At 41.2% G+C, this 144,179-nt stretch overlaps 2 protein-coding genes across 4 annotated transcripts; one reads left to right on the top strand and one right to left on the bottom strand.

Moving 5' to 3' along the window:
* The first annotated feature begins 70,450 nt into the window (after positions 1–70,450).
* Positions 70,451–85,465, top strand: LOC103066025 (retinol dehydrogenase 16-like). Its single transcript, XM_007421320.4, has 5 exons — positions 70,451–70,565; positions 72,525–72,861; positions 77,243–77,501; positions 83,341–83,504; positions 85,085–85,465. Exons 2-5 carry the CDS (start codon positions 72,546–72,548, stop codon positions 85,300–85,302), a joined length of 957 nt encoding a protein of 318 aa, XP_007421382.1. The 5' UTR covers positions 70,451–70,565; positions 72,525–72,545; the 3' UTR covers positions 85,303–85,465.
* A 2,032-nt stretch (positions 85,466–87,497) lies between these two features.
* LOC103066265 (unconventional myosin-Ia-like) lies at positions 87,498–141,459 on the bottom strand. 3 transcript variants are annotated; one of them, XM_015889220.3, is made up of 29 exons: positions 141,309–141,459; positions 126,315–126,477; positions 123,856–123,971; positions 123,620–123,714; positions 122,392–122,496; positions 121,162–121,208; positions 119,596–119,659; positions 119,079–119,177; positions 118,371–118,474; positions 117,538–117,685; positions 116,699–116,817; positions 115,276–115,362; positions 110,816–110,881; positions 108,643–108,747; positions 106,845–106,907; positions 106,060–106,260; positions 104,341–104,567; positions 104,014–104,214; positions 103,526–103,619; positions 101,399–101,548; positions 100,659–100,727; positions 98,908–98,994; positions 97,941–98,015; positions 96,973–97,107; positions 94,795–94,901; positions 94,567–94,699; positions 93,565–93,717; positions 91,977–92,104; positions 87,506–90,786 (listed from the first exon to the last, which is right to left on the bottom strand). In XM_015889220.3, the coding sequence occupies exons 2-29, from the start codon at positions 126,432–126,434 to the stop codon at positions 90,663–90,665; spliced, it is 3,222 nt and encodes a 1,073-aa protein (XP_015744706.1). In that variant the 5' UTR covers positions 126,435–126,477; positions 141,309–141,459; the 3' UTR covers positions 87,506–90,662. The 3 variants fall into 3 exon arrangements, with proteins under 3 accessions (XP_025026930.1, XP_015744706.1, XP_007421383.1); XM_007421321.4 differs by lacking the exon at positions 98,908–98,994; XM_025171162.2 differs by lacking the exons at positions 121,162–121,208; positions 122,392–122,496; positions 123,620–123,714; ... (1 more) ...; positions 126,315–126,477; positions 141,309–141,459 and adding an exon at positions 120,445–120,519 and having other exon boundaries at positions 87,498–90,786.
* Between the last annotated feature and the right edge of the window lie 2,720 nt (positions 141,460–144,179).

The following is a 144,179-nucleotide window of genomic DNA, read 5'->3' as shown; positions in this document are numbered from 1 at the left end:
GCCAAGAGGGCTCTGAACCAGACCCACTTCATTAAGAGATGCCTGGCCAGAAACAGCAGCAGAAGAGAGTGGTGCCAAGAAGTGGGGAGAGCTGGATTAAGAGTAGAAAAACTGGTTCATAACTTTCAGCACACATTTAATCTCCAAAGATTGTCCGAGAACAGTATTATGTCAAAGAGAATGGCTCTTTTCTCTAATACACTTCAAGGAGTTAAGACCAGGCAGGATTCAACAAAGGGATGCTTCCGTTTGTGATCTCAAGGAGCAGAGTCCCAAAGAGAAAGAAACCACTAAAGGTGTAATTCAGCTCTGACTGAGCAAGTCATTTAGGTATCTAACTCCCCAATTAGATATTTAACTCAGTTAACTTCCATGCACTGTGTTGATAGGGCTACCACTCCCATTCCATTTTTCCTCACCCTATAGAAATGGAATAATGAGAAAGAAGCCCAGGATGACATTGTATGGACCAATTCCAAGTTGCACAAAACAAGCACTCTGATTTAATAGGAGTATAGTGACCACAATAATCAGATAACAACATATGTGGGGAGATTATTTAGGTAGAAATTGTTGAAGAGTAACGTTTTAATTTGTAATATGTAGGGTCATCCTGAAGCAACCCAAGAATAATCAGGAATGATGAATAGTTATGTTTCACTCTTACATCTATATTTGTTCAAAAGGGAACACATGGAGTGAATTCTATACAGAGAAATACAGAGACTCATCTGCTGTTCGATAATGAAGATAATAAAACTTCTGAAGATGGACAATATATCTTTCCCTTTTCACTACGAAGCCATAGCTCACCACAAACACAGAGCAATATGCAGACCAAAAATCAGTGACTCCTTGATTCACAAAGTTTCCATTGATTATTCTCGTTTTATATGCAGGTACAGAAGAATTAAGAACTGGACATTGCTAACTAGCAAAACTTTGGAATGAAGATCAGTCAAGACTTTCCAGGCTATCGTTCTTCCCAAACTAAAAGATTCCAATAGTTATTATAAGGTGCCTCATGCGGTCAACTATTTTGAAGGGAAAGATTTTGGTCTTCTTGCTTGTGAATACAGAAAACATTCCCAAGATACTGAGGTCCAGCTTGCTCCTGCAACCTGGCTAATTGTCTAAACAGCAGAGTGAGCCCAACAATTCAAGGTCACACAGGAAGTCAAAGATGGACATGGATATCAATCCCTGGAATATCTCCTCTTCTCTTCCCAGGAGATAAATAGCACGCTGTTTCTTGCTGTCTCTGGAGGAACATTAGATTTACTGCAGCTGAAAATCTGGGCAATTGCTACAAACTAACCCACAAATGAGATGCTGCTCAGGAGATAAAAATAGCCACTAAAGCTGTGTCTACCTGGTTACACAAAAGCAGTAGAAGCTGTCTGGATGCCTGAATCAGCCTGTGACAGAAACAGCCGGGGGGGGGGGGGGTACCGCTCTAGCTGGGATCCTCCATTCAGAGGGATAATCTGGAGCATCTTGTAAGCAGAAGAATGATCAGACATCATCATCAGCAAATAAAAACCTTACACAAGACCTCAGAGCCTAGGAAGCACCCGCGTGCGAAGCTGGCATTTTCAAGCAAGATCCCAAACAGACACCTAATCAAAAATCATTGTCTGCATATTAGAGACCCAATTAGAACCGCGCGAACTGGGTGGTAGATCATTCCCCATGACGTTCTTGAGTCAACGATACAGCTGTATCTCCACAGCTATTTTCCCATTTTAAGTTCCACATTCTTCTTTTTTAGGAACCCACATCCCTTGACAACACATGCACTCTTATTATCCTGAAGGTAAAGAACATTCTCGGCACGATTATCCATTCTGCAATAGTTGAGCCCAATCTGGCATCCTGACACCATCTTCCCACATCCAGATTACAAACACTGAAGGGGAAGATTTAGTAGTAGCATTTCGACTAAAAGTAAACATGTCTTCAAGTTGAATTTGACTCCTAAAGACTGCATCCACATTTTCATGATAATGTTGCAGAACTGATTTGTCTTTTGGGATTTTTTTTTTTTTCAACTTTCCAGTCTAACCCACAGCTTTGGAATTCCCAGGTGCTCCTCATCTAAATATTACCCAGGACTGACACAGCTTAGCTTCTGAGATCAGCTGAAGACCTCTAGATGTTGCCACCTGGTTTGTTTATAAAAAATGAGTTACTCCACTAAGAAAATGAGTTCCAGATTACTTTAACTGTTGCAGCTCCAGTTTCCAGAATTCTGGGAACTTTAGCTCACCAGAATGCTGAAACTTCCATTGAGGCTGACTTCTAACCTGCTGCTTTTCAGATGTGTTTAACCAATGCTATGCCTCCAATAATAGAAGTGACACTCAAAAGATCTGCTGACATTGTGTAACAAACAAGTGATATTTACTTGCTTTTTGGCTTATGTACAATAACCAATCATTGTGCTTATTCTGGTCTATGACCGTAATAAAGATTTGATTTGAATCATTATGCAGGAGTACCTTATCACATCCCCTCGTGAAACTGAGACAGACTCTCTAGGTGTCAGAATCAAATACTGAGATGATCAGACACTTAGGGTTTCTTTGAGCATCTAGTTTGTTCCTGGAATTATTATTGTTCTAGTCCAAAGCACAGGAAAGATAATTAAATAACAGGAGGATGGACTGCTGGAATGTCATTACCATGTCAAGGCTAAACAATGCACACCAATTCACATTTTGCACCATCTGCAGTTTTAACTATGGTTTGTTGAATGACCCACAATTGACATATCAAAGTCATAAGTCATGCTTGCAAACCACAACACCTGGAGCCAACATAAATGCTAAGCCAGAACTAAACAAGCCAACTTATTGCTTAGAATAATGTCTGAGCCTTGACAATATAAATAGGACTTTTCTGATGTCAGAGTTATATTTGAAAAGTTCCTTCCATTGGAAATCAAGTATATCAAATAATCTGTACTACTAGGTCAGCTCTGTTACATCAAGGTCTCCAGACCTTGCAACTGCTTCCCTGCAGTTGCCTTTTATGAGGAACTGAAATAATATAGCTGTACAATCTGACTTTCTATTGGCTTCCACTACTGTGATCACTTAAAGAGCAACTATGACCAATAAATTACAAAAGTGTTCACAGACACCCTTTGTAAATACAAAAACCAGTAAATGTAGCAATGGTTTGTGGATTTGTATTTACATACATACAAAATAAGAAAGAACCTCAATGAGTCATCATGGTGGCCAGTTTTTGTTAAGGGGGGTTATCCCTTAAAGACAAATATGGCATCCTTGGTGCTCTCTGAGCTTGGTTGTTTGCTTGACTAGGTAACATCATCAGTGCTAGTGATGTGGGGTTTGCTCCCTGTTTATGTACAGTAGCTTACCCCGCCAGTGTTGGTGGGGGTGTGGTTTTCTCCTTGGTAGTTCCTTGATTAGGGTATTGTTTTCTTGATTGTTTGTCTGGTGTTAATCCTTGCTTATCTGGGTGTTGACTGCTGGAGAGGATATGTTCTGGTCTTTTTGTTTCCTTCTTAGCTTTTTTATTGTCTCTTTTGAATGGTGTGTAAATGTGGTTTATCTCTATGTGTCTATTGATGGCTGATTTGTCTGAATGCCAAGCTTTCAGGAATTCCCTAGCATTTTTGGATTTAGCTTGGTGTAGGATGCTCACAGTTTCCCAGTTAAAACTATGGTTAAGTCTGTCCATGTGTTGTAGATTAAGGAGTTTTCATCATGTCTGCTAGTTGATGCGCTCTGCCAGTCTTCTGCCTGTCTGTCCTACATAGTGGCTGTCACAGTCCTTACACTATATGTTGTAGATGACTCCTGTTTTTTCTTCTTGGGCTACTGGGTCTTTTGGCTTACTTAAGGTGTTTTGGAGAGTTTTAATTGGTTTGTGGTGGTAATAGTAAAATAGATAAACCACATTTACACACCATTCAAAACATCTTGCTCACCTAGCTGTAGGGATAACTGGCAAAGCAAATAGGGCAGAGCCAATTTTCAGATAAGGAGCTAGGCCATCAAACACCCCAAATCTCCTTCATGAGATAATCCAGGAATGTTGGAGATCAAGATTTCCAAGTTTCCTTCCCAGCTTCAGATGCTGCTTCTGGGTGGCCAATTAAGGCAGCATCATTTTAACACAAAACCTGTTTCTGTACACATGCTAGGTGAGAGAAACACATCTATACAACAGTTGTCTCAATATTCTGTCCCCCACCTCAAAGGATGGGGAAGAATCCATAGAAAAACTTTAAACTAAACTTCAGTTAGTAAAGGAATAGCCTGTGAAGCTCTTCACATATATTTTTAAAATGTAACTTTTAAACAAAAGACAAAATTCAACACACCCAAATGGTGCATTTTATTGATCTAGTTGTGTTAGGTAGGATAAGAAAAGCAAGCTTCCAAATTGCACAGGGTTTTTCTTCAGATAAAGGAATTCTGTGAAATCCCTAAACCTGCTCTCTTTCTAACATGGTATAATTGGAGACTTACTCAGAAACTTCCAAATTAGTTTTTGCTAGTGACATGGCAAGTAACACAGGAACTTAATTAACAAACTTGGATGACACCTTACAGTAATTGGGGAGGCAACTCTAGGCACCTTAACTCGTACTAAAAGTACAAATGTGTTCACTTTCACTACGTGCTGAGAAGCAAGGGAAAAGGAATGACAGGATATTAAACTTCCCGTTTTAGATGTGGGAACCTACCAAAGATTTGACACCAAGTCCTACCCACACTGGCTCCCTCACTACATTGCCACTTGAGAAAAGGAGATGAGGAAGCAGCAGCCTCTCCCCGGGAACTCAGCAGTCAGGGGCTTCCACCGTTGCTGCCTCTGGCCCTTCCATCCGCTCTGCTCCCAACCGGTCTTAACTGCCCTCAAAGGAGTTGATGCAGCCCAAGCCAGAGAGAGCTGTGGCTTTGCTGCCACTCCACTCATCATGCTGGGCATTTCTCAGCAAAACAATCAATGGCACTCAGTAAACCCACATTCAATTGTCAGCACTCTTATATAACTTATTCTGCGTTTGCTGCCTAGCTTTTAAACAACTGGGCAGAGAGAGAGAGAAGAGAGAAGCCGTGGAAAGGCAGCATTGAATGCTTTGGTTCCTTGGAAACTTTCAGGGGAGCTTTCCTAAATTTTGCTGTGAGAGGACTGAACACAGCAAAAAAACATTTCCTGGGAGCATAGAGACATGCGCACACACACTTTGTGCTATTGCACTCCATTCTTCCTGCTGTCTTTGCTACACCATTCCTCTCATTCTGCAGGGACACTTTCAGCATTGGCAGATCCCCTTCTTCCTCCCCTCTGAGCAGGGCCTCCCAGCCCCCCCCCCCCCAAACCCCAGCCTCCAGCCCTGCTTCTGTCTCTCCCTGCCTTCCCATTTCTGGGAACTGCATGTTTCTCTATACCAGCAAGGAACAGAGCTTTTTGAAAGATAAACTGGAAAACTACAGGCCTTAATAGTGAAATGAAGCTGGAGATGCTGGGATCTGTTGTATCTAGGATCATCCCTGGAAAAAAGAGCAACATCAACAAGGGAAGGATGCATTCAGTGATCCAAAGCCAGGCCTGACCACCCATCACTGCACCTCAATATGTTCAGAACCGAATTCTCTTTAATATGCATTTTGTTTTAAAACATATCCTACACTTCTTCACACGCACCTACTCATACTTGGGTAAGCAGTATATTTTTGGCTCTTTAAGCCCCTGTTAAGGAAAAGTTCCCTTTTTTCACCATCCTTTTCTCTTTCTCTCTCTCTGTTTAGCTAATACAGAAACATACAAGCCCAAGCTTCGGCAAGTTTCTGCAAGATAGGTTTCGGAACCGTTTGCCCTGTGTATGAAGCCCTCACAGTCTTGGCCTATATTTTCCCCTCTGATAAAGGCTCCTTGGGGATCGGAAATACAGCTCTTGGACTTGAAATGAAATGAAACAAATTGACACAGAATGTGCTATATTTAATTCACAGCAACAGCCAAGGGCAGCCCAAGGAGCCTTGCTCGTCCCCTTCCTTCCTCCAGGCCAACCTGCAACTCTACCCGGGATAATTCTGTGCACCAATTTCTGGCACCCTTTTCCCCACTTCCTCATGAGAAAGGAGATAAGATAAATGCCAGGAAGAAAACAGCCACGGCCTTTAGAAAAAGCAGTGATTCCAAACAGAAGACAACAACACTGTCTGAAAACATTCGGCTGTTAGCATTATTGACAACAACCACTCAGCCATGCCAAAGGCAGCACAAAGCAGATTTGGCTGAGAAATCAGGTAGGGGAGCTAAAGTGCAAGCGACATCCAGGCCAGTTCCTGCTGCCAGCTTTCACACGGAGGACCAAATTCAGTTGGAGCGCTGATGGTCCTGTACGCTGCGCTCTGGAATGCCCTCAATAGTCACACAGGAGGGAGAGAATGTGGAGCAGAGTGTAACTCTCTGTGAAGCAAAGACTCCTCAAATCTTGGGCCAAAAAGAAAAAGATAAGAAGTAATTTTGGGAGAAAGTAGTAGGAAGCATTGGTTTTAGCTCAAATTGTCCATAGGTGCCTTTGATGAATTATTTTGGCTGCTCCACAGTGTAGGAAGATTTGCTGTACAGTAATTCCTTTGCCCTGTGCCCCAACATGGCTCACAGAATTACATCACAATTTCCAGAGCACTATATCTTGTTCCCCCACCCCGCCCTGCTTAATCACTGTCACTGCCAGTTGCACCATAATCCTTTCCCTGACTGCAGCTCCCAGATCCTTCTATTACCAAATTGTTCCATGACTTCTCACCCAATTAACCAGGTCTGCATAACTCCTACTACTTGCATTAAAGCCAGCCTCACGACTCTCTGTTGTTCAGAAAAAGCATATTATCAAACTCCAATAGCTGGACATCCTCTCTGCCCTATGTTCAGCTTCATAGGGCTACTTTCCTTGGCTTCAATCCTGTTTTCTAACTAGGCTCCCATGGATCTTCCCCGGAATGTCACTACTAAAAACTGTCACCCCTTAAAATACTGTCTTGCAAATCCCTTATTAGTCATTTCTAAAGCAACATGACTCATTTTCATATCCATCCAGAAACAATTCATGATTATTCTTCCCATTTTACAAATGTAAGCATGATGCTGGTTATTGCCCACCTTGTCCAATGAATTCACAAGAATACATAAATTGCAAATATAAGTAGCCAAGGCTGCAACACGCTAAGCCAACTGGAAACCTCATTGTAATGGCTCAACTAGACCATGTCATGGTTTGTTTACTCAAAAGAAATAACTACATCTACATCCAGCATAGCCCCCCAAAGAGATCAACCCACGGATCACATGCCAATCTTTTTGTTTTTAAAGATTTTTTTATCCCACCTTTCTTATTTTTTATAAATAACTCAAGGCGGCAAATATACCTAATACTCCTTCCTCCTCCTATCTTGGCGATTCCCATCCCAAAGCAAGTCAGACCCTTACCTGGGAAACACCAGGGATTCTGACCCAATTCCATGTCTCTGACACACAAACTGCTATGCAGCTTGAAACCCAACACTAGATCAGAGAGAGAGAAATGGGTACAGAAAGGTGCACTGCAAAGAGAAACTGTGGAAAAGCATAGAGGTTTAGACAGAGGGTAAGCTAAGTAAACTAAGGCAGGGTTCCTCAACCTTGGTAACTTTAAGACGGGTGGACTTCAACTCCCAGAATACCTGGCTGGGGAATTCTGGGAGTTGAAGTCCACCTGTCTTAAAGTTGCCAAGGTTGAGGAACCCTGAACTAAGGGATGAAAAGGCAAAATGATAAGGAGAGATGTGAGCAGTGATGAGAGGCAATGAGAGCTTCCCCTACAATGGCATTTGTAACCTTTTCTCTTTCCATTCCTGAGCTGTGGTTCCCTTTCCTATTTAGGAACATGGGGATAAGACTCTGGCTAAGCCAGAGCCTGACACCCTTAAATGTTAATGCTAGGCCTATAAAGAGGAGGGAGGCAAAGCGAAGAGCCACCGTAACCAAGAAGTCAGTCGGGATTAGCAGCCAATCCCTAGGATTCAGTGGCAGAGGTCACAGATCAGAGTTTCCCTCCCTGGGCCATTCTTGGAGGAGGCTGAGGTAACCAGGAAAGTGGAAGCAGTGGCCATCAGATCTGTAGCGATGGGGGTGGGAGAGAAACACAAGAGTTATTTTGACAGAGGGATACAGTGTCAAAGACTGGGAGATAATAGGGATGGAAGAAATGTCTGCATGACTGGGGCTGATCATCCGGAGCAGAATTTGGCCATAGGCAAAGCACGAGCTGGTTAAAGAGATTACAGAGGACAATCTGAAGCCTGTGGGTTTGTTTGCAAGGGCAAAATGGGCTTCTGTAGAACCGGATAAGAAGTTTGCAAAGGGGGAAGTAGGTGAGAAAAGTATCACACCAAAGAACATCAATTTGGGATGCTGGAGGTAGTCCTGCTTATGTCCTTTTTTTTTTTTTTTGCCTAAGTTCTTCTTTGTGTGATCTGACTCCAGAACGCTGAGAATTTTAGGTATTTTGCTCCCCCAAGCCACCCACCAAATGCTGAGCAGCACAAAAGCAGTACTTTCAGTGATGGAAGAGCTGACCGGGATAGCATGTCCTCGTTTTCATTTCCAACCTCTGTTATTTTGAGACTTCCTCTCCTTTACAAACTCTGTCTATCCCCCTAGGCAACAAAGATCAGAAGGCTCCCAATTATGTCTCCTGGAATGCAGGGAGATATGAGGAGAGAACAAGCTTTCTCTATGTGTACCTCCATCCAAGCTGTGCCTCTTCCTATCCCCCTCCTCACCCCAACCCAGGCATGCTCACAATTGAGACATGCAGCTGGGTTATTTCAAAAGCTGGGCCAGATCTGTGATCTTTGACCAAGTATCCCCCAAGTACACATTTCCTGTGACCAAGTAGGAGTATTGTTCATATAAACCCAGCATTTTTTGCTATAAATTGAGTAACCCAGAATCACCACCAGCAGCTAATACAACTCTGCCTAGAACCCAACTTTTACTCCTAGCAGGCACTACATGGAGAGAAGATTAAACCTTTCTCCAACACCTTGAAGGGAAAGTATGCAACAGGGCCTAATGGGTCAAAAAGAAAGGGGGGGAATGACCCATGATAGGTACTCTTGAACCTGCACTCACCTTGAGCCCATGTTTTGCCCCTTCTTTACAGCAACATGTAACTCAAAATGATTCTACTGAAGTATGTAAAGAGAATTACAAGACAGTGTCCCAGTCAACATCACTGCCAATTCCAAATAATGGGGAAATTGATTATCTGACCTACCTTCCCCACATCAAACAGGGAGAGAAAGAGCCTCTGAAGATGGGGAAAGAGAAAAGGAGGAGCATCTGGCTGCATGTGGGCACTCCCTCCCTCTCTATGCACACAGATCTAGGTCAACACTGATGCTTCAAGCATCAGTTTATCAAACAGTTTATCAGAATAAGGGATTCATCCAGTCTCTCTCTCTCCCCACATCTCCTGCCTGGCAACCAGCTCTCTTCTCTCCCCCAACAGCTCTTGAAGGGGGGTGGGGGAGTTTATTCCACAGCCAGGCAATGCTGAAACAGGGCTCCCAGGCTGATGGGCAATCTGGAGACGCTATTTTCAGGGGTGCACAAAAAAGAATGATCTGCCATGACTCCAGTTTTCATTATTGCCCCGCACAGCTTTCTCTTCTGCCAGGATGGATATCCTCCCCACTGCATTGCCAAGCTCTCTCAACCTCACAGTTCATTCATCTCATTTCTCCCCACTTCATCCTTCCCCCAGTAATGCTGTTCAGAACAGTTCAATAACTTCCACCTTGTGACGCAGACCTGAGCCCTGTTTAGAGAGGGGAGGGGGGAAGGTACAGTGCAATGCCACCAGCCTGTGGGTTTCTTTGGAATCCCAGTGCCTTGAAACTGCATAGATTGGGGGGGGGGGGGGAACAAGCAGGGAGCTTAAAGATAGTGCCCTTCACTTACCACCTTTTTCGACAGAAACGACCAGCGTTGAGACGGCCATCACTTCCCATCTGAAAGAGAGGTTGCAGTCTATCCCGGTGGAGGGGAGCGGGGGAGATTTTGCTACACCTCGGTTCCTTGCGGAAAGGGCAAACTAGAGAGTCCATACTGGGAAATAAGGAATGGCACTACAGAAGAGCGTATGGGCGAACACAACTGAAGTGAGAAGCGGAGGAAGAGGGGAAGGAATAGGCTACCTACAGCAGGACGAGAGGAAGAGCGAGGAGACTCGGGAAAACTGAATGACACCGAGGTGCAAAGATGAGAAAGAAGCCGAGAAGCCGGAGACGCCGTCACTCACCTAGGATCATCCCTGTTCAGCTCACGCTGCCGGAGCAGCACCTTGCGTCTGGTCTGGCCGCGGCGAGCAGGGATGGCAGCTGCCTAGGCAGAGGATCAGCAGCAGCTGCTGCTGCCTCCGCCGCCGCCTCTTCCTCCGCCTCCCCCGTGTCCGCTGCGGCGGCGGCGGCGGCGGTGCTAGGAACGGGCCAGACTACACAGCAGCAGTAGCGGTGGCAGCAACAATGCAGGGCCCCCCGGTACAGCAGGGCTCGCGGCGGAGAGAGCAGGAGTAAAAGGAGGCATCGCCAAAAAATGTCAGCGCAGCGAAGCACAAGCTTTCGCTCTACACCCCCGGCAGGCGGCTCGCGCACCCTCCCTGGCTTGCAATTGGCCGCGGCGCCAATTCGGGCGCCCAATGAGAGGGGCCAAAGCCAACTCGTTCCAAAAAAAAAAAAAAAAAAATCCACCGCAAGCGGGAGGGGCGCCCTTTTACTCACCCATCCACCCCCACCCGCACGCCCAAAGTCGAGCTGGCGAACCCTCTCCGCAGTGGCAGCCAGCAGGTAAGACGCACCTTCGGCGCGCCTGGAACGCCGCCGCCGCCGCTCGCGCTGAGGGGCGCGCGCGCAAGCGGCCGAGCGCGCACGCCCGGCCGCTGAGGGACCGAGTCCGGGCCGGGTTCCAAATCCCTACCTGGCGGGGTGGCATTAAGAGCGGGGAGGGGCGCAGCGCCAGTAGACGTGCCTCAGTGTTCCCAGTGAAGCTTGTGGTAGCAATTCAGACTTTCCGAAGAGTGCAGTTCAGGCGGTGGGTTAGTTCAGCCGGGTCCCCTCACTGAGTGAAGCCGATTGTCGACATACGGTTTGACTAAGCCTCAATTGCCTGGTGCTACAGAACGTGCTAAATCAAAGTCAAAAACAGTTGTGCTCGCACATCCTAAGCGACCCTTGAGTCAAGTTTAACTCCTGCTGACTTCATAAATATGCCTTCTTCAAACCATTACTCGCCTGGTTTGCCTGGGCCACCTTCTGGGTAACAAGTTACTGGATTAGTATGCAGCCTTGTGATCACCCATCCAAATCCACCACATCTGAGCCTGCTTAGTTTGCTGGCATCAACTATGATCAGTCAAGTACTGCCGCTTGCTGTGACATCACAAACTCTTATTTACAAAGCACAAAAGACAAGCCGGTACCAAACAAAACATGTTACATCTTAAGAATGTGACCCACGCCGTCGTGTTACGCTATTGTATGGTATATTTGTTCAACGTGTTGTGTGAACAGATTAGTGTAGCATATTAACCATTTTTTTAAAAATCTTGTGCATTCTACAACAAGCCTGTGAATGGACTTACTTACTCATTTATAGAGCACTCCTTTGCTAGGAAACTTACAATACTATAAACGTAGGGCTTTGGGGCAAAATCTGAAATCTGTCAGCCACTGAAGTACCTCAAATAGAGCAAAGGTAACTTACTACTTGAAATGATTTGATGATTCACACACTTTACCATTTAAAGAGAGAGCCTCATATAATGATTAAGTCCACAATCTAACATTACACATCTAGTTTTCTTTCTTTCATAACTTTCGGCTGACGGGGTCTAGGAAGAGGGGCTTTTCTGCCATGGCCCCTGCCCTGTAGAGCAGTTTGCCACCTGAGGTGCGTGCTGCCCCCACTGTCCTGGCCTTCCAAAAAGGTGTAAAAACATGGCTATGCCAGATGGCCTGGGGGCCTGATGGGGGCTCACATTGCTGGAACTGGCTGGTGCAATGATTGATACTGCTTCCCCCATCTTCTTGAATTGTTACACTGGCTTTTATAGATTTGTTACTTGTGATTTTAATTGGGGGGTATTTACATTTTTATTGTTTTTATTGTCTTGGTTTTTTAATGGTAAGCCGCCCAGAGTCACCTTCTGGGGGAGATGGGCAGCATATAAATTTAATAATAACAACAACAACAACAACAACAACATTATATATTGAAGCTACTAGTCTTGTTCACACATTGTGTGCATCCATTTGTTCTGCTTGGTTTTGACAGTATATTACATGAATCCAGTCACTGTATTTGCAAACACTGTATTTTACACTGTACTGTACTTGTAAAATTTGTAAAGGCTTAGCATGACATGTGAAGCCAATAACTATAGGAGTGCTTAAAAGTTTGTGAACCCGTGTGAATTTTCAATATTTCTGCATAAATATGACCTAAAAGGTGATCTGTTCTCCACACAAGTCCTAAAACTAGATAAAGAATACCCAATTAAATGAGTCAAAAGCATTATATTTCTTCATTTATCATTTATTTATTGAGAAAAATTATCCAGAGCTACCTATCTGTGAGCCTTTGCTTTCAGTAACTGGTGTGCCCCCCTCGGGCAGCAATAACTGCAACTAAACGTTTCCGATAACTGCTGATCAGTCCTGCATATTGGCTTGGAGAAACTTTAGCCCATTCCTTCTTACAGAACAGTTTCAACTCTGGGATATGGGTGGGCTTCCTCACATGAGCTCCCCGCTTCAGGTTGTTCCACAACATTTCTATAGGATTAAGGACTTTGACTTGGCCATTCCAAAACATTAACTTTCTTCTGCTTTAACTATTCTTTAGTCATACAACTTGTGTGTTTTGGCTTGTTGTCTTGCTGCATAATTCACTTTCTCTTGAGCTTCAGTTCATGGACAAATTCTTTGACATTTTCCTGTAGAATTTGCTGGTACAATTCAGAATTCCATCAATGACAGCAAACTGTCCTGATCCAGATGCAGCAAAGCAGGCCCAAACCATGGCGCTGCCACTCCATGTTTCACAGATGGGGTAGGGATCTTATGCTCGAACGCAATGGTTGCGTTTGGCCAAACAAAATGCTTTTCATTCAGGCAAAAAGTTCCCTTTTGGTCTCATCCATCCACAGAATGTTCTTCCAATAGCTTTCTGGCTTATCCTTGTCTTTCGCAAACTGTAGACAGGCAGCAATGTTCTTTTTGGAGGGTAGTGGCTTTCTCCTTGCAACCCTGCCATGCACACCATTGTTGTTCAGGGTTCTCCTGATGGTGGTCTCATGAATTCTGACATTCGCCAATGCAAGAAAGGCTTTTAGTTCCTTAGACATTACTCTGGGATTCTTTGATACTCCCAGAGTATTATACACTTTGCTCTTGGTGTGATCTTGGTTGGTCAACCACTTCTGGGGAGGGTAACAATGGTCTTGAATTGCCTCTATTTGTACACAATCTGCCTGACAGTGGACTGGCAAAGTCCAAACTCTTTTGTAACCTTTTCCAGCCTGGTGAGCATCAACAACTGTTTTTCAGAGATCCTCAGAAATCTCCTTTGCTCGAGCCATGACACACTTCCACATACTTGTGTTGTGAAGATCAGACTTTGATAGTGAATACCCAGAATTCTGTTCTTGAAATAAGGCAGGACCTCCCACACTCACACATTATTATCATCCCATTGAATGAAGCACTTGGCTCTAATTTCCCCTTCAAATAAACTGGTAATCCTAGAGTTCACATACTTCTGCCACATACAAATATGTTGCTATACCAACCCCAGGGAGAGAGTGTAATGGTCAGAAGATTTGTGCCACAGCTGGGCTTCTGGGTAAGTTCTATGGTGGACTAGATGTCCCTGAAGGAGCGGGGACAGCACTGCAGCCAAGATCAGTGGCCAGACAGTGAATTCTGGCTGGCGCTGTCCTTCCGGATAAAGGAGAGATTGTGAGATCACCCACTTGCACTCCAGACAGTTGCTCCTCATGAGTAGACTGCAGGAACTGAGGTTTTTGTGGTCAACATGTTGTGAGTTGAGCAGCTGGGAATTGAGGTATTTCAACCAAGTTCACAGCCTTAACGCAGCCTATATGGACACAAGGTTCATACAAGCCTCACTTCCTTTAACACTTTCAGATGTAATTAATATACAGTTAAAGAGAGATTTTTCTGAGCAGCAGGATAAGAGAATGCCACTTGGTGAGTCAACATTCTTTCTGGATTAAAAAGGGGGAAAAAGGAGGTTTAAAGATTGAAAAACCTTTGGCAAAAAGCTTAAGAAGGAGTGGATGTAAGAAAGTTTAAAATGGATAAAGGGGACAGGTTTTTTTAAAAAAAAAATTCTTTTTTTTTTGGTGAAAATGTTTTTGAACAAATTGGAATTAAAACAGACAAATAGATCGGACCTTCATGGGAATGTTTGTTGTTTACTATTAAAGAGTGCAGCCAATTGATGGATTTTACAAAATAAAAGATAACGGTAATATGCTGACTGTAACTAGAGAGTGCGATTTGAGACTAAAGTATTAAGGGCACAGGAAGACAAAACAGAAAAAAAAAAAAGAGGAAAGATTGTCTTATACTCTTTCCTTTGTAATCAAGACACTTTCACTTTTGGATTACAATATTACAATGGCAATCACCAGAAAAGTGGCCAAAATAGCAGAGGGGAGGAGAGGATCGCTAGAACAACCTGCAGAGAGAGGAATTACACCAGATTTACTTCAGAAAATGTTTGAGGAATTGGGCAGTAAATTAGGTGAATCACTGGATACTAAATTGACTAAATCACTGGATACTAAATTAACAACTTTTGAAAAAAGAATGGATGAAAGACTTGTAAAGATGAAAGAGGAGATTAAAGAAGAAGTCAGGAAGACAGAAAGCTTGGTAAAACAAGTGTCTGGAGATGTAAAACAAATTGATGACAAAGTGGAAATTCTGGAGAATAAGAAAGACTTATGGACAGAGAGCTGGAAAGAGAATTAGATAATTTGGCACTATTGGAACTGAGAGAGAAGGAATTTTGTCTGAGATATAGAGCAATTCCAGAGGATTCTGGTGATAGTGTAAATTTCAAATGAGGATAAACTACTGTTCTATAAAGGACTTATGGAGAGATGAATAGGTTTCTCTTATGAAAATTGGTGTTTGATGGGGGATTGGAGTGGAGTGATCTCCCCACAACTGGATAGAACTTCTGAGAAAAATATTAAAATCACTCAAGGCAAATTACCAAAGTTTTCTTTGATTTGATGGATAATTTAGGGCTTGTAGACATATGGAGATAGAAAAATGGGAATTCAAGAGTGTACACCTACTTTTCTGAAAGACATAGATCCTTTTCAAGAATAGATATGATATGGATTTCGAAGACTCTGGCTACTAAGGTTTCTAAAGTAGAGATATGACCAAAGACTTTTTCGGATCATAATCCTGTGAGTTTGGTTTATAGAAGGAAATCCATTTCTTTTAGATGGAGACTAAATGAAATGTTGTGATAGAAAAAAGCAATAGTGGAGGATTGTAAAAAGAAATTAAAATAATTTTTTAAAAATAATTTAAACAAAGGTACTGATTTAAGAATGATTTGGGATGCAAGTAAAGCTTTTATCAGAGGTTATTTCATACAACATAATAGTGAACTTAAAAAGAAAAGGCAAGAGAAAACACAAGCTATTTTGGATGAGAGAAAAGAAGAAGTAAAGAGAAAAGAAGAATTAAAGAAATTTCCAGAGGATAAGTATTTCTCAACAAATTAAGCTTTTACAATGACAGTTATCCATGTTAACAGTAAAAGAAATGGAAATAAAAATGAACTATGTAAAGCAAAAAAACCTTTTGAGTTTGGCAAACAAATCAGGGAAATGGTTGGCATATAAATTACAAAAAGAAAAAGAAAACAAAATGATATTGAAACAACAAGAAGATACTCTATTAATGGATAGTATGGCCATGCAAAAAGCATAAGAAACCTGTAAGTTAAGGGCTTTTGTAAATGATTTGGTGTTAGTTTTGGAAGATCCTTTAAAGGGATGAGAAACATTAATGGGAAAACTAAAAGAATTTAGTGCATTAGCAGGTTTTAAGATCAACAGACAGAAGATGAAGTTGTTAACAAAAAACATGAAAATAGAAGATCCAACACAATTAATGAATAAAATGGATTTTAAGATTGAGAAGAAAGTAAAATATCTGGGTATCACTATGACAAATATGAATTGTATATAATTTCAAAATAACTATATTAAGACATAGAATGAAGTTTAAAAAGACACGTTAAGATGGGAGAAACTACAACTGTCATTGCTGGGGAGAATATCTGTGATAAAAATGAATGTCCCGCTTAGAATGATGTTTTTGCTTCAGACAATACCTGTTTTGACAACTGATGCACCATTTAAACAGTAGCAAAAGAATATATCTAAATTTGTGTGGCAGGGGAAAAACCCACAAGTTAAATATAAGGTGTTACAGGATGCAAAGGTAAGAGGAGGATTGGGTCTACCTGGTTTGAAATTGTATTTTGCAGCTTGCTGTTTGGTTTGGATGAAAGAGTGGATGATGCTGAGAAATAGATGTCTTTTGGAGTTAGAAGGACATGAACTGAGATTTGGGTGGCATGGGTATCTGTAGTATGATAAAGTCAAGGTTAGTGTGGATTTTAAAAATCATTATGTTAGACATGCCATATTGAGAATTTGGAATAGATACAGATCCAGGTTGTGCCTGAAAACATCTTTGTGTCTCTCAGCACAAGAAGCAGTTTATAGATGAGAGATAATGGGCAAATACAAAGAGTTAATTTATTGTGAGTTACTAGAATTTTGTCAAGAGGAATACAAAATAAAATCAAGAGAAGAACTGATGTCAGAGGAACATGGTTGCCAATGGTTTTCTTATTTACAGTTATTAGATTTAAAGTAGACAAAATAGTTTATAGTATTGAACATTATAACACTGAGTTTAAAAAGGAATTATGTACAAATGATGAACATGTAATTGCTAAAATGTATAAACTTCTATTGAAATTTGAAACAGAAGAAGAACAAGTGAAAGAATGTACGATAAAGTGGGCTAAAAATTTTGGTTATAATATACAGATGGAACAATGGGAAAATATGTGGTTGAAAGGACTGAAATTTACACTATGTGTTATAATCTTAAAGAGAAATTTTACAAAATAATGTACCATTGGTATATGTCACCAGAGAAATTGTCTGGAATGTATAAAGACACTTCAAATTTATGTTGGAAATGTGAACAAGAAGAGATATTTTATCATGCTTGGTAGACATGTAAAAAAGCTAGAAAATTTTGGATTCAGATACATAACACTGATTCAGAGGATCTTAAAGATTAATATACAATTGAGACCAGAGGTCTTTCTTTTGGGACTGATGAACAAACAGTTGGAAAAAAAGTCATGGAATTTTGTTTTTGTACATGATAACTGCAGCAAGATTATTGTATGCACAAAGATGGAAAGACTCAGCATTACCCACAATGGAGGAATGGTTGGTGAAGATGATGGAACTCGCTGAGATGGTCAAACTGACTTCTTTGATTAAAGAAAAGACAATATCTAGGTTTATTGCTGCCTGCAAACCCCTTATGGACTTTTTGCAAAAAACAGAAAAAAATGAACTTATGATTTATGGTTTTGATGATTAGACAGAATAAATTATAGAAAGAAGAGAAACATGTTGTAATTTTAGAGAAAGAGGTAAATTTATAATTGTGCTTATAACTGCTATAAAGATCGGAAGTCACTTCTTTGTATCTTTTTTCTTTCTTTCCTATTTTTCTTTTACTTTTTTTCCTTTCTTGCACTTCTAGCTTTCTTTTTTTTTCCCCTTTCTTACTTTTTAGTAGTTTATATTAGTTTTTATCTTCTTTTTAAAAAATTTTAATAAAATTATTTTAAAAAAGATTTGTGCCACAGCTCTATAACTATCACCACTGGCCCTACCACTGCTAGCTCAACTATCTCATCAGACTTACCACTTCTTCATTATCACTCCTGGCTTCACCACTGATTCTTGTTCTAGGTTGGAGTAGACTGTTGCGGTTTCATCACCGTGGCTCCCTCCACTGCCTCCACCCGTGCATATGCTTACGTAGCGCACTGCTTCATGTTTATCTACTGTGTCGCTGGGTGTTTGCCCATCATGGCCTTTGCCATGTGCAGCCCTTGTTCTCCTTCTCTGCTGCTGTTGCTTTCTATTGCTGCTGACAGAGCTTTTCAAGCACCTTTTGTCATAGTGGTCTTTGACTTCTGCCATCCACCACTGTTGCCATTGCAGCTCTCTGTTGTCCATCTGCATAGGTTGGGCTCTTCAAGTATTGCTGCTATGGCTCTTCTGTTTGTCCTTGGGGCACACTGGGTGAAATGCCAGGCTAATGCCTCTGGGACAACTATTGAAACTGGTCCACATTGGTGCCTATAGAAAATGGTAAGTTATTGCCTAGGTATTATGGCTACTTTGTGGGGGGAGTGATATCATGAGGGTATGTTAGATAGCAGGATAGGTCATTTATTTTGGATGGATGCATTTTTGGGTGGACTGTGGAGTTGTAGCCTGGGTGGGAAGAGTATTTTATTTTTAGTTCTTGGTTATAGGGAAAGAGACATAATGATTTAGAGCTCTTGGAGAAAGTGCCGTTGTGATGGGACCAGTAAGGCTGTTTCAGGAGACAGAGGTGCAATCAGGGGAAGCTATGGCCATAGAAGTCATGGACACATCTCAGCAACCCCACTGTTGCTTCTCTTCTATCGATGCCACGCTGATGGTGAATAAGACCCATTTTGTCTAGATAGGAAAAACAGGCTGACCTGGTATGAAGGGCACCTGGGTTAGTGAGCTGGGTGAGGTCATCTATTCTCAGATTCTCCCACTATGTTTCTATGGCCAAGAGCAAAGATGTTCCATCTTCATTACATGTGTTGGGCTCTCTGATGAACTCCTGTTGTAGCCAGGTTTCAGGCTGGATGAGATTTAATAAGCTGAAATTGAATCCAGATGGTTTGGTGGTCAGGGGAGACTTAATCTGTTTGGATGAGACCCTACCTGCTCTAGATGGGCTTCTTTTCCCTTGAAGGAGTAATTATCCATTCTAGGGGTGCTCTTTGATCCTGTGCAGTCCCTGAGCACTTAGGTCAATGCAATGGCAAGGAACCTTTTCCTGCTATAAATGATTTACCAGCTATGTTCCAGCCTGGGTAGGTCTACTGCCCTTTTTCTAAATCAGAGTCTGGTAGCATCTTTTCTATCCAACAGATTTTATTAAATGGCAGAAGCAGATGCAGAACCAACCTGTCTTCCCCTCCTTCCCACCCATCCCAATTTAAACCCTATATCAGTCTAGCCACTCTATGCATCTGATAAAATGAGCTGCAGATCAAGGAAGCGTATGGCTTTTAATAACATTTGTTAGTCAGAAAAGGTGCTACCAAACTCTAATTTTTTGCTACCATAGATTAACATGGTTCTCCTCCAACAATGTTTGCCCATGCTCTCATTGCCTTCCTAGGAGATCATTTTAATGTAGTTACATGGGAATGACTTTGAAGGAAACTCAGATATTAAAGTGAATCCAGAATGCAGTGATCAGCTTCTGTTGGGTATTTCCTGGCAGGAGCATGTACCTCATGCTCTGGCAAAGCTGCATTGTTTACCTCTTAAATTTTGAGATTAAATTAAAAGTATTTTGACATATAAACCTCTCAGTGGCTTGAGCCCTGCTTATTGGAAAAAATGACTTCTCCTGTATATTATGAACCAGGAGTTTCAATTATTTTGATCAGTCGAAAGATGTATAGCTAGGGCCAGCCTGGAGGGGGACCTAGTTGAGTAGGGCAAGAACTTCTTCAGCCCTGTGGAATTAAGGCTCCCTCCCCAGCCTGTTTCAAGAAAAGACTTAAGACTCACTTTTACCCTCCCATCTCCCTCCCCTAGGATTTTTATCTTTTAACATTGCTGTATCATGATGTTTTGAAGTTTGTATTTGGGTATTGCTTTGTTTGAGGTTTATTGTATTGTTGAATGTTATTTATATTGTTTCTAATTTATGGCATTAGCTGCTATCAGTTGGCTCGCTAGGAATATGTGGTTTATAAACATAACAAACTAATACAGTTGGAAGTGCCATAAATTGGTAAAGGCTATGTACATTTATCCAGATTCTGTGGCAAATAGCTGAGTCAAGAGATCTCCACAATATCTAACACGTGAGTTTTCCAGAACATGGCTCTCTCTCTTCACTTGCAAGGAAGTGCTGTCTTCTTGGTGAACCTTTAGGCTGATCCAGTGAAGGATGAAACATATGCTAATCTTGTCATGGAGATACTGCTAAAAATGGCAACATAGCACAACTGAGTTTTCCCCCCTATCCCCAGTGTAGGACTTCAAAGTATGTGCACACACATACACAGAGGGGTATGGAGGAAGGTATACATTCCTGCTCTTATGTGTTTCAAAAAGAATCTGGTTGAGCATTCTGGCACTGGTGGTGCAGTGTGGCTGAGTGTACAGCCACTGTAAAATAAGGAAAAAGCTCATAGCTACTGCTGCCTGCTTTTGAGACAAGGTGTTGCAGCCTTCATTGCTGATGACATCATAAGGGATATGGTGTAGGTAGCCATGAGATTTGTAGATCCACATTGCACATGGCAACCATTACAGCAATGAATGTAGTATCCAGAGACAGAAGTATATTTTCCCTGTCTGCAAAAGACTGCAATTTAAGTCCTAGGAACATTAATTATCTCAGTAATAGAAGTAGAGCCCTATGGGAAGATGTAAGCAGACTGTGCTAAGTAAATGAAGGCTTCATCCATAGAGAGCTGACTCTTCAAAAAAGAACTTTGAAACTATGAAGCTAGTACAGGTAGTCCTCAATTTACAACCATTGGTTTAGCAACCATTCGAAGTTATGATGGCACTGAAAAAGGTGACTTATGACCAGTCCTCGCACTTAGGACCATCGCAGCATCCCTGTGGTCACATGATTGCCATTTGCAACCTTCCCATCTGGCTTCTGACAAGCAAAATCAATAGGGAACCACATGATTCACTTAATGACTGCTCCAAAATTTGTCATAAAATTGGTTGCAGTCACGTGATGCCTTGCTTAATGGCCACACCACTTAATGTCAACTTTTACAGGCCCTATTGTGGTCATAAGTCAAGGACTATATGTGTATATACACAAACACACATGCACTGTAGTGTTAAAGTGCTTCTGTTGAATAAATTCTTAATATCTATCCAAAAATAAATACCATGAAGTTGGATCCATGACTAACAAGTTTCATTAGTGGGTCTAAATATGGAAGAATCTGCTTCATGAATTGCACTAAGCCAGGATTTGTATAACCATGACTATCTAACAAGCCATGGATCACTAAAAAAAATAAGGCACAATCAGTTGGGTATATCCATCATACTAAGATAAACCATGATTTAAAAATCAGTGACTGGGCTTACACATTAACCATGGCTTAACCACTGAATAAATGATAATTAGTGGTTTGCCACGGCCTCCTTCCTAGGGCTGAGAGAGCGTGACTGGCCCAAGGTCACCCAGCTGGCTTTTATGCCTAAGGCGGGGCTAGAACTCGGTCTCCTGGTTTCTAGCCTGGTGCCTTAACCACTAGACCAAACTGGCTCTCAGCAGATCTAGTTAGTTTCCTATAAACTGCATAACTGAGTTAATGCACAAGAAACCATTGTACTGCTCACCACCTGCCCCTTTCCAAGTTAAAAAAAATCATCAAGCTATAGTCTGAACAGTGAAAATTGTGCTTACATTCTACACGTTTGAGTAGAGGTATCTTTAAAAATCTATGCAACAATAAATCCATTACTCTTTAAGATGTCATGTGTCTATGATATTTTTCTGGCAGCAAACTAACACAGCTACTGCTCTGTAAATTCTAGGGTGAATTTGCAGGTAAATATTCATCATCACTCAATAACAAGATTGCCAACTTTTGGGCAGGGCAAGGCTCCCCTGTTTCTGATGAGCAGAAATTCAGCAGATGAAGCTTTTCCAGAATGCAGAATAAATGCAATGATAAGGGAAGCTGCTCCAGCTGAATCTCCATTTTATTATGCCTGGTCAATGAAAAACAGACAAAAGGATTCAACAATCTTTGTAGTTTAGCACAGTACCTTCCTTTACTTGTGTGGAACAGCAAAAGTAAACTTTTACTACAGGCTGAGCTTTTATTAATTTAAAGTATAACACCTGGAATAAAAAGTTGCAGCACAGTGTTCCTGTTCAGGATTTCAGTCAGTTATACCTGTTACAGATATGGCCAGCATTCCTTATCTGACTGCATTTAGTCCTCATCAACTTCTGTTTTCAAGGGAATGTTCTTCACTTTGGATCCAGCCAAGATTCCTCATATTTTTAAGTTTCCCTCAAACCTGGGAATGCCGCTTTTATGAATACATAATTCTTTATGAATCTTTATTGTAGGTATTCAAAATCTTTTATGAATAGAGTCGCTCTTGGGCATTGACTTACTTTGAAATATAAATAAATAAATAAAAATTCCAAGAACAAGTCTAGTGCTACTATGTAATAGGCCATTCTTCCTCCATCTATCCCAGGACAAGGTAATAGTTCTTCTCACACACGATGAATTTATCTTTACAATAAGCCCATCAGCTGGATTAGATTGGAACATAGTGATTGGTGCAAAGCTACCTACTGCCTTTCGTTGCTTGAATAGAAATGTAATTCTCATTTCTCTCATTCTAAAGGACAGATGTGAATACCTATATTTATTGCCTCTCTTTCCCCAGCTTTTTTAGTACACACCCATGTCGCTGATGCCTGCTTGGAGTTCTCTTGTTTGTTAGATTTATATGTTGGGGCTCAAGGCAGCTTTCCTGCAGAATCTCCATTTTGCCACCCCAAGAACAATCCTCTGAGGGAAATTGGGCTGAGAGACAGTGACTGGCCCAATGTGAGTTTCATGGCTCAGAATGAACTTGAACTGAGATCTCCCCAGTTAATGCCATTCCTCCTTACTTGTTCCCGTAATCAAATATCTTTCATTAGACCATTTTTGGCTGACAAAGAAGCCTTTCATTTACTCAGACCTCTTCAGATGGAAGAAAGAAGCACCTGGGCTTCTGTGGTTCTTCCTGAAATATAATATCGCACACCTCTGTTCTCTTCTGTCACCAGTTTTATCTAACATTAACACTTTGCTTCCCTTATTCTGAGGCCTTGCAGTGCCATCTACCTTGTCTACCCTCTGTGAAAAGGTGCTAGGTTGGGATGAGCTCAGGGTCTGGAGCTTTTCTGAGATGAGGAAACCGGCTTAAGTGACAGCAATGGTGGTAGCCTGGAATGGAGTACAGGGCAGGCATGGAACAACTCCCAATGGCTGCTGGAGCATCAACAGCATTTCCAGAACTCTCATGGCCTCTGGGTCTTAGAATGAATTCCCATCTTCCTGTTTCTTTTAAAAAGGAGATACAACGCTGTGAGCGAAGCATAGCATCTTAACAAGTAAAAACAAATGGCACTCCAATCATTAGGAGACCAATTTAGATTAACTAATAAAGCCCTGATAAAATAACCACGTGTTTGCTATCCTTATAAAAGAATACACAGCACGGCTTTAATAGAAAAGATAAATTCACAACTGGCGAGAGGAGCGCACCAAAAAAATCCGTTTTAGAAGTAGACAGTATTGTGAGACCCTCCTCAAAAACCCAATAGAAAGAAACATACGTGCTTTCAACATTCCAGGCCAAAATTGTAGTATCTTTATTCAGAAACCTGTTTATGAATAGTTTTAAAGGGACATCAATAAAGCACATTCCAATCTCAATCCCCAATTTTATTGAAGCATAGATGAGAATAATCCAGTTCTAGTCTTCTCAGAACAGGTCCCTTTGGGTAAATCAATACAGCTGATCTTCCCCCCACCCTCCCCCCCGGTCCATTATCACTTTTGCTGTGCGAGCAGATCCAAAAGCACCCATATGCTATATCATATACAGAGGAGGCACCCAGCCTTCCCTCTGCCTTAGTAAACAGTGTGACAGCTACAGGACATGATCCCAGAATTTTTCTTTGATGAAATTGACTTCTTCAAATGTTAGTGACTTGAAGAATATCCTGCAACGATAATATAGAGGACCCACTCCATCCTTTTTAAAGCTGGAAATATAACTCTTAGGGCCAAGCTCAGTGTGATGCTAAATACACCATAAAAAGTGGGGTTGCGTGGGTGTGAATTTCAAAAAGCAGTAGGGATGTTGGAAGGAGATCCATTGGGATCATAGCACACTCAGAAGGGAAATGCATTCCTTTCCTCCTGCATTGCAACTCTAGAATTGCTGTAGGCCCCAAAATGTTTTTTTTAAACCTCCTAATGTAATCCCCTCTCCCATACTGACTATTAATTAAAAATCAAATTTCATAATGAAGTATGTCTCTCTGACAGTATGTCTGACTCTTTTGGTCAGGGGCAACACCTGATATTTGGTGTCCCAGGGTCTGTATTCTGAAAAGTGTGTTGCGCTAGACCAAAATCTAAATTTGATTTAATTTAGTCATAAACCCCATTAAAATTAATTAATTTTAATTAATTTCACGTATTTAATCATTTCCTTCGTCCATCATGTTAAAAATGACAAACCGTGGCAATTCTTGGAGGATTTCTGAAAGTTTCATTTTAAGCTTTGGGGAGCCACAATGGACCTTACAAGTTATACATGTATATTATAAAGGCTCCTCATAATGGCACAATCAGGACATTCTGAAAAACAATTTTTAACAAGTGGTGAAGTCTGCATTCAAATCACACGAGAGATTCCCACATTATCATGTGAGTGTTGCAAAAGAAAGTTGTTTTTTGGTGTGATTCATCCGCCTGTGGTATGGTCCTTTGAATTAGCCGACAATGAGAACAGAACAATAGGAAGCAAGTTTGCACACTTAGTGTGAGGTCTTCTCAAAGACTGGATCATTTTGAGAAATTTTCTTTTAGGCATTTGTTGGAGCTTTTTGCAAAAAAAGAAAAAAAAAACTAACCACAGCAAAATGCTTCAGTCATTTCCATAATGTGAGCAGCTGAATGCCATTCACAACTACTAGCCTGTATGTTAACTCACGCACAAAGACAGGTGCAGACATGCTTATAAAAAGCCACATTTAATTGCAACACTCACAGCCTACTCCTGGGATAAGTACAGACTAATGCCCCTGTTGTCCTTTTCCTACAAAATGCAGCTAAACACAATGATTTTAAAGCCAGGAGACAAAGTGGTTTTTGTATAATAGCAATACTTAATTATTTTCTTTTTGACACACCATCTATTCAGTGTCACAGCACCTAGGGAAGTTTTGAATCATCAACAGAGATAGAGCAGCATCTTCAGACTGGTCTCTTGCCATACTCACAAGAATATGAGAATTACTGAATGGTCATGAATTGCTGAATCAAATCAATGGTTGGTCCAGGCCATTACTTTGTATTATCCCTCCAGTGCCTCATAGAAGTTCACATGCAGGACAACCTTAAGAAGCTGTTTGTTGCTCACCCTGACAACTATAGAGACACAGCTCCTGAAGCCCTCTCTTCTCTTCCGTTCTTAGCTTTTGGTGGCTAACATCCCTATTTCTACTCCATCCTTGGCTTTGCTCAATGCCACAGTACCTAAAGATGAAATTGGCATTTCAGGGCAGGTTTTTACAATAGTAGATCAGGGCCCTCTCAGTACAGATGGTTTCCCAAGCCCAATAGGGTTAGATTGCCACATTTGGAAGTGAAACAACACACCTGACCAACCAACAACACACACACATAGACAAAAGAGTATCAGAGTTACTGGAATAACTGAATGAAACAGAAACACATTCACCAACAAAAAGTTAGAAACTCTTACAGCATTGCAACTTGAATTATACTGGTTGCAAAGCCTCACAGTACCTCACTGTCTTTTGTGTTGATAGGTAGCAACCATCAAAGAAGCACTGAAGGTCTGCAGTGCATATGAAAGCTAATAATGTGGAGAGGAAGACACCTGACAGTTTTGTATCAAAGCCAAATGGGATTTTCAGTTTATAGTGACATGACTTGGGAAGAGGGTACTACTCTCCTTACTGCATGAGCAGACGTGTTTGCTTGTGATATTAGGGTAACTATTTTGTTGCATCACCATATTAAAGAGAAAGTGAGAGAACAAAATATTTTTGAAATTGAGGACACCTTGAAAGACAGTGTAGGTTGCAGTTGTACAATATTGTGAACTCTGCCTATAGGTCATCTATCTAGCATGGCTAGATACAGGGGAAAAATACAGGGGAGTTATCTATATTGTTTTATATGTAAATGGGACTGGAAGCACGTGTAATACTTTTCACCTCACCTCTTCCAGAATATCAGAAACCAGGAAGTTAAATGAGGGTACCTACGGTTACATCAACGTGGAATATCAGTGTAGAACAATCACAACCAAGATATAACAACTGAACCACATTTGCATAGCATGCAGTTTACTTTTACTCAACATTAAAGTGTGTTGCATCTGTTAGTTAACATAGAAGCCATAGTATTTTTCACTTGATGGGTTTGCCCAGAACAAGATTTCAGAAGCATCTGGGCTTCATATATGGTTTTCTTGTTTTTCGAAGCCCCAATATGATAGCCCTAACGATTCCATTTTCTTCTCAAAATGGCCTTTCAGAAATTCTAGGGGCTGACCAGGGTTTTTAGATTCATCCCTGCTGCCCTACGAAGGAAGGAGAAGAGGGAGAACTCAGTGGCAGGAGCTGCACCAGTTTCCAGCCACAGAACTTGTTTTCTGCTTCTGGATTTCGAGGTGAGCCAGCTGCACATCTCCTACCCACCCCCATCCTTGTGCCAGACTTTGAGCAGACGGCAGAGCCAGAAAGAGCCCACTGCTTTGTTTCAGGGCGAAAGATAGACAAGTGAATGAAGTCATTCTTCCAAGCCTTCACCTGTGGTATTGCATTATCTACTCAGTGCCTGTAGGGCATTATACAGCCATAGTGAAATAGAAACTCTGTATGGGGGTTGGGGATGGGAAGAGGATCACATTTTTCCATCAACGGTATGTTCTGTTCCAAAAACCTATTTCTCTGCAGCATGGTTTTCTAGCTTGAGCAAAGATGTCTGGCTCCTCCTGGCCTGCCCTCCTTGCAACACCTGAGTAGCAACTGTGCCTCCCCTTGGCCCAGGAGTTATTTCAAAGCATCTTGTGTTGCAGCACTGCTAAAGTTAAGGAAGGGTGGTATGGATTGGTACTTCGAATGACACTAATTCTGGGAGCCCCATTTTAAAGATTTGCTGTGTGCTTACATAAACGTAATTTTTAAACTGCCTTTATTGTGAAATAGCGCTCAAATGAGATGACTGACGGTCAGGGGGAGGGGGAAGGAAGTTAAGCTAAATACAGTATTACCAAGTGTGACAGAGACCATTTTTTTTAAAAAGGCATACAACTTGGCTACGGAGGTTCACTTTTGTCATAGGTCCAAAAAGTAGACTGATCAAAGCAAAAGGAGAGCCAGCCCTGTTACTCAGAGCCATTCCAAGACAATTTTCCAGGAAAATTAAAAGCCCATGAAAACAGGGATTAGTGATGCCAATCGACAAAGAAGCCGTCAAGGAACAGACACTCCTATAATACACCCGATGCACGGAACTGGAGAGGGAGTTTGTGGGAATAATTTTATCGCTGCAATCTGTAAAGAATAAAGTTTTTAAATTCCCTTCTCATATATTAAATTTTCCCCCTTTTGTGAAGTATTTATTTATTTATTTATTTATTTTTCGAATTTGTCACCACCCATCTCACTGCAGAGTGCCTCTGGGCAGTTTACAGCAAAAACAGAATAAATATTAATTAATTAATTAGAATATGCTAAAAATCAAACTTTCTGTATGATACTTTCAAGAGGCTGATGCTAACGAGGTGTTAGTAAACTCAGGGAGCGTCGTCAAGGCGCCACCCATCCCCAGGGTCGATTGTATCTTTCCTCACCCCACACACGTTGGCAGAGCCAAGTCTTCAATTCCCTCTGAAAAATTGGGAGGGTAGAAGCCCGCCTCACCTCTGGGGGGAGAGTGTTCCATAGGGTGGGGGCAACGGCAGAGAAGGCTCTCCTCCTGGGCCCCGCCAGTCGACATTCGTTCACAGACGGGGCCCGTAACATGCCTTCTCTGCCGGACCGGGTGGGATGGGTCGATGTAATGGGGGTGAGACGGTCTTTTTTTAAAAAATGTCTTTTTTTAAGAGTAGGAAAATGTTGCATTGAGTAAGAGGGGATAAGGTTGAAGCCTGGCAGTGTTTCAGTCATGGTTTGCTGAACAAGCTGCTGGCAATCTTGAGAGGAATAGAGGAATCTTTGTGAGTTGGCAAGATGTGTGGACAAGAGTACAAAACCAGACTAGGGGTAAGCCAGCTATAACAATAACCCACGGTTAAAACAAGCAAGGATATATAAACAATCCACTGTTTTCAAATTGTGGTTTGTTGACTGGATTGGTTCAGATATTCAAAAAAAATGATACTTAACCCAAATTGCTTTGCCTAGCATGATAGACCAGGCCAAAGTGAACTCAAGCCAGTATCCTTGCCTGTGTTACAAGAAGTCATATATTGAAAGTAGTGTGAAGTAGGTTTGGCAAGGGGCCTAGGAAGCAAAATGTGTGCTCACAAATTCCAGGAAGCTCACGAAGTGGGAAGGAGGCAGGACACTTTTCAAACTGGTTGTTCTCAAATCCTATAACTAGTTTCACACATCAAACTAAACCATAGTAAGATTTGCTTGGGTTCAGCTTAGCATGGTGTGTGAACCCAGCCACTACACTTTGTAAACCATAGTTTATGGTTTAGTGTGGTGGGTAAATCCAGCAAATTCAATAAAATATTACTTATTTAATAAACTATGATATGGAAATCATGGCTTAATTTGATCTGTGAATACAGCCACTAATTTTAGGTACCCTAAGGGAAAAATAGTCACCTTAGTGCTTTATTCATATGATTCCATGGAAGCAATATCAGACCGGGGGAAAAAGCACAATGTGGAGATTTACATGCCTATCATCTTCCCTTGTCTAATCCATACCCAATTCACAACACCTACTATGTGGTCAGAAGGTATACCTTTTATACTTCTTTCTACCATCTGCACAGGAGTTGAATTTACTTATCAGGCATTATATTTATGACTTGAGAACAACTTTTTCCCATAGGTTTTGTTTTATTTTTGGGCCTTTGAATCAGGTTTGACTCCTAGCAACTGCCTGGATAAGTCCCTGCAGTTTTCTTGATAAGGTTTTTCAGAAGTGGTTCACCATTGGCTCCTTCTGAGGGCCAAGAGGGAGGGACTGGTCCAAGCTGGCTTCGTGCCTCAGGCAGAACTAGAACTCATAGTCTCCCACTTTCTAGCCTGATGCCTTAACCGCTATACCAAATTGGCTGTCATAGGTTTTTGATCCCTCAAATTTGCTGACAATCTGTTTGAGAAGACATGTCAGTGAAAGACTCCTTATGTAATCTCATAATCCTAAAGGAGACATCAGCAAACTCCTCCATGACTCACACAATATTTCATAAAGCAATATTGGGTATATATGGCATTTTGAGAACATGTTATAGCACTCTCACAAAATGGCTGCTGGAGGCACCTTGCATATTCACAAAATGACTGCCACACATAGACAATCACAAAGCCTCCATTTACCAGAAGGTAAACTGGAAAAGTTGCTCCATTATTTCCTGAAATCCCAGGAAGTTTTCTACCATACCAATTTATCATTCTCTCTTTCTCTTTGTATGGGTGGACACACTTCTAAGGGGGAAAAAAAGGGTTATGACCAACATAATTGCTATTTTCCAAGATAGCCTATATGGCCTATATATGCTCCAAAGGCATTCTTGGAAAAAAGTCTTCCTTTGCCTTACAAAACTCAAATCAGGTGGGATAAAGTATGGGGGGGGGCTGTCTGTGGACAAATTGGTATGCATGGACACTAGGTTGCCGATAGCATCTTGTAGTAAAACAGGGTTTCTCAACCTTGGTAACTAAGATGTGTGGACTTCAACTCCCAGAATTCCCCGGCTAGCATTAAAGATACCAAGGTTAAGAAACACTGTAGTAAAGGAATAAATTGCCCCCTGGTACATAAAAAAAAAAAAAAGAACCCTGCTCTATCTAGCCTTGGGCCCATCTTGTCCTGCCTTCTATGTCACACGGTGGCTAACTGGATGTGTTTGGGAAACTTACAGACCTGAACTAGCCTCTTTCCACTGTCGATTCTCAGGAACCAATATTATAAGGCATACTGCTTATGAATCAGAAAGATGTTTCAAAATTGCTCACTTTGCGTCACGTCCACTCTAAAAGTGATTTGGTGAATAATTCCTATTTTCCTTTGACTTCACTCAGCTCTGTTTGTTGCTGGTCAAGATCTCATCTCAAAAGGACCAATAAATATTCCAAGGCTTTCCCTTTCTGAGGGTGAAAAATTGTTGTTGGCAGACAGGCAAGTAGTGTCGATGGAAAGTCAACCATGCATATGTATCCCTAGTCCCTCTCTCTTTTTGCTTCAGTGCTGGGCTCTCAATATCTTTGGAGTCCTTGGGGTTCTCTGTGTCTAACCCTAACCCTAAGGACTCCACAGTTCAACCCCGAGCTACATATATTCTCTTCTATTGGTCTCAATATCTTATCTTGTCTCTCCTGCTTTCCTGACCTAACCTGCAACTTTCAGGTGTCCTCCATGTCTCCTGTCCCTTTGGCAGTGGGAACTTAGATAATAGTTGCCCAAGCGGGAACTCAGTTTCTGCTTTCTAGGCCTGAGAGAGAGAGAAACTTCCCAAGGCAACAGGACATCAATTACTACTTTTTCAGCACAGCCTTTGGGAGAAGGGTTTTCAAGGGGTTGATCTTTATATGCTTCTTGCCTGAGTGAATCCTTCAAACACCCATGGGGGAGTGATCCATCCTATGCAGCTCTGCTTCAGGATATAGCCTGATCTCCCAACAAATTTGGAAGCTAAGCCTGATCATACTAAGAATGAGCATGTCTTCTGGCATAAAAATGTGTCACATCAAATCATCTGGAGAGATGGGGAGAGATTGCTTGTTCCTGACTACTTCTTACTATGTAATGGCAACATCTCCTTTCAGCCTTTGAAGAAGAGAAATTTCTACTTCATAGCACTGGGAAGCAGTCAGTTTAGGAAAGGAAAGAAACAGATTTGAAGAAGAGTTGCCAGACTGTGGCTGCAAAAATCTGCACAACCACTGGATGGCACGAAAGCGATACAGAAAACTAGCAGTCATCTGGATTTTTGCAGCCCAGATCTGGTAGCCTTAATTTAAAATCTCACATGCATAAACAAACACATACATACATAAACACATCCAGAGCAAAAGCCTAGTACCATTAAAAAGAGTTTTACAAAGTATACAGTGGTCAAACATGACTTTCGAATTTTAGAAGTGCTTCTTAAATCCAGCACAATTAGAAGACAAGAAATCAGGTTACAGTTAGTTGGCCTATAAATGTGATTCATAATATAAAGAAGAAGTATCCTGATGTCTCTGTTCCACTGCATGGATAAGTGATAGTTAATCAGCAGGACTTGGAATAGTTAATAAAGCAGTCCTTTGCATGCCTGTTGAGAAGTAAGATCCAACCAGCTCACAGGGGCTTAATCCCAGATAAGTGTGGACAGAATTAAAACTACTCCAAATAGGGCATTTATATTCAAATCCAGTCAAATTCAGTGAAGCTTATGTTTGAATAGAGATGCATAAGGTTGAACTATTTAAAAACTATGATATGGGAAAATAGACAAAGCCTTGCGTTGAGTTGCTCGCTCATCCTAGCTCATGAATGCAAGCTTCGGGAATTGTGGTGCTCACCTCAAATATGAGGTACCTATTTCAGTTTTGTGTTGGCTGCACATAGAAGGGAAGGGTATTCCCCTGGAAAAGGTTTAGATAAAATAATTCTCTGAAAAAACCCCAAGGTATGAAAACTGCTCTGCCCTCACTAGTGATGTGTAGTAATTACCCTCCAGTTCAGACTTGAACCACATTTGAAATTGACAGACTTACACTTTATATAATCATTCTTAGTTTTAGACTCCACCTGTATGAAATCCCCTATCATTCCCTCTCTGTACGTTCCCTAAGATCTGCAGGAGAAATTTGGTTTTGTGTCCCCTCTGCTAAAAATATTCACTGGATGGGGACATGGGCTAAAGAGGTTCACGTGCTGTGGCACTCCCTTTCTGGAATCCCAGGCCTGCCTAAACCTGTCTCAAGCCTCTTGAGGAGACTCTGAGTAAGTTCCGGACTCTTTTGTTCCTATGCTGCCTTCCTGAATTTCTGTTTTGTTCAGGCCAAGGTTTTATTGAATACGTTTAATTAATTTTAGCATGCACCATCTTGCAAAATTGGTGGTGCTGGTGGGGTTGTTATGTGGAAAACACAGTTGATCAAGGCAGATCATACTTTCTAATCCTAAATTCTTTTTTAAAAAATCTTGCTACATATTGAATGAAATGGACACAGCAGACACAAAGCAAGGAGGTCAGTTGTAGGCAGAGTGACTGACACGACCTTCCCTGCTAAACACGAGGCAAACGTGCCCCACAACACTGGGGAGGTTTCTGCCACGTCCACATGATGTTTTTACCTCATCTCCAACCCTTGAGTGAGACAGGATTCAGACATCTTTGCTGTACCAGCATTAAAGTAGTATTTCTACCTTTATTCTGACACCATCCAAAGTCACTGCAAATGATATAAACTCTGTTATGCTTCTCCACCTATTACACAAGTCAGGGTGAAGTCAGGTGACCACCAGGAAACAGAATCAAAGCAGTACGTAGTGGCTATTTCAAGCTGATGTGGGCATGTCTTCTCTTCTCCGGTTCCTGGCGAATCTCGTCTGCTGCCATTTTGCTGTGATCTCCCTAAAGAGCTGGATATACCGGCAATATCTTCAGTGGTCTACCCAAATTGTGCAACGGCGCTAAACTGCTCACCCAGCAATACTGTAAGTGCTTTGGCCCTAGGACTTTTACTAATTTAGTGCAAAACTGAAATGTGTAACAGGCTGGGATAGTGTAATACTGAAATGATGGGATCAACCCCCTCCCAATGCCTTCCAAATACAGCACCGAGGAATCTTGAAGTTGGCATTTGTTGTCTATATAAAGAACAGTGTGAAAAAGGAGATAAATTGGAAACAAAACTACTGCTTGTGATTCAGTCCTCTTTCTGATTCCAATGCCTTATTGTTGGTTTTTATTCAACTCGGGTTACAACAGAATGGGGTATAGAAAGAGAGGAGCACAGGAAAAGGCTTAGAGATGTTTGACAGGGCCCTGTAACCAGACTCACCCCATTCCTGCTGCAGCCCCATGACTGGCAGATGTTTTTCTCAGCAGCTGATTATGTGCTGAAAGGCAAGGGTGACGAAGTCAAAGAATCAACCAATTGCTTTGCTTATCGCATACTGCACATGCAAAATCTGGACAGCAGTATTTGTCAGTGAGTCAGAAAAGACACAATAGAGGTAGGGTCAACAATGGGGACAGCAAGTTTCATGCCTGTAGAGTTTTCTGCTGACTTAAGGATGGGTGGAGAGTAGTAGAGAAAGCCCCTTAGCATCTTCTAGAATCATCCTACCACTATTAGATTGATATAACAGCAAAGCAAAGGCTTTATATCACTTGAATGGTAGCTGGGTGATGCTAGAAGATGCTATTAGTCTTTGGGGAAAAGGCCATACTAGTAATCCAGATGATGTACAGTCTGAAATCAGCAACAGAACTGGTTGACTACACGCATAATGTAATGAGATTTAAGGCCAGAGAATGGATTCTGTCTGATAAAAATGGAAGTACTTGGTAGCCAGAATGATCTGAAGTCCTCTAAAACTTAGTTAAAGAAGCCACTAACCTTGCATTCCCTGCTGTTTGTAGTTTTTGCAGTCTGTACATGGCTTAAGTGACTGTTTGCTACAATGAGTGATTGAACTTGCAGCACACTGCAGATTATAATCCAAAATCCATCATTGGGTAAAATCTTTATATGACTTTATACAAAACCATGTAAGCTTTAAAGTTCTCCAGAAGAGGACTGGGGCATTTAAAGATCAAATGAAGCACTGGATGGGCAAAATAGGGCAGAGGGCTCTTACCAGAACAGGCTAATGAAAGACTGGGTTGGAAGTTCAGATTTTAGCATTATCCCAACAGTGCCAAACATTTGTTACACTCAAGGCTAAACTGCTGCTAAGTATCCAATATTGTGTCATAAGATAAGAAGCTTCACTTTCCACCAATCTTCTTTGAAAGGCCTGACCCACCAGCAGGTGAGAAGAAAAGTCACCTATGACTACCACCAAGCAAGCTTCAGTTCCGACCTTGCAGGGAAGCTCACATTACCCATTCTCTAGTGACATTAATAATGCAGGCTGGGTCATGTTGTGCTCAAGAGCTTACTGCTAATTTGCTGTTCCATCCTTTTGTATGCTGGCTGAACGGGACTTTAATGGATGTAATGATGAGAGGGAGGAAACCTGAGAGCTGGATCCCAACCCAGCCATGCTGCCAGCTGCCTGGCTCAGGTGCTGGGCATGCCACCCCCTCTGCCTTGCCATAGGATGAGCCCTAGGTTTCCACAGGATCAGGGAAATTTGAGGATGTTTCCTCCTCCCACTAAAACACACACCTTCTGGTATCACTTATCCCAAGGACACCTTCTGTTCCACCCAAATGAGTCTTCTGTCTTCTAAAGGAGGTCCAAGTGGGAGCCAGCATCTGCATTTGGAGGGGATCTGGGGGGAATTCTGCTTTAGGCATATATTTTTGCAGCTCTCAGGAGATGAGAAAAGCCAGTGATAAAACCTGCCCAGCTCAGTTGCAGCAGGTTCTTTCCAAGGCTTAGCCTGAGAAAAAACCTGTTGTTAAAGGCTAGGATTGTACCTTGGAAGTCAGCAGATAGCGTTGTGTGGTGTAGTGTGCAAACGGTGAGACAGGAAATGGCTGGTTCAAATTTTAACTGAGTTATGAACATGCTGGCTGAATAGCCTTAGGCAAACTACTCTCTCAGCTTCAAAGCCTTTTCTCCCCATGCTCTAGTTGCAAAGAGGTCAGATTGGATATGGCCTCCTTATCTTTTTGGGTGGCTAACAGGAAGGAGCTCAGTTTGGCTAAATTGCTCAGATTTCACTAATGTTCCTTACCATTTTCCCGTAACTTGAAAGCTACTCCTACTACCCTCACCTCCTAAAAATGAATATTTTACAGATTTGTTGTGAGGATTACCGAGATGTATATGAGACATGTATGAACTCTGGATGCTTGAAACATGCTGTTTAGTGTTAAATCATGAGACTGCTTTTGCACACACACACAGAGTATATCTTTCTTTCTTAATTCCAGCCTTTTCTTCCTCCCATCAGAGACAGATTGTGCAGATTATGTTCTAATAGTGTAAAGCAGGAGCTACAGCAGCCTTTTCTAAATTGTTCCCCTTTGGGCATGCTGAACTACAGCTCACACCATCCCTGGTCCTCCATTGGCTAGCAGAGCTCCTTCTATTGCTTAGAAAATTTCCTACAGTGAAGGAAATGGTATTTTGAACATTGTACTGGCAGCACTTAATGAACCTTGGCTGACTCGAAAAAGGGAAGTCAGATTGAATCTGATTCTTACTTGGATTAGAGACCATCAGGAAACTCTAGGGTAGTAGGCTAGACTAAGAAGCTAAGAAAACATCTCAGAAGAAAGCGGTAGCAAAGGCCAAGAAAACCACATGGAGGTATCCATGACATCATCAGCAGTCAAGTTTGACTTGAAGGAGGCTTTCCCTTGCCTTACTTTTACTAGCAGTACTGTATAAAAGATTCATCTGCCACATGGAGGAAAATGGAACAAAAGAAAATCAGTTCTGTTTGCCTGAAGACCAAACCCTTCCTAGAAATGAGGAACAGAAATATAAACTATGAATAAACCATCCTAGTTTGAAGAAAATATTTAGGCATCCATTCTTGCATTGCAGCAATATAATTGCCTATATGCATTATCAAGGGAAGCCATTTTAACTGCCGTGGCTTCCTCTTAAGAATCTGGAAGCTCTAATTTCAAACACATCACCTGGCCAAAGTACAGCTTAGTTTTTAAAGCAACCCTACTGGCTTTTGGTCAGTTTCTTAGGCCAATCCAGAGTGTTAGGCTTAAGACTTGGCCTGAATCTTTCAGACCTGAATTCTGCTTTCCAATCATAAAATCAAAGATAGCATCATGGACCTTTTGGGCAGTCAATTCTATACCACTAAGCCATGATTTGTTTTAAGCATGGTCTCTTGAACAAGTCATCATACTAGAATTTACATATAGAAATATGCCATAAATAGTGGTTTAAAAACCTCAGTGGTTCACAAATCACATTAATAATAATTAATGATTTACTAATAATTTATTAAATGTAGATGTTGTCCGAATATTGAGCCAAAAACAAACATGCTACATTATACTTTTATGAGACTGTGAACCCAGCCTGTAAGAAGGATGTTGCCAGATCATTTAGTCTGTGGAGTAGGAAGCAAACATCTCCACACCAGCCCTGGAGATGATATCAATAGAGGATGTCTCCAACCCCAAGTCAGGGACAGAGTACTTGTATCCCTCCAGATGTTGCTGAATTACAATTCCCACTAACCATTTTCCTTGGCTAGGAATGGTGGAGTTTTAGTTCAACAGCATCAGGAGAACCACTTATTCCCACTATTATCCTTAAGTTCACAGCTGGAGATAGTCCATTGTATTCTCATTGCAGGCTGCAAAAGTTATATAACTCTACCTTATATATAATAGTTGTTATAGCTTTTTAATTTTTTTATTTTTGATAATAGCAGCTTATTACCTGTTAATTTTGGTTGTAAACATGGTTCATATTTCTTAAGAGCTACAACTTGCAATATTTGCCTTAGATATATTATTATATTTTGAGAGGAAGAGACTGCGTAATGGTAAGGGAAGAACAATCTTTGAAATCTTTAATATCAGACGGTGATTTCTCAAACAGAATGCAGAGGAATATATACAGAGGATAGAAAGGCCTCAGCAGACCACTCATTTTCTCAGAAAATAGACTGTAGTCTACCAAGGTTTATGCCATTCTAAACTTCCTTTAAATTGGTCTGCAACAGACTAATCAGGTTATAAACTTCTGGAAATGAATCATTTGGTCTGCTATGCTAGAACCCCCTTGATCACATAGCCTATGGAGCTGCATTTAAACTTTCATACAATGAAAAGCCTTAAGATCATCAAGTCAGGAATGACCCCAGTAAACACTCTGGATTAGTTTATTTAGATGTACTGGACTCTTACTGGTCCCCGTAAGCCAGGGTTCCTCAACCTTGGCAACTGGAACACTGCTATAAGCTATTACACCTGAGTGCAATTAATAACCAAATGAAGAGCGATATGGTTACATCAAACCCAGTCCCCTCTAGTCCAACCTTCTGTTCCAGTAGTAGTCACACCAAGTACTTGTGGGGAACCCACAAAAAGAAGAGTGCAAGAACAGCTTTCTGCTTGTGGTCCCCAGAGATTAGAATCCTGGCGTATGATGCCTCCAACACTGATTAAAGTTTGCATAGCCACTGATAGCCTGATCCCACATTAATTTGTCAAATTTCCTTTTTAAAGACATCCAGGATGATGACCGTTATAATCTTAGTAGATCTGATCCTGGTTGCACAATGATAAGGAAGTTGTGATTCTTCCCTCTGTTCCTGTGATGCAGCAGCTGACAGTGCAGAGGGCACGGTTTGTTTCTGTCCACTGATGAAAATTGCTCTTAAGTGAATACTGTTAGTGCCCTCTCGTGTCTAAAAAAGAGAATGTGAGTTCCTTCTCACTTTCTTGACTGTTTTCTCTCCTTGACCAACTGGGATGGCTCTGCAACCTGGTTCCCTTCCCCAACAGGCCTATAATTCATTAGTTATAGGCTGGAGTGTAAAGTGCTTTGAAAGTAGCATCCGAGGGAAAGACAGCTACATCTTGCCCGTAATAGTGGAGAACAAATGCAGGAATAGCAATAGTCGCTTGAGCATGACACCTTTCTTCACTGCTGAGCCGAAGTCCTCTCCAGCTATCTTTGAGTCAGCAGAAACTATACATACTAAACAGCAAAGTATGTTTGTTGATCCCTAGCCTCCCTCTGTTACCTCTGTTAAAGTCACTGCAGCCATCTACCTTCCCTCCAAATAGACACAAATTTCACATTCCGAGAGCCTGCTTTTGGATGGTGTAGAATAAGGGCCTATGTAGTAGCCATGGTGTCTTCAATAGCACCTAGTGAGTTCATTCTCCTTAGCTGAGGAGTGCTAGTTTACACATACTTCTAGGATTCCAAAGGGGGCTTTGCAGAGATTATGAGCCAGATAGGGATGAACGAAATTCTGTAATTCAGGAATGGAATTTCTGGAGAACTTTCTATTAGCCCTATGCTGAACCCCCTCTGGACCAGGCCGTTCCAGGAGTGACGTGTCTGTTTCCAGAAGTAAATTTCCCAAATGGGAAGTGATTCAAGATGTTCAGGGCATGGCATTCTGGAACATTCTGCCCCCAAATTGCTACTTTTTGTGTTTATTGGCTTAGCATCTTAATTGAACACAGACACCATAGTTTCTAAACCATGTTTTATGGCTTAGCATGTATGAATGGCTTAGCACTCGGGGTTGGGAGAGTGGAGGATCCCAGGAACAACATTAGGGCTCTCTGTCCAGAAGAGTGCAGTGCCAGGAACTTCTACTCCCAGAATTCCCCAGCTGGCATGTTGGAAAATTCTGGGAGTCAAAGTCCACACATCTTGCAGTTGCTAGGGTTGAAAAACACTGCTCTGGTAAAACTGACAAGTTTGGGAAGGCCTTTGACCCTGGACATTTCTGGCTTTGTTGTTAGCCAGCCAGGTGCCTTGAGTTTTCCCTAGGGCTGTTTTTTCCAGGTTGGGGAATTTATTGTATCATACCTTACATCTGGGGTGGGGAAATTGTGGTTCTCCAATGTGGTTGCACTGCAATTTCCAGCAAATCCATCCAGTTTGGCCAATAGTAAGGGGTGCCTAGACTGACAGTTCAGTAGTAACATGTGCAAAGCACAGTGCATTTATGCCAGCCCTCCAACATGCTGCCCCTCTTACACCACCCTTCTCCTGGCTGCTTCCCCCTCATTACCATAGACCGAGACAAATAAATAGCTGCTATGCAGATGGTTACTCCTTTTCCATCCCAATTGTCCACAAAAGTGTGTATATTTTGGAACTCTGATCACAAAAGGTCCTGACAATCTAGCTTTTCATGAAAAATAGTATTATTATTAATGTAATGCTAAATGGCACTGTCCCCATCTCCTGTAACATACATGCAAGCAAGTAATATTGGATCGATTGGCATACCTGGCATTAGGAACATCAGCCAATGTAGACACTAGAGCTGAAATGAAGCTTTACAGTATTTCAAAATTATAAATTGTTCCAGTTCTTCTTTTAGAAGTTTAAGTTTAAAATGTGATATCAAAAGTCAGTTGCTTTGTACTCTTAAATAAGTGGAGTTGCGGTAAAATCTCTTTCTGATACTGTCACACAGAGTGCTGCTTCATGTTAGCTGTCAAACGCTGACATATGATGATATTTGTCAAAGACTGTCAAATATAGATGACTAGTGAAAAATCCTGGAGATAAATGCCTATACTGCAGGTAACACAGTTTCACCCTGAGTAAATATTTGGAGGATGGTTGCTATCACTGTTCAAAGAAAATAATTTTCAGAATTGGGAAGATGGATTTATTCCAACATGTTATTTTGTTCATCAGGGTACGTGCCCCATAAAAACATCTTTCTTTCCATGTGTTCAAGATGTGGGGATAAAAAAGGATCTATATCTAATATTGGAATATATATGGCAGCTTCAGAAAGGTGCCTTTGCTTTTTAATAACTTAGTAACTTTAAATGGCTTTCCTATGAGCTTTATATGCATGGGTACATAAATACATATCAGGTCGTTCCCTTTTGGGGTAAGCATGATTACACAAAGCTCAGAAAGACAGTAAGAAATAGTAAGTCAAGTAAATTAAAGGAATGAGCTAAGAATTAGAACAGGTACCAGAACTAAACCTAATTTTCGCCAACACCGTTCACTATACCTCTCCATAACTTTCCATCCTTCCATACCCAACCATTCTTGCTTTTACCATGTCTATATACTGATCCATATATTGCTTCTCATTCTTTAAACTATTCACCGCTCTCTGTTTCAGGATGTGATCAGCTCCATCCAACCACACTTTTTTGGACCTCCCCTTCATTTGGTCTGTGATTCAGTCTTCATTCATTCTCTCTATATGGCTAAACCACCTCAAAATACTTATTTCATACCAGTCACATACTGTAGTTTTATATTCAGTCCGTATTCATTCAGCTCTCATGAATTGGACGGCCTAAAAATAAAATAAAATATTCTTGACCTGATCTCTTCTTGCTTCACCACACTTAAGTATTGTGTTCTCATTACATTCAATGTACTTTTATGTTTCTCCTGGCACACCCATCTTTCTCTTCCATAAAGCAGACAAAACCACCCAATTTTTGCTGGGGGGTTTTTTTGACAAAATTTCAACTTTCACAAGAGACTACATACTACCCACTACCTTTCTACCAGTATTTATACATTTTACAATTTCTCCATCTTATTTTCCCATTTTTAGTAAACATGCTACCAGGGTATCACCTTTTATGTATAACTTGTAAATCACTCACTCCTTTTTCCCCTGTCAAACACAATCACCTTGGGATTTGGTATGTTAATGTTCAGATCCATACTCCTTGTTTCATCTACAATCTATCTAACATTTACTGCAAATCATTTAGGCCTCTAGCCAACACCATGGCATTGTCTGCATACAAAATATATACACATGCATGTCCCCAATCAATACACTTCTAACATCTCAAGCATGCCTTACACATTTATCCATAAATACATTAAGCAACCAAGGGAACATCATACATCCTTGTTTTACTTCCTATTCGGCATTGAATCATGTCTTAAATATTTCATTTATTCTTATTCCTGCTGTACTTCCATCATATTCCACTCTTTAATACGTTCAGCAAACAAGCTTCAGCTGCATATCTGTGTACAGTAAATGTTCCAGAATTCAGGCCTATTCACTTTATCATATGCTTTCTCTAAATTAACACAGAACTTTCTCACATTCCAATTCATTAGAATATAAATTGCTATTATATACTGATATTTTATCGCTTAATTCCAAATTTCATACTTCAATTCCAGCTCTGATGCACTTACAGTAATTAACCATTTTGGGCGAAATGCAGAATACTCTGTTAACTAGTTTCACTCAGAATTGATGTCAATAAATAACAATTTGTTTGCTCATATATTAAATAATTATTTTTGTATATGTACTGAATTTGGGTATTCTTATCCTATGTGACATTTCTCAAATAATATTTTAATAACACTAGTATTTTTCAAAAGGTTTAAACTCTTCGCAAGCTATCTGCAGGGTAAACACAGAGGGGGAAAAAGTCAAAATCTTTTTGAGTAAAGTGCCTACTTAGCGTGAAAGTCATTGTGACCATCTCTTAAAGAGGAGATTCCACCACATTCAGATTTCACAGCCCCCTTTTTGGGAGACAGGACGCATCAAGGAGAAACTTTTATTAGGGCACAAGAATGATTTATAAGGTCTAGGTGCACCTTGGCTGAATATCTAGGCAAAGTCCAAGCTTCAACTCCAACTCCTTCATTACAGAACTGTGAATGCTATCCAAATATAGCATCTCTCATGGTTGTCGGACACCTTCCCAACTTCTCTACACCCTAATTAAACTTCCTCCTGGGAGTCTGCAGTATTTTACTGACTGCCCTCCGCTGATTCAGTATTGACCTCCGTGATTGGGCATGCAGTCTTACCACTGTTATAAGACGATGATGATGTCACTAGAGCGGTATTATGACTTCATTGGAATGAGAACCAGTGAGAAAAGCAAAGGATATTCCAAAGCTATGTGCATAAATCAACTCTGTGCAGGATTATTACAAACTATACAAAGCACTTTTGATAGGATATAAGACACCTGCAAAGATATGCAAATAATGGGGTACATTGAAAGAAATACTATAGTTTCTAAGCCTTGGTGATGGTGGTAGCTGGGAATTATTCTTACTTAGGAATTTCCAGTCCCTCCAGCTTAGCAGTCATGCTTCAGTCAAAACTTTGACTGAAGATATGCAAAAGGGTCAGGGAGGAAAAACAGGGCAGAACGCAATGACAGGATTCATAAATTGCACTACATCAGTTTTTGCTTAACTGTGATCTGTTGAAAAACCTGCAATTTTCTGGGCTCATACCTTGCATTACCATGTACCATGGCTGACAAGCCACAATGGCTATGTTCACTCAACATGAAGGTAGAACTAAACAAGCTACCATATGGCTTAATACAACAAATGTCTTTGGTTAGTCATGCTAGCTCTTTCTTTTGAAATACCATTTTTAAAATCACTTTTTACAGGTAGCTCAAATGGCATTGCTGAGAAATTATTGCATTCCATCGTTACCCTATTGTTTCTTCCCACGTTTTTTTTAGACATCTGACTTGACCAATTTGGCAGTGTGCACAGGCAATAAAACACTATTGCAGCACTCATGTGAGTTGGCAAAATCACTGATATTTTTCAGAATTCAGAGTCTAGCAGCACCTTCAAGACTAACCAGATTAACTGGAGCATACGTTTCTGTGTCTTTTGCAATTCCTATTTGCTTGTTCTCTGTGTTTATTTCTTCCTTTTCAATGCAGCTGGAGGATTAGTGATGAGCTGCTCCTTGATTCGGTAGTTTCTGTGTTCTACAGGGAAAGGTTTAAGTACTATGGTTAATTATTTATTTGTTTATACAAAATACAGCAGCTCATCAGGACAAAGATGGTCAGTCCCCATCTGGTATCAACATCTGGAAGAAATGGATAGGTGGCTCCATTAGCTATTTTAGTTTCCCACTGCTGACAATTTTCTTTCAACAGACTGTCTTCCCACTGAATGAGTGCTCTAGGTGAACATACGGGTTATGGGTAAGATATGAAAACTTAAACTAAATGAATGAATGTAGCTGCAGCTGAATAGATGCAAGAGGGAAGATTAGAACTATTGCTCTAGGAACCTGACCATTTTCAATAGGCAAGGAAAAATTAAAAAATAAAAATTAGGAGCAAATGCTATCCTCCCAACTGGCTGAGGAATATGGATTTCAAAGAACTGGAAAATGCCAAATTGCAGAAGGCTGAACTACTGAGATGTGCTAGAAGCTAAGTAGAAAGAAAATTAGGCTTCCTTACAACTACAGTCAAGACACTAGAGCACTATACATCTGGATTTTTGTGATGGTGGACTAGTAAGAATAATCATGGACCCTTAACGGCATGACCATGCCCACTCAGAAGAATGTTCCATATAATTTAATGGGAGTTTTGAATGTAGGACAGGCTTTGAGAGGTATTGAATGTGGAACTGGCCATTTATGGATAGTGCCAAGAGTGAATCTTTGGGGAAATGGACACAAAAAGATATTGTATAATATGCATAGAGAAAAAAAGTTGCAAAGAATATAGTCAGAGAACAAGGAACTATCAAGACTGAAAGAAGAAGAGAAAATGCAGACCAATTTTAATGGAAATAAATAGTTTTTGAAATGAATGAAGAGGGCTAAACAAAGAACCTCTAGAATGAATGGAATCAAGAATAAAAGCAATAAAATGAAATGGCAGAAAATGATAAACTGACTTGCTTATTAAAAGAAAACTCAAATAATTATTACCTTAAAGAATGGAAACCATTGATGGACTATTTGCAAAATGCAGGCGGGGCGAAGCTTACATGGGGATTTGAAGATTAGATTATAAATGTAATGGGATATGTTTTGACAAAGAATTATTCCTACTTAATGCATTAAAAACTAGCACTTATGATACTCTTATTATTCCTAAGACCAGAGATAGATTGGAAGTTATCTATTTTTCATATCTTTTTTCTTTTTCTTTTACTTTATCTCACCTTTTCTTTTCCTTTTCTTTATAATTTGTATTTACAATTTTCTTTTTCATTTCTAACTTTTAACTTTGTAATTTTAAAACCCCAATAAAATATTTTAAAAAAAAGAATAAAAGCAATAAAATGAGATGAGATGAAACTGAAGTGAGAGAACGTTGGAAGGGGTATTTTAGAGACTTATTTGGGAATGATGATGATACTTTCAGTGAAATTGAAAAGAATGCTATAAATGTTAGTGGCCAAGGAAAAAAAAAATGAAAAGGAAGTCATAAATGCTGCAAGAATGTCAAAAAAAGTTAAGGCTGCAGGTGTAGACAGTGAAAATGGAAAAACGTTAAAATATGGATGTAGTTACCTTATGGCATGCTTGTCTGTCTTGGTTAACTTATGTGTGAAGCTGGCATACGTGCCTGACAATTGGAAGAATATTATTACTGTTCATCTATACAAATGGAGCTATAGTAAAAATAAATGAAAAAACTACAGGGGGATTAGTTTGCTAAGTGTGGCTAGGAAAGTAATAACATTTGGAGTGAAAGAGTGCTAGTGGTTACAGTGGGCAACATCTGAGAAGTGCAGTGTGTTTTGTGATGGACATGAAATGTACAGACCAAAATTTGAATGTGAGAAGGAAAGATTACTGCATGTTTCTTGAGTTAGAGAAAGCATATAGAGAGAATAACTGCAGGAATATGGAGTTCAATGGTGACTGCTATATCTGATTAGAGCAGTATTTGAATGAAATAAAAATGGGTGGAGATAAATAGAATGCTTAGCGAATGGGTCAACATAAAACATGGATACGTGATGTCCCCTTGGTTGTTTGATGCTTGTTGTGACTTTAGAGTCTTTTGCATACCGATGATTTTTTTCTTTTTACCGTCTGAGAGCCCAAATGATTTTCAGTGAATGTTAGACTGCATGCTTGATGCAATGAGGAGTATGGATTTGAAAATTAATATATCAAGGACCACAGCAGGTATGTTTGATGGGGAAAATAGAGTGAGCAAGAAGATACACATGTATAAGCTACACATGGATGGTGAAAACTAAGAGAAAGTAGATGAATCTGTGTTCCTTGGTAAACCTTTTCCAAAAAACAGGAAAATGATTGGAGAAATTATAAGACAGAAATGCTGGTACAAAAGTAGTGGATAATATGTGAGCTGTTGTGAGGAATGAACATTTGTTGAAAGAAACAAAAGTGGCTGTGTAAGAGTGCTTCTGCCTATTTTATTATATGGATATGAGAGCTGGGTAAATGTAAAAACTGGATGAGAAACATAATAGTTGAGTGTAATGGAAACAGACTTCTTAATAACTGTGTATGGTAAAACAAGAAGACAAAGAGTCAAGAATGAATGGGTCCTGAATGAATATGGATTGAAAACAAAAGTGAGTGAACATAACATAAATATTTTGAGCTGGTTGGTGATATCAAAAGGATGAACTGCGACTGAACTGAAAAATAAATGTATGAAGGAAGAGCAATTGGTCCAGAGGAAGGAGAACTCGGAGAAAGTTATGGCTCATAAAATTAATGAGATCCTCAAACAGAGAGACCGTTAGAAGTTTAAAGAACAAAAGGTAATACAGGTAGTCCTGAGTTTAAGAACAAGTTCCGTTCCCAAGGTCTGTCCTTAAGTCGAATTTGTATGTAAGTTGGAACAGTATTATTGTATAATACTGTATAAGTAGTACTGTGTAATGAACTCAAACCATTGTGTATTTAACTCAAATCATTGTGTATTCAACTTGAATTTTGATACAATAGGCTCTGTTCTTAATGATGGGTCACCCTTAAACTGGGTGTTCTTAACCCAGGGACCATCATGTATATGAATCACTGTATAGATGAGGTGGAAAGAAGGATGGTTTTGTATGGAGGAAGAATAGACCGGTATGAGCAGTATACTGAATGGTGTTGGTGATTTAGCTGTATTTCCTTCTTTCTTATCTTATGCCCTTAATTTATTTGGTTTACTATTGCTTACTCCTTTTCTGCCCCATGTAATGTTTGTCCTGCAAGGGAAAGATGAGATGGGCGACTTCCGGTGGCTGGCATGGCATGGTGATTTGACTGTCTTGGAGCTCAGAGACAGCCCCTCAGCTGTTTTTTTAGCACCCAGTGGAACTGCGGGATGCTTTAAATTCCTCTGGATGAAGAAGGAAGCTTGAAATCCACCTACTTGTTCTCCGGACAGCTGCTCCTCATGAGTAAATCACAAGAAGTGAGTGGAGCGGCTGGGAGGTGAGGATTACAACTTGGTTCAAAGCTGAGGAGCAGCCTGCTGAATGGACACTAAAACTGACTAATCCCCATTTCTAATGCACCTTTTAAATGCAAATTATTGTTCAATTTAAAAGAGGCTTCTTCTTATAGTAGGTAGAGCAAACTCAGGGAGGCAGTGAAGGACAGGAAGGCCTGGCGCAATATGGTTCATGGGGTCACGAAGAGTCGGACACAACTTAACGACTGAACAACAACAATTCCTCTTGGCACTTTTCATTTGGGGGGGGGATTTTGAAAATTAAGAAAATTTGGTAGAGTTAAAATAATGTTTTTTGGACTATTTGCAAAAAACTAATATTAAAGTGGCATAAGAAACTTAACGGTGGGGGAAAGGGGTGATATTAATTTTTTAAAGTTCTTTTTGCTAGTTTATCTCTTCAAGAATCGGCTTTGTAAAATCTCAGTTACTTTAACAGGGATCCACTTTTCCATGAACAAGCTTTTTTGTTAATGTAAATAATCAGGAAATTGGCTGGGATTATATTTCAAAGAGGAATGACTATCAGTTTGGTTTATTTTTAGCTTAGTTTTTCCTTAATAGAGACACCTGCTGGCAATTGCCTGTAATTTCCCTTTTTAGCCAGTTTTTTTTAAAAAGTGGACTTTAGCTCAGCAGAGACACCTGCTAGCAATTGTTTGTAATTACTTGTTAAAGTCAAGGAATTATTGGTCTGGGTTTTTTTTTTTAAAAAAATTCTTTTTGAGAGGGTTTTCCCCCCCCTTTCCTTGTTCTCTTCTCTCTTTTCAGTGATACATCTATATTTTTTTGGATTTTCATAATGGCAACACGCAGAACACGTTTGGAGGCTAGAAGAACCTCTATGGAGTAGCCAATGGAAAAGGAAGATAAAGAAGGAGAAGATAAACCAATTTCTGCTAATCTACTTAAATCGATGGTTGTTGAATTGGGAGCCAAACTGACTCAGTCACTAGATGTTAAACTGGATGCTAAATTTTCAATTTTTTTTTATTATTTTCATAAGAACTTTATTGTTATAAAAAGCATACAGATAAAAGCAAACAAGAATTAATAATCAAAGAGAAAAGTATAAAAAAAGAGTTAAAGAATACAAAAGTGATGAAAAGTAAAGAAAAGGTAAGAAAGGAAAAATCACAAAAAGAATGACTTCCAACTTCTTATACAGCAGATATAGATACATCATAGAGTGACTTCTTACTCTAAAACTATATCTTAACATACATATTTTGTATAACCTATTATTTTAACTAATCATCAAATCCATATATCATAATTTTATTTTTTTATGTCTGCTGCAAAAAGTCCAAAAGGGGCTTCCAGCTGACATTAAAGTTAGTAAATGTTTTTTCTCTAAGCAAAGCTGTCAATTTTGCCATCTCAGCTAACTCCATCATCTTCACGATCCATTCTTCCATTGTGGGTAATGTCGAGTCTTTCCACCTTTGAGCATATAAAAGTCTAGCTACAGTAATCATATATAAAAACAAAGATCCATGAGCTTTTTCCAATTGTTTTCCATCAGTCCCAAAAGGAAAGTCTCTGGTTTTAACTGTATATTAACTTCAAGATCTTCTGAATTAATATATGAATCCAAAATCTTTTAGCCTTATTATGTTCAAAGATGATAAAAAGTCCCTTCTTGTTCACATGTCAAAATATGTTTGAAACTCCTTTGTACATTTTGGATAATCTTTCTGGTGACAAACACCATCTATACATCATTTTATAGAAATTCTCCTTCAAATTGTAACACAGTGTAGATTTTAACCCTTTCATCCACATATTTTCCCATTGTTCCATTTGTATATTATGTCCAAAATTTTTAGCCCATTTTATCATATAGTCTTTAACCTGTTCATCTTCTGTTTCAAATCTCAACAAAAGATTATATATTTTAGGAATAAGATGTTCATCATTGGTACACAATTCATTTTCCAAAACAGCTTTGTTTAGTTCAAAACCATCTATCTTTTTATCAACTTTAAATCTTTCTCCAAGTTGTACATATGAAAACCAGTGGCATGAATGTCCTTGAGATGTCAAACCCCCTCTTGATTTTATTTTAATTTCTCCTTGAAGAGTGCTTTAATATCTGAATGTCAAACCATAGTTGAAAGCATAGAAAGAAGTCTCAAGTGCTAATAAGCTTGGTCTTCAAATTAGTGAATGGAATTAATATTAATGAGTACAGGAAAGGAAAAGAAGTTGGCCTTCCTAACAATCAACGTATAGAGAGAGTATTTAGAAACCTTTAACAAATATCTTTGATTAATTTTTCTATGGACCACTTATCATCTAAGACTGAACCTCTCCAACAGCTTTCCCAGTACCTGATGCCCTCTAGATACATTGGGATTACAGTTCCCAGAATTCCCAACCAGTATGGTCACTTCTGAGTTTTGTAGTTCCATTTCATCTGAAAAGTTACAGAGGGTTCAAAGCTGCCCTCCATTGTTAGAGTTGTATTAAATGCTGGGTCCACAACAGTATCCTTCTGTAAGTGATTCTCAGAGGAATCTAGCATTAGAGATGGAAAGCTGAACAACAAGGATTTATGGCCTATTCTAGCAAAGCAGTTTCATTTTTAGAATCTGAGTGGACAGCCAACTTTTCTTATTTGTTTGAATCCTAATCTTTTAACAACAGCAAGGGTTGCAGCCATTAGCAACCAACGTTTTATCTTCATACTCTAATGAAAAACAATAATTCCTTCATTTATTGAATCCTGAGTTGCTAATAGCACATGTGGAGATCCAGCTATTTTTCCACCATACAAGAGTTTATTTGTTCTCTTTGGATACATTTCTCACTCACCATTTTTATTTTCCAAGAATGGTTAAATGGACAATGTGGGGGGAGGGAGCAAGAGGCATTTCAGCAAATAAAGATAATACCCCAGACTGCACTTTGCAGAGGGCTTGGCAGATGTCAGAGGAGACATTTACAGGATAACGTTGCCTATCTTTGGGTTGAATCCTGTGTGATGCTGGTCATTTTCACATGCCATGGCTAATCTAGTTTGGCCCCCAAATTTATAATCTAGGGCAGTGTTTCTTAAACTTTTTTCTGTCAGGACCGCTTCCCACTTTTAAAAATTATGGAGGACCTCCAAAGAGTTTTGTTTGTATGGGTTATATTTATTGATATTAACCATATTAAAAATGAAAATTGCTGCTTCTCACAATTGTTCGATTGAATCTTAATATTCTATTACTTTTCAGCATAGGCTGGCAAATCATTTTGATTTCAAGGGCCCCTGAGAGGACCACACTTTCAGAAACACTGGCCTAGGGAATCAAAAAATGCCCCAGTTATAACAAGAATGTATATCTCAGGCAGCATGCCAGCCATTTTTGCTGTGCAATCATTTGAGATATGCCAGGTCAAGAAACAGATACTGCAGACTCCAGGAATGCTACTTTATTGTAGCGTTTTATTGACAAAGTATTGAAAGCCTCTCCCAAACATTTACTGCCTCTTTTTAAGGACAACAAGGTCAAGCAAAGCTGTTCTGAGTCTCTTTCTCAACCACTGCACCTCTCCCACCTGCTTCGCAAGGCCAGGCTAAATTCTTCTACAATCTGGCAAGCTGTCATTTCTTTGTTAATGTTTAGAGGTGTTGATGATGTTGTAATGGTTGATGTTGTAATGGTCCAATTGAGGTCACTTTCTTCCCCATTTCACCAATGTGCACCCACACAGAAGAAGAAATGAAAAGAAAAAACACTCAGAGAAAGTATGGCTGGAGCAGCCCCAGTTTACATAGCTGCTGTAGTGTATTTCTATCCACTTGTGTGTGCATATACACAGAATACTGTGCTTCTTGGTGGAAGACACAAATACAAGCATGACAAAGCTTGAGCTCGCACAGCACAGTATATTACAAATATTACAAAATATATTTGTACAATATATTACAAAAATACAGCCAACTGCATTTTAGTCTACAGTCTTATGCAAACCCAGTACTTATGGTTGGTTTACAATTCGGTGTGTCATACAAACCCAGGAAGTTGGATTGATCTGGTCAATCCATGGATAGCTGTGCTCTGAGAACAAAGACACAGATTTAATGAAGTCCTGATATCCATATGCTCTGATGTTCCATTCAGCACTTGTGACTGCCCTGGTACAAATCTGACATTCTTTCATAATACTCCAAAGTCTGCTGTTTACCTGAGGGGGTATGAAAAATCAGGAGGAGTCTGACAGCACTTTTCCAACTAACACATTTTATTAAAAGGCATGATCTACAACCCACTCTATCAAATACATGGAGTGGTTAGACTAATGCAGGGTTAAACTGGGATGAAGCAGAGAGGGGAAGACAGGCTGGTTATACAGGTGCAAGACACATGTGAAACAGATTTTCAAGTATCTTATCAATTAACAATTGTGCTAAAACCCATTGTGTTTGTTGAGACCTTTTGAAGTATGTGAGTTCAGCAATCTCTCAGTGATGCTGTTAAAGTCTCCTGTTCCCAGGATGGTCACTCTGAAGTCTGCAGGAGAATGTCCTGGGAGGTTGAAATGCTCTGATATTACTTTGTCCTTGCTATGGGTCCTGATGTCAAACTTGTGTCCATTCATTTTTTTGTGCAAATTTTGTCCCATTTGTCCTACGTAGAATCCAGAGGGCATTTCTGGCAGATGATGGCATATATTACATTGGAGGAAGAGCATATGAAGGCACCTCTGATCTTGTATTGTATTGTACTGATGGTGCTGTAGGTGTAGATGTGGGAGAAAAGTAGATATTTGGGTTTGTTGTAGGGTCTGGTTCCCATGTTAACATCACCGTCCTGATATTTCTTGTTGCTTCTGAAAATCTGCTTCAGGTTGGGTGGCTGCCTGTGCGCAAATATGGGCTTGCCACCAGTGCCTAAGAAAGTGCAGTGTCATTGTCAAGTATGGCTGTAGCTTATTATTAATGCATTTGATTGGTTTGCACTGTAAGCTGTAGGTGGCAGCCATGGAGGTTCTGTCTTTTAATAGGTCCTCCCTGGGAATTGATCTGGCTCTATTGATTTGTGTGTTGATCTTGTAGGGTAAGTAGTTCAGTCTCCTGAATGCCTGGTTTAATTCTACCAGTTGAGCATTTCTGTCAGGTGAGTTAGAACAAATGTGGTTGTAGCATTAGAGCCTGGCTATAGATGATGGATTTAGGAGGGGTGTTCTGGGTGGAAGTTGGAAGCATTTGGTATGTATGGCAATCTGTAGGTTTCCTTTGTGTCATGGTGTTTATGGGTCCATTATGTAGTTTACCATGACATCAAGGAAATGAACTTGTTCTGTAGATATATTGAGGCTGAGATTGATGGTGCGATGCAAGTTGTTGAAGTCATTATGGAATTTGATGATAGATTCATTTCCATGGGTCCAGATGATGAAAATGACATCAATGAATCTCAGGGTTATGTCTTTTAATAAAATTTGTTAGTTAGAAAAGGTGCTACCAGACTCCTGATTTTTTGCTACCATAGACTACTACAACTCTCCTCCTACAATGTCTAAGGTGGTATATGCCCTCTTCAAAGTATATCATGGCAAGGAAGAAAAAGGTATGTCTACAGAAAACCTGCCAATTCTTAAATCACTTGATTTCTTGCTCATTTCTAAAGCTTAAGCTATTTTAAAGACATGAGAACCAATTATTTATTTTCCTCTGGTCTGTATGCACTTGTGCTCCACGGCAATGTTGTAAAGAACTAGACCTATATATCTAGATAGCTGCAGATGTTCTTGTCAGAAACCAATTATCTTAATTCTTTTACATCTGAGTTCAGGCCTGATTTTGAAACACAACAGTCAGCTTTGATTGCCCTAATAGATGACCTCTTGAGAGAACCAGTTTTCTGTTCCTGTAAAAATGACACTCCACTGTAGTGGGTACTAACAAGTTACTTTAAAAGGTCCTTAAAAGCACGCCTTCACATCTGCTTTGATATCCACCAGTTGAAACTAAAGATTCTTCTTCATGACCACATTAAAATGCTTCCTTCCTGCACCTGAGTTGGAAGGAAAATATTTTGAGATAAATTGGGCCTCCATAGTCTACTTCAGAATGGCTGTCCTCACACAATTTAATGCAGGGTAGTTTCAGGGGGTATTAACATAACATGTTCTGAAAGACCAGGTTAGGGACAGATCATAATCTGTCTATGTGGTCGGTAAGAGTCGACAACAACTTGATGACATAATCAATCAAAATTAACATAGCACGTTGAAGGATTAAGCTAAGTCTGCATTAATAGTATATGAATCAAGGGCATTTGCAGAGTGGAGAGGGTCAAAAATGCCAAGATGGAAGCCACAACCAATCAAAACCCTAACCCGTTGGTATATGAGTTAACATCATATGCATGCACAAAGGGATGGAACTTTGATCACATGGTCCCAGACACCATTTTGACATGTTTTGACCCCCTGCAAATGCCACTGATATAGATCCTTTTTTTCCCCTTCAGTTTTAGTTCACTTTAATGAATATATTAATTTCTTGTAATCACTGTTGTATTTTTTTTCATTTATTAGTTTTTCGTTGTTGTATTTTATAAGGCAAGGTAGTTTCTGAGCGATGATTGGTAGATTCATTGTCATCCTTTTCTCTCCACCCAGCATCCCTTCCCAGCTGCCAATAGTTCTCCTGGATGTATGGTCTGGTGGTGTTGGGGGTTCAATCCTTTTTTTTTTTAATTAACCCAAATTTTTATTAATTCTACATGTTTCTTTTGTTAAGACTATTGCTTTCCCACAGATCTGCCATCTAGAGATCTTTCGGACTTTGGGAGATCTCTAGTCCTGTCAGAGAAATAGAAGATTGATACACTATGTCAAACAACCAAGACATCAGCACCACCACCAAAAATAGTCGGCCCGATCAATCAGAAGAGCTTGTTAGAAATACAAGGCAGAGAAGTCTCAGTGCTATTCTGTCTCTGAATCTTTCCCTTTCCTTTTCCTTCCTGAAAACCATTTTCCTAGAGAATCATTTTTGGTCAGGCCAACAGACTCTTCTACCCCAATTCTACATTTGTGTGTGTGAGAGAGAGAGAAAGACAGAGATTTTTCCTGTTTTATGATCTCCCCAGAGCATATGTACACGCCCGGACAACAAGCACAGTACACAAAGTAGCAGATCTATCAGTGTCCTGGGTCCCTGATATTCTAGTATAAAGAGAAAAAAAACTGGATGTCTGGATTCTCTTATCTCCAACGCCCAAAGCCCGTGGAAGGACAGTAGCCAGCAACCAGACAGTGAGCCTTTTCCCACAGCAGACTTGCAGGGCCAAATGGAGCTGAGCAGATCACTGTTCCTGATGTCAACTCTAGTTATCCCCAAGGGAACCTTAGGGATAAGAACCAGTCCTTATCACCTCCTTATCATATTGATGATTTAACTAATTGGATGAACAGGCCACAAGAAGAAAGTAGGACAGGATCCTAAACACTGGATCCCAGATTTGGTATTTGCATATAGCAAAGTGCTTCTGGGTTTCTTCTGAGTTCAGTCCTTTTGAAGTTACTTGGTGGGCCACCAAGAAAAGTATCAGAAATTGTAAAAACTGAAAGATTTAAAGGAGACAAAACATTTTTTGGTTCTGAGCAGTGTAAGACTGAGTTTGAAAACAGAACTGTGCACAAATGATAAACTTCTATTGAAATGTGAAACAGAAGAAGAACAAGTGAAGGAATGTATGATAAAGTGGGCTAAACATTTTGGTTACAATATACAAATGGAACAGTGGGGGAATATGTGGTTGAAAGTATTGCAATTTACATTATGTTACAATCTTAAAGAGAAATTTTATAAAATGATGTATTGTTGGTATATGTCATTGGAGAAATTGTCTAGAATGTATAAAGGTACTTCAAATTTATGTTGGAAATGTGAACAACAAGAGGAAACATTTTATCATGCTTGGTAGATGTGTAAAAATGCTAGAAAATTTTTTATTCAAATATATACACTGATTCAGAGGATTTTAAAGATTAATTGAAACTAGAGGCTTTTCTTTTGGGACTGATTGATAAACAGTTGGAAAAATGTCATGGAAGTTTGTTTTTATATATGGTAACTGCAGCGAGATTATTACATACACAAAGGTGGAAAGATTTGACATTGCCCACAATGGAGGAATGGATGGTGAAGATGATGGAACTTGCTGAAATGGCTAAATTGACATCTTTGATCAGAGAAAAGACATTACTTATTGCTGACTGGAAATGCCTTATAGATGTTTTTCATGAAACAGAAAAAAAATGAACTCATGATATATGGTTTTGATGATTAGAAAAAAATAGATTATAGAAAAAATGAAAGTCATGCTGTAACTATAGAGTAAGAGGTAAATTTATACTTACAACTGCTGTAAAGAAAATTGGAAGCTACTTCTTTATATTTTCTTTTTTATTGCACTTCTGCCTTTATTTTTTCATTCTTTTCTCTTTTTTTCTTTATTCTAAACATTAGTTTCTGTTAGTTTTTATCTTTATTAAAAACTTAAAGTTATATATAAAAAAAACAGAAATTGTAAAAGAACAAATTTGATAGACAAATTAGAAGGACTAAAAAATGTGATAGAATACATATACTCTCCCAGCAAGGCAAATTATGTACCGTCATGCAACTAGGCTAGAAGCATTTCACAATGGCTCACCAGAAACAAAAATTAATGGCATGAGTGGAGAGCTAGGAAAAAGAATTTAAGAGCTGGGGATCTCATGTTATTGATGTTGTCTAGCCAAGAATGCAAGTTGCAGGCAGAACGGCAAGCTCCGTGTAGGATAGTGAAACGGATCAGATAGGCTAACTATCATACAGAGGCAGATGGGAAGATGAAGATCTACCAAGTAAATCTTCAGTGGAGGTGATAAGGCAAAAAAGAGCCTACCTCACTTTGTTTACGCAGAAAAAGCTAAGAACAGAGCTGCTAGGCCAAGCCTATGGGTTTTCAGACAGATAAACAAAATCAGAAGAACTGATCACCCCAGATCTGTTACCTGCTCAAAAGGATGTAGCAAAGTTCTTAGATAGGTTCAAAAAGGTGTTCACATATTAACCTGGAACTATAGCCATGTATAATAAAATGTATAACAGGCATAGGGGAATGTTGTGTTTTCCTGTATTTTTCCTGTGTTACATTATATGCTACTGCAGCTTTAAGAGGAAAAAACTCTTCTATTTTCCTCTTGTTTTACTCCTGACCACTTTGACATGCCTGATTTCATTTTTCTTTTATTCTTGCTCCCCTACCCTTGAATTTCCCACCCTGCTTTTTTATTATTATTTCAATGCATCCTAATTTTACTGGAACTTTTCCCCACCCACTGAAGAGATTAAGTCTTTCAGATGGAGCTTAGCTAAGATTGACCTTTACCTGACCACAGTCATCCATTGTTTGAAAGTCTTCCTGTTTACACTCCTCAAGGTATTTGTTAAGTTCTGTAGCTGTAACTCAATAAGGATTGTGAACTGTTGTGTCTAGCACTGTTCTTAATTGTTGTTAATAGTTCAACCTCCTGACCCCTAAACCCCATTAGGTGTGCCCTCTGCCAGTGTTTCCATGGTTTCCTTTGTTTGTATTGACTTTAAGGTTTACCTATGTAGAACTGTATTTAAACCTGTATCAAAAATGAAAGTGAGCAAGGAAAGAAATGGTTTTCTTGGTAAAATACAATTACCACTGCTTTCTCCCATGCAGTATGAAATGATGCCTTTGTCATAGTCACTAAAGAGATCAACCACCTCCAGCATCTTCGTATATCTTCCTACCTAATATATGTGCCTGCTTATTTATACAAATATATTATTACATATATGCCTTTTCTTGTATATCTCTTGTAGTACTTTTAAGGATGGAACTTTCTTTACTATGTTGATTTGTTCATGCCTGGATTATAGAGTTCATGCCTTGAGAGAATGCAATTCTTTTCCAAACTTTTCCAGCCATATTTTGCTATAGAGGTACATAGGAAGGAAGAGTTCACATCTTCCAAATACTTCTCCCTGTATACATGGGTATCACCAGACAAAGCACACCTAAATAAAATTGACTATATTATTGGTACAAGGAGATGGAAGAGGTCAGTTATAAAGCAAAAATGGGCCAGGGCTGACTGTGGAACAAATCATAAATTGTTCATGTGCAAGTTCCAACTTAAGTTAAAGCAGAAGAATGTCAGAAAACGACAGACACGGGTTCGGTTATCCAGTAGACAGAAGTTTTTATTGGGCACGTTTGCAAAGGTGGGTCCCTCCCGCAGCAATGGAGGAACCCCGAAGCAAGGTCTGACAGGTTTTTATACCCCCTATCTGTCCTCCCCCTCCTACGAGGGCTTGGCTCACAATCTCACCTTTTTTACCGCCCCGGAGCGCCGCTAATTAACCGCAAAACCGCAGACATTCCACTTTCCGAATCCAATCAGCGCAATACACATTCCAATCCCCACTTGACCCGACAGCCGCCCCCTGCCGTTTCTCTTCACTCTGGTGCGAACGTGCCTCTTGCCTGCAGTCTTTCCTCCCTCCTGCCGTCCCTCTCCACTCTGGTGCGAGTGTGCCTTCTGCCCATCCTCCCTCCTGCCGTCCCCCCAAGGCTGCCCCATGGTGCACAGCGCTCTCCCCTAGCAAACATGGTTCGTTTGAGGCCCTCACTTCTCCCTGCCTTCTCACAAGAACAAAGCCAACCAATTTCTAAATATGATCTTGAATATATATATGCACATTTTACAGGGGAACATTGGGAATCCCTTTGAAGTCCTGAACCTTAGTGATAAGGAACAAGAGGAACTGCAGAATGAAATCAAATAAGTTGCTAAGGATGAATGTGAAGAGACTTCCAAAGACCAAGCAACCAAACTGGATGTCAGAACAAATGGAGATTGCCAAGAACAAAATAGAAGCCAGACCCAAGAAAAGCAACAATCTCAGGAAAGAATTTAACAATTCAGGTTCAGACACCTGTTAGAGGAGACAAGAAGTAGTATTACAACAACATCTGTAAAGACAGTGAAGATGGAAACAGACATGGAAAAACAAGGACAATTTTCCAAAATATATCCAAACTCAAGAGGTTCCCACCTCAAACTGGTATGCTGAAGTGCACTACTGGAGAGATAACTTATTCAAAGAAGATCAAACAAAAATGAAAGGAGTATACTGAAATTCTATACAGTATGGACGTCAACATCCAAGATAATTTAGGAGATATTCCCTATTCACAAGAATCTGTAGTAGTAGAAGATGAAGTTAGATCAGGATTCTGGTCATTACCAAATATGAAGGATATAGGAATCAGTGGAATATCTACAGAAATATGGCAAGCAACAGAAAAAAAATCAGTAAAGGTTCTAACCAAATATGCCAGCAAATCTGGAGAATGACATGGCGGCCAATGGATTGGAAGAGGTCAGTTTACATTACCAATATTCTTGTTGGCTGAAGAGAGCACTGGTTGGATATCGAAAGAGTAACACATAGTGGAAGACGCCAGTACAGTTAAAATTTAAGAAGCTTTATTAATAAAGTCCAGATATTTAGAACATCGGAGAGATCCTTCTCCAATCAGCAAATTGTGTCAAGAAATGTCCCCATTGGCATACTGCTCACCACCAATTTGTTTGGATGGCTTTTGGGGAAGTAAGCCAGGAAACGTAGAGAGTAAAGAAGATGACCTTGACACAGATATGTAGAAGCTGTTGCCTAGGCTAAAACCTTTTAAAAGTCCAGAACATCCAGATAACATTTGGAAGCAGCTTATACAGATCACTATATAAGCCTTTGCCTTGCCCCCTATTAGTGGGCAGAATTTTGTATTCTGTCCCCTGTGCAGTTCAATAAACTTGGCTCAAACATATTGTGTGGACCTTTTCCCCCTTCAAGTCAATCATAGGACAAATACCAAAGAAAAGAGATTTAACAGAGAGTGCAAACTGTTGTACAATATTCTTAATGTAATATGCTAGCAAAAAATGCTTAGAATCATTTAATGCAAATTAGAGCCCTACATGAAGAGATGTCAGATGTTCAGGCTGGTTTTAGAAAAGGCAACAAGAGATGTTGTTGCTGATGCACAGTGGATAATTGAGAAAGCCAGAAGATACCTAAAAGAAGTCAATATGTGCTTCATTAACTATAGAAAGGTCTTCAGCTATGTCAACCACGTCAAGCTGTGGAATATGCTTCGGAAAAGGGGAAACCCAGAACATGTCATTGTCCTCGTGCAAGACCTCTACACACGACAGGAAGACATAGTCCAGGCAGAACATGACAAAAAAGACTGGCTCCAACTTGTCAAAAAAGTGAGACAAGGCCGTCTACTCTCTCCTTATTTATTCCATCTATCTGCTGAATATATATTGAAGGAGGCTGGACTGAAAGAAGATGAGTGTGGTTTTAAAATGGAAGGGAAACATCACTAACCTGTGCTGTGCTGATGATATTTCTCTGATGGCTGAAAATGCAAATGATCTGGAAGCTCTACTAATGAAAGTCAAGGAGCACAATGAAAAAAGGGATTAAGATTAAATATAAAGAAGACCAAAATAGGTATAGCAACAATCCTTATAATTGACAATGAAGATATTAAAGTGGTATCTTGCTTCTGCTTTGTAGGATTGGCTATCAGTAGTAAACAAACAAGCAGTCAAGAAATACTCCATAGACTAGTACTTAGCAGGCTAGCAGTGAAGGCCTTGGAAAAGATATTCAGATAGCATGATGGGCCTATACCTACAAAGATCAGAACTGTGCAGGGAACAGTTTTCCCTATGACAGTATAGATATAAAAACTTGGCTTGGAAGAAGCAGGATAGAAAGAGTATTGATGCTTTTGAACTTTGGTGTTGAAGAAAACTCTAAAGTATACCATAGATAGCTATGAAAACTAATGGATCACTGTCACTCATGCCCTCCCGTCTGGACCACTGCAATGCGCTCTACATGGGGCTGCCCTTGAAGAGCATTCGGAGGCTTCAACTGGTGCAGGATGCAGCAGCATGGGCAATAAATGGCACTGGTTATCAGTGCATGTAACACCTCTACTCCATGAGCTGCATTGGTTGCCACTGTGCTTCCAGGTGCAATTCAAGGTGCTGGTTGTCACCTTTAAAGGCCTTCATGGCTTGGGACCAGGTTACTTGAGGGATCATCTCCCCCCAGTTGTTTCTACCTGTCTGATCCAGTTAGGCAGGATGGGCATGCCTCGCGTCCGTCGGCTAAGGAATACCAGTTGGTGGGGCCTAGAAGACGTGCCTTTTCTGCCGTAGCACCCGCCCAATGGAACATTCTCCCTCCAGAGATCAAGATGGCCCAGATCCTGCTGGCTTTTTGTAAGTCCTTAAAGACCTGGCTCTGGGCCTGGGGCCCTGAGTGTGTGCAGGGACCCGTTTCATAGTTAATTTAGTCATTATGATGGGTGCTTTATGCTCGGCCGATATGTATTTTAATGTTTGTATTATTTTGATGGTTTTTATTTTTAAAATTTTGTTCACCACCCTGAGTCACTTGGTGAAATGGGTGGCCATACAGAACAAACAAACAAACAAGTAAATCCAGAGTTCTCATTCAAGGCACGAAGGAACATTTTTAGATAAAAGGCCCCTATCCTGATTGAAAGACCTAGGTCTGCTCTCTGGGAGGTTGTATTGCTTAAGTTGCTAAAGATAAGCATGTATTATAGGGAAGTAGCAAGCTAATATAAGGAAACTATCAAAAAGAACAAGGAAGTGAAATCCTTTGATCCCAAGGTCCTGCAGCACCTTCACTGGATCTATTTAGAGGATGATCATCCCAATCACATGTGGATTTGGTATTTATGAAAGGAAAAAGCAAAGAGGTTACTTCCAGGGGGATGATCAGTTGGTTTCCCCCTTCATTCCCCAAGATTTTGGGGCACTCCAGAGGCAGGTTGCCTTGTCAGTATATTTCACAAAAAGATGACTCTTCAGCCATTTTGTAACACTCCTGTGGAGCTCTCTGACAAGGAAGGTGAAAGCCAGCTGGGTGACTTTGGGTCAGTCGCTCTCTCTCAACCAAACTTACCTCACAGGGTGGTGGTTATGGGGAAAATAGGAGGAGGAAGGAGTATTAGGTATGTTCACCACCTTGAGTTATTAAAAAAAAAAAAAAAAAAGCACACTGACAAAGTCTAGTTGCAACCATGCTTAGATAACAATCTGGGCAGAATTCACAAGGGTGTGTGGGCTTACTTAAACGCTTAGACAGGAGCTTGAGTGGCCTCATCCAGGAAGACACTTTCAAGTTGCGCGTGGTGGTTCTCTCTGCTGGCCGATCTTGCAAGGAGAGCAGAAACTCCCTTTGAAACAATTATTTAAAAGAGGAAAGGTGGGGTCACAGGAAGGAGAGCATGTAACATCTATGATATTACTCCCTCCCTCCCCCCATGGCCTGATGTGGGTAAGTTTATTATTCTTTCATTGGTGTGGAATTAACATAGAATTTAAGGCTTAGAATCTATTAATTTGCATGTGGTATCAAGGCTTGCTATTAGCTATTATTTCATTTTATTTTCTTGATGTACTCACGATTCTTACTGCCAAGCTTTCATTTAATTAAGAAATAAAAAATAATCGTATAGAATTACCATCTTAAATTACTATCTTAAATTAAATTACTATAGATCTCAGGTGGTATAAAAAGACATTTTCTAATAATGAATATTGCCCAATGCTCCTCCGTTAAGCAAGCCGCCTTCTGGGAATATGAAATCCTAGTTTCTCTCACTCACTAGCTTGAGTGCAGCCACTCAACCTTTAATGCCAATCTTTAAGCGACCTCAGGATCTCTCAACAAAGGTTTCTTTTCTCAGCCATGTGTTTCTGCAAAATCACAGAGCACCAGTTATTCTCACTGCAGTACAGGAAACAGTATGTACTTTGTTGCACAAAAAATGCTGTCTCTCTGTCAGTCAACCAAAGTGCCATCACAAAACTTCTTTGCCATCTCAGCGGGACCTTTGGAGGGCTCAAAATATTGCTACAAAGAGCAACGCTAGTGCTCGGAGGCCTTTTCTTTTTTCTTTTTGCTTTGCAACACACCTCTTCCAGTTTAATGTTTTTAAATTAAAGTCAAGTTGAGCAAGGAGCCAAGGGCAAGGGTGTTCCTGGGACAAGCTTTCAGGTATAGGAAAACTAAGCCTAAAGCGATTTTAAACATTATTCAGTTAATAAGAGCAAGACAAATTAATTAACAGCCATAAGAACAGCAAGTGCTGTGAACATCAGGCCTAGTGAAGTTTAACATGAAGCAGAACAAATACCCGTTTCCTTTTAACATGTATCAGCATTTTCATTTTTCTTTGTCTACCTGGTTAAAACTAATTGCTAATGAAGCAACTCTTTTTCCTTCTAATGGGTGTTTTCTTTGTGATATCCAAGATAGCAACTTCCCATCCCTGGCAGCATGGCGGCTGCTTTTGTTGGACAGTTACGCTGGATTATCCACAAAAGTGGGGCAAGCAGCTTTCTTGTGTGGTTGGATAGTGTTTCATTAGGAGGGGGAAAAAATGCATAGATAGCTACTGCCAAATCCAGAGGAGAAGTACTGGAGATTTGGGTTTAAGAGGTTTACCTTTTTTCTTGGATCAATACAAGTAGACGCTAAGGGTTGAAGATAGTGGGCACAACCCAGCCACTTCTGCAATGCCGGTTGCAAATTGCAGTCTTGCAGCTGTTGGGAGAAGGGCTACCTCCAATAGGTGGGTATGAGCAGCCTGTTGGGGCTTAACAAGGCCTCCCACAGCCCAGAGAGGAGAGGATCTTTGTCTTATAAATCTGGGGAGGGATTAGTCTCTGTGTCCTGCTAGAGGACCCTTACAGCTACCAGAAAATAAATTGGCCGCTTTGACTGTACAAACCTGTCTACAGATCAGGTTCTGTTAGCTAAAGGGTGGTTTTCTTTTTCTCTGTACAGCTGGGCTCTTCTGGCAGGAAAATGCTTTGGGTGTCAAAAAGTTGCCAGTTTATATTTTGAGGCAGATGTAAAAGCAGCAAGAGATAAGACTCAGACCTCTTGCATCTAGTACACCAAGCCATGTATGTATGTATGTATGTATTATTAAACTTGTATGCCGCCCATCTCCCCCAACGGGTGACTCTGGGTGGCTCACAATAACAAAAAAGAACAAACACACCAATCCCTCCAACAGTGACTAAAATCCATAAATAATTAAAAAACATACATTAAAAATGTCCTAACCCCCCCCTGTACATTTTAGCCCTAAAAACCTGCAAGATGCTGGGGGGGGGAGCCAAAACCCATCACCCCACCAGCCATCTCCACAGGTGCGGGCCCCCCTCCGGCCCCCAGGCCTTCTGGCAGAGCCAGGATTTAACCCCTTTTCTGAAGGCCATGAGGGAGGGGCACACCGGACCTCGGGAGGCAAGATGTTCCATAGGGCGGGAGCCACAGCAGAAAAGGCCCTCTGCTTGTGATTAATCATAATCATAAGTCACAATTGGCTGGCTTTGTAAAATGAAGTAAACAAATTCAGACACATTGTGGTTTGGTGTAATGTATGAGCCCAGTCACTCAGTCAGAGGTCAGAGTATGAGATCACTCATAGCATCAGATTCGATCTGGCAGGGATGGCATGCTCTGGGTTCCTTCGATTAAACAATGCCATCCATCGGGACCCTGGGCGTGCGCCTTCCGTAGCAGCATCTGCCCTCTGGAATGAGGTTCCCCTTGAGATCCAAATGGCTCCCAACCTACTGGTGTTTTGAAGGGGCTTAAAGACCTGGCTCTTCTCCCAGGCCTTTAGCAAGGGTGGCTGAAGCCCCCTTGGATTGGGTGGGTCTGTTTCTTTTTCCATTCCAGTCCAGTTTCTGCCATCTTTACTTGTATTCTTTATTTTTTTTTATTGTATTTTTAAAATGTTTTTACTTGTGAGCCACCCAGAGTCGTTGGGAGTTGGGCGGCAAACACGTGCAATCAATGAAAAATAAATAAACAAATAAATAAATAAATCAAACAAACCATGGATTGACATGTGATTATAGGATTGGAAGAGATTCAATAAATCAATCTCCCCACCTTGCTCTGAAATGAAACGTTCAAACCTTCTCCAGAAGTTTTGCAGGAAAGAGGCCACAATATCAAATCTTTTAAATGTTTATTTCAGACAAGAAAGTCTTGCTCACTGTGTCCCATTTTGTTTCACACACAAATTTAGCTATATAAAAGATACAGAGTTGCCACTGGGAAAAAATACAGAGGCTGAAAACAAAGGCATTAAGTGGGAAAGGCTTTTCTTGTCTCTTGGTTTCTTGAATGACTAAAGACACCGAGGTGGAGGTAATTCAGAAAGTGGTAGCTCTACTTCGTACTGCAAAATCTCCTCTGCATGTGCATAAGTAAACAGCTATAAAAGGAAATACTGTATAAATAAATAAGGATACATGTTGTGTCTGGTCCATTAAAATCACATTGGGCCTTCATACAGTCCCCTATTTAAGGCATCTGCTACAATACTTAATAGTGCTGTAACTTCTTCAAGATATACACAATGGCATAACACACTGTTTCAGTCCCATTAATGGATGGACTTTCTAACTGCCCCCTTCCCTAAAATAGTGTACAGGTAGTCCTCAACTTATGACAGCAATTGGAACCATAATTTCCGTCACTTTATGGAATTTACGATGCTGTTGTAAAGCGCAACCACATCGCTTAGCGATAGCAGTCCCGGCAGTCCCGATTCTCTTCTCCAAGGGAAGGGTACACAAGGCTGTCAGATAGCTCATTCAGCAAAATATCTAGGTTTCTACCTGACAGGTAACAATCAAGAAATATATCAAAATAGGAGGAGGTTCCAGGTTCCAGGAGGAACCTAAAGCTATCGTGGGTAGGATCTATTGCAATTATCAAAATGAATGTTACCCAAACAAAACTATTTATTTCAAATGGCACCAGTTCAAATTTCAGAGGGAATCTTACAAGAATGGCAAGAAACTGTCAGTAAATTCATATGGAGCAGGAAAAGACCAAGAATCAAACAAAAAATCCTACAAGATCCCGAAGAGAGACGTAGCTCTGTCCTTCCAAACTTTAAATTGTACCATAAAGCAAGCTTCTGTCATGGATAACAGAGCAGATAAAATCTCCAAGTAGCAGAATGGCAATTTTGGAAGGAGACAGCTTAGCCAGTGGATTTCATAGATATTTGTGGTTCAGAGACACAAAACAGGATAAACAGTTAAAAGAACATTTATTAGACAAAGTTTGATAAAAGTATGGAATTCCACAAAGAGAATAATAAACCCAACAATTTCACCTATAGCTTCTCCTTAACTGCTTTTCATGTTGGAGATAATTATAGCAAGAAAAATGTAATTACATATGCAGATATAGTTCACTCAGATTCTGTGAATACCACCTGTTTGTTAGAACAAACAAAAAAACTGTATGATAAAATGGATGCAAAACTTCAAAGGAACAGTTACAACACAACAATGGGAAGAATTATGGACTAAATCTGTAAAATGTATACCAAGTTATCACTTAAAAGAAAATTGGTACAAAATGTTTTACAGATGATTCACAACTTCATCAATACTATCTAAGATAGACAAATCATACAGCAACCAATGTTGGAAATGTCATGAGACAGAAGGGACATTTTATTACACATGGTGGACATGTAAAAAAAATCAAAAGTACTGGAAAGACATACATAGTATAATGCAGAAAATCTTGGAATTTAAATTTGAAATGGAACCACAACTTTTCCTACTAGGTATAATCTCAGAAAAAAATTAACAAGAAACATCATCATTTAATGAGATATATGCTTACTGGAGCAAGAACCAATTTTGTTCAACACTGGAAGAAAGATGCAATTGTCACAATATCTGGGAACTTAAACTTGGAGAATGTGCAGCAACAGCAAAACTAACTGTGTATATATATCACACACACACACACACACACTCTTTCTCTCACATACATACAGGGTGTCCCCAGGTTAAGAACACATGGGTTACAGATGACCCAGTTAGGAACGGAGCCTATTGTAGCAAAGTTCAAGTTAAATACACAGTGATTTGAGCTGAATACACAATTGTTGTTCATTACACAATACTACTCATGCAGTATTATACAATAATACTGTTTTGCCTTAGGGCCTTTTAGGATTCCCATTAATGTTTCAATTCCCTTTAAAGGATCTTCCAAAACCAGCACTGAGTCATCTGCAAAAGCCCTTAATTTATAAGTTTCTTTTTAAATTGTTACTCCCAAAATCCTTTCATCTTGTCTTATATCTCTATTCAGTATTTCAAGAACCAAAACAAGAGAGGAGACAGTAGGCATCCCTGTCTTGTTCCTTTTTGTATCTCACAAGGCTTTGTTAGATCTCCATTAACAATTACTGAACGGGCAGAAATAATACCAGCATGACATTTGCCGTTCCTGTTGCTAATCTCTGTCCTGCCTCTATTGCCTCTGCTCCCAGTCACCTTGTTGGCCACAGGGTGACCAACTGATTGGGGCACATTTTTACCCAGTGCGAGAGAGGGCCAAATTATGCACAGAGTACAAAGAAACCAAATCCTGCTTCAGAAATTCAATTCCAGTTACAGACTTTTAAATATCATTTGCCACTGATGAGGTCACTAAAACTTTTACCAAACAAAATCTAACTCATCCCTGGGACTGATTTTGTTTGCTAAAAGAGGTCTAAAAACAAAACATCTGGCCATTTATTCAAATGTGTTTTGTCAGGTCTGGTTAGCGTGTTCAGCCCATCCACTAACAAGCTCCAGAAGGGGAGCAACTTCTTGTCCACTTAAAAAATATAAATAAAAAAATATAAATAAAAAAATATAAATAAAAAAATATAAACCAAAGTCCTGGGCCATTATCTGACCCCAATGTCCACTTGCTCCACCTCTCCAGGTCCTGATCCTCCAGACTGGGCTCCAGGGGGTGCCTTTCTAACAATTTTAAGGTTATTCTGAGCACAAAACACACACAGCAACTTGCTCAGCTTCAGCTAACAGTTGATTGACACCAAGGGGAAGTGGATTGATAAAAGTCACTAATAGCTTGAGGGAGGCATGTTCTGGGCACAGTCTCTCATTAGAGCACAATCCAAGGACCATCCTCATCTCCAGATGCCCCCCAACCTAAAGTTAAGGGAGCTCCAGTAAGGTGGCATCTTTCTTCTAAAACCCATTAGGGCGGCTGTTCTGCTGTCACAGCCGTATCCGCTCATCTGCTCTTTGGTGCCTTCTGGAAATAGGATCTGTTTCTTTTGATGGGCTTTGCAGTGTACACCAATCATCTGTATAAGAAAGTGTACAACTCACAACAAAATTAATATGCTTGGGGTTTATTTGATTTCAGTTCCGGTTGCTGTGAACAGTCCTTGCTTTTTCCACAATGCCCCATGCGCATACAAACATCCAAAAACATATTTAAAATTAATGTAACAGTTTTATCATCCACCAACTGGAGAGCTTGGATCGAAGCCAGAAGTTCCGTCCTCTGGGCAAAGGCTCCTAGGGGCAAAGGGTTAGATTTTGGGGGGGGGGGGTGTTTGTTTGTTTGTTTACTTTTTCCCACTGAGTGACATGGTCTGGGTTGCTGCTTCTGTGAATCACACTGCAGCTGCCACCACTAAAATAAAATGCAATCCAACTTGGTGTCATCCTGTGACTATCTTCTTGTTCAAAAATGAGGGTGGCTTAAAGGCTGACCCAAATTAATTTCTCAGCTTCTTTAACAAAAAGACTAGGTCCTGCTGCGTCCTCCTTGGTAATGCAGATAAAGTTCTTCTCCAGGTTGGGGAGGGGGCTGGCAAGAGCTTGTGTTCAAACTGCTCAAAGTCTGTGCTACAATCTGGCACACATTCAGAGGAGTCTGAGTCTTTTCCCTGGGTAGCCCACAAAGATAACAATTGCATCTTGCAATTGGCGTCTGGGTGTGGGAATCTGAGCTAAGGCTTGTCCCAAGAAAGTCATCAGGGAAATGGTGTGCTTTGTATATGCTCAAGTTGAACCACCCTTCCATACAAACCCTCAGGCTTCCAAACAGAGTAGGCTGTTGTTAGGATTTCCCCATTCAAAGACAAAAACAAATCAGTGGAGCAGGAGGTGGAAATTCCTGAAATTTTAATGAGTTGCAAGCCAGTGAGAGGTGGAGGGGGGGAGATGACCATCTCATGAACTGTGCTTAGATTGGCAGTCCAAATACCTGTTCCAAACCTCATTTTGTTTCTAGCCAGACAGTGATTCCATCTCTTCAAAAAAACAAGAAGGAGAAGCTTGCTGGCATTCTCCGCTCCTCTTTTTTTTCCCCATCAAAATGACTTTGAACTCAGATTTCTACTCTTATTTTGCATAACAAATCTCTCCCAAGCAATGGGCATCCAGGCCCATTCAAAAAATAACAATTCACCTCCTCTTTCTTTCCAATCAGGGGTATGGGGCAGGGGAGCTGTGGTCCCCCAGCCTCCCTTTCTAAATCATTTGTATTCATTACCATCCATTGACATCAATTGGGATTTTCCTCTCTCTTTCCTTCAAAACACTTTTTGATATCCCTCTTTGCTCCAAAAAAAATCTCAGGATCTTCATCTCATAAAACTGAACAAAAATGCTAAATGGCTGTCCCCAGTGGAAGAGGGAGGCCTGTCTTAAAAGCATCATGTCTCAAGCTGTTGGTTTCATTAGTGGGGAGGTGAGAAAGGAATACATTCACTCATTCCCCTTCGCCTTTTCCCTCAGCCTCCTATTTGTCAGTGATGGATCATCTGTGGTAGAGGATTTACAAGATGTTTGTCAGCTAGGCTGACTATAGGTTCCTTGCTCCCCCCCCTTTTTTCCCCCCTAACCTCAGGCAAACCTTTTTTGCCTTTTAGTTGTACAATCAATTTACATTTTGCATCATCCCTTTCTTTCTCCACAAGACATAATAAACATTTTAACATACATACATTCATCCCACTAACTAATTCATCAACAGAACAACTGCAATTGCAAAATAGTCTCACTCAAAAGTTGGTGCCTCTGGAAACTACTTCCCCAAGGGAAGGGTTGAGCTGAACATGGACCAACCACAAACACATCCACACACACACAAAACCCACCCAGAAAAAGAAAAAGATTTCACAATCCCCGCAGGCAGTTGTTTTCAGAGCTCTCAGTTTCATTAGTTGCAAAATGTTATTATAGTCCAAACTTCCTTCCAATGGCCATTTTATTTGGTCCTCTAATTGATACTGTGGCCACACATTTTCACACACACAAAAAATCAACTTTGATTTTGTCAGGGGATCTCTGCTGCTCAACCCCCTAAAAATTTTTCAAGACACACCCTAAAGGCATTCCATTCCTATTCCATTCTTATTTTTACTCTGGCCAGAACCCACACCTTCAATTTGCATCCCTTTTCTATCAGGGATCAATAGGGGCCTCCGGCTTTCCATCACCGCCTCCCTACCAAACCCGCCTCCCTACCAAACCCGGGGTTTTCCCTTGCCCTTGGTCTGATAAATGTCAAGAGGATTTCCATGGGGTAATTAAAAGCCTTTACTCACCAAGTGTGTCTTTTTTCAGCAGTTACGATGTTTCTTAAGGATCAGGAGGAGATTTTCCTACCAACCTTCCCTCTTAATTGACTCTCACCTTTGGGTCCGGTTCAGCCTGGACAATTAAACCAGAACCAGGCAGAAGTCCCTTCGTGGCTGCCAAAAACTGTTGGCCACAGGGTGACCAACTGATTGGGGCACATTTTTACCTAGTGCGAGAGATGGCCAAATTACAGAGTAGAGGGAAGGCTTTCACCCTTCATTCCTGTACAGAAGCAAAGAGGCCCACTCAGGACCAAAATCCACACTGAGCGCCCAAAGGGGTGTTGTCCCAAGGTTTTTATATGTTTCACTAAGCAGGTTAACATTCATCACAATTCTTATTGGCTAAAACTAATCCATGGGTGAATTATATCATGTACATGTGTACTACAACTATGTACCCCATAATAAGCCATGAGGGGGGCTCATTAGCATCTCATGTTTACTCCGGGGGGGGCTGTTTTACTATTATAATGAGGCGCAGGGTACTATAGTTCAACTTTTAACTAGTCATGTATCTGTAGTCATGTATCTAATCAAACCAGAACAGGCAAGAGCCACACAGGAAATTCCTAATCCATCAGGGCTCCACAAACACAGCTCGCAATACACAAACAGCCCAGTCAGGCCCAGAACCTGCCTTCTCCCCAAGACAGAATTGGGGATTTTATGCTCTGGGACAGTATTGAAACTAGAGGGAAAACTCAACTTTAACCCAAGGGCAGCTAATACCAACTTAAAGCGGTCTCACTTGTGGGCTAAGGATGAGATGACGTCAAAGAAGAGGGACACCATGGAGGGCCAGGGCAAGGTTGTCCCACAATGTTTTAAAGGGGTGAAGACCTCTTCAGTAACAGCAGCATATTGCTGCCTTGGGAGATTCTTGACCCACTCGGCTCATCCTGTCTCACAATTGTGTTGGAGCACTTGGCAGAGGTAAAGAGCCTAAATTGGCAGTTGCCAACATGCCAGCCACAGATACTGTATTTCTGTGGAGTCCTTGGGGTTCTCGGAGCTTGGTTCTTTTCTTGCAAACGTTTCATTTAAGGACTCCACCGTTCAACCCTGGGTGACACATATTCGCCTCCATCGATACTGTATTTCCTCCACGGGCCGGGTAAAGAATTAATCATCTACTTCTTCGCTACTGTAATTCTACACAAGGGTTCCGTCCATCCTGCAGCCAAATCGCTGTTGTACCGCCCGTCTTCCCACTCTCATGAGTACGTTTTCTAACACTTAGGCACACACAAGCCTTCCCAACCGGTATTTTCCCGTCGATTTCTGCCTGCCTTTTCAGTTGAGTGGGCGGGCTTTGAGTCCAGTAAACCCCACCTAGTTTCAACGAAAACAAGGCAGGGAAAGAAAATTAGACGATCGGGGTGCGGAAGGGCTTGTGTGGCTGCGGGGAAGTCTGAGAGGTAGGATTTGTGTGGTTTTTTTTTATGGGGTTTACGGGGATTTAAACGACGTCGTCTTTCTGGGTGTTCTGTCGGCTTGCCTCTTTTTAGCTAAGATGAAATGGCGAGAAGAGCTCTGTTTTCGTAAAATTGAACTGGGCGTCTATTTTCAAAGTAGAGTAGGCTGAGAGGATTTGCCTTAAGTCAGCGTTTTGTTTTGTAACTCTAAGAGGTTTGTTTTACAACCAGCCTTTCTTTCCTCCGCCTGATTTCTTTCTCGTAGCATGACGCTCAGATACTCTCTCTCAGCTCGTGAAGATAAAATAGGAATGGCGGGAACCACCATATGCCAGGTTGAGCTCCCCTGGGCTTAGACCGCCAAGCCATCCAACTCAGTTTAAATTAAGTATTTGTTAAATGCGGAGATAATAAATCTGGGAAAACCGTTGACTTCATACTTTAAGCCAGCCTTCCTTGATTTGCCAGGGAAGGACAGAGATTGCAGTTCAGTGCCCCGGAGGGCATTATGTTGCAAAAGGTGATATTAATCCTGTCAGTGTCTGGCAGATCCTCTGAGGTTCTGAACTGGTGGAGTGGTTAAAGGTAGCAGGCTAGAAACTATGGTTCTAGTCCCACCTTAGCCACAAGACCTTGGGACTCGCCCTCGCTCTCAGCCCTAGGAAGGAGGCAAGGGAAGGGAATCTTGCCAAGAAAACTGCAGGGACTTGTTCAGCCAGTTGCTAGGAGTCACAACTCAGAGGCACGCATATACAAAAAAGTCTGATTGCCAGTTGTCCTCTTTGAGGAGTTAGAAGCTTGGATATCTCAAGAAAGTGTATCCCTTCCTAGAATTGGGATACTGTATGGCCATGTAATGGCCATGCAACTGGTGCTCGGGTTTGCAAACATAGTGTCATTGTTTTCTCAGGGTTTCAAGGAGAATAAAACAACACAATGTTGCATGATCGGAGCTGACCCACTTAGAAATGAATGGTGGAGTTCAGCTAGCATGCAAATTACAAACAGAACTGTGTCCTACTTCTCCCTCGGAGAGAAGAGTGACATGCTATTAACTCCTATGTTAATAGGAATATTTGTCATTAAATGGCTATTGTTATATGGTAGATTTATGCAGAATGCCAGACAAGGTAATTGAATGACAGCTGTCTCTTGGTTTGGATAGTAATGTACAGCATTTGGTATCCCTGAGATGGGCAAAGCCTGCTGAAGTTTACTGCATCCCAAAAATCTTCTAAGCTATGCTTATAGTAATACTATATTTACTATGCTATAATAAAACTATAATTATTTAAGACTTGATACTGAAAACAAGTGCTGGACCTAAATTGAGAAGACCCAGGTTCAAAGCCTGATTTAGGCCTGAGGCTGATTGAATGGCTTTGGGTCAATCACCTTTCTCAGCCTCACTGACTTCACAGAGCAGCCACTGGGATAAAATGGTGAAAGGAGTGGTGTGTGTGTGTGTGAAGAGATTCACGCATAATCTCTCAAGCTTTTTTTTTTTTTAAAGTAGGATACTAATATAATAGCAATGTTGTTATGGTCTTTACTGTAATCTGTAACAGAAAGCAATGTAATTCAGCAAAGAATGAGTCCCTTGTTGAAATCCAGTTTGTGTATTCATGGCCAAATGTCACCTTTCAACTGGGGGTTTTGAACCTGTAGCTCAGCCTGCTCTTCTATGCAAGGACTTTGACAGACTGGCAAAGAAAGTTAATTGCACTAAATCAGTCATTGTTAAGTTGGTTTGCTCATGGTAGAGCGAGAACTCTTAGCCATTATGGTTTATAAAACATAGGTTATAGTTTAGCTTGTGTGAACCCAAGGAGTTGTGGTTTATTCAATAAATAATGGTTTATTGATTAAACCACAATCTGTGAAACTAGTTGTTATTTTCTCCTCTTCTCCCTCCACTCCATTGATAATCAAACATTTTCCAATAACATTCTTCTCTTCTAGCCACAGAAACATTAGAAGACCATGTGGTTATTTTATGTGGTGGCCTTGCTGGGCTTCTATTTCCTGCTCCGTTGGTACCGTGAGAAGCAGATTTTGACAAACCTGACAGAGAAATATGTCTTCATAACTGGCTGTGACTCTGGCTTTGGCAATCTCTTGGCTAAGCAGTTGGATGTAAAAGGCCTTCGGGTCTTGGCAGGTTGCCTGAGCCAGCAGGGAGCAGAGAAGCTGAAGGAGGCCACATCAGAACGGTTGCAGACCATCCTCCTAGATGTCAACAACACAGAAAGCGTGAACAAAGCAATGGAATGGGTGAAAGCCCAAGTGGGCGACAAAGGTTGGCTCAGAACTCCCCGATTCTCTTTGGGTTTTGGCTAAAAATAGAATAATATACATTTTATTCTTCTTGTATAACTTAAGGTTATATGGATTTATATGAGAGTTAGCCTCACTTTAGGTCACAACAGACCTTTGAAACTGATAAAGCAAAAAAAGATGCCACGCAGGAGATTTTGACCCTAGTTTCTCCAGGTCTGAAGTCTGATTTTTTATCTCCTCCACCACCATTCTTTACTTATTGGGCAATGTGAGAGTTGAGCCACCCTCTTCTTTCCATGGAAAATATTCCTAACTATGTACTGGAGGCAAGAGTAATTATATTGGGCAGAACGGTTGCCCTAATGCCCTCCAGATGTCTTGGACTGCAACTCCCATCAACCTCAGCACAGACAATGTCGAACAGTTGTGGGAGTTGTCCAAAACACCTGCAAGCTGCCTGTCCTTGCACTGCATACAGCTTTGATCTCTTGCTTATTGTGTCTTATGAGGCTGCTACTGATCTTTTGGCTCACACGTGCTTTCAGGAAACAACGCATATTGACATTGGCTTGAAGATAAAGACCAAATGGCTGACCATGGGGGTGAATCAGGTTGTGGTGGCCATCCAGATGTTGTGGGGGTTCTGTGTAGCGTCAACCAACACAGCCACTTGTTAGCAACATCAGGAGAACCCCATTTTTTCCCCTGCCCCACTAATCTTAGAATGTAGTACATATGTCCCATAAGATCAGCCTTTACTTTTTATTAAGGTTTGTGGGCTTTAATCTTAAGTGCAGTCAGCATTTCCTGTCTGGATTCATGGTAACTATATAAGAGTTAATTCTTATGTCATAGTATTTGTGGTGTGATTTTGGGCTGATTTTCTTGGCCAAGGTGTCCCTCCAAGGTGGGCTTCCAACCTCAAAAAATATACATAGAAATGTATTAAAATAAAGTAACTGGCTTTTGATATGGCCAGGTTTGTTTTATCCAGAAAAAGATATACCAGCTTTTTGAATTCTGAAGTGGCTTTGCCTGTCCACCTAGATGCAATGCTGGCTGTTTACCCATCAGATTACTATTTTTATTACTAGTAGTTCTTGTTTAGCAGCTGCCTCGGACAGCGACCATTTGCAGTTACGATGGTGATGAAAAAGTAACTTTACAACCAATGCCTGTATTTATAACCTTCACAGGTCTGTAAAGCAAAGGAAGGCTGATATAAGATCATAAACACAGTCACAGTTTCACTTAGCAACTGCTTCATTTAACCAAGTTGCCAGTCTCAATTGTGGTCACTAAACAAGGACTACCTGCACTACTACTACTTCCAGCAGCACTGTATACTTGTCGTGCTAGGCATATATCTGATTGATTGACTGATTTCACAATATTTGGAGGCTGCCCCAATCTGTGTGGACTTGCAAGGTTGATGTCAGCCCCTTGACGTAGTCTGGACAAGAAATTAATACCATGAGTGCTAAAACTACCTTTATTGAAAGGTTGCAGTAACAGAATCTTGCAAGTCTGAAAGTCTCGCCCCCCCTTGCTTTCACTTTCCAGGGAACTAGGGAGGGTCCCTTCTGAGACACGTTCCACTCCCCCCCCCCGGCCATTCTTTCTGTGGGCTGAGGTGTCTCCTATCTTACCATTGCCCTGTCTGCGGCTCTTCCTCCTCCTGTTTCTCAAGGAAATTCCCACAGACCGTTACAAATAAGACTTATTAAAAATGGCCACAAGTAGTGAAAAGTTTTCATTATTAGCTATCAAATGCCAACATAAATAAAAACATGTTCACCATGTCTACATTGGTTGCTGTATGAAGCCATACCAGTGGTAGGTGTGAACCAGTGTAGTTTAGTGATTAAAGTGTTAGACTAGCAGCAGGGAGACGCAGGTTCCAGATTACTCTCAGCCACAGAAGCTCATTGGCCGACTTTGGGCCAGTCACTCCCTCTCATCCAATCTATTTCAAGGGTGGTTCTTGTGGGGAAAAATAAGAAGGAACTCATAGTACCCCACCTTGAGCTCCTGTGTAAAAGGCAGGATATAAGTCACATAAACAAATGAATACATACAGTCGTATGAAAAAGAAAGTACATCCTCATTGAGTTCTATGGTTTTACATATCAGGACATAATAAAAATCATCTGGTCCTTAGCAGTTCTCAAAAGTAGGTAAATACAACCTCAGATGAACAACACATGACATATTACTCCATGTCATCATTTATTTTACAAAAAGAAAGCCAAAATGGAGAAGCCATGTGTGAAAAACTAAGTACACCTTATGATTCAGTAGCTTGTAGAACCACTTGAAGTAATCGTTTTCTGTATGATTTTATCAGTCTCTAACATCATCGTGGAGGAATTTTGGCCCACTCTTCTTTACAACATTGCTTCAGTTCATTGAGGTTTGCGGGCATTTGTTTATGCACAGCTCTCTTGAGGTCCCGCCACAGCATTTCAGTCGGGTTGAGGTCTGGACTTTGACTGGGCCATTGCAACACCTTGATTCTTTTCTTTTTCAGCCATTCTGTTATAGATTTGCTGGTGTGCTTGGGATCATTGTCCTGTTGCATGACCAATGTTGGCCAAGCTTTAGCTGTCAGACAGATGGCCTCGCATTTGACTCTAGAATACTTTGGTATACAGAGGAGTTCATGGTCAACTCAATGATTGCAAGGTGCCCAGGTCCTATGGCAGCAAAACAAGCCCAAATCATCACCCCTCCACCACCGTGCTTGACGGTTGGTGTGAGATGTTTGTGCTGATATGATGTGTTTGGTTTTCACCAAACGTGGCATTGTGCATTATGGCTAACCATCTCCACTTTGGTCTCATCTGCCCAAAGGACAGTGTTCCAGAAGTCTGGTGATTTGTTCAGATGCAACTTTGCAAACCTAAGCCGTACTGCCATGTTCTTTTTAGAGAGAAGAGGCTTTCTCCTGGCAACCCTTCCAAACAAACCATACTTGTTCAGTCTTTTTCTAATTGTACTGTCATGAACTTGAACATTTAACATGCTGAGGCCTGTAGAGTCTGAGATGTAACTCTTGGATTTTTTGCAATTTCTCTGAGCATTGCACGGTCTGACCTTGGAGTAAATTTGCTGGGACATCCACTCCTGGGAAGATTGGCAACTGTCTTGAATATTTTCCACTTATGGATAATCTTCCTCAGTGTAGAATGATGGACTTTCAATTGTTAGGAAATGGCCTTGTAACACTTCCCAGGTTGATGGGCAGCAACAACTGCTTCTCTAAGATCATTGCTGATGCCTTTACTCTTTGGCATTGTGTTAACATACACCTCAATGCTCAAGACCAACAAACTCTTAAAACTTCGTCTGTTATAGAGGTCGTCACACTTGCTGATGATCAGTTGATCAAGGGCATTTGATTAGCAGCACCTGGCTGCTATTTAGCCTGTTCGTGCCAATGGAAGCAGTAAGGGTGTACTTAGTTTTTCACACATGGCTTCTCTGTTTTGGCTTTCTTTTTGTAAAATAAATGATGACATGGTGTAATATGTTGTGTGTTGTTCATCTGAAGTTGTATTTACTTACTTTTGAGAACTGCTAAGGACCAGATGATTTTTATTATGTCCTGATATGTAAAACCATAGAACTCAAAGAGGGTGTACTTTCTTTTTCACGTGACTGTACATACATATATACATAATGTTTTAATTACATTTAATTACATTTTAATTAGTACATTGCACATTAGCATTGCACATTGGAAGGAAAACGTATTGCCAGAAACAGAATGTGTTACCCTTTTCTAGGCAAATGTAGTCCCAGAAGAAGTGACCAAGATGTATACTGCAATGTGTCTTACTGCTTACTAGGGAGACTTGCCACAAAATATTACTTAGCCTCCCCAAGCCTGTGAGTTGAGATTACAGCTTCTATAAATCCAGGCCCTGGGAGCTGAATTGGACTCTGCATGCTCTCAGTTTTTTGGACTCTCAGTTTTTTAACATGATTAACATCTGTTAACGTCTGTTATTTACATTAACATCTGTTACCCCAGCTCTCCCTGTTCCTCATCCAACACCTTAACTGCTGACCCCTGAGGTGATATTCGTTAGGTTTGTTTCAGTGGTCCTATTTTTTCTTACTCCTTTTGTAAAAGTTCAGTGAATTTTAAGTTTGATATAACAAAGGGGAGGACCGTTGAAGGACAGAGGAATGTTTATCAGTTACTTAATTTTGCTCTATTTTCATGGGATACTATTTGGATGTCTTGGATAAGCTGTAGCCTACCTTCCTCATATGTTTAAAGATGAAGATTTGCTCGCCTAATGTATTACAAGAGAGAGTATTGCAGAGAGATGCTGTAGAGAGATGCCTCTTGCCACATAGTTGACCTCTCCTGTTTTTCTTTTTCTCACTAGGACTTTGGGGATTGGTGAACAACGCTGGCATTTCTACTCCCACCGCACCAAATGAGTGGTTGACCAAGGAGGATTTCAAGAAAATCATAGATATCAATCTACTTGGGTTGATTGATGTGACCATACACATGCTGCCATTGTTGAGACAAGCCAAGGGACGTGTTGTTAATGTTGCCAGCATAATGGGCCGATTAAGTTTCTTTGGCGGAGGCTATTGTCCTTCAAAATACGGGGTGGAATCTTTCTCTGATAGTCTCAGGTAACTGCTGTTTTCTGTAGTAGTATTGGCAAACATTCATTTTCCCCCAAGGAGATGTTTCTGAGATAGTGGGGTAAATTCTTGCATAAAACAGGGCATTTCAGAATATAAAAGCCAGTTTCACAGTAATAATTACAGTGTTAATTTAAAGTAGTATTGCAGGATACAGCTAGTAGCTCTTGTGTAACTACAGATTGATCATTTTTCTCATTTGGCACTGAAGTTAAATATCTGCAATCCAAACTTGGACAATACTTTTGTAAATACCTACCTTCCAAAATGCCGAGCAAACTTAAGTTCCGGTATAACTGATCAGGGATTTTGACTTTTTTTTCCCTCCTAACATATCATTTATGGTCCAATTGCTTTATTTTTAAAAACTCTACAGTAAGAGAAGAATTGGTGCATAAACAAATGATGGATAAACTCTGGTATAGATATTTCTCCATTACTAATGGTGATGTTCTGCCATCTCCATGTTGAAATTCCTCTGCTGAACGTAACAGAGCATGGCTCCTGGATCTTGGCTTCTGAATCATTTGGCAAGGCTAAAGGAACAAAAAGCCACTCTTGAACTATAATCCAACATGAACTTAAATTGAACTAAGCCTTTGTGAGTGCAGAGGGACTGATTTGTGAGTAAAATTGAGTGGGCTTTTCTTTAGAAGAAGTGATGGTTAGATCTAGGTATATGAGAGAGAAATAACAAATATGTATAACATCACTGTAAATCTTGCTGGTAGAAAGCAAGGCAGAATACTTGCAAGTAAAACATTATTAAATATATACCAATTCATAGATTCTGAAAAATGAAGCTTAACACAGCAGCATAAATGTTGATTTCTCCCAAAAGTTCTGGGTGACAGGGCCAGCAATCTACTCCCATTGAAACAGGTGCTTGTCACTCGTTGTCATCCAAAATAGAGAATGTTTCACACAGAATACCCCTGCTTTTCCATCCAGCTCGCCACCTGCTTCAAGCACATGCTTTTTTAAAATCGAGCAACTCCCCAGAATAGATGGGTTTTGACTTGCAAAACCATATTTGCATTTGCAGCCTTGCCAGTTCTGGTCACTGTAAAATGTTCACTGTAAAATGCCAAGGCCCTTGGGGATTTTGTTTTATAAGCCGAGATGGGAGCTACTCTCTGGAGTGCTTAGGTGATTAGCAACTGTCTTGCTTGTCATAACCGTGGCAGGGTGGATTTTTTTTTGCCATTTTTAATGTGATTGGAAGGTTGGATAAAATACGTAACCCCCTCCATCAAGGCTCCCAGACATGATATTACAAACTACCATGGCTGAGTTCATACATCACACTAAGTTCCAAACAAACCACCTTATGGTTACCACAGTGTGAATAGCTAACCCCTCCTGAGATTTTAAAAGCAGGTTAGGCCAGTTTGGACTAATTCGGTCTTTCCCAGTCTGATTTCTTCCAGATACACTAGCCTTTGCCTTCCATAATTCTACACCCAAGCCCACGCTGACCAGAGTTTTGAGAGTTAAAGCCCTGTGCTTGGAAGGAACAGGTTGGGGAGGTCTTGGCCCTGGGCTGGCAGAGAGGGGAAAGACAGACCTGGCCAGTTTTAATTCTAGAGTTATCCTACTACTGCAGTCTCAAACCCACAGATTACCCCCTGGAATCATCCAGAAAAACAAGAATCATGCAGACAGTATCCCCAAGGGACAAAAGCAGACAAAAAAGATTGCTCTAAATTTGTATTACTCTTTCTGAAAATGAGTTCACATCTAAAAGATCTGGAGGTCTATTACCTGGCTGCTACATTTAAGCAGTGAAGAGGTAAGGAATTGTTTTAGTACAAGGTGTAGTAATGACCACCAACTTTTAGTAGTTATTAGATGAATACATAGCTACCAGCCCTGATGGTTCAATATTACCATCCGTATCTAAGGTGGGATACCTTGAAAGAGCAGATGTTGTACAGCACAAGCATGAGGGTGCAAGATTAATTCCTGTTTTTGGTCTGTTCTGAGTCATCAGGCTGCTTATGTGGAAACAGAAAATGACAAACTTTTGCATGGATCTAGCTTCAGAATCCTCCTTGGGCTTTTATGGAATGTTCAGTTAATTTATCTAAGCCTATCATCTGGAATGAGCAGAGTTTAAATTAAAAATAAGATGCAGAGAACGGAAAGTGAAGCCTTGTTCTTCTGCACTCTGCACTCTGCAAAGCACTGATTAAAAAAAATACATTTCAGGCTGGTAGCCTGAATTCTAAGAGGCTAAACACCAAGAATAATGAAATAGGAGTTAAACAGGGAACAGGGAAGTCAAGCAAAGTTTGTATAAATAATGTCCTTTTCTTTGATGAATGTTCTGTTTCAGCCAAACGCTTAAAAGCTATATAGTTATTGCTTTTAACTGGAAACTAAATGTTGGATTTTGGTTGAGCTCAAAAATCTAACCAGGGGCAGACTTGGTTAATGCTTGGATGGAGGCTTATCAAGAAATCCCAGAGCTGTAAGCAAGACTGGAAAGTTTTTTAAAAAAAAATCTTCATGGCAGAAGGTGATCTCTGAATGATCAAGCCATCTCAGTGTACAGTGGTACCTCTAGTTACGAACGCCCCTACTTACAAATTTTTCGAGATACGACCAGCTCCGGCCCCAAAAATTTACCTCGACTTGCGAACTCGCCTCAACTTACGAACCGGATCCGCGGCCATTTTCCGCCCGTTCCACATGGTCCGCGGCCATTTTTCCACCCATGCCACGTGGTCCGCGGCCATTTTCCGCCCGTTCCACGTGGTCCGCGGCCATTTTTCCGCCCGTTCCACGTGGTCCGCGGCCATTTTTCCGCCCTGCCGCATGGTCCGCGGCCATTTTCCGCCCGTTCCACATGGTCCGCAGCCATTTTCTGCCCATTCCACGTGGTCCGCGGCCATTTTTCCGCCCGTTCCACATGGTCCGCGGCCATTTTTCCACCCGTGCCACGTGGTCCACGGCCATTTTTCCGTCCATTCCATGTGGTCTGCAGCCGTTTTTCCGCCCTGCCGCATGGTCCGCGGCCATTTTCCGCCCCCGACACATGGTCCGCGGCCATTTTCCGCCCCTGACACGTGGTCCGCGGCCATTTTCCCGTCCGTTCCACGTGGTCCGCGGCCATTTTTCCTCCCATTCCACGTGGTCTGCAGCCGTTTTTCCGCCCTGCCGCATGGTCCGCGGCCATTTTCCGCCCCTGCCACATGGTCCGTGGCCATTTTTCCACCCCTGACATGTGGTCCGTGGCCATTTTCTGCCCTGCCACATGGTCCGTGGCCATTTTCCGCCCCTGACGCGTGGTCCGTGGACACCAGAATGGATTAACGGTAATTACATTGAACCTTATGGGAAAATTTGCCTCATGTTGCGACCAATTCGAGTTGCAACCAGAGTCACGGAACGGATTAAATTCGTAACTCGAGGTTCCACTGTACTTCATATTGCTCACTCACTTTTGTCCACATTCATGCAATACCCATTCATACAGAAATGTGCAAAGAGGGCCTTTGCACAGTGTTCCTAGTGCACCCTCTCCTGGACTGGGAGGCTCTTCAGATAGTCACTCATGCCTTAGTCACTTTGCAAATGGATTACTGAAGTGTACTCTACCGGGCGGTGGGGGGGGGTGGCTTTTCTTGAAGACCACTTGGAAGCTACAGCTGGTCTAGAATACAGCAGTGTGGGCAGTGATGAGCATGTCTCATTATGCCCATGTGACCCCACTACTCCAGGAGCTGTACTGGTTATCAATTGACTTCCAGGTGCAATTCACGGTGCTAGTTATCCCCTGTAAAGCCTTCCATGCCATAGGGCCTGGTTATTTGAGGGACCACCTATCTCTGGTTGTTTTGGCCCATCCGGTGAAATTGGACAGAGTGAGCATGCTTTGGGTCCCATTAATCTGGCAGTGTCAAGACCCAGGAAGCAGGCCTTCTCTGTTAAGGTAGCACAGCTGCCTTCAATTTTCTTAAGCAGCCTGCTCTTCCACAGTGGGCCATGCCTCCCCTCTGGGATGATACCCCCCTAGAGATCTAGATGGTTCCCACCCTGATGATGATCAAGAAGTTACTGAAGACCTGGCTATTCTCCCAGGCTTTGGGGCAAAGGGAAGGTTGAGCACCTGCTGGATGGGTTTTTTGGTTTTATCTTGTTTTTGGGCTGCTCGTGATTTTTTTTCTTTTGTAATTTTTAAAAACTTTTTAATTGTAAGCCACCCAGAGTCAGGAGTCAGGCAGCCTATAGATAGTATAAATAAGATAAAAATATATTTTTTAAAAAATTGACCCATCTCTTCTTGCTTTATGATAGACAGACAGACATTCTTAAATACCCCATTCCCACTGCATTCAAATTACTTTTATATATTAGATTATATCCAATTCTCACTTCCTTATAACAAAGTGGACAGAAGAACACTAAATGTTCTATCAAGGCATACGAATTAACATGTTCTAGTTTCTTTCTGTGTAGATACAACGTCTGCTTTCCCCATCAAAGATATCTTTTGTCACTCAATTTTCAGATTTGTATTTGTTGCACTGTATCCTTTCTTTCTTTTTAAAATATTTTTATTAAAGTTTATATATATATAAAACAAAACTAATACAAAACTAAAAACCTACAAACAAAAAGAAAAGGAAGAAAGAGAGAGAGAGAGAGAGAGAAGTTCCTTGTGGAGCCAGCAGCCATGGCAATTAAAGGAGCTGGCCTCAGTCCAGTCCAGCTCTTTGGAATCATCCCCAGATAAAGGAGATCAACAGGATCATCCACAGGTACTCCTTACAGAGATTCCCTGTGAAGAGATTGCAGTCTAGCACTCTCTAGTGGGTGGAGCGCTCTGGGAGTTGAGGGAAACACCGAGCCCAAGCTGTGGCGCAGAGCCTTCAAACGGATACTAGATTTGCATTGTTCACCTACTTCCACAATCATTTTTTATATCTATCATAATCACTCTGCATTTTCTCTCTTTTAATCTGGACCATTCCTAGCTCTTGTATTATATTCTTTGCAACCCCTTTTCTTTCTAAACCCATTTTTCTTTTATCCTCATTTTTTGCTCATTCACAGCCTCTTTCATTTCATCATTCCATCAAGCATCCTTTTTTATACTTCCTGTTAGTGTAACACTGCATACTTCTATAGCACAGAATATAATTCTTTTACTTTGTTCCAAGAGCCTTACAACTACAGGTGGTCCTCGACTTATGACCATTTGTTTAATGACCAAAGTTACAATGGTGCTGAAAAAGTGGCTTTTGACTGGTCCTCGGACTTACGACCATCCCAGTGCCCCCATGGTCACATGATCAAAATTTGGGTGCTTGGCAACTGGCATGTATTTACAATGGTTGCACCACCCTGAGATCATGTGATTGCCATTTGCAACCTTCCCAGCCAGCTTCCAACAAGCAAATTCAATGGGGAACCATGTGATTCGCTTAACAACTGCGGCAAAAAAGGGTAGTAAAATTGGTTGTGGACACGTGATGCTTCACTTAATGACCACACCACTTAACGATGAATTTTATGGTCTCAATTGTCATAAGTCGAGGACTACCTGTACTCTTCATGTTTTCTGTTGGGAGATTAATCTGTCTTATAATACTTTTCATACAGAATTTATACTTTCTCATTTTGTATTTGTTCTACTTCCACTCTTTTTTTCCTTTCAGTTCTTTCTTTTGTCCATTACTAAGAAATGATCTGTCTCATGCTCTCACATTTTTCAAGATGTGACAGCCATAACTCTCTTTCAGGACCTGTTGTACATGATACACACACACACACACACACACACACATATATATACATACATACATTTTTTTTTCCCCAGGATTGAGGTCTCTAACTTTGGAGTGAAAGTCTGCGTAATAGAGCCAGGTTACTTCCGAACTGCAATCACCAATGATAAAAACTTGCACAACAACTTCAGGAGCGTCTGGGAGCGTCTTCCGAAGGAGATCAAGCAAGTGTATGGAGTGTCTTATTATGAAAAAAGTGAGTGTGATTCTCCTATTTCCTCAAAACCCGACATCCCATAATACGAGTCCAGGACTTTTGTTGAACCTCAGAGGGCTGACAGTGTTTCCTAACAAAAGCAAGGGATGGGCAGCTTGATCCTGTGGTTGTTAACTTGAGTGTTAAGTTTGCTTCTCCCTTAAATGGGACTTTAATCCATGTAGGCCTATCAAAGAAACTTATTTCCTCAGCTAGGAAACAAATATAATTGTATTAAATGATATGATATTCAGAATCAAGTAATCAAAATGGATAGAAATTCTGCCTCATCATTCACATGAAAGACCAAGGAGCTGAGCAGAAGAACTGAAGCCCTCAGACTTCCCTTGCACAGTGTTGTCCAAACTTGGCCACTTTAAGAAGAGTGGACTTCAACTCCCAGAATTCCCCAGCCAGCCATGCTGGCTGGGGAATTCTGGGAGTTGAAGTCCACTCTTCTTAAAGTGGCCAAGTTTGGACAACACTGCCTTAGCACCATTCCTTACCTGTTCTATACAATATAGGTGGATTTATGTCTATGTGGGCTTCACAAAATCCTGTTGGCAACTACCTGAAGAATTTCATGCCTGTCCTTGCAATTGAAAGGGTTAGAAACTTGAAATGAATATTGTCATGCTCAGAATAAAGGTCACATTAACTTTGTTCAACTGGATTCCAAAATAAATATGTTGTTCTCAATGTCCATAATATTAGGGGAAAACATATAAGAAAGAAGAACATATAATTACATGATTTATATATGGAGCATATGAAGCTGACTCAAACTTTGGGAAGTCTAATTCCATGGAAACTGTTTTACTAGTGTAAACATCTGTATCTCTTTGCTCTCTGTGCCTTGCTTCTACCTCATGTGTCAAAAATGGCATGCTGGATTTTTAGAATGTTTGGCTTTTGTTTTCTAATAACTTTAGAAATTTACATAAACTAAACTCTCCTGGCTTTCTGAACTGTCCTAGCTTTCTTCAGAAACTCCCAGGGAACTTTTAAATATTTTTTTTAATATAGTTTTTAAATAGTTTTTAAAAATGAATGTTTTTATATATTTATTGGTTTTTTAGGTAAGTGTTGTACACCTCCCAGAGTCACTTTTTTGTGAGATGGGTGGCCATACAAATTTGATAAATAAATAAATAAACACACACACACACAGACCAATTGCTAAGCTGCTGTGGGCATAATGTATGCCTGGATGGGAGATGCTTAGAGCCTCCCCTGTAAATTGGTGGAAAGAGATCAGTCTTCTTGGAGCCAATGCAGTGAGTTACACACATCTACAGGATGTCTTCTATATGTTCAAATTATGCTGTTGACCCGAGCATTATTTCTGGCTGAATGCATTCTTATCACATTGACTATTTGATAAATGGAAGCTTGCTTCTCAAGATATTAATTTCAGGCACCTAAGTTTGTAACGGCTAAAAGTTGTGGTTGGAAAGAATAGGTATGGCCTAGGCCATTTGTATTCAGGAGTGTTGAATGAGAGCTTGGGATGGTATTAATTTACAGTTTGTGAAGAGCAGCTGTATTATTATTATTTTTTTCCTTTTCTTTCTCTGTAGTGCTCAAAGGAGTGAATGAGATGCAAGCCAACTGCTCTCCTAATCTTTCTCTGGTCACCAACTGCATGGAACACGCACTGACTGCTGTGCATCCCCGGTTCCGCTACTCACCTGGTTGGGATGCCAAACTCTTTTACCTCCCTCTGAGCTACATGCCCACTTATGTATCAGATCTAGTATTCTTGAAAACTTACCCCAAACCAGAACAGGCCATTTAGGGTGGAGGGATGTTAGATTCTAAGAGAGAAGTCTGACACTGATGGGCTGGGCCTGGAAACCTATTGTTTTTAAAACCTTTCATTCTTGTGTGGGTTTTTATGCACTCTTCTTCCTTTTATTGTATGATGCTTGTTTCCAGAATATATCCTAAATTATCTTTCACTACCGCAGACCAGTTTCCTTGTTATGTAGCGATCTGTGCGTACGTGTATTCCCCCTATCCACCTCTTCCATCAGGCATAGAAGTGATGCTCTCCTAAGCTTTGTCTCTAAAAGTGTTATCAAGGCAACAACATACAAAGTTTTCCTATATCAAATAGGACCACAGATCTGTCCAGCTTAGTATGTTTTCTTGGTTCTCTAAGGTCCTGGTGATTGGGGACAAGGAGGATTGTACCTCCAAACTTCTGCCACTGAGCTGTGGCTGGGAACTGCCGTAGCTGTGTGATAATGGAACATGGAGCCAATTGTTCAGAATTATTTTCAAAGACTGCAGACGCTTCCAGGGGGCATAATCCAAATAGCTGTGGGCAGATGGTCTTCCTGGCTGCATTCTACTAATTGAGGAACTAATCCACAAGGAAAACCTGCTCTGTGAGTACACTGGGCACCCTTGGGAAATTCTAACACTTTTGGCCATTTTTTACTCACTTTGTTTTGTACTACAGGCTTATTCCCACACTCCCCATAATGCCACCTTTATTATTTGTAGCTCAGCCTATTAGCAGCTCTTTTAGAGTTACTTTTTAATGCTGATCGCTGTAAGTCCTAACCAAATTAATATTGTTTGAGCCATTTCATAATTTGCCTTTTGTCTGTACCAGGTTTCTCAAACTTATTAACTTGAAGATGGGTGGACTTCAACTCCCAGAATTCCCCAGGCAGTATGCGGGCTGGGGGAATTCTGGGAGTTGAAGTCTACCCACCTTAAAGTTGCTGAGGTATAGAAACCCTGGTCTGTACTGTTTAAATCCAATATTAACACTATATTTTATCTTTGTTTTTAAATGATAATTTAAAAAAACATGGTAACCACCCATCGTGGAATAAAACAGAATTAAATTGATGTGACACATGTGAACCTATAGATCGCCTCCTTTGAAACTGAAGCAATGTGAAAACTTAAAGAATTATAACAGTCCAGGAAAAAGAAAAATACAGAGCTAATTTTTAAGCCATGGCTGCACTAGACTATAGCTGGGAATAGAGTGTGATGAATGTCTGAAGACATACAAAGTGGGCCATATAAGTGGTGCTAGGTTGCAACAGGGACTCTCCAAAACCATCTGGGAAGAGGGGAAAGAGCAAATAATTGTTCCTCATTTTTGGAAGTCTAAAATCTATCAAAGTAAAAGTATGAAGGTTGGAAGAGAACCAAAAACCAGAGTTCTTTGAAATCCATTAAACGGGTAGTTGCCAGTGATTTAATAGCCAGCTTCCCTCAACTGGATGCCCTCCAGATCTTATTCTTAGCATTCTCAATCAATATGGTGACCATGCGGACTAGCGATAATGGGAGTTGTGGTCCAAAATATTTAGCAGGTACCAGGATAGATGAAGGTTGTAATTAAATTTGTGTATTTGGAAATCCTAAAAGCATATGATAAAATCTCTCACCCAAGCATCTAGTCCTTAGAAATATGTGTAGATGGAGGATTAGGAGGCAGCATATGAATTAATGCAAAGACAAATAATACAACTGAGACAATTATGCCCTGAAAGGGCTGTTGAAGCCTTCTTCAATTATCCTATAGAACTAGTGAGATTGATTCAGGGTGGTGGGGAAGCAGTCTGTGATTGACTGCAGCTTCAGCCAGCACGGACAGTGGCGAAAGATGTTGAGAGCTGCAGTTTAGCAACATCTGGAAAGCCACTGATGCCCCCTCCTTTGGGTAAACCCTCCTTCGTCATGCTAATTCCAGGCCTGTGAGCCCGGATGAAGACGGGCAGCTGAGGCAGGCGGTTCTTGATGAGAGCATACGCTGTCAAAGACATCAATGCTTTTTGCCCTTTTCTTTCATTCTCAGTAGGTTAAATTGTAAGTCATTGTGATGGATAAAATAGACGGTGAGTTCTAGTCCCACCTTGGGCATGAAAGCCGGCTGGGTGATTTTGGGCCAGTCCCTCCCTCTCAGCCCAACTCACCTCACAGGGTTGTGGTTGTGGGGAAATAGGAGGAGGAAGGAGTATTAGGTGTGTTCACTGTCTTCAGTTATTTATAAAAAAAATAACAAAGGCGGGGGAAAAAATCTTTAAAAAATGAATAAAATGATGGGCTGCCTTATGCCTCACCTTTTTTAAGTTAATGGGAATTTTGAGAGAACACAGGAAATGTTCTCACACAATGGCCATCCTGAGTATCAAAATTGGCACAGAAATTAGAAAACAAGATGCTGCAACATCAGCCCCGGGTTTTTGTCCCCCCCTTGCATGTGAGGACACTTTCAAACAAAGCCATGGTTTTTAGCCATCCATCGTTTTTATTTTATAAAAATGCCTTTGGGGCATATGTGGAGCTGGAAGATGGTAGAACTGGCACTTTGTTTTGTAGTTTATCTGCCTCTTATCTAAATTAAAAGAATCTGAAAATAACCTGGGAATGGATCATGGCAGAGCCAAGAGGGATACATGTGGACAAGCTAGTACTGAAGATCATCTTGTTGCCTACACCAATTTATAATTTACCATTTTTCATGCCATATACCTTGTCCTCTTTTGGCCTTTATGACATATATACCTGGGAATTTAGGGAAACCTCAAATCATGTTGACCTTTTTGTGGCATCATGGAAAATATAATCCTGTTCTTCGCAAAATACTGACCTCCAGGTATGCTGGAATACCTCTATAATCCCTAGTCACAATGGGAGATTATGGGTCCTGTATAGAGGATGCTAGATTGTGCAAGGCTGACACAACTACACATAAGAGATCTGTATAGCAATTCCAACTCTGATAGTTACCAGGATACAGCCTATTTGCACAGTAAAGCAAGGAACAGGTAAACATGTATAGAACAGGGAACCCCATGTTTATAAGCCTATAGAACAAATCCCTTGTTTATAAGTCTTCTCACTCATGACTGCTACCACTATTAAACTAAAGAAAGTTGCTTCCATAGACACATCAGAATACATAAGGCCCATCTGCCTGGTCTGTGAAAAGACCTGTAACAAAATGTTGGTTAAAGAATGGTCTAGTCCTGAAGCATTATTACTGCCAAGACATCGGCTGGTCAGAATGGCATCTTTGCACCCTATACTGCACCTTAAATTTGCCTGTTAACTGTTTCCTATAGTGCACTTTTTTCCAAATTGGGCCAAGGCGGTCAAACAGCCCAGGGCCTCCCTGAAGATTCCCTTCATTTTCCAGAGCAGGTAATTAACCTTCTTGAGACAGCACTCAGCTGGAAGAAATCCATTTAGGGATCATTGTATTCTGCTCACTGTGGCCCAAAGATGCCCTAGTAACCATTTTTAGAGGACACAGCCTCATGACATCATCCTCAATTCACCCCGTGCCTACCCACAAAGGCAGCTTAATTTGTATTTAGTTGTTTCACTTTTAAAATAACATTCTCTTCATCCCTGCTTCTCCCAGCACAATTTCTTGCTGTAGAATTTATCTGCAGTGCTTTGGTGACGATGTTGGAGATGCACAGCTAGGGGCTGGGATCCACCCAGCTCCTATTGACTCCTTTAGGCTGCTATAGACATGCCCTGACCCATCTGGTGGCCAGGCACTGTCTTCCAGGGGCACTTTGATTTGGCTGCCTAAAAAAACTGGACACCTGGTTCCTGCAGATGAATCTCCTTGGATAATGTTTAACCAGACCTCTTTTATACAGGGGTTTAGTGCAGATATATACTAAGCAAGAAGCACTGGGGAAATGCCTCCATTAAATAACAGTATTTTGCCCACCTTTCAATTTGGAAAGGCAGAGGGGTTTATTGTATGGCAGGCTGATCTCCCCTTTATAAATTGGGCTGCCTAGGACAAAAAGGGGAATTCACAGCACAGTACCAGGGAGGAATGCAGCGTTTGTAAATACATTGTTCATACCATACTCTTTCAAAATGGCTGTTTGGATAGACCCCGGGTATCTTACTAGACTTTTGAGATTTGACTATTTCAAATCCAATCCCTGCTCTGACTCCTCCAATCCTATTCTCAAGCAGAAGGGTTATACTTTTCCTCAGGTCAAGATAGTGTTTTGGCCCAGGAGTCAGAAGACTCTGAATCTGAAGAAGCTGCTCCAGCTATACCAGTGGTATGCCAGCCCCCGGAGACACCAAGCCAGGAATCACCCAAGGCTGATCAAATGCGGGCAGCATCAGAACAGGTGGAGCAATCGCAGCCTCCAAGCGCTTGGATTTGGCAGAGATTGATGCTCAGTGAGGCTCCTTGCCAAGCGAGGACTCCTTGCCAACAAGGGCGTGCTTGCCTTAACTAGAACGGTTGGTCGCAACCTTAAGAGGCAGCTCTGACCCATGTTTCCTTGTTAGAAACAACCATCTGATTTCCTGTGTCATTGCCTTCAGTTCCCAGGGCTTCTTAGTGGAAAGACAGGGTATAAATGAAAAAGCCAGGCACCCACCAACCCTTTTTAGCCAATTCCATAGGTGAAATTCTGAGGACATGTCATGGGAATAGCTGATCAGAAAATACCCGCAAGGGAAGCAAAGTGTCAAGCAATGGCTGTGCACCATTTTACTTTCTACAACACTCTGTGGTCTATATAGCCCAGGGCATTGTTGGAAACAGTTTGTTTGCAACTAGGGCTTTGCTTTGCAGTGTGCTATTTTCCCATTCATTCTGAAGTTAAATGTTACCCAAAAAATAAAATTTGGGAAGAGAGCCAGTGGGTGCCAAAGAGTAAGTCAGTGGGACTTTGCCACTGCCACATTGGAGACTCCTGGAGAAAAGCAAATAATAAATTTCAGAGTGAGATGGAGATTATTCAGATAGCTCTAAATAAAGCCACACCCTTCAGCTAAATTTAAGTATGAGGTTCTTTGGTGTCCCCAAAGATGATATAGCCTTACAAAGGGGCTTTAATCAAAACAGAGTTGACATTTCATTTGATTTGTGTGTTTTTTTAATTGATGCTCTCCCCATATTTTCCTCCTAAAGCATCTATAGAAAGAAGCCATTTCTGAAGGTATTGATAAGGCAGTGGAAGTTGCCATTTATGCTTTGTGCAAATGCACTGATGTTGCTCCCATGCTGTAAACATTCTGATGGGATGAGAAACCTTGAAGGGGCTGAAGCCTGTAGTGGGTCAAATCTAAATCATATTCTCAGCTCCAAAGTCCCTAAAAGTCCAATGTAGCTGCCTTTGGACCAGCAATAGCTTCGCTTTAATGGACCAACACCTCCATTCTATGGCTGCCTTTCTTCCTGCAGACAGGAGCTGTGCCTTGCTTCTCATCTGTCTTCACAAGCTTGACAGTGATGCTACTTTGCTTAAACTTTACCAGAAACCTGTAAGAGACAAAAATCAAAGGATTAGAGCCATTTTGGTGTACTGGTTAAGCCACCGGGCTAAAAACCGGGAGACGGTGAGTTCTAGTCCTGCTTTAGGCACAAAGCCAGCTGGGGGACCTTGGGCCAGTCCCTCCCTCTCAGCCCCAGGAAAAAGACAAGGGCAAAGCACTTCTGAAAAACCTTGCCAAGAAAACTGCAGGGACTAGTCCAGGCAGCTGCCAGGAGTCAAGACTGACTCAGAGGCACCAATAACAAGAAGATTAACTCTGCAAATTTATTTAACTCCAATGTAGGTCACTGCTGGTCACTTTGGGAAACTGCCCTGTTACTAATAAATAAATGGTAGGTTTGCAGTGTACCATTTTCAGTCAAATGGGATACAGTGTTCAATAGTCTGTGGGGATGATCAGATTTACAGTTATTTTTGCAAGCTGTTGAAGCTAAAATGTTTCATCATTTAATTATTAGTTACTTTACTATAATTGGAAAAAGGGTGTAAAATGCAATAATTGCTGCAGCTAAACACAGCCCGAATACAATGCAACAAACCACGCAGAAAAACTATAATTAGGGGCGTACAGGCTCCAGATTCACAGGCCATAATATGTAATTTGCATACTCTTGACATCAACAAATTGGAGTTTGGTGGCAAACCTGGTCTGCATATTTAGATAGCTTCCAACACCAAGGCCTGCTACCGTAAGTCCAGTAGGGCTAAAGGCAATCCCCTCTAGTCTCGATTTTCTTTTCAGGAAATTTCCTTTTCTAACACACCAGGGCTCACATAGCCTTTTCAATGGGGGAGGGGGCGCTACCCAAGATTTGGCAAATATTGGATCCACAGTCTCCTTTACCCCCCTTTAAAGTCAGAGGTCTCAAATGGAGTGGATCAGCCTTAAAGGCTCCAAGATAGGATGGAAAGGATTTTCAATTTCTGAATTTTCTTATTCAAAATCAGAGCTTTGTCCCTGGGATGTTCTCTCAAGGATCACAGAGTTGTTGTTTAAATCAGTTAGAATATGTGTCTTGGTATGGACTATGTATTAGTCGTGTTTGCATTACTCTGTCTTCTAGTTTAAGTCTAAGGTTTTCAATAAAAGTAAAAGGGAATAAAGGTACAAACATCTAAATAAAAACTCACATCCAAATCTTTCCCTTTCCCCACCCACTGACAGCTCTGTGCTTACTCATCAGCCACTTGGAGTTTCAGTTTTTGCTTCGTAGCCTCCAGCACGGTTTGGTGGAGCCGGGTAACCAGTTCAATCACATGGTCACTAATAAGGAGGAAGTCCCCTTTGGTGTCTGCTGTGGAAGACTATAAGAGAAGAGTAGTCACATCAGCTGGAGATACTTGCTATCTTTCCCCTGACTTACAAGTTTCAGAACTTAATTCCTTGCTCAGTTCAGCTCACTTCATTGCAGCTGTTGTTCCTGAAGAATCTGAAATAAAACTTTCCTTCCCATGCTTACTTCACTTCCTTTAATCACTTGGGAAGTTGGTATCTTGGTTATTTAGGACTACAGCTCATTCAAAAACCACAAGGTCACAAAGGAACTAGTTTTGACAAAGTTGGTAAAAGGGGGGGCACATGGATAAGGACTGGGAAATATACAGGTAGTCCTCACTTAACAACCATTTGTTTAATGACCATTCAAAGTTATAACGGTGCTGCAAAGGGACTTACAACCAATCCTCGCACTTACAACTGTCGCAGCACCCCCACGATCATGTGATAATGATCCAGGCACTTGGCAACCATCTCACACTTACAACTGTTGCAACTTCCCAAGGTCACGTGATCGCCATTTGCGACCTTCCCAGCTGGTTTTTGGCAAGCAAAATCAAGGGGGAACTGTGTGATTCGCTTAACGACTGCATGATTTGCTTGACAGCCACAGTGATTCGCTTAATGACTGCTGCAGAAAAGGTTGTAAAATTGGGCGCGACTCACTTAACAACTGCCCCACTTAACAAATGTTATGGTCCCTATTGTGGTCATTAAGCAAGGACTACCTGTATACAGTAGAGTGTAAAACTCACAAATGCTGATGAGACCAGTATATGGAAAGCAAGCAGGAGTTAGATGAAGGAGGTCCACATCTTTTAATGACAAATAGCCATAAAGGCAGGTGAGGCAAAAACAATTTTTTCAAGCAGGGAAATGATGAGTGAGGTACAGTGCTAAATATTTCCATCCTTGATTATTTCCCTTCCTCTCTTTTTTACTAGAACAGTCTCCAACATTGTAAATAAGCCCTGTTTACAGGGAAGACAGTGGGATACTCCACAGTTCATTGATTAATTTCCTAGAAAAATATGTGATTTACCTCATTAAAAGCATACTCCCACTTGTTTACCCAGCAGTAAGTTCCCACTTTTTAAAAACATACTGCTGAGCATATGTAGGGTTGCTGTTTAAGTATACTTTGGTCAATTGATAGCCTTGCTGATATATTTCCAGCTTTTTATTCCCTTTTCTTTAAAAAAGGTATGCTCCTCAAAGCCAATTTTTAAGAAACTAAGCCAAACATCAGATTTAGCTTTTCAAACTCAAGTAGATTTTTATTTCAACTCTGGCGCTATAAATATGCTCCCCGCAAACCTTAAACTTGCTGCATCTTCGCATTTTTGATGGGGGTGGTGATGCTATTGCGAAAACAAACCAACCAACCTGGCTTTGGGGAGCTTTCTAATCTGCTATACCTCCTCCTCCCACCAACCTTGAAAGAGGAAGCCGCCTTCTCTTGTCCCTCCCCGTTTTCCACTCCCCTTACCTCTCTAAGGTGCAGAACAAGAAGCCCATCTGAATAGCAACTGACAGAGACACTCTCGATGTCATTCAAGGTGATCACTGTTTTGGGCTGAGCAGCCTTGGGATCAGCCAGGATGACGTGGCTCTTGGTGAGAAGGAGTATTCGAGAACTAGTCTGACAGAAAGAGAGGAAAAGCTGTTATTTCATGTACTGTATCTGCTTGTCTGGGCTGAGAGTTTAGTTACTGGGTATTTTTAAAGGATCATTGATGGTTTCCAAGCAAGAAAGGAATAATTTCCTGCCATGGCTTCTGCCATCATTGTTAAAAGGTGGCTGTTAAAAGAGCTACTCAGACCTTGAAGGAGCTACTACTGTGAGCACAAAGCGATGCATTCATGCAACATGCTTAACTTGATTCCTAAATTAACCCATTTTCTCCATCTGCATAATATACTGCATCATAAACTTTGCACAACATGCTAAGCCACTCAAAACAACCTCTCCCTCCAAGATTAACACAAACCAAATTGTCCAAATGCTTCTGCTAGCTGAGCATGATCTGGGCAATCATAGAGTCCTCCCGAAGCACCTGCCAGAGTGGCTGCCAAAATGGCTATAATAGCCCAGTGAGTGCTTGCAAATGCCCAGAAAAGACTCCCTGATAAGAATCTTCTCCTAGGCAGGGCTCTAGCAGCTGTATTTTATTTTAGCCTCAGCAATGGCAGCCATAAAATAAGAAAAAGATGAGGTGGAGGAAAAATAGTTCTCAGTCATAAGGAAGCTCATCCCAATAATTATGATTCTGATCATTGGTGAGATTAATGGACTGTGACAAATCTGTGTGGGTGTGGCCTCCAAAAAGTTATTGCATACAGGCTTCAAAATGTTTGACCACTCCAGGATCACAATGAGCAGATCTCTTCCCTTCCCAGGAGTGAACTGAGAGAAATCAGGCACGTTCTTGCTACAATTTCTGGTCTCTTTCCCTTGGGAGCCAAAGCAGGTGAAAGAGATGTGTCCCACCTTTCCATCGCCTCGGTTGACTTTCTTCACGTGATCAGCCATCACCAGCTTGCCGTTGGCTGTGGTTTGGAGCTTACGATATTTGGGGTTCTCCTTCAACCCAAGGTATTCCCCTTGGAAAGGCTGGGGGAGGCTGAAAGGCATAAAATCTGGATTGTAATCCGCATCAATCCTGAGCGGGTCAAGGCCCTCTTGAGCAGGGTGGCGTTGGTTCATGCTTGCACTCACCTCTTAGGATACAAACTTTTCTTCCCCTTAAAAAGTTCACTGGCACACAACTTGTCCTGTAAGGCTTCTTTATTCTTCGGGGGCAGCTGGTCCCGATACTTCTTGCACTGTATGAGAAAGGCATGGAGGAGCGACAAAATGTAACAAACCTTCTTATAAAGTACGGAGAATATAAAACCTGGATGGAGGTAAGCGGTATGAGAAAATAGATATATTCACCTCGGTTACCGTTGTGCAACACCACACACAAAGTTTCTAATATATTGGTTTGCTTTGGCACCTGACCCAGAGCTCCCATGCCCACAAGCAATCCCTAGCAGTAAAAACAATAATAAATTGTGTAACTATTTGCTGCCATTTCAGGTCTTTCAAAAACTGCAGTCTGATGCAACTACATCATTCAATCCAATGACGGAGTTAATTGGGTGCTCATAAGAGAAACATTTGCAGGCCTTCTCAAACAAGAAAGTGGGGTAGATGCAGGGAGATGTGAATGGTACTTTGCGAACTACCCAGAGTAACTGGGAGTTGGGTGGTGTATAAATAAATAAATGTTCACAATTGGAAGGTCCCAGGATGATCATCAGGTGATTACATGCTGTTGCACAATATGTTTTAAACATTAAAAAATACTATTTTAACACACCCAGTAAACACACCCAGAGAATTTCAGCTATTGAATGGATAAAAATAGGAGGAGGAGGAAGATGGCCTCCAATAGCTTTGCAGACTAGAGTAGCTACTATAGACCATGTAGACTATTAGAGTCACTTGGGAGCTTTAACACACCTGATTACAGGTAGTCCCTGGATTAAGAACACCCGGTTTACGGATGACCCATAGTTAAGAACGGAGCCTATTGTAGCACAATCTGAGTTAAATACACAATGGTTTGAGTTCATTACACAATACTACTTATACAGTATTGTACAACAATACTGTTCTGGCTTTCATACAAATTCGACTTAAGGACGGACCTTGGGAACAGAACCTGTTTTGAAACTGGGGACTGCCTGTATATTACACTAGACTTGTGGTGATCACAAACGGTGTCAGGTGCTTTGTAGTGTCTTGCCCAGCGTTGAGATGTTGGGCTATGATAGGGAGGTGAATACTGGATGCTTGTCTGGGATGGAGGAGGTTTATTTTTATATGAACTGCTGTGCTATACAAAGCAGCTCTTGAAAAGGCAAGCATATGGTGGCTGTAGAAGTGGCAATGGGCTCTGTCACACTGGCTGAGCCTCTTTGGCTTGCAGTTTTTCCTCCACCCATTGCTATTTGAGAGTAAGTCCTGGTCCAAAAAACCCCCTTACATTACTCCATGGACATTTATTTGCAAAGATAATTATTGCAATTGTATTGCAACATAAATATCATCTATTAATATCATGAATGATCAAATGTTTTTAAATTTGTTATGATTTTCTCTCATCGCCACTCATCTCAAGAACATTATTCAGTGGGGGAAGCACTTCCCCCAAATTCTAACCTTTTCATCTGCAAGCATGTTTCCACTCATACTGTAGATGGCACAGATAATGGCCTTGAAGGACAGTGGGAAGATCCATTATCAAGGCAATGATTAGACCAGTGTTTCTCAATCTTGTCAACTTTAAGCTGTGTGAGCTTGAAGTCCACACAGTTTAAGTTGACAAGATTATACTTAGACAAAGGCAGCTTAAGCTCATTGCAAGAAACTAACTTGAGAAAGCGCCCCTTCCCTAGTACTCACAAGGATAAAGTGAGGGAGGAGGGAAGCATTTTCAGACTTGCAAGATTCTGTTTCTATAGCTGTTAAAATAAAAATAGGGTTAGACCTAAATGGCATTGGTTTCTTAGTCTGATCTACGCTATAGGGCAGACACACACCAACAAGGCCTTTTAAAATCATCTTAGGTTTTGTAGAGCAACAGTTGCCATCCCTTGTGCCACACATCTTTTCAACACAGAGGGACAGCTTTCAGAAGAATGCAGTAAAGCCTGTTAAGGTTAAGGGAAGTGAAGAGGCAAATGGAAGGAGCAAGACCTCTCTTCCAGCCCTTCCATCATATCACTGTTAATTGCAGGCCTAATAAATATATAATCTTGCTTCTGAAACTCTCAAAGGAACAGGCCCCAAGGGGCCATTTTATATTGAAAGAGCAATGAATAGAATGAGTCAAAATTAGTGTCTAACCCTCCAATGGTGGAATATTTTCTTCAATTCTTGGTTGGTATCTGTGAGAAATTTATATGGGGCAGGGGGCCAAGTATGGTTGATCACTGACATGGGAGGGAAGTTGTTCTTCAGGTCCAAGAAGAATTTTTGTACCTGTAAGACAGAACAGAAAGCAGAAACTGTCAGCTGTGTTAGAAAGTTACTTGTATATTCTGAATAGATAGTGCTTTTAAACAACTCAAAACTGCTACTGAACCTAAATTGGGTTCCTTCTAGCATCTTGAATTACACCATACAATGTATCTCCAATCCTTAGCCAAGAAGCAGCTACTGCTCGGTTGGGTTGGCTTCATTACAGAACTTGATGGCACATGAGGATATAGTCCTGGGGTTGTTTGCAAAGCATGACAAGATATGCTTCTTAAAATATGCTAAATTGCTTCTTCCCCTTCAACTAGGCAGCTTGGAAACAGCCATCCATGCCTTGTTGGTGGCTTTCCAAGTTGTATGAATGCAGCACATCAAGAACTACTAGTGAGAGCAAATGAGGTGCATGGAGATACTTTAAGCAAGGGGTCCCTGAGTTTGCAAAACAAGATAAGCGTAAATAAGCTGGCTTATGGGGAAGAATAACTGAGCACATGCAGGCACTTTCACTGATATTATTACTTAACAATGTGAATTTGGTAACTGAAAATGATGGTGGTTCATAAAGGTTAGGCTTGAGTAATTCCACTGTTGTCTGGAGGTTCCAAAGACAGAATCTCATAAGCTCTCCTCCTGAACTATAGACTTTTCCCAGGCTAAACACTGGAATCAGAACTTCCTTATGTATAGAAACCTATATACGCGCAGCTGTGTCAGGACCTGTATCCTCTTAGAAAGGCAAAAATGATCACTCTAGGTGTTCAGTTCCTCAGTCAAGGTTTAAAAGCCCCTTCTTGCTAGTTATTTTCCACTTCGAAGCCATTCCAGGGGAGACTTACCAGCCTTCGGTAAATAAAATTGGCAATGCGGTCCGAGGCCCCAGAACGGAAATATTTCTTATATTCCTTCCTTGTCTGTGAGGGAGAAGAATACCTACTTAGCAACATACCATAGGAACATATCATATAGCAAGACAAACTTTTTATCCATACCATCTGATGTTATCTGCTCTCAGATCTCAATCTAAGATTTCTTTCTGGGTAACAACATCAGGGACTGAATCTGTGACTTTGTTCACAAAGCATAAAATTCAGGGCTGAACAATTGTCTCTTCCTTAATAGCCCTTATGGCTCTTGTTGTAATATTTACATCTGTTGTTCTTGTGAATAGTCATGCAACCTTTATTTTTAAGGCTACATTCCTGCATAGTTGCAAAGTTATGGGAGCAGTTACCTGGCCACCTTGTTTTAATTCCCTGGGTCATTGTGGGAATTGTAGTATTATATATATATATATACAAGTGGGTGACAGAAAAGAAGATAGGATCTCTAAAGAAAAGAATGCACTCCACCAAGTAGAACACCAGAGATCAAAAAAAGGGATGACTCTTAACCTGCACAGAACAAATATAAATATATGGATGTCACTATAACTGTTGCCTCTTCTTTCAGAAAGCTGGGAAAAAGGTTTTGTGTATGTGGAAGCAACTTCTCTTGTAAAGTTGTGTCTTCTAATGTGCCACATAGATTCATATAAAAGGAGAAACTCTTGGGAAATTCAACTGGTACTCCTTTTATACTATTACAATATGTCATTACTCCCAGTCACTTCCAGAGGGTCGTGTTACAGAAGCAAGAATTAATTCTAATTCATGCAGATTCTGCTGCATTCAGTAAAGAAGAGTAGCTTAGGTTTGGTTGTGTAAGGTGAACCTTCTGAGAACAGAGAATTAAGTAAGAGGAACAAATAAGGGAAGGCTAATCATGGCCTCTGCGCTTACATCTAGACATGTTCTCCAACCGTACCTGATAACCTTTCCAGTAAGCAGAAATGGTGGTGACAGCCTGAGTGCGACATTTCTGTTCCCTTAACTCTCGCAGGAGTATACGAGACTGTAGAGGAAGGGAAGGGATAGATAAGAAACCCAAAGGAGCCCATAGAAAAAGGGAGAGAGCGAGCAGATTCCATTTTCATAATTTGCCTTAAAGCTTATGTTATAATAAATCATTAGTCTCTAAGGTGCTACAGGACTCCGTGTTGTGTAAACTATGACACAGTAGATCAGTCAACCAAAGATTTCAGTTAAAGTTAAGTTAAAAAGCCACACCTCTACTTTATTCCAGAGGCCCCGAAAAGAAAAAGAAAAAGAGACGATTAAAAACAGCTTTTCTTTCTAGCCTAAGAGGTAGGTTTTGTCCATAAATGGTGTCAACTAGCACGTCCTTCACTATTTCAGAAAGATGCTTCTTTTAATTATTCTTTAATTCTTCTTCTTCTTTTAATGAATTAATTCTTAATTAAGCATAATATGTTAATCACTTGAAAGACTGACAGTTTGCTAATTGAAAAGAAATAATGAATTAGCTGGCATGCAGGGTAACATAAGTCTTCTCCATTATGGGGCAAACTACATCCTTCAGGTGGGACATTTGCATGTATAGCATTGTGTGATATAATCTGTATTGCCTGTTCATCTGAATTCACCTAAAGATGTATAGAGGAGCAACTAAGTATTATAGAAATCAAGTTTCAGAAAAAAAGAAAGGTCTTTTCACAAGATTTGGGCAGTACAGTGCAGCAGATCTACTGCTCGGGCAAGTCACTAATGTCAGCAGAATATAGCTGGAGTCCTAACTCTGTCATAGGTATATCAAGCCAGTGTTTAAAGCAGTGGTTTTTGACCCTCCATTTTCTTCACCTCAAGTTTTGCATTTTGCCATTTCTTTTGATAGCATAATGCTATTGCGTCATTAGGAATGGATTCAAGGTCTCTGGAAACTCCTCTCATTCCCTTCATCATTACCCATTTCTGTTTCCTGCTCTACTGATAGGATCACACCAATCCAAATATCGTAGGTGAAGGGAAATAGGATTCTAAGGCCCTTCAGATTATGAAAATGGAACTAAAGATATCACTGGAAAACCAGAAATAACCAAGATTTTCTTCACAATGAACAAAATTCCTGCTGTATATTGTATCTAGCATAACAATCACATTATCTTCAGCCCTACACCAACTGTACTATCCATTTTCTATGTCATGTCTGGTATATGGAACAGCCTTTCTGGGGAGAAAGGACTGGGTTGTTTGTTCATTTCTATTAATCTCATAGACAAGTGAACATCACATATTATATCTAGTTCTGCCCTGAAATTCTGCAGAGTCAGTTACTGTACGTGTATGGTTTGCATACATATTTCAAAATCATAAGTTATCAACATTCAGGAAATTGTACAAAAATTCCTCTGTTTACCTTCTAACTATTTAGCATCTTGGCTGAGACCTAGGAAAGATAAGTTCAGGACGCCTAAAAGGCAACAGGTTCCAGAAGGCTGTCCTATATTGACTGTGCTCAAAAGAACAGCATACTAAGAAGGCACATCTTAGAATATTTTGTTGTGTAATGGTTGAACATGATAGTGAAAGAAGGTGAATAAAAGTAAATTAAGGAACACATCTCTGATTTCTAATTACAAGTGTTAACTTCGTATTGAACCCAGAATCTTTAAGTGCCTGGCTATATCCAGTTTCCTGACATAGTACACAATTCCTTACCTTCCAACCTCGGACATAGGCCTGGATAAGAATAGTTGATGTCTTCATTTTTGTATATTTCTTCCTTTCCTGCAAAATAAAATGTCTACTTTACTAGAAAGATAAACAGATCGTAGGCAAACTGGTTTTCATTTGATCTGCACAGATTGCAGCCAAAGATATTGTGCACACCAACATTTACTTAGTTTCACCCTGGCAGAAATTCTGTCCCAGATGTGTGCAATCCTCAGCCCATGGATACCATGTGGCTGCTGAATCCTTTTTCCCCCAGCCTTGAAGACCCACCAGGATTGTGTGAGAAGTGCAATTTCACATGGTTTCTCAACATAGAAAGGAAGAGGGGAAAGCACAAGCTACATCTACATATGAGACCACGGCATTGTAGTCCTGTCACTGAAAATAATAACCTTAATAGACTATGGGCTCTGGCCACTAAAACGTTGCCCATTCCCGTTCTCTCCCCATGCCACACTATGCATATTCTCCATCTCTTGCCACTAAGTGAACTTTTGCAGATTCTGGAGGCTGCTATCAGCACAGAAGGCAAATCCTAATAGAGACACACATCCAAAAGGAAGTACTGTACAGATAGGTGGATCTGGGCCTGTTCCTTATGGGCACAGGCTAGACAAAGGTTTAAAGCTGATCTGCCACAGAGAGCTTTGCAAAACCAGAACCAGTGGAATTTGCTTGCCAAAAGTAGCTAAACGTATGCAACTCTGTGTCTGTCTGCTTCTTACTGTATGGCCCCGGAACCAAGCAGAAATAAGGATCTGGCTTCTGCGCATCTCTTGGTAATGCTTGCGACACTTCCACGCCCGGAAAGTTGCTTGGATTAAGGCAGCCAATTCTTGTACTCGCTGCTGGCGTCTCCTCTCCAAATCAAAAAGCTGTAAGCAGGTTGAAAAATCACTAAGATGGACTGAGGTTTGAGTACAGAAAAGCATTCTACTTCAGGAACCTGAACCTCAGTGGTTAAATGTGAGTGGGTCCTATTCTATGTGGGCTTTCTGTCCCAAGAATCTCATGAAATTGTGAGATTCAGGGGAAATCGATTATTTCTCGCATGATGTATATTTCTTGTCCTGAGTCACTCTGAGCCATTCGCCTTCATCGCTGTTCACTAATATGTCCCTCTTCTACCCTCAACCCATTTCTTTTTCTTTCTTTTTTTTTCAGGGAAACATATCCAGCATGGCTAATCATAATTGCCTAATTTTCTTCTAACTGGATTAGAAGAAAACATATTTATTCAAATTATTGTGCTCAGTTAGGATTGCTGGTCTCATTAACAGTTTGACCCATATCATGTCAGCAAGGCAAGAGTTGCACAAAGTTGAAATCGAACCACAGGTTTTCAGAAAGTAATATCTCCCTCAACACATTCATGCAGTGTTCTTGGCATGGCCCAGATGTGATTTGCTGTTGCTTTGTTACGAGGTGCTTTTCTGACTTCCCAGCCTAGCCTACAGCCCTGGGATTTCTTAGTGGTCCCCAACCATGCGCTGATCCTGCTGTCGCTCTAGATCAGTCAAGACTGGCTACGTGATGCCACTCTTTTCAGTGGCTCTGTTCCTTAGCTCTGGGTTAGTTAATGTGAACTTTGGAAAACGTTAATAAATTCCTAAGGAAGCGGAGGAGCAGTGGGAAGACTTTGTCGTCATTTTAGTATGGGATTGATAAGACTCCCCTTAGCAGGAAGTAATGATACACTTTAGATTTATTCATATCCCACTATATAAATATGAGCAGTGCAGCTAAGTAGTAATTATTGCGACAGTGTTGGCAGGGTTGCCAATATTTTGTATGTTATTTCAGCATTTCTTTCAAAAACATTTGTTTAAATTGCTCTCACTCGTTCTCCATATGTAATTAAATAGCCAAATCTGGCTGAGCACATCATATTATGATGAGCAAGTCTTTCACTGTGTAATCAATACATCAGTGAAATCAAAAGAAAGAGGAAGCAACAGAGTGGCAATCAGGAAGAGGCTGGTATCATTCAAGCAAGAGAAGAGGGAATTTAAAGAAAAAGATGAATTATCTGCACAGGCATATTTTTAGGAGGCATTAAAATCCCTGCTTTCAACTAGAAATTCATAGTGGGGAATATCCAGCCTAGTTCTCCAGGCAAAATCTTCTTTTGCCTTTACTCTTAATTAGCATTGCAATCTCACTCTATTCACCCTCCATTGTCCTGAAGTACCAGCAGCTCTCCTGGCAAATAGAAGGGGTAGAAATGGAAGCAGTAACAGACTTCATTTATTTGGGCTCCAAGATCACCGCAGATGGAGACTGCAGCCATGAAATTAAAAGACGCTTGCTCCTTGGGAGGAAAGCTATGGCAAACCTAGATAGCATATTAAAAAGCAGAGACATCACCTTGCCGACAAAGATCCGCATAGTCAAAGCTATGGTTTTTCCAGTAGTAATGTATGGCTGTGAGAGCTGGACCATAAAGAAGGCTGAGCACCGAAGAATTGATGCCTTTGAACTGTGGTGCTGGAGAAGACTCTTGAGAGTCCCCTGGACTGCTAGGAGGTCAAACCAGTCAATCTTAAAGGAAATCAACTCTGACTGATCATTGGAAGGATTGATAATGAAGCTCAAGCTCAGATACTTTGGTCACCTAATGCGAAGAGAGCACTCTTTGGAAAAGACCCTGATGTTGGGAAAGATTGAAGGCAAAAGGAGAAGAGGACGGCAGAGGATGAGATGGTTAGATAGCATCACTGAAGCAATGAGCATGAAGCTGAGCAAACTCAGGGAGGCAGTGAAGGACAGGAAGGCCTGGCGCTATATGGTTCATGGGGTCACGAAGAGTCGGACACGACTTAACGACTGAACAACAACAACCAGCAGCTCACCGTGGATGGGGTTCGGATGAAAATTTTGGTGTGTCCATATGCCAGTTCTTTGGGGTCAATGGACAAACTGCTCAAGAGGGTTCGAATGCCATCCCTGCACCAAAAAGGAAAAGAGATCAGATACTGCCTGAGCAGGCAAATAAGTGCTGGGGTCACTGGTCTGGAGAGCAACTGGATGGCCACAGTTCCTATGCCAAGCATCAAGCAGTATTGGTTATGCCACCACAAACAAAATTCCCCAGATGGCATCTCAATTTTACAGAGACTCATGCCTAGAGTAGTTATGGGATGTCCCTGTCAGGTTCTCTGCAACCATCTGATCAGCACAACTTTTCAGTACTCCTCTCAGGCACATTCCACCCAACCAATTAGCTCGGTTTTGTCGAACCATTGGCTGTTTCACCATATGGACCTTCTGCTGAACACTGAAGGTTATCACAAGTCCCTGCCAACATCCACTTCAACACACGTCACCCTTTGTGGCCTACCTTGAATTTCCTTTCCAACTTGGCCAGGTCTCCTTGCAAAGTGTCTTATACCGTTCCAGACATGGCCCATAAGTCTGCCTATAGGCATAGCCAGCCCGCCGGACCTGCACATTCTCCAACAGCCCAAGGTAGCGCACCTGGGCCCGGACCAGCTCATCCTTGAATATGGCTGGCTTCTTGCTATCGTTAGGCTTGATACACCTGGCAGCAGAGGGAACACGAGCAGAGCCTTGTTGAGACAGAAGAAACCAGTCAATATGTTCAGACAATTCCCAGTGCAATCCAATCCTAGTCTTAGTTCCTCACATGGAAACAGGCATCCGTTACCTGATATAATTGGGATTCTTGGAATAGAGGTTTTTCATGAGGGTGAACACAGAGGCTTTGAACTGAGAACCAGCCGTAGGTGGACGCTTGAGTGAGGCTTTTTGGGGGTCTCCTTCAGGGAAGAGGCTGTGTAATAGGACATGCTTGGCCTTCCACATGGCTTGTGACAGGTCTCGAAAGAGCAGGTCGTTGTTCTTCTCAATGAATCCAGTCACATTGTAAGTTACCTATGTGAGAGATTGGCCTTAGACATATCCTTCAACAGGCACAGTGTTTCATCTATCATTGTGTTTATGAGACACATGGAAAGGAAGGTTCATTTTGACCACAAGATAGATACTAAGTGTTCTGGCCCAGGCCCACAGCTCTCTTCCTCATTTTTCCCAAAGGGATCTCACAACATATTTCTCTACATTGCAAAGCAAAGTATCTGCCTTTAGCATCATAGTTATTAGCAGCAATGCCTTGGAACTCCACTAAGGACCCCAGGGGAGGCAGAGAACATCCTAGGCACCTACTTTACTTTCTGGTAAATGGGAGCTTTCTGACTGGCCCACCATGTCAGCAATTTTGCCAATTTGCAAGGCACTCATAGCAGCCATTTTGTGAATGTGCTCTCAAATTTCTTAGTGTGTTCCTGCTCCCCCAAAGTTGCCTATTCCTATGATAAACTAGGCCATATCTAGTTTTCAATGGACAATTTTATATAACATTTTATCTACATTTAAATGAAGCCTGATTTTGTCAATGGACCTATTTTCTAGGGTCACATGACATGCTTAATTGTAAACTGACCACACAGGCTGAGATTCCAAAGCACGTTCAGCAAAAATGTGTCCATACCCCCCTGAATGTTTCATCTATGTTTGGTCAGTATGGCCAGAGATTATAATTGCCAGGCTCACACAAGTACTTTTCCACACAAAGGAATTTTCCCCTTGAGGGGAATTAGTATGTTTGGGAAGAATTAGGGGAAAACTTGCATGGCTTCCTCCTTGGCATGCTGGTTTTCTTGGTACAAAAAGAAAGCTTGTAATCAGAAAAGCATTCCATCGTTTCACCTCCTCCTTACAAGCTGAGTAGTATATGCCAGACACAGATTTACGACCTCATTTGGGTAAGTCCCAGTCATGACTTTTGTCCCTGACTCTCACATAATTCCTGTCTCTTCTTTCCCATTCTTAATGGAGCTAGAGAGAATAAAGTATTTGTAACAGTTTCCTTCCCTATAGTATTATAACCATATGCTCCTAGTTCCATTTGATTCAGATCCCTTCTCCTGCCTTTAATTTACTTGTTCACTACTTTTTACTCTTCTTCTGCATGTTGCATAACATTAGTTAGCCCCAAAGAGAATATTTTTATGGGTATGTATGTAAGGGTATGTACACATGTATGCATTCTTAGCCACCCTAAATTCCTGGGTTACACCATACATTTTATTATCTAGCCTTGAAAGATTCCAGGCCGGTTCATATTTCAGTCCTTGCAGAAAGTACTAGTCTAACTTCCCTTACTGAACTCTTTTAACTAGTTTCAGAGTGCTATAGATCACATCACTAATAATATTGAGAACGCCTCCAAATAACTCCTAGAAATCTAAGATCACCAAGCTTAGAAAACCAGGCTCATCTGCCCTGCAGCCCCAAACAGAGTCGTCTTCCTTTTCTCTTCCTTCTTTGCTTCCAAGAACTGCAAAAGACCCCCAACACCACTTGCCTTGCCAGCATAGTGTTGGATTCGAAAGCAGTTGATAGGCAAGCTGGTATCCATGATGCGCTTGGCATTCTGGGTAACTCTGCTCTCATAGCGCTGGTGTTTTGCAAAGACATGGTTAAGTTTGTTCAGGAATGTTTCTTCATTCACTTCCCCAGGGCGAAGGCACTCCTCGTCCAACATAGCTAGAATTCCGCCTTTGCTCTGTTGAAAGAAGGGCCAGTTACAATGCTGCTCTCCCTGCATTTTTTTCAGCCCTGACCTTGTATAGCTTGAACAATTGTCCCAAACATTAGATATCATGGAAGGAGAAAAAGAAGGCAGTGGTGATCTTAAAAAATCTGTCCCCTGCAGCCCTCCACAGCACATCCCATGTTGCTTATAGGGGCTTCCTGACGCTCTGGAGAGATTTGGGGAGGGAGGAGGGACTCACAGACAGCTAGAAATTTTTCCCCATCAATTTTCCAAGTTACTTTATCATAGATTCTAAGCCGGCATTCCCCAACCTAGATATGTTCTAGATATCCGGATTTCCCCACCAGCATGACTATTTCTGAAAGTTGAAATGCACACACCTGGAAGGTAGCAAGGTTGGGGATAACTGGTCTAAGCTATCAAATTCCCAATAATTTGTACAGATTTGAATCCAAGTTTCTCCAGTTCATGTCCCAACACTATAACACCTTCCAAAGACTTTGGACACTCTATGGGCACTAAAGAAAAGAATGGCTTTGGCTGGTACTGGCATTGCCCCTGCTTCACCCACTCTTGTTTTGAAAGCAACTTACATCTTCAATCAAGTTACAAATGATGCTGTTATCAAAGTAGTCCACATGGGTCCAAGTAATGCCCTGGGACGGAGAAAAAACATAAGATCAGCAGTGGAAGGGAGTCTTAGATATTGCTTATTACAATGTACCTGGAAACACTCTTAAACACCTGACCAAGACAGAGAAGTGGCAGGGAGAAACTCTTCAGGCCAGCTCCTGTTGATCGGCTGCCTCTAGATCCCTCTCTCTTCTTTTTAACAACATAAATACAAATAGTACATAAGTCACTGAAAAACTTGCTCTAAGTGCAGGATACAAAACTGTATTCCACAAGGCAAGGTATTATCACTCAGAGGGGTAATCTTGCTAGAATGTGTCAACAAAACCAACAAAAGTTCTAACCAGTTCATGATGGACTATTTATGTGTGTGTGTGCGCACGCGCGCCTTCACATCAGCTTTTGACTCCTGATGACTGCCTGGACAAGTCTCTGCAGTTTTCTTGGGAAGATTTTTCAAAAGTGGTTTGCCCTTGCCTCCTTCCTAGGGCTGAGAGAGAGCGACTGGCCCAAGGTCACTCAGCTGGCTTCATGTCCAAGTCTAGAATTCACAGTCTCTAGCCTGATGCCTTAACCACTACAGGTACTCCAGATTGAGCGACCACAACTGGGACCGACAACTCGATAATTAGGCAAAGCAGTTGCTAAGTGAAACCACAACTGCACTTATGATCGTATTTCAGCTTTCCTTTGCTTTACAGACCTGTGAAAGTCATAAATGCGAGGATTGATACAATTTTGTCCTGCTTGATGGACATGTAAAAAAGCTAGAACATTTTGGAATCAGATGCGTATACTGATTCAGAGGATTTTAAAGATTAATATACATGTGAGACCAGAGGTCTTTCTTTTGGGACTGATAGGCAAACAGCTGGAAAAAAAGTCATGGGACTTTGCTGTTGTATATGATACAGCGAGACTGTTGTATACACAAAGATGGAAAGACTTGGCAATACCTCCAATGGAGGAGTGGTTGTGAAGATGATGGAACTTACTGAGATGACCAAATTGACTTCTTTGATTAGAGAAAAGACAATATCTACGTTTATTGCTGACTGGAAACCCCTTACGGACTTTTTTGCAGAAAACAGAAAAAAATGAACTTATGATTTATGGTTTGATGATTAGACAGGATAGATTATAGAAAGAAGAGAGACATGTTATAACTTTAGAGAAAGAGATAAATTTATAATTGTACTTATAACTGCTGTAAAGATTGGAAGCCACTGCTTTGTATCTTTTTTCTTTCTTTTCTATTTTTCTTTTACGTTTTCTCCTTTCTTGCACTTTTAGCTTTTTCTTTGATTTCTTTTTCTTTTTTCTTTCTCACTTTTTATTAGTTTGTATTAGTTTTTAATCTTCTTTTTAAAAAGGTTTAATAAAATCATTTTTAAAAAGTAAATGCAAGGATTGGTCGTAAAGTTACTTTTTCATCACTGTTGTAGCTGGGAACAGTCACTAAACAAGGCAGTCACCAAATGAAGACTACCTGTACACCAAAGCAGCTTTCCATGACAGACTACAGTGCAATGAATGTATTTGTCCTGGAGGTACCACCTGATTTTGCATCACTGATTCAGCCAATCTGCCATTTCCTCCCTTATTGTTTATCAGTTTATCAGAACCCCAGATTACTTTTTTAAAAAATCCATTTTCCCCTGAGTTTAAGGTGGACTTGGATTACCCAGTCAATTTTTTTGCACAGAATATGAATATTCCTGTCAATGAACCAGACCCAGATACAAAATTACTGGCTACCTCACGAATGTATTCCTCTTGTTCCTCCTTTAATGTGAGCAGGATGAAGATCTGCTGCAGCTTCTCATTGCAGTAATTGATAATGAACTGTTCAAAACTGTTATCCTATGAAGAGGAGACAAGACAAATATCAAGAACCAAAGGCAACAGGCTAAGTCCTATGGCACAGTTATTCTACCTGGTTCAACAAGCCTGATTACGTGTGTTGCCAAAGCTACAAACAAGCCCCAGATATGTATGCTTCAGGAGTCAGGTACTTTTAGTTTTAGAGTTTTTTAAGGCTATCATTTTAATGTTGCAACTGTTTATTATGGAAGGGACCCTAGTAATCAGTTCAGTCACACAAATACTGTCTTTAGGCATGTGTTTTCTTTTTTCCCCTAGTGATAAATTGGCAGGCAAAATACTCTGTGTTATGAAAGACACAGAGAATTGTCTTTCTCTGGGGAATTCCTCTTCTGATTTGGCAAAGATGCACCTGTGTCTCCTTAATTTCTCACATATTCCCCCTTTGTTTTTCCCAACAAAATATAATGGGCCTCAGGTTTTAAACCAAATCATTAGCATTTCCCAGACTCATGTGAGCCATATTTTGCCACATGACCAAGTTTGGAGTTAATGACTTTTTTTTAGAGAGAATGTTGGTCATGCCCTGCAGAATCAGGGACAATCAGCTGGAAATCTTCTCTCTTTGGTGGTTCCAAAATGGCATAAAGAACAGCTTCCTCTCTTGATTACGGATGAATGGATCTGTCTGTGTTGGTTTCTCTCAGTTTCTCTTTCTTGTAAATCTGTCAAGTTCAGTTCTTACTATTTTTGCAGATGTGTCAGGTTCATTTTGTCAAACTTTTGATTTTTTTTTCTTTTTAAGGTCACATTAAATGAGCTATAATTTGGTGCACATTTATCAAAACATGCATCTTTGTTAAAGCAGCCACATCTTTTCAAAGACTTATGTGGCTTTGAAAACTGACCCAGTTCTCTGTTCATGTCCAGGTAGTGCCTGTGCATGTACAGGAACGCAGACAGGTGGGAAAAGTCTTAAGAGAAGCTGCACTAACTTTTCTGGAGGACAAGGCTACCTCAGTGCTCTGAAGAGGGGCGTTTTGCTCACACCAATGCACTTTGCAAAGGGCCCCTTTTACAAATGCTTTGTACATTCTAATCTAGCTAGCTAGTTAGCCTCCCACATGCACATACACACAGCACTTATATAATATATAGGGTAAATTGATTCACTTCAAAAGAAGCTAGTATATAGTAAGTGTGATTTGCTGGGTAAATCTACCTGGTTGCACTATTGCTAAAATCAAAAGATCCTCATAGCAAGTACGTATATGTCAGAACATGATCTAAATTAGGTTGCATGGGTTGGATGTCCCCTGTGGTGTTTTTCAGTGTAATTACACACACACACACTTTAAAGCACCAGTATACTGAAGGGCATTATTTTGATACACAATTTTATATTCTATATATATACACAATTTTATATTTTATATATATACAGTATATATATATGCTTCACATAATGTTTAACCATACCTGTAACAGTGCACTCTATTTTATTTCTAAAGGGTTAACTTGCTTTTGCTTTGTAAAGAGCACTGGCTTCTTCTTCTTCTCCCCCCCCCCCCTTATCTCTTTGCTGAATGCCCGATTGTCTTCGAAGAAGCAATTAGCTGAGTACAAGTTGTTTGTTTTACCAAGTTTGCAACAGTTGTGGGGCCCTGCATTCCAGAGAAAAGATAAGAAAAATCTTTTATGCCATTCTCTTGGTAACCAGAAGAAAAAGTTACATTTACGTTTACCTTCCTAAGAACCACCTTTCACTTGCTCAGACCGTCCCAAAAATCCCTTGTATGGGTGTGAGGGGATGTACTATCTGATTACAGATTTACATGTCTATAAAGTCTCTGATGTTTGTGTTGTAAGGTGTGATTTCATCAACATTTCTTGTGAATGTGTTGATTGGGGTCACCCAGCTGTGTCTTGATCAAAATACATCTGTTATCTTATAGAAGCCTCGTCTCAAGTCTTTTTATTTGGCTTTATTGAGACTTGGGAAATAAAAGGTGCCATACAATACCTCAGTCAATTCTGAACCCAGTTCCCAGTAATTTATTAAATCCATGTCTTCGGGAAGAGAATTCCAGGAGTATCTAACACTTACCTGAAAAATCTCAAAGCCATATATATCCAGAACACCCATCACTTTCTTCCGCTCAGTTGTTTTCACCTAAAAAAAAGGAGGGAGGTGAGGATTAATTTCAGATTCCAATGTTGTGAAGGTATCCCCAGTTTTCTCACTTAACTGGGGTAGCTTGCATCCTGAACACAGATTAAGAACACCAGTTCTAGCATGAAAGGGAAAAAAAGCAAACCCACATCTCATTACTGTATTCCACTTTACTCCAAGTAACTGCAAAGCAACACACATGATAGAACTAGTCCCTCTAGTTCAGATGTGCTCCTGCTCCCATCATATACTGACAGCATGAGCAACGTGCAAGGATCACAGGATGTTTCAGGCCACAACCTCTGGAGGGACCCAGGCTGGACAAGAATTACTATGAATTCTAACTAACCCATCAGCATTTCATTCATGTTATTGAAGTAATTTTACGTATTTGCTTTTTATAATATTATATATCTTAGCCTTACGGTAGGACTGGGGAAACAGGGGTTAGATAGTAATGTATGTGATTTCAGGTACTTTACATATCCTTATGTAGAGGAAGATATTTGAAATGGTAATGCATATGCCTTCCTTTAAAAGACAACAAACTGCTGTATTTTACACATGCGTGCATACGCAAGAGTGCAAAAACTTTTGTCCAGTATCCAACCTTCTTTTTTTAGGGAGGATTGTTGAGAAGGTGATTGCACAAGAGCTTCAGAGGATCCTGGATGAAGCAGATCATTTAGACCCCTTCTTGTTGGTTTCAGACCTGGGCATGGGACTGAAACAGCATTGGTCATACTTTTTGATGACTTCTGCTGGGAATAGGATGGGGGTAGTGCATCCATCCTTGCTCTACTTGATCTCTTGGCAGCTTTCAACACCATCGACCATGGTATCCTTCTGGATTGGCTACAGGAGTTAGAGGTGGGCAGCACTGTATTCTGCTGGTTTTTTCCCTTCCTCTGTGGCCAGTTCCAGTCGGTGCTGATTGAGGGTGAGAGATCCCGCCCTCGGCCCCTACTTTGTGGGGTTTTGCAGGGTTCAGTACTCTCTCCGCTCCTGTTGAATATCTACATGAAACCATTAGGTGAGGTCATCCATTGCCATGGGATAAAGTGCCATCAGGATGCTGATGACTCCCAGTTGTACATCTCTGCCTCTAGTGATTAAGTGATACTGTTGATGCCCTGTCTCAGTGTGTGGAAGCTGTGTGGGTTTGGAACAACAGGCTTCAGCTCAATCCTGGCAACACTGAATGTCTTTGGGGTTTGGGCCCTTCAGGATTCAGGAACTTGCCAACTTTGGTGCTGGATGGGATGGCACCACACCAAACAAACCCTGTGCACAATCTTTTGGGGTCCTTTTGGACTCACAACTCCTGCTCAAGGAGTAGATGGCAGTCATGGCGAGGAGGGCCTTTGTACAACTTCACATTGCATGCCAGTTATGCCCATTCCTGGATCAGGAGGATCTGTTCTCTGTCTCTCATACCCTGCTCACCTCCTGTATGGATTACTGTAATGCGCTCTACATAGGGCTGCCCTTGAAGAGCGTCTGGAAGCTGCAACTGGTACAAAAGGCAGCAGCGAGGGCAGTCATGTATGCTCCAAGGTCAGCACGTGTTACAGTTCTGCTCCATGAGCTGCATTGTTTACTGGTTTGCTTCCAGGTTAAATTCGAGGTGCTGGTTATGACCTACAAAGCCCCGCATGGCTTGGAGCCAAATTATTTGAGGGGCCACCACTCCCTGGCTACGTCTATCCATCCCATCAGGTCCGGCAGAAGGCAAATACTACAGATCCTGTCCGTTAAGGAGTTTCATCTGATGGGACCCAGGAGGAGAGCCTCTGGAACATCATCCCCCTGAGGTTAGATTGGCCCCAACCCTACTAGCCTTTTGGAGGACCCTGAAGACATGGTTCTGTCATCAGGCCTGGGGATCCCATGGAGGTATGGAGCTGATGAGATGGCTATATTGTTCATAAGCTGTTGGTTGGTACTCTCCTGCATTTTATGTTTTATGTTTTACATTTTAAGGTTAATGGTTGTTTTTAATTGCTTTAATTTGTTTTTTCTACTGGTTTTTGTCACTGTTGGTTTTTATTATTTATTTATTTTTTGTTTACAACTTTGTGAGCCATGTGTAAGATAGGTGGCTATATAAATTGAATAAATAAATAAATACATTTTATAAATATAAAATATTTTATAAATATAAAATATATAATATTTATTTATTGTATACAACAGTAAATTAGAAACCCAAGTTTATCGGAAGACGACCCACACCAATCAAGTACTCCATTACCAAAGTAACAACCCTACCTCCCACAAGAGGAGCTGTGTAAAAACATTATCCAAGCGAGCACAAACGCGTTGCGGCAACCCAGAAGAGCAGAAAAAGGAAACAGACCACCTATACAACATCTTCCAACAAAATGGATATCCACGCAACTGTATCAAAAAGTGCCTGGCTACTCAACCTACTACAACACAACCTACACAAGCTATAAAAAGGGTCACAATGCCATACATCAGAAACGTCTCAGAAACCGCCAAGAGACTATTACAACCACATGGCATCTCTGTAGCATACAATCCAACAAAATCACTCCAAAATATCTTAAGTAAACCAAAAGACCCAGTAGCACAAGAAGAAAAAACAGGAGTCATCTACAACATACAGTGTAAGGACTGTAACAAACACTATGTAGGACAGACAGGCAGAAGACTAGCAGAGCACATCCACGAGCACCAACTAGCAGTCAGAAGACACGATGAAAACTCCTAAATCTCACAACACATGGACAGACTCAACCATAGTTTTAACTGGGAAACTGTCAGCATTTCAGACCAAGCTAAATCCAAAAATGCAAGAGAATTCTTGGAAGCTTGGTATTCAGACAAGGCAGCAATTAACAGACACATAGAGATCAACAGCATCTACCTACTATTCAAAAGAGACAAAAGACCAGAAGATCGCCTCACCAGCAGTCATCACCCAGATAAGCAAAGGTCACCACCAGGCACACAATCAAGCAGTCAACAGATGCCAATCAAGGAACTACCAGAGGAGCAAAACAAAACCCCCACCAGCACGGGCAAGGCAGGCCACAGTATATAAACAGAGAGCAAACCCCATTTTAGCACTGAAGATGTTACCTAGCGGGGTAACGAAATGTTTGCAAGGAAAGAACCAAGCTTAGAGAACCCCAAGGATGCCACATTTATTTATTTATTTATTCTTAAAGTGGCAATGGCAGGGCATGGTGGGCTGTGCACAATGCTTACACTTCAGTGATTCAGAGACTAGATGCATCCATTCTACATTGAAATGCAATTTCTAGCCAATTGTGAAAGGGATTTGAATATTGAAGGATGATTTAATTCTTGCGACTCACACAAGAAAGAAAGAAAAAAAGGAAAAATAAGACCAGAGCCTGAAATTAGAGGCTCCCCTGGAAAGCAGGAAAAATTCAAGTACTATTGTCCAATTTTATCCTCTCTACAAAGCTTAAGAAGAAGGTGAGGTTGAGAGAAAACGTCTTGCCCAAAGACCCCCAGTGAAATTAACAGCCAATAGGGAGCAAAACATCTGTTTCTCCTTGTTAGGAACCACTGGATCCTTAATGCAGTTCCCCCATCTGGTGAAGACTGGCTGGAAGAGGCAGTCTTACTGTGTCGGCCCTTCGAGATAGCCCAGGTCAGGAAACAGACACCACAAGAATCACTCAGAAAGGATCAGGTAGCACCTTTTCCAACTAACAAATTTCATTAAAAGCCATAAGATTTTGTGAGCTGCAGCTCACTTCATCAGATGCTACTCTAGTGAGCTGCAACTTACAAAAGCTTGTGGCTTTTAATAAAATTGTTAGTTGGAAAAGATTCTATCAAATTCCTCCTGATTTTTTGCACCATAAACTGACGTGGCTCTCCTACAATGTCCACAAGAATGACCAGAACTCTATTGTTATACAGTATAAAAACCAAACCTTGAATCTTTCTCTCTCCCTCCCTGCCTCTTATACCAAAGAGAATCAAGGCAGGGCAATGTTCAGTTTCTTCCTCACCCTCTCCCATCTTTCCAGGCTAAGCTGAGGTTTTCATAACAGCTGTTGCATGCTTTTTTAAAGCTATCTATGTACTCCCCTACAACTGGAACACCCTTGTATTATTTTCCATGGTTAAAGCTTTAATTTCTATATCCCTTTTGCCTTTTTTTACAAAGACTGGAAACGAATACATTGCTCTAGCCATGCTTCTCAAACACAGTGCCTCCAGATATGTTAGATTACAGTTTGACTTAAAAGGCAAAGACCATACTAGCTAGAAATTCTGGGAGTGGTAGCTCTACAGCAGGTTGGTGAAAGCTCTCTTAAAAGATCTCAAAATGGCATTCAATTACCATGAATGGTATCTAAAAATATGCTAGGGTGAGGCATACTCACTTTGATGCTCTTGTTGATCCTGTTAATAAGCCAATTAAATAGACGATTGTAAATGTTCTTTGCCAGGGCATCCCGCACATAATAACCCTAAGTGCAAAGACAGTGATGGTTAGCCATTCAGAAGCTAAGAAAGAATAAACTGTGAAAAATATTTAGTCCCTGCCCTAGAACTTCGGTAAGAATCATTCCAGATTTAAATATTCATTGGGCACACCTACTGTTCATGTTTAAACAACAGTTAAGGCTGTTTTAGTCCTATCAGTTATCCCCTGTATACTCACAGAACTTGCAGAATCTTGATATCTATTTTTTAGTACACAGAACTAATATTCTCTGAGTTATTTGAAGTGAAAGGGTGCAACATAAAAAATATATACATTTGTACATGGCATGGATACAAACAACTAGCATTCAGTGAGAAGAGGCACATAAAGTGACTGGTTCCCAAGTTGTTTATTATTTCTTTGCTTGCTTATACTGTACATCTGATTCTATGCTGCCGTCTCTCTGGATTTAAGCCTGTTTACAGTTATAAAACCATAACGAACATTTGGATTTAAACAATACCTCAAAAACCCCTAATTCCACTGTCCATCTAACTGGGGTCTTCTCACCAAAGGCCCTATGGAAGAGCACAGTTTTCACTGCTTTCCAGAATGTTAACAGGATGGGGCTCATGTTGACCAGGGTGGGCCAGCTGTTCCAGAGGGAGGGGGCTGGCTGTAGGCTAGATTGGGAATTAAAAACAAAAAGCCTGGAAGAAGATCATGGCAAAGCACTTCTGTGGGGTGGCCTAGAAAACTACGTGGACATGTCCATGTAGTCACTAGGAGCTGAGTTCAACTTGAAGCAGTTGTTGCCTTTCTACCAAAGAAATCATATTCACACTGAAGGGCTATTTCAGCATGGCTCTGTCTCTGGCCCATTTTCTTCCTTCACGCTCTTCAAATTAGCTTGTCCAGCATCTAATCAATTAAACAGTTCCTGTCCCACTAAATCAAACTCACATCAGTCAGGCTGCATTTCTCCCAAGATCAGTTAAACAAAACACTGACCCACATTAAAACAAAAGAAGTTAAAGCATATTTCAAGAACAACACAGCAATGAAAAATGTCTGGGTTCTCTCTTTTCAAAGATTCCCTGGAATAAGTAATCAATCAATTTCTGTTAGTCTGATGGTCCTTCTGGAGAAGAAAACTAAATCAAGATAGTGCTACCTGCAAAACAATCCTCCTCTTTGCAATGTCTGAGTAACTTCAAATGCCTGGCACCCTGTTGTTTTTTTATACTGGGATCAATGAATCTGTGCTTGAGGCCAAGTACACTTTCCAGCATGGAACAGAATTATCACAACTAACACCTCTGCTTCGGAACCAGCAACATTTCAGAGAACTCATGAACACAAACCTGCCCAACACTCACTTGTGAAACATTCAGGGTTGTCACCACCTTATCCTGATGGGCTTCCACTGTTCGAGAGGACAAAGCTTGCTCCAGTACCGTTTTATCCAGTTTGATCAGGTGACAGATCTCTTGTACCACTGCAGAAGTAGAATGTGGAGGAAACAGGGCATGCAATAGTGAGACAGGAAGCCACACACTGGCAAGGAGGTTTGAACCAGTGGTGAGCGAGGCTCGGGTTTGTGATGGGTATGATCAGGTTAGGATCATTTCCCACCAAAATGGGGCGGGTTTGCCACAGTACCCTAAGCAATATGACTTCTAAGGGGAGTTAAAACTAAGCTTAGCGTGTCATGTTAGTGCAGCTACTAGATCTGTAGCTGACTTGGTTAAGTACACTGCAGAAACCCAGACATTGTCTGATGTAACAACAGCAAACTGTTGCAAGTTTCTCAGGCTTCATCTCCACTTTACTGACTGCTGGGGCAAGGATGGAGAAACTGATGGCAGGTGTTGCCTAGTCCAATATTACCATATTAAAGAAGGAGATGTAGTTATTAGCTTTGAGCAGAAGTGGAAGATCTTCTGGAACAATTGATCTGAGAAATACATATAGTCTCTCCAACAGCTCTACATTACAGGCTGTTTTCCACAAGGCAACTGATGTTACATCTCCTATTGCAAAGCTATTTTCAAGGTAAACCCATGATGACAACCTGGCTTCTCTGTGTAGTGTGCCCAGAAATGAGATTATGAAGACAACGGAACACAGAAGGCAGGTGTTCATGTAAGCAGCTGTTTTCATTTGATACCATCAAGTTCCTATGTAGCCCTGGAAATGATCCTTTTCTCCTACTTACCTTTGTCACTCTGGATAACACAAGATTGCGCCCCACCAGCTTGAAATTGCTCTCCAAATTGCACGTTGCCCAGTTTGAGAATGACTGCTGTCACCTCCAGCACTTCTGTCATCTCTGAGGGTGTGAACCCAATGGCTCGCATGGCATCCTGCATGAAAAAAGTTCCAGGGAAGAGCATGAACCTCAGAAAGTCCACAACTCACTTCTCTCCGGATCTAAGCAAAGCTGCATGTACATAATAGGAAGCAAAGTCCAGTGGTATTTTCAGGGAATGCCTGGGTACCGAATGAAAAGGATCTGGGGAACAGATTTAGGTTGCTCAGCTACATAGAATTCAAAGGGTCTTGAGACTAGTTTGTGGATTCAGAGATATAAACTTTTAAAAGTGGGACCTGCAACAAAATACTGTATTGCATGTTGTAGGATGCAGGATGGCTTCTGTTTAAGGATTGTGTATTCTCCATCTACCCTTCTTCTCTGTTTCTCCCCTGCAACAACCAATCAGCATTTTCTGACCACTGGGCATGGTCAATTCCCATCAAGCTTTAGTTCAGTTCAGTTCAGTTCAGTTCAGTTCAGTTCAGTTCAGTTCAGTTCAGTTCAGTTCAGTTTAGTTTCATGGAGGGTTACTTCTCCCTACATTTTCTCTTTTAAGTTGTTTTGCAGTTCCACAGAACATTGATTTCACCCAAGCTGGCTGATGCTCCCTCTTTTGTGGGAGTAGTACTGTTTTGGCAATGCAGGAATCCAACTTTGGATAATTACTTAGCTATTAGTATGCCTAGGGTTTCTTTGTATTATACATTGCACACAGAGCATAATATAACCCATACCTGAACAGCTTTGAAGTTGGCTGCATCATCAATTCCCTGCAGGCTTGCAGCCTCCTTGCTGAGGTAGTTATAAAGGCTGAAGTTTCTTTCTAGCTTCAGCTGCTCTGTTGAAGAGAAGGAACTGTGGAGATGGAGTCTTTAGCCACCCCACCCCACCCCACCCCACCCCACCCCACCCCACCCCACCCCACCCCACCCCTGAACCACTTTAACTCAAGGGTTTTTTTACGTGCTATAATGCCTCTTCAGTTCTCATGTGCCAATCACCTTCAACCAAAAGTAGACATTCCACATCTTGCCTTTAATATAGCCTGTTATCTCTGGCCAAAAGTATAACTTGCACAACTCAGTTTACCATAATTTAATATTACACTATAACTCCCATGGCCAGTTAGCATGCTAGTGGGGAAGTATGATGGAGATTTCTGTACAATGCACCTGGATAGGAATGCTGCTCTGATTCCTGCTATTCCATGTCCTCCCAGCTGCTGGGAAGAAATGGTTTAGTATCTTTGGCCATCCACACCTCAATGAGTTGAGAAGATTCCACATTTCCAGAAATGGGTTTTTCAAATTTCAGCAATGGATTTTTCCTGCATTCCCCTTATTTCAAAGAATCCTCTGGGTCCCTTTCTTTCTTTCTTTTTTTTTGGAGTATGAGGACTAATCCCACCTAAGTCACAAAGATCTCAAATGTGAAAGACATACTGAGCAACTGGTCTGAGCCTCCAGATAGGAGCTGATAGAAGATGTGGAAGTTTCTCTCGCCCTTCACATGATGCACTACTCGGGATTTCTCCAGCAGGTCTGCAAATAAATGCAGGACAAGAATGAGAAAATGAAAACACATTGGCTAGAGTTGGAAGGGGAGACTTTAAGGCTAGGTTGTTCCCTCTGCCTATGGATGACTGGAACATGTCCCCTATCAGCCAAGGAAGACCATGGTACTTTCAAGTTCATTATCTTGTCTGGGCAGCTTCTCCCTCCCCCTGCTTCATTCATTCATGCTGTCATCACTGCAATACAGGCATCTGGGCCAGGAGGTTAAGCAGGCTCTGCTGTTGTTGATGAATTTTCTTTGGGTTATTGGGGTTTACTGTTTTAGCTTTGGATGCTATGGGTTTCATGTTGTGTTTTTTGTTTTAATCTTTGTATGCTGCCCAGAATTGCTTCTGTGAGGTGGGTGGCCCCCTTCTGTTCAAAAGATCTGGAAGGTCATACTCACAATTGTTAATGACACCACCCAGAGGATCACCCTTGAAGTCAAACTCGATATCCATGTATTTGCCCTGGGGAGGAAAAGAAACAGAGGGGAAACATTTTGCTCATGTGGAGCCAAATGTGATGCCTGAATCTCTAAAAAGTGTGAAGGCCTCCCCACCCTTTTTTGCTTCTGGCTAGTTCAAGGTATTGCACAGACGTGCAGATGGGTGCATTTAAAGCCAGCTGTCTGAAAACAGAAGAGTCTTGCAGCATTTGAAAACTAATCTATTTATTACGATGTGAACAATAAAAAAAAAAATGCCTCAGCAGATGGCAGCAGCTGGATGATCTTGTTTGAGCTTGGAAGCCAAGCCACGCCAATCAGGACTACTTGCAGGAGAGACAACCCGGGCTCTACCTTAGAGTGCATTCAGTTCTGGAAGAAGCCCATTGCTGTACTGTTGCCTGGTTGTGTCCATGAACTCATCAGGAGTTGAGCTTGATTAAAAGAAGACTTTCCTTTTTTAAAGCTCTATATAGATTCGTTCACAAGACAGTTGGTTTTATTGCAACCAACTGACACATTTATTCTTCCGGAAATTGTCTGAAGGCAGTAACTACTAAGGGCCACATTACATGTGATGTGTATCTATTCTGCAGGGCAGCAAGTTGAAGTTACAAATGGAATCTAGATTAGAGAGTTGGCATGGGAGGGAGTTAAGATTACTCCCCTTTCCCTTCAGATCTTTGCTGTAAAGCCCATTTTACACATTTTGAGAGATTAAAACATCTTCCATCGTTATGTATTTTACAACATGTCCAATTAGAAACACATTTAAACTGTAAAAATACAACAATCTTTTGATCTTACAGATTCTCAACCTTATCCATGGCTGATGCCAAGCATGCTTCCATCAACAAGCAGTGTCTCCTGTTCTTAGAAATGTTGCTCTACACAAGAGCTGTTTTGGTAAATTCCAGGAAATGCTGGAAAATATAAGCATTTTATATTTGTCTACTCTGCTCTTTTGAACTTTTGTATATATACCATATACCAGGGTTGTATATATAGCATGACTGGGCGATTTAGGTGTGGTTTAATTGTACAAGTTGATCCACAGTTCTGTTTCCTGATAATTTTATTCTTCTTAAAAATGTTTTTAGCCCTCAAAGCAGCAAAAATAGAATTGTGCACCTGGAGGAACCGCAGAAGTCAAAGTAGGTGTGTGTGTGACAGAGAAAGAGAATAAAAGAGCACTCAAATCATTTTTAAAAGTAAAAAGAGAAGGCTTTGTAAATCTATTTGCCTCCATGATGAGCAGAAGTAGAATAAATTATGCAGAACATTTTATTGACCCTTATCATTTATGCAGAACATTTTATTGACCCTTCTCATTTATGCAGGTCAGATCATCTAGTTTTTCTTTGTACACTATTTGAGTTGTACAGTTGTGATGCAGGAGCCAGGATTTTAAAAGATTGTAGATCTAGTCTTGCTCCCAAGCCTAGATTTACAAGGCATATTTTTGACGAAATATTAGAAGCTGTGCTATTTCCACTAAGTAGTCATTCTCCGTCAAGAACTTACAAATCGGGAGGAGTTGTCATTGCGGATGGTTTTGGCATTCCCAAAGGCTGCAAGAGGAGGAAAAAAAATGCACATTTCCTTAGGTATAACTTGGACAGGCTAGCCTAGCTGTTGACAGCGTAGTATTATAAAGCCTTGGGGCAAGATTATGGAGGCAATATACTGGTAAGTACAGACCAGGGGTCTCCAAATTCTTCAGCTCATCAACCCCTTCATGAAGTTTCAGATTGTTCATTGACCTCCAAACATTTATTATACGGAAATAATTTAATAAATACTACTTTAATAGTATTATGAATAATAATAACAATAACAACAGCAACAATGGATAGTTCCATCAACCCTTGGGAGTCGATATTAACCACTTTGGAGAACCCTGGTATAGACCAACAATATGCAAAACAACTATCAGCGCATCAGCTTTCCCCCAGTTTGGTGCCTCTAAATGTATTAGACTTCAGCCCACCAACCTATATAGCTAATAGGCATACGGGAGAAGAAGTCCAACCCATCAGGTTGAGGATACTTCTGGAGAAGATAAAGTTGGGGAAGGTCAGTCACTTCTGCTGAAGAGAGAGGGGGAAGCCAGTTCACTATTCAATGTCTCTCATTGTAAAGGAACTATATGAGTGTTCCAGTGCTCCCAGGACTGCAAAAAAGTGAAGGACTTTCTTTTAAATTTGGATTTAACCCTTGTTAGCCCATAGCCTTCTAGGAGTGAGCAGCTGTAGAAACTTAAATTATAAATGAATAAACACATTTCCTCCCCCACATCCCAAGAAGCAGGATTACTTGATGTTTTCTCACTGACTGGTAATGTTTGGCAGGAGCAGAAGGAAACCAGACCAGGGGAATCCACCAGTGCCTGTGCCATATAAATCCCATTGCCCTATAAATCATGCCTGTGGTAAGTTAGGGATTGCCAGTATGGACAGAAAATTTAGATTGGTATCATTTTTTGCCAGTTCAAGAACTTGTGGACAGGTCTTTGACTCAGCTGTGAAGGAAAGCTCTCAACAACCATGCCTTATAACCAGTACAAATGCAGTGTAGGTGCTCAACTGGAAGAACTGCACTTTCTCAACAGCAAAATACTGCCTTCTGCATTATGGGAAAGTGTGATAACAGATAATTGCCCAGTGAATGCCTGTAAGTACAGAAAAGCCTCGATGCAGGCCTGGAGAACTGTTCCCTCCCTTTCCCATCCCTTTCAAAGGCTCAAATACATACCTTCCAGGACAGGATTTGACTGTAGCAGCTGTTCCTTGACACGGTTCACCTCCTCCCCTTTTCCACATACAGCTGCCACATAGGACATGACAAGCTTGCTGGCCTCTAATGGAGAAGAAGTGAGAGTAGCATAGAATCAGTCATAGAAGATATGACTTGGTAGGGACATTAAAAAAGACCCAGTTTTGGTCCAGGGGTTCAGGCACCAGACCAGAAACCGAGAGACTGTGAGTTCTAATCCTGCCTTAGGCATGAAGCCAGCTGGGTGACCTTGGGCCACTCACTCTCTCTCTCAGCCCTAGGAAGCAGGCAATGGCAAACCACTTCTGAAGTCTTGCCAAGAAGGCTGTAGGGACTCATCCAGACAGTCACCAAAACTGACTGGAAGGGACCAAAAAAAGGAGTGTGTGTGATAAGTCATCCTGTCTAACTCCCTACTCAGTGGATGAATCCACTACTAAACCATGCCTAATGTAAGTGGCTATCCAGCCCCAATGGAAGACCTCTGGTAAAGAGATCACATTTGAGGCAGACCGTCCCCCTGCTTAACCCCTCTTGTCATCAGGAAATTCCTCTTCATGATTATGGAATGCATTTAGAACTTCATTCTGAATTGTTGTAGGCATCTGACTTATGTTATTTAGGAAGGAGAGAGGGCAAATCCATTATACCAATCCATGTGAACCAGGAGAATGTTCCTCATGGAGGAATAATTGGCACATAACTTGCCACCAAAACAGTATCAATCACTAGAGGAATGTTCTCCAACTTCGTAGTCCCAAATTGGTTGCCCAGCTACTTCCATCATCTAAGGAACGGAGCCAGTAGGATATGCTGACTAAGGATGAGGGGTATTCTAACCCAGTACATCCCCAGGCTGGGGACGTTTGCTTAAATTAGTAATTTTGACATTGGACACTGCCGCTAAACTAATTTTAAGGAACCACTTTGCCCCTGTGTTCCCCTCCTGCTTCTATATTCTGCTTCATTGATTTGAGAAAGCTCATATTAAAATGCATTTATTTAAAGAGAGCTCTACAAGAACAGGGTGACTGCACAATGAAACCACTTCCCTTGAAGCCTTTCCCAGCTCTTTGGGTGTCTTCAGTTCCACCCCCAGCTTTCCCTGCAGTGATCAACTCAACGCATGGGCAACCCACCCTGGTTTTCTCTTGCCCCCTCCCCATACAGTGCCCTTCTTGATTAACTCAGCCCATCCTCAACTCACCTGTTTTGCCAGCCCCACTCTCACCGGTGATAAGGATGCATTGATCTCTGTCCTGATCTTTCAATGAGCGATAAGCGTCATCAGCAATGGCGTAACTGTGCAAACACAGGGAGAAGAGTGAGGAGGGTTGTTGCCCTGGTTTCCCCCCGGAGCTGTCTTCTCCCTCTCTCCCCCTGAAATCCATTCCTGAGAGTTGTTGGGGACGATAATTCCCACTTCATCAGCATCTCACTTACATGTGGGGTTTGACAGCAAAGAAGTTACAGTTCTTATACTCCTCCACCGTTTTTGCTGAGTAAATGGGCAGCGGCTGGTATGGGTTCAGTGAGATCACCACATTCCCAATATATGTCTGTGAGGCAGAAATAGGTTGTTCTCATTAGCAAGATGGCAGTGCTCATGCTGTAGGGCAGTATTTCTCAGCCTTCGCAGCTAAGATGGGTGGACTTCACCCCCCAGAATTCCCCACTCCAGCATACTGGCTGGGGAATTCTGGGAGGTGAAGTCCACACATCTTAAAGTGGCCAAGATTGAGAAACACACTGCTGTAGGGGAAAGAGTCAAGGGTTGGATCTGTCCCTTCTGTTCACCATTGCTATCTGCTTCTATTCCTATTTCTTACTCTGGCTCAGGGGGACCAGGGGGACAAGGAGGCAAAGGGGCCTCACCGCCACTGTCTTCTTGCTCACCAGTTTCCTACTCAGCAGGCAAACAAGCTGGTCCCACCCATGGAGTAGAGCAAGGCAGCTGCTCAGCGACCACTGCCAAGAAAGGGCAACAAGAAAGACCAATCCGCCAGCCCAGGCAGTCTTTCTGTAGGGGCCAAGAGAAGGCAGATTCTTGGGTTTGGGCTTTGGCAACAAAATGTCTTGGGCCAGTCCTGCTACTGCTGGTGAGGAAGGAGGTTCACCCATGTCTGCCCACTGCAAGTCTCTTGCCTCAAAGCTCCCTAAAACATGGAGCCTGGTAGATTTAATAAATTCCTTAGTTCCTCCCAATTTTAGCTGTATCATGTCCCCTTACCCAAGCTTTCTAGAACTAGTAGAGGAAATTGGGCTCTGCCTGTTGCTATAAATCAGGTCCTAAAAAGGATGAATCTGACTAAGTGGGACCCTGCTGCCCCACTTAACTGGCCTTTCTCTTATTCCCTTTTCCCATGGCTCCTTCACTTTCCCTTGTTCCCTCCAGTCCATCCCTTGTGATAAGTGGTGATTCTAGTCTGTCTTCTCACGCTATCGATCAATGGACACTGTGCAGTTATTCCAACTTTTGTTGCACTAAGGAAGAAGAAAACACAGGAAGACTACAAAGAGAAGATTATTTTATCTGGTAAAAAGTAAAGTCTCCTTTGAATCAAGCTTAGCTCCTGATGATTTCATGGACAAATCCATGTTATTTTTTTTGGAAAGGTGTGTAAGTGCTTTGCCAACGTCCCTTCTGGGATTTTATCCCCCAACTTCCCAGTCTAATCAGGTGGTCTCCCATCCAAGTACGAGCCAGGTCTCACTCTGCTTAGTGCTGTGATTTTTTCCTTTTTGTTTTATTTTTTGAGATCAACCAAGCTTTGGCCAGTGGCTGCCACCTGCCATGAATGAAGCAAGGCAATTAGGTTCAGTTTTTTTCAATGATCTCCTGTGCTAAGCACAGTTAAATCTAATCTAATGAATTTTTTAAAGAAGGAATAAACTCCTGTGGGTTGGGAACTCTTTATTTCAAATCTCTTATTAAAAATTTGTGTATTGTGTATAAATAAATGGCAGTGATACAAGGAACAAATTATTAGTACTTAGGAGGTACAAGCAAGTTAACGTGAATGTTTCCATTAATTTTTGCATTGCTCGAAGTTCTTCTCTGCTGACAATGCACTGTATTCTCTTAAGGGCCTGTCCTACCTTGGCTTTTGAAGCAGAATTTATTAATAAAAAGGGACCATGAAAACACTTCCTTTAAAATGCACATATTCTTAGGTTGGAATCCTCTTAATGTTTCCTAGGGTTGAACACGCAGTGCAGAGGTACTTCTGAGTAAACTCTGCACAAAAGCCACTTTAGTGTAGTGGTACAGGAGCTGGCCTAGAAAGGAGGAGACGGTGAGTTCCAGTCCTGCCTTAGGCGTGAAAGCCGGCTGGGTGACTTTGGGCCAGTCCCTCTCTCTCAGCCCAACCCACCTCACAGGGTTGTTGCTGTGGGGAAAATAGGAGGCAGGGGTATTGGGTATGTTCACCACATTGAGTTATATATAAAAAAAGCAGGTTAAAAATTCATCATCATCATCCTTTCCATTTTGAGAGATGGCTGCTCTCAAAATGGAAAGTGTCCTCTATTTGAAGGTCTGCCTGGTTTGATCAGAGGAAGTTTCCATCCACAATAAGAAACAGAAGGTACATGGATCATCTTCCTTGTGGAGATGTACCGCTTTCCTTTTATAGCATTGTTTTTTTCATTTTGCAGCCATGCAAAATGATCAGCATATGAAAATATTTACGAAAATCTTTAGGCCTTTTCTGTTGGCTGTATTCTTTCTTTCTTTTTCCTTTCTGAGTTAGTTGTGGTGGTTGTGATGGTGGAAGTAGCTGCTCTAACGACACGCATCCTAGTAGATCTTTGCTTGCCAGCTTCCCAGGTTCCAATCTTTCTGACCCTAAAGTGACAAGGCTCCCAGCTCTGTTATTCTCTGTATCCCCATCCCCCCTTACATAGATGTCTTGATGTTCAAATCGTTTCTTCAAGTTCTGCATCAGTGTGTCTTCGGTCAGTGGCTCCAACAGCACCAAATCTCCCACACCGACAGAGTCAAGCACCGCCATGCTCTCCATGGTTAAAAGAATGGCAGGGATTTCAAACACTGAGGAAAGTAACCTGCAAGTGAGTGAGTCACAAGTTAAATCCAGATGTTTCTGCCACAGAATCAAGAGCTTTTCACACAATGACCCATGAAAAACGGTTGCAGATTCTTGGTGCATACAGAGCCAGTGACAATCCATAGATGGATAATGTGCAAAAAAGCGTAAAGCCCGGTGTGAGTTTTAAAACAGGAAAAATAATCAAATAACTAAGGTAATTTGGATCACCGCTTGACTGACTGTACTATTTAGATGCTGGCATATAAATGGATGTCTTGGAGAAGACTCCTGAGAATACCATGGACAGCTGAGAAAACAAACCAATGGATTATTGAACAAATCAAACCAGAGTTCTTACTTGAGGCACAAATGACCAGGCTCAAATTATCCTACTTCGGACACATTATGCGAAGACCCAGCACTCTGGAAGAGGCTCTAATGCTGGGAAAGGTAAAAGAAAAGAGCAGAAGAGGCGACCAGCAGCAAGGTGGATGGACTCAGTTACAGTAGCGATGGGTGCACCAGTAGAAGACCTGAAGGATCAGGTTAGGGACAGATCCTCCTGGAGAAAATCTATCTATGTGGTCGCTAGGAACCAAAAATGACTTGATGGCACATAATATCTCTCTCTCTCTCTCTCTCCTCTCAACTATCTGTCTGTCTGTCTGTCTGTCTGTCTGTCTGTCTATCTATCTATCTATCTATCTATCTATCTATCTATCTATCTATCTATCTATCATATAAATGGATATCTTTGCAAAATAATTGTACTTCAGACTCTAGACGAATCTAGAATTAGTAACTGTCTCTCTTATATTTATTCAATGTATTATCTTGGTTTGATATTCCCCTAAACAGGAAAAACTTCATATTTTGAACTAAGTTTCAGCAGTAACTACATACCTAGGACACTACTTTCTTTGCACACATCACTGTCATATTTATTATTAGTGGAAAGTAACTTCTCTATTATGATGCCGTAAATGTACAGCTTGATTACAGTAGAGGTTTATCATGGTTTTGCTAAAAGTTATTCCAGATGGGAAATATCCTTTAATGGCTCATATTTTTCCTGAATAGACATTCACCAGAGATACAGTTTGAATAAGTGCTTGTTTAAAGGGTGGTGTATGAGTAGCAACACAGATGAAATACACTAAATTAGAGAGTTCTGTGTACAGTCGTGTGAAAAAGAAAGTACACCTTCTTTGAGTTCTATGGTTTTAAATATCAGGACATAATAAAAATCATCTGGTCCTTAGCAGTTCTCAAAAGTAGGTAAATACCACCGCAGATGAACAACACACAACATATTACACCATGTCATCATTTATTTTACAAAAAGAAAGCCAAAATGGAGAAGCCATGGTGAAAAACTAAGTACACCCTTACTGCTTCCGTAGGTATGAACAGGCTAAGTAGCAGCCAGGTGCTGCTAATCAAATGCCCTTGATCAACTGATCATCAGCAACTGTGACGACCTCTATAACAGACAAAGTTTTAGGAGTTTGCTGGTCTCGAGCATTGAGGTGTGTGTAAACACAATGTGTCAGAATCCTCACAATCAATCAACCATCCTGCTAGTTGATCCTGCTAGTTTGCTTGGTTTGTTTCTGCCATTACAGTGAAAATTGGGGGGGGGGGGTTGGAAGGTGAACTGTTAGGTGCAGATGGACTGTTATCTGGTTCTCAGGAATGCTCAAGGCTGTACCAGTGTGAGACAAGGAGAGAACCGTTGACATGCGCAAGAGAGACTCAGAGACAGAAGCGGGGAGATGAAATGGGAATGGGGTAAAATCAAGTTTTGGCATGCACGGGACTCAGTTCCAACAATGCTCTAGAGCTGTACACTAGTTCTCAATAAATGAACTTTTCTTTGAACTTGCATCAGTTTCAAGGGGAGTTGCTTTCATTGGGAACTGAGCACCGCAGTTTGTTACAAATTGTTGGAACTGCGTCCCTCATGCGCCAAAACTTGATTATTAGTATAATAATAATAATAATAATAATAATAATAATAATAATAATAATAATATAAAGAGTAAAGACATCAGTAATAATCTTAGAGAAGCAATTGTTGCTGCCCATTAATCTGGGAAGGGTTATAAGGCCATTTCCAAACAATTGAAAGTCCATCATTCTACAGTGAGGAAGATTATTCACAAGAGGAAAATATTCAAGATAGTTGCCAATCTTCCCAGGAGTGGACGTCCCAGCAAATTCATCCCAAGGTCAGACCGTGGAATGCTCAGAGAAATGGCAAAAAATCCAAGAGTTACATCTCAGACTCTACAGTACAGGCCTCAGTTAGCATGTTAAATGTTCAAGTTCATGACAGTACAATTAGAAAAAGACTGAACAAGTATGGTTTGTGTGGAAGGGTTGCCAGGAGAGAGCCTCTTCTCTCTAAAAGAACATGGCAGCATGGCTTAGGATTGCAGAGTTACATCTGAACAAATCACAAGACTTCTGGAACACTGTCCTTTGGACAGATGAGACCAAAGTGGAGATGTTTGGCTATAATGCACAGCGTCACGTTTGGCGAAAACCAAACACAGCATATCAGCACAAACATCTCGTACGAACCGTCAAGAACGATGGTGGAGGGGTAATGATTTTGCAACCACAGGACCTGGGCACCTTGCAGTCATTGAGTTGACCATGAACTCCTCTGTATACCAAAGTATTCTAGAGTCAAATGTGAGGCCATCTGTCTGACAGCTAAAGCTTGGCTCATGCAACAGGACAACTGGGTCATGCAACAGGACAATGATCCCAAGCACATAAGCAAATCTACAACAGAATGGCTGAAAAAGAAAAGAATCAAGGTGTTGCAATGGCCCAGTCAAAGTCCAGACCTCAACCCAACTGAAATGCTGTGTGGCGGGACCTCAAGAGAGCTGTGCATAAACAAATGCCCGCAAACCTCAATGAACTGAAGCAACGTTGTAAAGAAGAGTGGGCCAAAATTCCTCCACAACAATGTGAGAGACTGATAAAGCCATACAGAAAACGATTACTTCAAGTTACTGCTGCTAAAGGTGGTTCTACAAGTTATTGAATCATAAGCTGTACTTAGTTTTTCACACATGGCTTCTCCATTTTGGCTTTCTTTTTGTAAAATAAATGATGACTTATATGATAATTAAATTAAATTAATAAATTAAATGATAAATATGTCATGTGTTGTTGTTCATCTGAGGTGGTATTTACCTACTTTTGAGAACTGCTAAGGACCAGATGATTTTTATTATGTCCTGATACATAAAACCATAGAACTCAAAGGGAGTTTACTTTCTTTTTCACGTGACTGTATCTGTTGAAGCAGGCTCCTGTCATATTGGGCTATGAACTTGAAGAGGTCACAATATTTTGGCTGGATTTATTCAAGATGCTAGCCGTATATTTTACCTTATCATACTTTATTATTGTATCGATTTCCTTCTTTGGATATTTATAAACCTCGTTAGCTGTCCAGAGTTGCTTGGCAAGAAGGTAGCCAGATAGGCTTATTAGATAATTAAGCAAGCCAACAGATAAAACCCTGCTTCACTAGCTTATGGTTTAATATGTTACAGAAATCCAGACAGTAGGGCTAGTTCATGAATTAGCATGTTGTGAGAACTCAGGCAATTGGATTTGTTCTGTCAATGGTTGTATAGGAGCACTGCCTCTCTACCCTTTTAATTCAAAATGAAACAGTACTGTGGCTTTGAGCATCTAGCATTCTTCTTATAGGAGAGGCAAGAACAAGTTAGCAAGTGTCCTAACAAATGTAGCCTTCTCCACCTTGGAGAGGTTGCAATGTATTGCCCAAACTCTGGGTTGTGGATTTCCCTCTTTCCCTCTCTCTGATGAACACAACTATTTTTGCTTTTCAAGTAAAACGTGTACAAGGAAGGCCTAAAGACTTCCAACTCGGAAATGCTTTGTGCTTATCTCTTCTTTTCCTCCACCCCCCTCATACACATCCTGCAGCCCCACTGACTCCTACACCATCTGACAGCTGTGGGTGATGCAACTTCCTGCTCTGGATCACTGGGGGCCTTGCCAGCCTATTACCCCACACTTCCCAGTGGTATTTAACCTCTTCGCTTCTGGTTCCCAAGCAGAACCCCTCTAAAAAAGTACCCTCCTGGGATAATTTGCTATGTTAATCAGCTATGGGGGTCTGCTTCAAAAGGAATTGCCATTGTGTAAGCCAGTAAAATTAACTGGTTGCCTAGACTTGCAGTTCAGAGTCTTGGGCCTGCCAGCTGTTGTCTGCAGGATCTTGTTGCTTTCAGCAGAAGGTTGAAAGCAGCAGTGTGGCATCAGTTGCAAGTTCCACCCCTTTGGGGCATGTGTACACCACCGCAATGCATTTGGAAAGGGGCGATGCTGCTCTTGTCAGTCTGACCCCCCCCCCCTTGCCTGCCTCCCTGGGGATGCTGCTGGGGGCTATCTGCAAGGCAGAATGGAAATCTCAGACTGATTCCCAGATCCTGAGCCACATTGTCCAATTATTTTAAACTATGGCTAAATATATGAGGGAGACTTGATACACTTTGGGGTTGCCCCAAGAACCCAGGAAGGGGGCTTTCTTTCTGGATATTTCTGGATTATTATATACATTAGTTTTATTCCATAGTTTGTCCAGTAAGATCTCCCCAAAATGCACAACGTGATACACCATATCCATTAAAAAGCTTCAGAATCAAGCCCAACATTGAGACACAGCCATTTTAAAATGCTTAGTTAATAATTGTTCCATACAGTGTCCAAAAGCTATTGCAGACATGTTTGGCAAAGCTTCTTAGCAAGAGTATTTCAGAACTAGGGGGCTTCCACTGAAAAAGCCCTCTGCTTTGCCCCCACATGTACATTTCCAAAGAAGAAAACCTGGGTTAAGAACACCGGGTTACAGATGACCCATAGTTAAGAAAAGAGCCTATTATAGCAAAATTCGAGTTAAATCCACAGTGATTCCAGTTAAATATACAATGGTTCAAGTTCATTACACAATACTACTTGTACAGTATTACACAATAATACTGTTCTGGCTTGCATATAAATTCGAGTTAAGGACAGATCTTGGGAACGGAACTCGTTCTTAAACTGGGGACTACCTGTACTTATGTCACTGGACAGCTTGCCTTAAGGAAAAGGACTCCTGCAGATTTTTGGTCTCAAGCTATTTGGGGCCTTCAAAGGAAAATACCACCATCCTGAACTGGATCCAGAAGTGAATTAGCAATCAATGCTGTTTTGCTGTTAAGACTGGGGTAATGTGGATAAATCAAGCAATAGCAGTTCAAATCTACTACACTGCACAGCTGAAGCTTTTCTCATTGCTGCATCCCCATCCCAGAAATAGTTTCAGCGCTGCATTTATGCCCACGATGCAGTTATCAAACATGCAGAGCGGTTCCTGCTCCCCACTAGAACAATGATTTGAGCATATAATTATTTTTATCCCACCTTTTCTCCAGGAAACCTACTTTTATCTGTACAATCTGTAAAGTTGGGCCACGCTGGCCAAAATGTATTGCTACCTCTGAAAGAAGCAAAATGCCACTAGGGAGTACTCCTCAAAATGTCTTGGGTGGCACCTTCCAAGGTGGGATTGCATTTCTCCCCACCTTTATTAGATGGAAGTCACAGAGGAGAAGGACACTCCAGTACTTCAAGAGCAATAGCTTCCAGCTCAGCTTCAACCCCTGCTCTGACGCTGCTCTCTGTAATGTTCCATAACACCCATCTTCTCATTTCCTAAGGTCTACCAAATGGAGGTTCTTCAACAGGTAAAGGGGTTGGCCTCTTTCACCTGGGAACTGCACAAACTACCACTGGGAAATTGCAGCATCCAATCTGTTGAACTATTTTCCGGCAATAAAGATCTTTTATAGCCGGCCTAATGATCACGTTAATAGGAACCAGTCGATTAGTGCTGCTGACAGAGCTTTATTGATCTTTCTTGCTGAACTTTCTCTTGAGTACATAACCATTTACTCAAGGGCTAAATGCTTGGCTAAGCGAGACTGCATGAGGATGGTCAGGCCACGCCAGGAAAATAAGTCTGCCTTGGCTCCCTGCTCTCCCATTTCACCCTTAGTCAGCAGCCTAAGAAAAAGTATATAATATACATGCATACACAAACATTGTGTGCAACTGCTGGAACCACAAACCCAAACAGAAGAAGAATGCCCACTCTCTTCTAAAAACTGTATGTGCAGAAACACATACCAACTGGAAGGAAAAACATACAGCTGAGATACCTTTTCATTACAGCCCTCACATCCACATTCCATTAGATGGGATAAGGGGGTGGGGCCATGCACACACACACACAATGAATTTTCCATAGACAGTCTTTGTCAACAAAATGTCCTCTAGCTGTATTGACAGTGTAAATTCCAGAAGTTCCCAGCCAGCGACCAAGGTTACCTGTTTAGGGATTGTTAAGATTTCCCCCTAGCCCTAAATATTAAGGGTGAAGGGGAGCTTAAAAGTGAAACAGAACTGAAACAAGCTGGAAGGAAGATTCGAGCATGTAAAGAAAAACAAGGATATATTTCAACAATCTTGCTTTTAAAATCTGGCTTGGAAAAACATTAATTATGAGATATTTTTATAATGAAATTGAGTTGACTGTTTCAATTTAACATTATTACCTCAAGATTCATCAGCAAAGCTTAAGAGTCACCTTTTTAAACAATGACTGGGAAGCAAATTTCAAATTAAATTAAGACATTTCAGAGGCAAGAGGGTGGAATTGTTGAAGGTTGGAATTTGATCAAACTCCACTTCAGCTTGATATGAAAGATCAGCTTGTGGAGAATTCAGATTGTAAGTGTCACCTACTGACCGTAATTACATGACTGAAAGCTTAGAGCCAATTATGTAAGAGTAACCCTTATTGAACTCCACAGAATGCAGATAAGTCAAGGATATGTATAGGATTCTACTCTGAGCTGCCTTATACTAAGCGAGTTCACACATTGTGCTAAGCTGTAATGTGGCTTATTCATTTGTGGGTTTGTTCATTTTGTGGCTTAGTGTTGCAGAGGATTGCCAGACCTGGCCTACAAGACCCCTGGTGAGCACCAGATGACAGCAAAGAATTAGAGATATACAGGTGAAACTCGAAAAATTAGAATATCGTGCAAATGTTCATTTATGTCAGTAAGGCAACTCAAAAGGTGAAACCAATATATGAGATAGACGCATTACATGCAAAGTGAGATATGTCAAGCCTTACTTTGGTATAATTGTGATGATTATGGCGTAAGCTTATGAAAACCCCAAATTCACAATCTCAGAAAATTAGAATATTGCATGACATCAATAACACAAGGATTGGAAATAGAACAATATCGGACCTCTGCAAAGTATAAGCATGCATATGTATTCAGTACTTGGTTTGGGCCCCTGTTGCAGCAATGACTGCCGCAATGCGGCGTGGCATGGATGCTATCAGCCTGTGGCACTGCTGAGGTGTTATGGAAGACCAGGATGCTTCAATAGCGGCCTTCAGCTCCGCTGTATTGTTCGGTCTCATGTCCCTCATCTTTCTCTTGGCAATGCCCCATAGATTCTCTATGGGGTTCAGGTCAGGCGAGTTTGCTGGCCAATCAAGCACAGTAATCCCATGGTCACTGAACCAGGTTTTGGTACTTTTGGCAGTGTGGGCAGGTGCCAAGTCCTGCTGGAAAATGAAGTCAGCATCCCCACAAAGCTCGTCTGCGGAAGGAAGCATGAAGTGCTCCAATATCTCCTGGTAGACGGCTGTGTTGACCATGGACTTAATGAAGCACAGTGGACCAACACCGGCAGATGACATGGCTCCCCAAATCAACACAGACTGTGGAAACTTCACACTGGACTTCAAGCATCGTGCATTGTGTGCCTCTCCATTCTTCCTCCAGACTCTGGGTCCTTGGTTCCCAAATGAGATGCAAAAGTTGCTCTCATCAGAAAAGAGGACTTTGGACCACTGGGCAACAGACCAGTTCTTTTTTTCTGTAGCCCAGGTAAGACGCTTCTGACGTTGTTTGTTGTTCAGGAGCGGCTTGACAAGAGGAATACGACATTTGAAGCCCATGTCCAGGATCCGTCTGCGTGTGGTGGCTCTTGATGCGCTAACTCCAGCCTCAGTCCACTCCTTGTGAAAGTCCCCAACACTTTTGAATGGCCTTTTCCTGACAATCCTCTCCAGGCTGCGGTCATCCCTGCTGCTTGTGCACCTTTTTCTACCACACTTTTCCCTTCCACATAACCTTCTATTGATGTGCTTTGATACAGCACTTTGGGAGCATCCAACTTCTTTTGCAATTACCTTTTGGGGCTTTCCCTCCTTATGGAGGGTGTCAATGATGGTTTTCTGCACAAGTGTCAGGTCAGCAGTCTTTCCCATGCTTGTGATTCCTACTGAACCAGCCTGAGAGACCATTTAAAGGCTCGGGAACCCTTTGCAGGTGTTATGGATTCATTAGCTGATTAGAGTGGGACACTTTGAGCCTAGAATATTGAACCTTTTCACACTATTCTAATTTTCTGAGATTGTGAATTTGGGGTTTTCATAAGCTGTACACCATAATCATCACAATTATACCAAAGTAAGGCTTGACATATCTCGCTTTGCAAGCAATGCGTCTATCTCATATATTGGTTTCACCTTTTGAGTTGCCTTACTGACATAAATGAACATTTGCATGATATTCTAATTTTTCGAGTTTCACCTGTATGTACCTCTTTGCCACCATCTGGTGCTGGCTGGGGGTCTTGGAGGCCAGGCCAGGTCTGGCAACCCTATGCAACACTAAGCCACAAAATGAACAAGCCCACAAAATGGGGTCATTTGGTATTGTGTGAAATTAAAATGCCTGTAACAGGGTTGAATGATATCTTCTCTTTAAGAGGAAAAGCAAGGGGTAAACAACATTATAGGCAGATATGTAGGCTGAATCTCAATCTTTTTTAACAATACCCTTCATTTTAAGAGTCTTATGCAAATTCAATTTAATGAATAACACCAAATAATTCAAGGACAGTGACATGTAATTGTTAGTGAAACAAGGAAAAACAAAATGGGAACATTTTGGAATTTTTGGATAATAAAGAGCTAGGCATATGAAAACCAAGAACTGATACTTTTAAGTATTTTTAATCAATGGAAAACACATTAAAAGCAGATAATAATGTACAGAATGTATGCATGTATAAATAAATATTGTATTAGTAATAGAGGAAGGTCCACCAAAAACGTATCTAGATATTAGCATTTCACCCTGCAGAAGTTACTTTGAATAAGCGAGGGAGCTATCTTCACACTCACTCAACCCCCCTATTGCCATTATATGTAAATTAGAACTAATTTAATTCTAAGGAGAACAAATCCAGAGAGGCTATCAGAGACTGAAGTGGGGGGGCGGAAGAGTGCTTTATATGAAGATTGGCTGCTAAGCATCCCTTTCAACTGTTTCATTCAGTCTATTTATAACACATCTTCCAAATATGAAGACCAGCATTTCCTCTGACAGCTTGTCCCGCTTCCCACATATTCTTACACGTAGGAAATGTGTTCACTATGTAATCCTGATCTTTCCTCTTCCTTTAATTCAGGCCGAAGTGCTCTGCCCCAGTGTTGACCAAAAACAATGAGGCTCTAGAGAGCTCTCTTCTGAAGGAAAGTTAACTCCTTCCCCAGCTGAAATATCCTCTACTCCTGCAAATTTCCCATGTCTTTGGAATGTCAAGCTATTTCTTATCTTGCTCGCCCTTCACTGAAATTACCAGATTTATTGGTGCTCTTATCAAATTGTTGTAACACAAAGTGGATGTGGCAAATTTGCCTCCAGCAAAGCCTAACTTGCAAGGTAAGAGATGACATGGGAAAGGACAAATCTGCAATAAGGGGAGGGAAAAAATGCTGAATTTAAAAGAAGGGCTCTGTTTTGAGGTAGCTAACAGTAGTTTTGAATCACCCTTCCAGTAAAAAGCTCACACAATCCAGTAAAAAGCTGAGACTTTAACTCCCAGAATTCTATGGCTGGGTGGGGAATTCTGAGAGTTGAAATCCACACATCTTTGAGTGGCCAAGGTTGAGAAACACTGCCCTAGTGTAACTACCTATCCATGTGGTCTTCTTGGTAACAATACAGAAGTGGTTTACCTTTGCCTTCTCCCACGCATTATGAATTGATGCCTTTGCCATTGCCACTAAAGTGATCATCCTCACGGAGTGATCACTAAAGTGATCAGCCTCTATGGCACATAATCAATCAATCAGTGTAACTGCCAGCCTGACCTGACCTACTTTTATTCAGAGCTTCAGCCTCCTGCAGAGGAATAGGGAGATAACCATGAGGAACAGAATGCCCGAAGCGTTAAATAAATAACAACTCAGTCCTGGGAAAGAAGAAAGTGTGGGAAAGAAACTCAAGAAAACTCTGCCTTGATTCTGTTTGGTATAAGGGAGGCAGAGAAAAACTCTGGCAGGCTTTTGAGATTCTGTTATTAGACTCTATAACAATAAAGTAGGGCTCCAGTGGTCCTTGCATTGCCTGTTCCATGACTGGCCTACTTCAAAGGGCCACATCAACGATATCCTTTCTGCCCCTGTTCCAATGGCTGGAAATCTGGTGTGTGTGTTGGGGTAGGGGGCGGTAAGTGCTGTTCCCTAAAGTCTTGGTTTTAAGGATTTTTGTTTTACTTCTGCAAACTTTGGGTCCTGAATATGTTGATGCTTCCTTGATATCTCCAATTGGCCCTCATTACTAAATTGTCAATTAAAAGGAGTGATTACGAAAAAGCAAAACTCCAAGTCAAATCACAGGCCCATGTCACTCAGCGTACTGCAGTCTTCCCTAAAAGGGGGTTGGGGCTACAGGCTGCAGCATTCCCAGCCAGCTGTTCTACTGGAGGGATATTCTGAGTCCTCATGCATCAGCAGGTCAGGGAAGACTGACCTACTCTGACTGGCCACTCTTTTCACATGAGTGAGGCCCCTGTGTCCTCTGCATATGGCTGAACTGTTACACCCAGCAGCCCCACCAGAATAGGACGCTGGGAATCATAGTAGTTAATCATAGTTAGAAAGCCAAAGATCTTCATCTTTACTCTAGGATGTGAGGCAGGGGTCTCTCCCAGCCTGACAGCCTGAGATCCTCTGAGCTGAAAAAGCTCCAGCATATGAAAATTGCATGAGAGCATAGATACATCTATTTGCTGGAAAGCAGGAAGCACTCCCACTAGTGCCCAACACATGTGACTATCTGTACATAATGGCTGCTCTGCTTACTTCCTTTTTACATTTGAAAAACGTATTTTAAATATACTTAAATAGAAAAAGCTGAACAAATATAAAAATTAAAAAAGCAAATACATTATTTACCAAGTGAAAAACATTAAAAAATGACAAAGTATTAAAAGAAAAAAGAAAAGAAATCCACTATTGTTGTTACAAGTGATACTAGATTGGAACAAATATATTCATATGACAAGTAATTATTTTAACAATTAATATTAGAATCAGAATAGAGATTGCCAAAACTGGCAAAATAATAAGAGTTAACAATTTCTAAATATTCTGAGGCAGTCCATCCTTAACTTTATAGGAAATCAAACAAAATCTAGTGTTTTAAAAACTTAAGTTGAAAGAAACACCAATTTCTGATGTGGTAGAAGGCTATGTGTAGATTATGATAGCCCACAAATAATTTCCAGATTAAATTAATTTCCTTTGAGTAGTTTTGTAGTATATTATAGCTCAAAAAAGCAAGTTTCTTGTCCAAAAGCAGCATTCTCTTGGTTACACAAGCTCTCTCTCTTTTTGGATCTGTGCCTAATCCTGCATCTGTATATAATAACAGGATTTGTAATCAAATATCCTGTGTTGCTAAGGTCAGAAGATCAACATACCATCAGCTATTTTTTTTGAAGCACCACCTAGTTTATAGCACTTCATAAAAGTGCCAGCCTTCACCTTTGATTTATAAGGCTGCCCTGGACTTTGCACACAGCCATAACATTTCAATAACCTTATCAGGGTTGCTTAAATAAAGTTTCCATCTTACATGAGTAATCCTTCACTCCCCTGCTTTAGCTACAGTAACAGCCAGGAATGGGGGAGGAGGAAGTCGATGTCTAGTTTGCAAGCAAGTCACTTGTCACTATGCAACTTACATCATAGCATGCAGTAGCTTACAGAACTGAAAATATTTTAGAGTCTGTTCTTCTCTTGTCTCCAGAGCCATGAACCTCCAGCTTCAGGCATAAATACTTCAAGCTCCTATTGGATGTTATGTGGCCATGAGATTCCACCTGGAATTGTTATGTGGCCATGAGATAATAATTTCAAATAGGTAGGTCTACCAGATCTGGACTGCAAAAGTCCAAATGGCCATCAGGGGACATGAAAGACATTCTTTGTCCAGACTTTTGGAGTCCAGAACTAGTAGCTCTACCTTTAGGTGATCAGTCAGAGGAAGGATGATCTATCCTCTCCTCAACAGCTCACCGGACAGGAGAGAGAGCGATGGAGAAGGAGTATAACCTTGGCTCTGTTTCCTGCTGGCCACAGCATCCCACCTGAACAGGGGTGCCATTCCCACAGAAGCAAAAAAGTGCTTCATGCCCATCCTTGGAGAAGATGTGTTCCGATAATGTCCCAGATTGCAGTATGCAAATAATTAGCCTTCTTAAATCTGATTGATGATAATGGGAACGAACAAGCCAAAGTTCTCCAGTACAGGCAAAGCTCAATCATGATCTTATATCCTTATGATTAAAGAGCTCTCTTAGCTAAACATTACAGACTGAAGCCATTAACACAGTTAATTATTGTTGGCTTCGCTGAAATGTCTTCAGATTGGATAATACAAATGCCTACAAGCAGTAAGCAACTGCCAGGCTTTAGGAAGACACTTCATTGTTCTACTTCTGGGAAGGAGAAAGATGAATGGTCTGGAGGGGAGAGGAATGGCAAGATCTTTTTCCTGGCCATTTATCTGAAAGAGGCAGAAACAACATGGAACATACAGTCTCTTTCTTGCTCTGATGCAAGGAAGTGATACTTGTGCTCATAGGCTGGTTTCCCCTTGCTGATGCTCACTTTGTGTATTTCCATAACACTCTTATCACAAAACTCAAGTAGCACTGCCTCTTGAATTTCTTACCTTCAATTCCTTTAAGAAAAACAAATAAATCAGCAGAGGAAAAAGTAAATGCATAAACGTGTATTAACAATATAATGCAGCCAGAAAGAAAGGAAAGGAAAGGAAAGGAAAGGAAAGGAAAGGAAAGGAAAGGAAAGGAAAGGAAAGGAAAGGAAAGGAAAGGAAAGGAAAGGAAAGGAAAGGAAAGGAAAGGAAAGGAAAGGAAAGGAAAGGAAGTCAGAAAAATAATTTTCCAGGCTGGAATTTCTCACCCACAGGAGATCACAGAGAAAGCATTGCTTTATTTACAGATTCTGGTATTCATTGCTGTTATTGAAAACACACTCTGCAAAATACTACTTCCAAACTAGTATGCTTTGAATATTTATGAATGGAAACAGACATCATAGAACAATGATTGTAGTTAAACCCCTTACCCCAAAATAAATCATTTGTTAAATACGAATAGAAGACTGTATTGGCATACCTCTATTAGTATCGTTCACTTCCCACTATTTGTATGGTTTTCCTCAGCAGGAACTCCCCCCAGCTTCTGGTTCAGTATTTTAACAACCAGAGGAAGATCTGACTTGGTCTGCAACTTGGCTAATCCACCGCAAGATTTCAGTGATTCATCTCGGAAAATTGCTTCCAACCATGCGTTGAAAGAACCCAGGCATATTGTTTAAACTAACTCTCACTTTCTCTGAGGAAAACGATGTCTCTTGATGAGCTGTGAGCCCCTGAAAGGGAGGTTGTTGGTGCTGCCATGGACAGACTTCAGCCTTTTCCTCTGGCTGCGTACTCAACATTTACATGTTTCTTTGGCCTCCAACTTATGGCTAACCACACTGGTTTCTTTAAACTCACACATATCCATGCCCTGATCTCAAACTAGAAAGATCTCCAAATCATCTTTTCTTTCATCCAGGGGCTACGTCCATCTAAATACTCTAGATGGTCCTCTGCATATTATTCACAGCCGTTGGCAAACCATGTCAACTCACCAGTAACTTGTCCAGCTAAGAAATCATTGTTCTGACATTACATCGGTAAAAAGGAGAAATGTTTCTAGGAACACTCAGAGTGCGTCTTCTACACTGCCATCTAATCAGAGCCTGTGCCTATGCATTTAACACTGAAAGTGGCTATCGCTATAAACTTGATCTCCACACCTCACTGGTGAGAAAGTAGGCACAATCAAACTCCAAAGGCAGACTGTTTTCTCCCCATGCTTTGTTTTTTAACTAGCATGTCCTTGACTACATAAATACACACACACACATTTGTCTTAGCAATGCCTTTCCATCTCCCCAGGAAGTGTTAAGGATGCTGCTGCTGGGGGGGGGGGGGGGAGGTAGGGAGGAGGGAGGAAGAGAAAGAATAAGCTTTTAACTCTTCCTCTCAAAATCAGAAACTACACAAACTTTAAATGAGGATTTCCTTCAGACAAAAGCTGTCTCCTTAATGGGGAGAGAATTATTTTTTTGTAATAACACAGAGAGGATGTCTGCCCAGAAAACCAACAACATTACAAGGATGTAGGTTTCCTATGTGACAGAGAAAAAAAACGGGGAGGGGGGGTGGATATCAGGCTTGACTGTAAAAAGCCCTAGTCCAGCTGCAAAGGGACTAGTTTGGAAGGAAAGATTCCTTGGAAGCAAGGGAGCTATGCACCGTAAAAACAATCCCAAGGCAGGTGCAGACTCACCCCAATGAGGAAGGCGACTCCTGTACCTCTGCAGCCACCTATCAGAGATTTCCCACTGGCCTGGCCTGGGTGGAAGGTAAGAGAACCGATGGAGGACCCCAGTTCAGCAGGAGCTGTCCATGGTTTGTGACTTCTGAACAGTCCTCTTGCTAGCAGGGCTGTTTCTGCCACACCTACTTCCTCTTTGCATTGCCAGCCATCATTGCCCTCCTCCTCCTCCTCCTCCTCCTGTAGGAGCAAAGAACTGCAAAGTCAACAGGATTAATCATTACATCCTCGTAAAGTGGTCATCAATGTGATGGGTGGATGTGTGTATGTGAAGTTTATATAGTGCAAGGATCTTAAAGAGGCTTTGTGAAGACTCTGGGTGTTCTATACATATAAAGATTCTGTAGACACGTAGCACACCAAAGAGCTTTGCCAGCGAGAGTCAGACTATCTAGAATCCGGGGCTGAGAGCAATGTTTTAGTGTCACCATAGTGGCTTTCTCAAATGCCATAATTCTTCCTTTCCCCCCATCCACAGAAAAGGGAAGTCATTTGCTTTTATGGAAGGATCTGAAAAAGGAATCCTTAAAGATAATACTACTGCAAAAGCATCTTGCTCCCAGCATTTGTCAGTCCCAGTAATTAAGGATCCAGGTTACTCTTGTCTAATCCTTGATTTGTAGTACTAATCATTCTGGTTGTTCATTCTATAGCTGCCATCCTCTACCCAATGCCCTTTAGGACTCTTGGAGGACAGAGTTGGGGATAATTGCTGCGAAGCAGATCTGGGCAATTTCAGCCCTCAGACTAATTTCAGAGCTTTCTGCAAGGGCAGAGGCCTCCTTGCATGGGGTGAGGGGAGGGAAAGAGATTGAGACAGAGAGAGGAGTGGCAGAATGAAGGAGGGAGGAAGTGATCCTGCCCACAGCTGGCTTTAGCCCCTCCCACTGCAGCCACACAGGCCCTGGTTGATTATCCCTGAAGGAAGGTGGCCCTTGATAGAAAATGCTCCTGACAGACATCCCCACGGTACAAATTAGAAGTTGGGTGCAATTTTATCCATCCTCTGCTAGCCCAGTCAAATTGTTATGAGGCCAAGTGTATGTCCATTTTTTTATGGTTCACCATTTCAGCTGAAAGAAAAACAGCCAGCTAATCTGTGTATATTCAGTCTCCTGCCAATTCTGAAGCTCAAAGGCCACAGTTAACCTATCTTCCAAGGTGATCTTTCAGGAACTTCATTCCCCATCCTCCTCTGCCTGCTACTGTAGCAGGTATTCCACATTCCATAAACAGCTACTGCTAGATGATGCCAAAACCACCTTCAGCTGTACAAAATAAAGGCAGGATATAAATCATATGAATGAATGAATGAATGAATGAATGAATGAATGAATGAATGAATGAATGAATGAATGAACCAACTTCTTATATAGGGCAAGGGCCGTAGTGGGTCAGTCCCTGAGACTAGTATGCAGAGGATAAGATTTTATTAATATTTTCCATGAGAATGGTATCCCGCCTTTTCTCCAGGAACTCAAACCAGCTTATGTGGTACTCTCTCCACTGCAACAACAATCCTGTGAGGTAGAGCAGACTAAATAATAGTAAAGGGACAAAACAAGTGTTCATGGCTGAAGTTGAATTGATTACCAAATGAGGAACTTTACCCTCCCTGATGTGGATCCTGGCAGATCATTTTGTTTTAACATATCACTGTTACACAGTGAGTTATGTTTCAAAATATCCCTGTTGAATGCTGAAGCACTGGAAGTATATTTGTTACACATATTTGGAATCCACAGATTTTTTTTTAACTTCATCCACCTGCTTTCTTGGAAGTTAGAAAAAATGTTGAAGGCAAATCCATCAATGCATTCAAGGGATCACCTCTGTTCAAATGAGAGAAATGGGGAGATTGCATTTGGAGTAAGAAGATGGGAACTTCTTAATGCATCTCATTCCCACATGCATCAGATACAAGGTTCTAAATCATGTACGGTCTATACCAGTGTTTCTCAGCCTTGGCCGCTTGAAGATGCGTGGACTTGTTGGCTGGGGAGTTCTGGGAGTTGAAGTCCACATATCTTCAAGCGGCCAAGGCTGAGAAACACTGGTCTACACATATAGAGCCCCACTTCAGATTTATGCTGTCTAAGATATGGGGCCCAGGAACTCGGCCAGCAACAGCAGGTCTGAAAACCAGCTTCCCATTACTGTATCTCCAAAGCCCGAATATAAATCCTGCATAAAGCTATGCTATAAAGCAATACTGGTACAGTGAAATGAGAACTGTATGCATGCTGCTTGTGTCATTGTCTGTGCTTGAACTTCAGGTACTTGCTTCTCCTTACATCCATTTTCAAAGGAAGAAAGAAAGAAACATGGAAAATACATCCTAATGTAATATCTGAAACAAGATCACTTGGGTGTAATGTTATTAGTAGACAGAGAGAGAGAAAGAGATACTGGTAGTCCTCTTTTAGCGACTGCCTTGTACAGCGACCATTCACAGTTACAACAGTGATGAAAAAGTAACTTTGCAACCAATCCTGGTATTTATGACCTTCATAGGTCTGTAAAGCAAAGGAAAGCTGAAGTAAGTTCATAAGCACAGTTGCAGTTTCTTAGTGACTGCTTTGCTTAGTGACCAATTGTGGTCGCTAAATGAGGACTACCTGTGTCAATAAAGGAAATCTCCTTCTGTTAATACAGATTGAAGTGCCCCTTCCAAAACTGACAAACCTAAAGAGGAAACATGGTGATTTCCAATCTTGAATCACCTGATTGCTGCCATCACCACTGACCATTGCTCATTCTGGCTGGACAATATATGGACACCTAACATTGAGAATAACTGGAATAAAATGCCTATAGCTCAAG

The sequence above is a fragment of the Python bivittatus genome, unplaced genomic scaffold (genome assembly GCF_059951505.1).
Source record: "Python bivittatus isolate LINGU-HERP-01145 unplaced genomic scaffold, Pbiv_v1 ctg000220_np1212, whole genome shotgun sequence".
In the NCBI taxonomy this organism is placed as follows: Eukaryota; Metazoa; Chordata; class Lepidosauria; order Squamata; family Pythonidae; genus Python; species Python bivittatus.
Note: the sequence above shows the minus strand (reverse complement) of the source record. Positions and strands in the feature narration are given on the sequence as shown.

What these genes read in the sequence shown, in the direction of transcription:
- LOC103066025 (XM_007421320.4), top strand. Translation starts at nt 72,546, where the DNA reads ATGTGGTTATTTTATGTGGTGGCCTTGCTGGGCTTCTATTTCCTGCTC. An exon ending in AGCCCAAGTGGGCGACAAAG is followed by an intron (nt 72,862 to 77,242) that starts GTTGGCTCAGAA and finishes TTTTCTCACTAG; the next exon opens with GACTTTGGGGATTGGTGAAC. An exon ending in AGTGTCTTATTATGAAAAAA is followed by an intron (nt 83,505 to 85,084) that starts GTGAGTGTGATT and finishes CTTTCTCTGTAG; the next exon opens with TGCTCAAAGGAGTGAATGAG.
- LOC103066265 (XM_015889220.3), bottom strand. Translation starts at nt 126,434, where the DNA reads ATGGAGAGCATGGCGGTGCTTGACTCTGTCGGTGTGGGAGATTTGGTG. An exon ending in ATTTTATTTACCGAAGGCTG is followed by an intron (nt 97,108 to 97,940) that starts GTAAGTCTCCCC and finishes TCTGTCTTACAG; the next exon opens with GTACAAAAATTCTTCTTGGA. An exon ending in AAAAGTTTGTATCCTAAGAG is followed by an intron (nt 94,700 to 94,794) that starts GTGAGTGCAAGC and finishes TATGCCTTTCAG; the next exon opens with CCTCCCCCAGCCTTTCCAAG.